The sequence below is a fragment of the Antennarius striatus genome, chromosome 5 (genome assembly GCF_040054535.1).
Source record: "Antennarius striatus isolate MH-2024 chromosome 5, ASM4005453v1, whole genome shotgun sequence".
Classification (NCBI taxonomy): domain Eukaryota; kingdom Metazoa; phylum Chordata; class Actinopteri; order Lophiiformes; family Antennariidae; genus Antennarius; species Antennarius striatus.
This window is the reverse complement of record NC_090780.1, coordinates 14,442,312-14,560,000: the sequence shown is the minus strand read 5'-3', so window position 1 is coordinate 14,560,000 and position 117,689 is coordinate 14,442,312. Positions and strand designations below refer to the sequence as shown.

The 117,689-nt window shown below is 39.4% G+C and overlaps 10 protein-coding genes across 18 annotated transcripts in view; 5 read left to right on the top strand and 5 right to left on the bottom strand.

The window, feature by feature from the left end:
• The window catches only part of LOC137595417 (zinc finger protein 385A-like), a 39,261-nt gene extending 20,705 nt beyond the window's left edge, over positions 1 to 18,556 (top strand). For both annotated transcript variants that reach the window (XM_068315510.1, XM_068315511.1), the window contains exons 3-8: positions 2,049 to 2,159; positions 13,738 to 13,909; positions 14,246 to 14,566; positions 15,834 to 16,021; positions 16,108 to 16,194; positions 16,572 to 18,556. In XM_068315510.1, the coding sequence (XP_068171611.1) occupies positions 2,049 to 2,159; positions 13,738 to 13,909; positions 14,246 to 14,566; positions 15,834 to 16,021; positions 16,108 to 16,194; positions 16,572 to 16,799 (1,107 nt within the window). In that variant the 3' untranslated portion in view covers positions 16,800 to 18,556. The remainder of the gene's footprint in view (positions 1 to 2,048; positions 2,160 to 13,737; positions 13,910 to 14,245; positions 14,567 to 15,833; positions 16,022 to 16,107; positions 16,195 to 16,571) is intronic.
• A 1,955-nt stretch (positions 18,557 to 20,511) lies between these two features.
• On the top strand, positions 20,512 to 22,710 carry gpr84 (G protein-coupled receptor 84). Its single transcript, XM_068316004.1, has 2 exons — positions 20,512 to 20,595; positions 21,130 to 22,710. The coding sequence occupies exon 2, from the start codon at positions 21,131 to 21,133 to the stop codon at positions 22,325 to 22,327; it is 1,197 nt and encodes a 398-aa protein (XP_068172105.1). The 5' UTR covers positions 20,512 to 20,595; position 21,130; the 3' UTR covers positions 22,328 to 22,710.
• Positions 22,711 to 24,284: 1,574 nt separating this feature from the next.
• On the bottom strand, positions 24,285 to 40,081 carry stat2 (signal transducer and activator of transcription 2). 3 transcript variants are annotated; one of them, XM_068316387.1, is made up of 24 exons: positions 39,821 to 40,080; positions 39,408 to 39,542; positions 39,140 to 39,287; positions 38,373 to 38,465; positions 38,156 to 38,248; positions 37,983 to 38,061; positions 37,768 to 37,847; positions 36,822 to 36,973; positions 36,474 to 36,632; positions 36,273 to 36,362; positions 35,280 to 35,339; positions 35,140 to 35,160; positions 34,934 to 35,027; positions 34,603 to 34,647; positions 33,753 to 33,836; positions 33,514 to 33,612; positions 32,179 to 32,314; positions 30,692 to 30,744; positions 30,172 to 30,257; positions 29,913 to 30,049; positions 29,265 to 29,453; positions 29,040 to 29,094; positions 28,723 to 28,814; positions 24,285 to 26,721 (listed from the first exon to the last, which is right to left on the bottom strand). In XM_068316387.1, exons 2-24 carry the CDS (start codon positions 39,536 to 39,538, stop codon positions 26,492 to 26,494), a joined length of 2,406 nt encoding a protein of 801 aa, XP_068172488.1. In that variant the 5' UTR covers positions 39,539 to 39,542; positions 39,821 to 40,080; the 3' UTR covers positions 24,285 to 26,491. The 3 variants fall into 3 exon arrangements, with proteins under 3 accessions (XP_068172488.1, XP_068172487.1, XP_068172489.1); XM_068316386.1 differs by having other exon boundaries at positions 39,408 to 39,539; XM_068316388.1 differs by lacking the exon at positions 28,723 to 28,814 and having other exon boundaries at positions 26,568 to 26,721; positions 39,408 to 39,539; positions 39,821 to 40,081.
• Positions 40,082 to 45,218: 5,137 nt separating this feature from the next.
• On the bottom strand, positions 45,219 to 48,542 carry apof (apolipoprotein F). Its single transcript, XM_068315904.1, has 2 exons — positions 47,844 to 48,542; positions 45,219 to 47,256 (listed from the first exon to the last, which is right to left on the bottom strand). The coding sequence occupies exon 2, from the start codon at positions 47,212 to 47,214 to the stop codon at positions 45,955 to 45,957; it is 1,260 nt and encodes a 419-aa protein (XP_068172005.1). The 5' UTR covers positions 47,215 to 47,256; positions 47,844 to 48,542; the 3' UTR covers positions 45,219 to 45,954.
• Positions 48,543 to 52,318: 3,776 nt separating this feature from the next.
• On the top strand, positions 52,319 to 57,081 carry tac3b (tachykinin precursor 3b). Its single transcript, XM_068316226.1, has 4 exons — positions 52,319 to 53,582; positions 53,680 to 53,773; positions 53,952 to 53,987; positions 55,489 to 57,081. Exons 1-4 carry the CDS (start codon positions 53,238 to 53,240, stop codon positions 55,662 to 55,664), a joined length of 651 nt encoding a protein of 216 aa, XP_068172327.1. The 5' UTR covers positions 52,319 to 53,237; the 3' UTR covers positions 55,665 to 57,081.
• c1galt1lb (core 1 synthase, glycoprotein-N-acetylgalactosamine 3-beta-galactosyltransferase 1, like b) lies at positions 55,851 to 63,269 on the bottom strand. Of its 2 annotated transcripts, XM_068316225.1 has the most exons (4): positions 62,524 to 63,269; positions 62,104 to 62,375; positions 59,427 to 60,091; positions 55,851 to 59,258 (listed from the first exon to the last, which is right to left on the bottom strand). In XM_068316225.1, the coding sequence occupies exons 2-4, from the start codon at positions 62,321 to 62,323 to the stop codon at positions 58,947 to 58,949; spliced, it is 1,197 nt and encodes a 398-aa protein (XP_068172326.1). In that variant the 5' UTR covers positions 62,324 to 62,375; positions 62,524 to 63,269; the 3' UTR covers positions 55,851 to 58,946. The 2 variants fall into 2 exon arrangements, with proteins under 2 accessions (XP_068172326.1, XP_068172325.1); XM_068316224.1 differs by having other exon boundaries at positions 62,104 to 63,269.
• Positions 63,270 to 63,921: 652 nt separating this feature from the next.
• On the bottom strand, positions 63,922 to 75,562 carry os9 (OS9 endoplasmic reticulum lectin). The gene is made up of 15 exons (XM_068315163.1): positions 75,395 to 75,562; positions 74,812 to 74,994; positions 73,043 to 73,106; positions 72,881 to 72,957; positions 72,620 to 72,718; positions 72,253 to 72,454; positions 71,688 to 71,843; positions 70,522 to 70,622; positions 70,204 to 70,261; positions 69,877 to 69,959; positions 69,346 to 69,549; positions 69,039 to 69,240; positions 68,490 to 68,657; positions 67,884 to 67,993; positions 63,922 to 65,733 (listed from the first exon to the last, which is right to left on the bottom strand). The coding sequence occupies exons 1-15, from the start codon at positions 75,542 to 75,544 to the stop codon at positions 65,596 to 65,598; spliced, it is 1,995 nt and encodes a 664-aa protein (XP_068171264.1). The 5' UTR covers positions 75,545 to 75,562; the 3' UTR covers positions 63,922 to 65,595.
• Positions 75,563 to 76,214: 652 nt separating this feature from the next.
• On the top strand, positions 76,215 to 92,796 carry b4galnt1b (beta-1,4-N-acetyl-galactosaminyl transferase 1b). Of its 5 annotated transcripts, XM_068314602.1 has the most exons (13): positions 76,217 to 76,382; positions 78,179 to 78,268; positions 80,129 to 80,351; positions 80,431 to 80,607; positions 81,429 to 81,535; positions 81,689 to 81,726; positions 82,574 to 82,754; positions 83,956 to 84,048; positions 84,132 to 84,322; positions 84,404 to 84,544; positions 84,636 to 84,873; positions 88,884 to 88,998; positions 92,401 to 92,796. In XM_068314602.1, exons 3-13 carry the CDS (start codon positions 80,137 to 80,139, stop codon positions 92,480 to 92,482), a joined length of 1,578 nt encoding a protein of 525 aa, XP_068170703.1. In that variant the 5' UTR covers positions 76,217 to 76,382; positions 78,179 to 78,268; positions 80,129 to 80,136; the 3' UTR covers positions 92,483 to 92,796. The 5 variants fall into 5 exon arrangements, with proteins under 5 accessions (XP_068170699.1, XP_068170698.1, XP_068170703.1 ...); XM_068314601.1 differs by lacking the exon at positions 92,401 to 92,796 and having other exon boundaries at positions 84,135 to 84,322; positions 88,884 to 90,582; XM_068314599.1 differs by lacking the exon at positions 92,401 to 92,796 and having other exon boundaries at positions 76,218 to 76,382; positions 88,884 to 90,582.
• On the bottom strand, positions 91,509 to 108,859 carry arhgef25b (Rho guanine nucleotide exchange factor (GEF) 25b). The gene is made up of 16 exons (XM_068314596.1): positions 108,552 to 108,859; positions 100,247 to 100,572; positions 100,059 to 100,163; positions 97,470 to 97,597; positions 97,181 to 97,247; positions 96,841 to 96,944; positions 96,606 to 96,675; positions 95,751 to 95,840; positions 95,556 to 95,648; positions 95,280 to 95,330; positions 95,006 to 95,083; positions 94,723 to 94,914; positions 94,458 to 94,638; positions 94,201 to 94,373; positions 93,956 to 94,096; positions 91,509 to 92,913 (listed from the first exon to the last, which is right to left on the bottom strand). Exons 1-16 carry the CDS (start codon positions 108,643 to 108,645, stop codon positions 92,833 to 92,835), a joined length of 1,974 nt encoding a protein of 657 aa, XP_068170697.1. The 5' UTR covers positions 108,646 to 108,859; the 3' UTR covers positions 91,509 to 92,832.
• Positions 108,860 to 112,501: 3,642 nt separating this feature from the next.
• Positions 112,502 to 117,419, top strand: ankrd33ab (ankyrin repeat domain 33Ab). The gene is made up of 5 exons (XM_068316113.1): positions 112,502 to 112,642; positions 113,879 to 114,187; positions 114,268 to 114,397; positions 114,647 to 114,787; positions 115,978 to 117,419. Exons 2-5 carry the CDS (start codon positions 113,921 to 113,923, stop codon positions 116,811 to 116,813), a joined length of 1,374 nt encoding a protein of 457 aa, XP_068172214.1. The 5' UTR covers positions 112,502 to 112,642; positions 113,879 to 113,920; the 3' UTR covers positions 116,814 to 117,419.
• The last annotated feature ends 270 nt before the right edge of the window (positions 117,420 to 117,689 follow it).

Sequence of the window (117,689 nt, the reverse complement as noted above, 5' to 3'; positions counted from 1 at the left end):
CATTAAATGTTAAGTATTTATCTGCAAATTAAACCGGGAGACAAAACATACATTTGTGATTCATGAAAAGCTCAAAAATTTGCGAGAGAATAGAGCAAAAGAGAAAAAAGACATGGAAATGATAGGTTAACGATGTTACGATCACATATTGTATGTGAAAAGAATTGCATTTTTTTTTATTAAAAGGAATGGCAGGGGGCTCTCCATCAATATGAGCAATTGGACAGAGAGAGAGCATCGTACTTATGATTATGTTCTTCTATGGACCTCCCATGTTGACATGTAGGTAGTAATTCCTTCAGACACGTGCACACACATTTGCATGTTTTATCCTCCTCCATGCCTTATGCTGGTACCAGACAAACACACAGAAGTAAACAAACAAAGTAGGTTACATGTCTCCCATGAAGCCTGAATTGAAGACACTATTTAAGGCCAGTAATAAAGAAAATAACAACAGGATAAATTATATAAATATTTCCAACAATGCAATCAGGCAGGGTTTAAGTCTTCAGCCCAATTACGTTATTTCCCCTGGTGCATTGAGCTTGAAAGTGTAAACAGCCTCTCATTTGGGAACATAATTTTACAATCAGAGCAAAAGATGAGAGACTGAGTAAAACCACAGAATTATTTTGGTTGCTAAATGAGAGCAACACCCAGCACCGTGGTCATTGAACCCTGCCCAAGGGTTAAAGAGTTCACATGATTATATTTAATTTTCTAAAAATGAGGTAGTAAACATTTCATAAGGCAAAGACGTGGAAAATATCTGTTTGACGTGAAAGAAACTGGTTGAATTTTCTATATTCAGGATATGAATTTTATTCTATTGTTTTTCTTAAGGGCGGCATTGTGACGCAGTGGGTAGCACTGTCGCCTCACAGCAAGTAGGTTCTGGGTTCAAGTCCTTTCTGTGAGGAGTTTGTATGTTCTTCATTGGGCTCTGTGATGCACTGGCGAAGCATCCGGAGTGTACCACCTCTATACTCGCGTACAGGTTGGATGGATGGATAGATCTCTTTATTAATACTGTAATGTATTACTGTATTCAATGTCTGTGTGTGTGTGTGTGTGTGTGTGTGTGTGTGTGTGTGTTTGTGTGCGTGCATGTGCGCGTGCGTGTGCGTGTGTGTGTGTGTGTGTGTGTGCATTGTTCAAACTGAAGGAAATCCATAAAGCCTGTCCTCAATTGTTGTTACTTTTTGAAATTACGTATTGGCATTTTTAAAGGAAAACAAATTTTTTTTCATACTTAATTTGGTTGATTTGTTTTTATACTTGTAAGGGTTTGGGGGGTTTTTTTTGGGTCTGTTATCCTAATTATTTACATTTGGATTGCTGATTGCGTTTCTAACCGCAATGACAAAGAGTCCCTATGGCAATAATAGGGCTCAATCTTTTTTTAAATGCGATGTATGTATGGGGGTTCTTTACAGACAACATATCTATTGTATTGTATAATGTTGTGATTATGATGGTTTGAAAAGCAGAAGTTTGAGCACTCAAATTAAGTACAAATGTTGGAAAACAGGGAAACAGTAATTAGTGTTTTTTTAATCCTAGCATGAATTAAGTTTTGAATGGCAGTTGAGGACCTAAACACAGACAGCAGCACCAGCTGCTGCTGAGAAAACACACTTTCCTGTCCACATCAATCATTGCTTTCTCTCTTTAATTCACTCTTCTTGACTCTTAATTTTATCTCCCAGCATTCACTCCCTTCAGTAGCTCCCCTGTCATTCATGTGTATTTTTAATACCTTTATTCATCTTCCTTGTGTTCAGTCACAAATCTTTGTGTTTATGAAATTTATTGCACCTACCTAATTATGAATTAATCACCCTTTATGTTTTTAATTGTAACAATATTTGACATGTTTGTCCATTTTTCATTTAGTTTGACTCTGATGATATAGTGAAAGCTGCAAATGTCTGTAAGAAAGGAACATTAGCTTTCTCATAGGCATCATGCACCAAAATCTCTGCTGTTTGAGCTCCTCCTGTTTGTGGAATCTTTGATGTGACCTCAAGGTTGTCTCTCCTCAGATGGACCCTATTCAAAAAGCTGTCATGACGCACACCTTTGGGCCTCCTATGGTGAAGACAAAGCGGCCAATCATCTCCTGCAACGTTTGTCAAATACGGTTCAACTCAGAGGTACAAAACCTTGAATAGCTCAAATGAAGCATTTGCCTTTATAGAAAATATCTGAATAACTGTGGACTGGTCTTTCACATTTTGGATTTCTAAAAAGTGCAGAAGCAATGTGTGTGAGGAGGTATAGTGATGTGAGCTATCCAAGAAAAATCCAAGATATGACCCATGCTAGCAACACCCCCGCTAGTTGGTGGATGGATACAATATCAGCTGAGAACGGATCTCATTCTCGTTCACAGAGTAACGAAGCTGGCATGTGCTTGTGACCTTTACGCTTGTTTTCATACTTATATATATATCACTTGTTATGCAACTAACATGATTAATTATGCGCAGATAAAGTATTCTATTATTTTTTTAAATAATTTGTAGGGGTTTGGGGCTTTTTTACAAGGCTAGGATTAGGATTCAAATGTTTTTTAGTTATTTTTAATAGGTAATTTTTTTTTGAGCTACAAGTTGTTTGGCTTACGAGATCAGTCAAGGAACAAATTACACTCCTATCTCAAGGTCCTAGTGTATCTGTGAACCTGAAAATACAAGTGTTAATGAATAAATAGTGCCTAAATGTCAGCTGTGCAAACATCAAGTTAACCAACAAACTTCTGAGAGTGGAAATCAAGAATGGCACCTGGGAAAACTTGAGCCAGGCCTGCCCACACAAAGTGTGTTTTGCTCATTATAATTATCTACTGCATTTTATTTGTTATTGAGGCAATTGTGTGTTATTGGGTGAATTCAGAGACTCCAATATTTTTTTTGCTTATGTGGTCACACCCAAATAAGAAAAATAGAAGAAATAAAAAAGCTTCTTCACAGCACAGCACCATTTTAGTGGGCAAAATCAACAAGTCCAGTTTTGTCTTTCTGTATCTGAAATCAAACACTCATTGTTTGAAAACATACTACAAACTGTGGCACAAGGGCGATTTTAGGGTCAGACCATTGTGGGAACAGAATTTAGTTTGTTGCCATGACTGCGTGAAGTAAGCAAAAAAAACCCACATGGCGGAGAATAACATCGACAACATTTTGGCACATAAACATTATTTATTTCACCATTTTACCTCACTCAACATTTGTGTTCCACTGTACATGTTACAGAAGGCTAAGGCAAATCTCTAGGCTCACATGAGAAGTTACAATTTATTAAATTATTATAAAAACATCATAAATCCATTGACCCTGTGTTTTGGTTCAAATCTATTTAATGCCATTTATATTTAAAATCTATACTGTTCTTTAGGTTCTCTTCTTCTAATTGACTAATTTCTCAGTATTTTTTATTTTAGGTCAGTTAAAGTTTGTATCCACTCACTTTTACTTTAAAGGACTCAAGTAAAAATCAAAGATTCCACAGTAATACACCATTAGCATTACTAAACGTACACAGACTGATATACAATCATCATCTCAAGGCAATGCTTGATTGAAGTCGAGTTCAGTACATAAAAATAAAGAAATGAAATAAAAACAATGAGGGAGTTTGTTAACTTTTGTCTGGGCAAATCTGTTGCATTGCATGTTGCAAGCGGACTGAATGGGTTTAGCAGTCCTACTGAGCTCCAAGTGCTTGTACATTTTCTGAAACAACACTGAGTACTGTTTTTCAATTCTTGGTGGCACTATTCACAAATTCTTCCTGAGAGTTTGAACAAAAACTCTGCAAGCAAAACGTGAACAAACATTTTTTCTATGTGAATACTCTATCTAACCCTCTGCAACATTTTTGGTTGGAAGGTTCTTTTGAGTGATTCAAACTGACCTTGTTGATACTGAGACACCCCTCCCTGGGTAGGACCAATGTCTGTTTCTCTGGCTTGGTGGCTTGAATGCTGATCTCGCTCTCTGTCTCTTCTTCATCTTCCACACAGTTCTGCTCTCTCATCTTCTTGTATTCTTGAAGTAAATTAATTGCATATAGTTTATCATTCCATTTTTCTTTCACTTGTGAATGAGATACTTGAATTCCTCGTCTTGATGGAGGGACTCTCCTCCTACCTGGAGTGAGCACTCCACCCTTTTTGGCTGAGCCAGTAGGACTACGTCATCTGCAAAAAGCAAAAATAGAATCCTAAGACCACTGAACCCGACACCCTTTGGCACTTGACTCCACCTAGAGATTCTCTCCATAAAGGTTATGAGCAGAACCTGTGACAAGGGGCAGCCCTGTTGGAGACCAACTGCAACTTGGAACAAATCTGACCTAATGCCGGTAAGATGAACCACACTTTGACTTCGGGAACACAGAGACTGGACAGCCCGCAGCAATGAGCAATCCACATTCCCCAAAGAATGCCTCAGGGAACACAGTCGTAAGTCTTCTCCAGGTCCTCAAAGCACATGTGGACTGGTTGGGCAAACTCCCGTGCTCCCCCCAGCACCTTTGTGACAAAGGTTTGCTATCTCCTCCTGAGACATTAAAAGTGGAAAACCACCACATTAAAAGTGGTGGAATCTCTACAGAGCCATCTGAAATTTATCTTCTGTTGTCTCACCAAACCTTTCTCACAACTGTATCTTTGCCTCCAAGATGGCTGAAGCTGTGCTTTGCTTTGCCTACTGGTACTCGTTAGCTGCTTCTAGACTCCCACATGCTAACCATACCCTGTAAGACACCTTCTTTAGCCAGATGGCGTTCCTCACCTCTTGTGTCCATCAGCAGGTTTGAGGATTAGCTCCACAAGCAGCACCAGCAGACTTACGACTACAGCTCCAAACAGTTGCTTCACCAATGGCAACATGAAACATGGACTGTTCAGATTCCATGTCCCCTCAATCCTGGAATGTTTTCAAGGCTTTGCCAAAGGTAGGAGTTTTACACCAACATTACTGGGTCTTCAGCCAGCAGACTCTCACTATCCATTTGAATATCTTCCCCCACCACCGGATCCAACTCACCACCAGGTGGTTATCAGTGGGAGCTGAGGAGCTCAGTCCCCACAAAAGAATGGAGTTACCTGTAGGGGTGCTTTCCAACACCTGTCCCAAGGACTCTATAAAGGGTAGGTACTCTGAACTGATGGTCAGTGCATATACGCAGACAGGAGTCAGAACCCATTCCCCAACCTGAAGGCGCAATCCCAGCAGTATAATTTGAAATGATACTCAGAGGTTTCTGCTCATAAGTGCTATTCTAGATGTGATGAACAAACCTTTTTCTGAGCTTAGACAAGCAAGCTAGCTTTGAGGTTTGCCAACCTCTCCTCATAATATCTTGCATCTATGCCTTATAAGTGGATTTTTAAATTAATCTTAGAAATCAGTAGTCTCTCTTCCATCAGCCATCAAAAGTGTAAAAAAATGTCTCAAATGAATTGTGTGCAGATCATCACAGATGTGTTTTGCCAGTCAAAATTGGCTCCAATAGCTTGCTCTGACCCTCCAATCAGAAAAAGGAAGAACCTGGCTACATGATACAAATTTTAAATGTGATTGGTTAAAGGATCCAAGATGGTGGCAGCGGCAGCGGGTGGTTTGGCAGGCTCCACTCATCTGCAAACATTTTTTGACAAGACTGCCCTTAATCCCATCTGCCATCTTTTTGTGTCATTACTAGGGCTCTTTAGCAAGCCACTGCACAACTCTAATTTGAAACGGTGCGTTAAAAGCAAACAAAAATATAATTATATCCAGGCAGGTCTGTGCATCGTTCGTAGCATACTTCTGCTGGTGCCTATTCTACCCACCTGTAACATACCTGGGACTGTGACTAAAGAGCAACACTGTTTGGAGCACCCCTTGGCTCCACTTTCTGGCATTCCACCAGTAACCAAATCAAAACTGACATTTTTTGGATACGGCTATGCTGTCGTCTTTGCACGGGTTCTCAAGGACGGCTGTGCTCAGATCATCAAGCCAACATGCACACCTGCAACCAGAAAAACGAGCAGCAGCTGGCACACAGCCAAAATGTTTGTCCTACTGCTACCAGGAGATGTTCAACTAAACCCTGGACCCTCCTCGCAGCAGGGCGGCTATGCAACAGACATCATCCCGCCGGCGCAATTAGCAGCATATCCAGCGACCAAAACCGTCCACCAAACTGCAACACCATCATTAACAACCCCACACCTCACCGGAGAGACTGTTGCCCCCTTGGTGTTGGGTGGCGCTTGTCCATCCACAGCCGCCTCATCACCAAACATTGTGCAACGCGACTCGTCTGGGACAACAGTACAGTGTAAAGCTGTGTTCATGAGGCCCTGTATACTTGTCAACTAACCTGAGTGACTATGTAATTTCCCCTTGCGGGGATCAATAAAGTATACTTCTTCTTCTACACATGTTTTAGGAAAGATAGGACCACAGGGAAAACAGGAGGGGGGTACTAATCTATATTAGGGAAAGTATCAAATGTGCAGAGTTCGAACTTGTTTTAAACATGGAGCAAACCTATGGAACTCTTTGCCCACGGTTCTAAAACTGGAGACAGATGGTAGTGTGTTCTACAGAGGGCTCAAACTATGGTTGAAATCAAATCAACTTTGCTCACATGTATAGCCTCTGACTGGTTACTAAATTATGTTTACTTTTGTACTGAAGGTTATGTAATGTACTGAAACGTTGCTCTAAATATTACCAGAATGTATTTCATCTTTTGTACTTGATTGGGTGTTTCTTTTTAACTGTAGTGATACTGTTTTTCTATTTGTATTCTCTTGTTTTTTAGAAAAGTCTCCCATGGACAAGTGGTGAAAATTAGCACTCGTGCTAACACACTGTAAATGACGCATATACAGGTTGTGCAACTGGGCAATGAGCAATGTGATTTTTATGTCCATGTCAAATAAATAAACATAAACAGTTGCAGAACAGTCCTAACATAGTTGGTAACAATGGCAAGCATAATGCTTCTGAAGGTCCTGGGCAGATTCAAGTGACCCTGGCAACACTTAGAGGCTGAAATCTGATTGGACAAAAATCTAACACATAAATACTAGATCAGAACAGCCAAGAAAAACACTGAGAGTAAACCACTGGGAATAAATTAATACAATTTAATTAATAAATATAAGAGTTTAAAATGTAAACAAACATCTAATTCTATTAGCAAATGAAGTGCATCAGTTTGCAAGTGTCTGCAATCAGATTTAAGTGATATAAATGTATGTTGGCCCCGATCATTAAATTTAGTTTGCTAACTAGTGAGTAGCACAAGTTAGTTGTTAACTACACTGGCTATCTTTGAGTAATATAAGATGTTTATATCAACATGTTCCCAAAATGTAGTTATTGTCATTTTTCAATATTGATATTAATTTTTGGGGAGCCTAAAGCCTCCTATGCTGTGAAGGATGAACCTGCTTGTTAACGTTCCATGTGCCCCACAAATATAGGAAGCTTACAAACAAAGCTTACAGACAAAGGTGCTGAACTTAGAAGAGCAATCAAACTCTTCACAAGACATTAAAATCATGACGTAAAATGTTTGTTGGCTGAACCCAGAGTTTGCTGTTGATTGACTGTACAGCTGTAACAGGTGAGAGCTTGGTTCACAGTTTCTCAGCTCCAATTTTAGCTTGTCCAGGAAGTAGAGAGGGGGGGGGGTGGGGGGTCAGAGAAAACCCTTTGAATTTCATAAATTAATCTACACAATTGGCCATTTTGTTGTCCTTCTGCAGACTAGTTGGAAAGTCTTTAATGAAAATTTCCACAGGAAAACTTCATAAAAACACATTTCAATTTAGCAGGGACTCTTATGTCACCCCATGTTTACAGATATGTTGAATGTCTGAATGTATGTCAGGCTCAGAAAGCATAATTCAGGTGTTGTAAGTGAGATTCTGGGTAAAATGAGTGGTTGTTAATTCCACTCGATGACACTTTAATGGAGGAGTGAAGGACTCCTCCAAAGCTAACACCAGTCTGTCCTCAGAGCTGACTGAGCACATTTTTAGCATTTCAGTCTTGACAGAGACTGTGAGCACATCTAGCACTAGGGACTGAAATAAAACATGCTAGATATGATGGAACTTTAGAGGAATGATTTGAGTGTCCTTATTAAAAAGGCAGAGGTGTTAACTGAAGTTGAAAAGCAAATAACTCAAAATCATGCCCATCTATTACCCAGCTACTTATAACATGACTGATGCAGTATCAGTGCTGGACCTTTTACGATGTGTGTTTGTAAGTGGATGTGTGGTGGAAAGAGTATAATCTCTAAGTCTTTATGTGGATAGAGAAATAAAAGCATACAATTCCCGATGGGCCACTTCATGGTCGGTATTATCACTGCTAACATTGTTTTTGTCCATTCAACTGTGAAAGAAGCCCTTGTGTCATCCCACAAGAAAACAGTCTTCAATAGTTTAGAGAAAATTAAAAAAAATTGCAGCAAGACTTAAAATCTGGTCAAATCTGAACAATTCAAAAATGCCGAATCTTTCCAGATGGTAAAATCTTTACGACCTTATTACATGAGTTGAATTTAAACAAAAGACTGACAATAAAGCCTTGTTAAAAATACCAACAGTGACACTTCAATAATTGTTCACAAATGTAGTGGTGTGTAAAGGACAAACTCAGGGAGAGGGGTCATTTGAAACTTGCGTAACAATATCTCATGTCTAACTTCTGTCTCTATTGTTTAGACCTGCATTGTCTACAGGAGCATAAACAGGAATTGCTGTTCACATTCACTGAACAGTTGTCAAACTGCTGTTTGAGAACTAATAATGAGCAACCCGTTTGTTTGGCCTGCTGTTTCCTCGTGAGCTGCAGTGTGCATCTGCTCTGCTGCAGCTCACAGCATTTTCCATGGTAACTCGAGAGACTGGGAGCTTAAAGTGCAGTGGACTCTCTTAAATAATGAAAGAACACTGCTTACGCCACAGTACTTCTTCTACTCACTGTGTGTGGGCCGCAAGGCTATTTAAATGTTTGTCATCAGATGATCATCAGATCATACCCCACTAATGTGAATGATGAAAAATAAATCTTCTTTTGCCTTTATGTTTGAGGAAGGTCAGTTGTGAAGTGAGAGTTCTCAAGTACTCAAAGAAGGAAGCAGATTGATCGATGTGGGCCATTCTGAAGCAGCTGCTTCTGACTTGTAGCCACACGTTGTGGTTACGTTATTGCAATTCATTTCAGTCTACAGAGGACAGATTAGCCTGTCTGTGTTTAGCTCAGCTCTGCTGCAAGGCTGACGTCACACCATGCTGCATGAGCCATCATCACCACTGCAATGCCACACTGGACACTCTCTTGGTCTCTCTTTCTTTCTCTGTCCTGCCTCATTCATCTCCTGAATGTTCTGCAACTTAAGTTTTATCACTGTTACGTTTTTTCTTCATGTATCTGCTTTCCTCCTCCATAGGGTATACTGTATCATCTGCTCCTTCTGCTTTTCTCCTCCTTTCCAGCTTTTTCCCATCCGCTCTGCCTGCCACTGTTGCCAGCCCCACATACAGTAGATTTGGCTGCTAGACGCACTCTCTGTGCCTTCGCTTCTTTATAGATAAAACATCAAAGCACATCCTGTTTTGAGAGAAAGGGGATTTCAGGAACATTCACTTCCTCTCATTTTCTCCCTCTTAAATCCCATTTCTGTGTTTTCATTCATCTTAATCCCTCGTTCTATAAGCTGTTACATAGCTTCTCTCAGTCCATTTCACTTTCTGTCATTCATATTTTATCATTATTCACTTTTTCTCTTAACTCCAAAGATCAGATGCATTCATCTCTTTTATATCCTCTAGTCTCTTCTGCCTCCCACTCCCCAACTCTGAGACAGTCAAGCTCTTTATTCTTGAATTGATGTCACACTATTGATTGTTTTAAAATACTGAAGGTCACAGGGAGAGAGAAAGCATCAAAGTCCAGTAGCCCAAAGTGTGAACTGCAGAACGAAGGAACATTGAGCATAACTACCTCCTGTTAGTGGCATTGTAGGGCCTCATCTCCTTGTGTAATTGCCCGGATTTGGAAAGCAGCAGACAGACGAGTTGGGTTACACAGTCAGAGCTATATATGCCATTCTGTCATTACCAATTGGGATGAGGGCTGTGTAGGTAACTCTTATTAGCAGTTAATATCCCAGGCTTAAAGAGGCATCCTGAACACATCCCAGTGGTCCATTTGCCTAAGTGAAGCATCCATGCCACAGAGTCCCTGATATGGACCTGTCACGCGCCTTGCCTTGACATAATGCAACCTATCTGATCTCAGCAGGCCTCTCTACATACACATGCAGTCACACACAGTCTTGTGTTAGAGAGGATCTTCCAAAGACTATATTTGGGCGTTAACATCTCACTCTTTCCTTTCCCAGTGTGGATCTTTGAGAGTGCTTTTTTCCCATCATTGGGCATTTCTCAACCTTGTGATTCACATCCGATGCCAGCATTATATTTTGGTTGAAGAGACGGAGACTTCTAGATTCCACAACGAGACTCATTAAGGAGAAAAGATTTGGCAGTAGCACATAACTTTCTGACAACTACAAATTATTTGACTAACTGCTAGTTTTTACTTTAGTTACCTAATCATTACTGTTCCTTAAACAATGCATGAAAAAAACCTTCATAAACCCATATCAGATGAAATGTGCTGATACTATGGAGAATGTTTTATATTTTGTGGCAGGATTACTGATTAATGATCATTGTCAGCTAAAAGTTTTCAGAAAATTATGCTTGATTTCATGCAAATCTTGTGTTACATAACACATCCCTTGTTTTTCTTAACTTACACTCTACTCTGATGAACTGACAGCCAAACTCTACACCCCTACTAAAGACTTGCAGGGATGTAAACTCATCGACACATTTGCAATTTCATGAATTTATACTGATCCTCTTAAGTGAAAACATGCTTATCAACACAAACACCCAGCTGCTGACTGTCAACTGTCACTGTTCTCCCACATCCTTGGAACCATATTCACATAATCCACTATTCAACATTATCACCAGTTCAGAAAATTCGAAGATAATACCAGTAGTGAAGGGAGACCTAGAGGCCAGTCTTCACTGACAGCGTCATCAGCTTATTAGGCCAACAGCTCAACAGCCATTTACCAACACCTTACAGTACCTGTACATATTACACAATTTGAGACCATTACCTGGATCATCTCAGACAAACTGCGTGTCATTTTACAACAAGAACACACAGGAGGCAGAAACACCAATAACTTGTGAGAAATTTCTTTTTATTGCTCATATAAACCAAATGGGACAGATGCCACTTTCCTTCTGGGAAGGTGTCTCCAGGGTTGGACTGAGGGGCAAAGCATCCTGACTATTTTTGGAAAGGAAAAGCTGGAGATAGACAAATTATTGTCTTGTCAAAGTAAATGTTAATGCTCATGAAGGCTGTTAATAAATGTTAATGTTAAATATGTATGTTGACATTTACAAGTATTCGAAGAAGATAAAAATTGGACAGACAAAATCTATAGTGATGACTATGAAATGTCGTGTGCCTCAATGCTGTATCCTACATCATTACTTTTACTGTAGTAGAGTAAAAGATAGCTCTGATTTCTTGTTGACTATTTGTAGTAAAGAAAAAAACCATGAAAACAAAACAAAAACAAAACAAAAAAACCAACAGCTCTTTCCCATTTCAATGTGTGTTTTGTGTTGCTGTAGCATTTACCCTGAATTGTAACTCTACAGTTTGGGTTGTTGTGCAGTGACTAGGTATTCACAGATGTTTAGGAAAATTGTGACTGTCATGTGCAGATCTCTTTGAGTTCAATATGTCTCATGAATGTCAAGTTCTACTTGGGAATTTGAAATGCCTCTCCGAGCCAAAACTCAAAGAAAAATAAGTCAATAAACCTTTAAGAATCCTCCTCTCTACCACCAGCTGCTCTCACGTCTTCCTCACTACAACCATCCACCTTCTCTTTGGTCTTCTTCTTGCCTGGTAGCTCCATCCCAACAACCTTTTACCAATATACTCACAACCTCTCCTCTGGATGTGGCCAAACCATTGAAGTCTGCTCTCTATAACTTTGTCTCCAAAAATTCTCACCGCTGTTCCTCTAATGAACTAATTTCTGATCCTATCCAACCTGGTCACTCCTAGAGAGAACCTCAATATTTTCATTTCCATCACTTCAAGCTCAGCTTCTTGTCTTCTTTACAGCAGCATTGTCTCTAATTCATACATCACGGCTGGCCTCACCACTGTAACCTTTGCCCTTCATTCTAGCAGAGATTCTTCTGTCACATCAGACACCTGACCCTTTCCTCCACCTATTCCAGCCTGCTTGGGTCTGTTTCTTCACCTCCTTACCACCCTTGGCATTGCCCTGGACTGTTGACCCCAAGTATTTAAAGTTCTCCACCTTCACTATTCTCCCTGCAGCCTCACACTTCCTTCTCCATTCCTCTCATTTATCCACAAATATTCTGTTTTAGCTAACCTTTATTCCTCTCATTTCTAATCCATGGTGCTACTTTTCTAAATGTTTCTTCACCTGCTCTCTGCAGATCACAATGTCATCTGTGAACATCATGGTCCATGGGGATTCCAGTCTAACTTCATTCATTCATTCATTTTCCATACCCACTTTATCCTCTGTCGTGGGTTGTGGAGTGCTGGAGCCTAGCCCAGCCAACTTGGGTTGTGAGGCAGGGTACACTCCGGGTGCAACGCCAGTGCACCACGGCAGTCTAACTTCACCTGTCAACCTATCCATCACCGCTGCAAACAGGAGCGGGCTCAGAGCTGATCTCTGATCAGTCCCACCTCTACCTGTCACACCTGCAGCACACCTCACTGCTGTTCTGCTGCCCTTATAGGTGTCCTTGTCTTTGTCTGATGCTCCAGATTTCCTCATGCAGTACCACAGTTCGTCTATGATACCCTGTCATAGGCTTTCTCTGGATTTACAAAGACTCAATTCTCCTTCTGAGCTTTTCTGTACTTCTCCATCAAATCCTCAAGGCAAATAATGCACCTGTGGTACTCTTGGCATGAAAGCATATTGGTGCTCACAAAAGTTGTCACTTCTGTCCTGAGTCTACCCTCTACTACTCATTCCACAACTCCATTGTGTGACTCATTCTATTGCTCCCACAAGTCTACACATCACCCTTGTTCTTAACAACGGGCAGGAGCACATTCTTGCTCCATTCCCCAGGTATCTTCTCACCCGCTAGAATTCTATTAAACAACCCTCTCAAAAACAGCCACATCTCCTTAATGTTTCCATACCTCCACAGGAATTTCATCTAGACCAGCTGCATTCCTGTTCTTCATTCTCGTTAGTGCCATTCTAACTTCACCCTTCTAATCACTGCTACCAATAAACACATTTCCATCTCTACCCTAAATAACCCTAACCTCCTGCACATCCTTCCCACCTCAATCTCTCTTTCTGGCCAACCTATAGTGATTTTTCTCTCCTTCCAAAATGTCCAACCAGCCTTTAGTTGACACTGGCTTAAAACTAATACATCATTGCCTCATGGGTCTCTAGCACCTACCTAAGCTAAAATAAAGGTCAAAGAAAGCAAAACACTTTACATTTATTGTGAACAAATCAAATTAGAAGAAATGGAAAAAAGAATTTCATCAACTCCATGATTTCATGTAACTATTTCTGTTCTTCCTCCAGAGCCAGGCAGAGGCCCACTACAAGGGGAACCGCCATGCTCGGAGGGTGAAGGGGATTGAAACATCAAAAGCAGCTCATCTTCAAGAAACTGACAAGCAGCACCCTCCCACCACTACTTCACCCACCTCACCAGGCTCCTTGACATCCAGCTTTGAGCCCGATCTTAAACAGGGTGAGCATCAACAGCAGCTTATGTGCACGCACGTACATACGCATGCATGCATGCATGCATGCATGCACGCACACACACACGCACACACACACACACACACACACACACACACACACACACACAAACACACACACACACACACACACACACACACACACACACACACACACACACACACACACACACACACACACACACACACACACACACAATTTGTTGCAAAATTGCACAGATGCACATCACAGCTGTTGTGTGTGTTGTTACTAATAAATGCACTACTATATGTTGACTGTCTATACATGTTTTAATAACTTGAAAATTTTTTGTTGCTTACAGATGACACTCAATCCTGTTCCAACCCCAATAAGTCAACTTTGACCCATAGCCACCTCCCAACACCCACAACAAGCCCAGCAGATGCCGATTCTCCTTTTTTGCCCCCATTCAACACACTTTTGCCATCCTCACCTTCACCCTCTGCAGCTCTCAGTAATGCTTCAGTGGATACTGCAGTGGCTGGTCTTCCAGACACCCCATCCCCAGCACCTAGTCCCTCTTCAGGAGAATCAGAAGAAGAGAAAGCCAAGAAGCTTCTCTATTGTTCCCTGTGCAAAGTAGCTGTTAATTCCCTCTCACAACTGGAGGCACATAACAAAGGTAAATCCAACATGGTTTAAGCCGCCTACATCACAGAGTTTGCACAATCTTGAAATAAACCTCTGCAAATAATTTTATGCAGAGAGCAGTAATGCAAGTAACTTCAGACATGCTTTGGCACGGTCCATTACAACCAATTATGTACTGTACATGTTCTTCAATTCAGGCTTCAAAAACTAAAGGTGTAACATTACTGACACTTGGTGGTAACATTTAAAACAGCAGGGCTTGACTGGGAGTACAGCTGAGTGGAGAATCTCTGTGTTAAGTAAAGTCAACTGGACTTGTAGAAAAAGCTTGAAGATGTTTCATCTCTCATCCAAACATTTTCTTCACTCCTGACTGGCCGGTGGGGAGAGGTTAAATATCTAGAACTCCCCACCATCCATGCAGAACAGAGTTTTGAGGCAGTATTACCAGATGACTCAGGTGCAAACACAAGTCAAAGACAAGGGTGATGCAGTCCTCTAATTTAACAACAAAAAAATGCTTTACAGGCCAATGGTATCCATAGACAGTATAAAGAAATCAAAGTTCATAAGATTGCTGAATGGTATTGTCACAGTAAATCCAAATCAAAGACACTTAAGATATGAGACAAAGAGAACATCCAAGGTAGACAGAATTCAGAAGTCAGAATTATATTTGAAAAGAGTGACACTGGGAGTGACAAGAGGAACAATTCTGTGTTGTGACAATAACAACTGACTGACAGGAGGAATCACACAAACTAAATGTACTGAGTGACAAGACAATGATGAGCACTTGACAGAGAGAAGAGGAGAAAAATAAGTTGAGTACAACAGTGCAGTAAAATAAGAGAGAAAACTCAGAGGGTAAGACACTAGAATGTAGTGAATGCTTTGACATAGAGACATAGGAACCACAGAGACAAAAAGTGATGACAAGAAAACACTACAGGAAGTAGAAGTGTAATGGAGAACTTAGCTTTCCATTCAAAATAAGAAATAAACTCATACATAACTATGATACTATGATTTTTTTCCCCTCAAGACAGCAATTGATAATTTGGTTATCCAAAACTGTTTAAATCAATCCATTGGACTTTAAGAAGGTTTCTTGAAGAATCTACAACAAAGTCTGTGTGCTTTTTGTGATGTCTGAGCAGAGGGTTGATTGATTTAAACATCTTTGGATAAGTATGACCTGGATAACTGATAACCTATACAGATGTCTTGATAATTTGGTGTTTTATCTTCAGCGCTTACAATCTTTATGATTATACATTCTTTTTGATTGTTTCCAGGTACCAAGCACAAAACCATTCTGGAAGCTCGAAGTGGACTTGGACCCATTAAAGCTTACCCACGTCTGGGTCCTAAACTCAGCCCGGAGCATGGAGGTGAGCTGTCTTCTGACCCCAACACTCAGGAACGTACCTTCCACTGTGAGATCTGCAATGTTAGAGTCAACTCAGAGCTGCAGCTAAAACAGGTGGGACACCCTTACCAACCCATTGAGCCTGAATGAAGTGGTGTCTTAAGTAATGCAGGATGCAAATTTTTTCCTTTTTGTTAAAGCATATATCAAGCCGGAGGCATCGGGACGGGGTGGCAGGGAAACCTAATCCTCTGCTCAGCCGTCACAAGAAGCGCACAGACTTCATGGTAGATTCTGTTTGTTATCATTCTATCATGCATCTACACCTACAGTTGTGCCACATCTATTTGATGACAATACTTTCTTCAGAGTGACACACACAAGAGAGCAGTGTCTATAACTAGTTTGATGTTATGCAATCAAAACTTCTATAAAACAACCATAATGTCCAAATCCATCGGCATCCCAGTTTTAAGGTTTTCATCAGATTATAATGCATAACAAAGTTGTCCTTATTGTTGATTATTACGTTATGCTCACTTTTGATTCAAAATATATAATCACTGTGATTTTATACTGCTGACATTGTGATGACCTAAGCCAATTTCAACAGGAACTTTAAGGTTTTAACTAATATTACTCACTCTTTTTGACTTTATTTAAGGAACTTCCCAAAAGTCTTGGTGCTGGACTTTTACCTAGTCCTTTGGCTGTAGCCGCAGCAATGGCAGCGGCAGCTTCCTCCAATCAACTGGCACTCCGTCCTCCTGGCCCGACCCCCCACCCTCATCCCCATCACCACCTCCTACAAGGAACACCCCTCAGCTTGCTGAGGCCTGCCCCCGGTCCCATACGAACCACACATGGGCCAATTCTCTTCACCCCTTACTAACGGCAAGTGAAAGAGGACGCATCAGGAAGAAGCACACTGTGAAGTAGAGGACTGCAACCATGTGCCATCAAAAGCCAAATCAGCTGGTCTGGCTCCAGCTAATGCTTCATCAACATAAAAACTGTGAAGACAAATATTACCAGTCATTGGTGGAAACTGTGGTTGCAGATAACTACTGTTATAACGACAGGGTGAATCGCAGATAAGTTACTTGGACAATTAAAACAGATTGTATGTTTCCATCCTGTCAAATTTCCATCACTCATCATTCAGTGATCTGCACACCACCAAGATGGCTGCAGACGATTGGAAGAGGAACTTAAACTTCTATTCAAGCATGGACATCTTTGATCATCCATCAATCTGCAGCTGAACTACGTCTAACAAGTGACCCACTGTATCTGACCCAAAACCCTACCTCTCATATGTTTTAATGTTCACCTCTGCAAAATTTCATTACATATCCAGAACATTAATATTATCATACCTACAGGGTTACATATAGTAGTTGCCTCTAATGTTAGCTAGTATCGCTATAGCTATTGCAGTATAGTGGATTGTACCACTGTAAAGTTCGTTTTTGTGGCCTACGAAGAGAAAACGGTACCAATCATTTACAGTTCATACTGTTTCCACAGTTAATGGCAAACATTTCTCCGTACTGTATGTCTACATTTTCACAGCTGGCCTGCAAGGTCTATATTTACCTCTACAGGAGAGATACTAGAAGTCAAAGAGGAATAACAAATGAAAATAATATTATATAATGTCTTAAAAGCATAAATGTGCACATGAACCACATTTATGTTTTGTCAAAGATGTTATGAAAATGCAATGGCACTTCACTGTGCAGCCATCAGTGTTTACAGTTTTTACTTTACCCAGCACCACTCTCTTCACATCATTTGTTTAGCTTGAATGCTTTTTGTAATAGAACTCCTTATTATGTTACAGTCTGAAGGAAATATAGTAAAGTCACAATCATAATACAGTAGGAGAGAACAACTATGATGTGGTGACCCCAGATTCTGGTTGAATGGCCACTGATAAAATACATGTGCATAATGTCTCACAAAGCACATAAGTTATAGTCTTCAGTGGAAAGCCAACATGTTGGATATATTTAAAATGAGCTATGATTTTTATCTGTACCTAACTGTACAAAACATATTACTGTCTTAATGGTACAGTTTGAAGATTAGGAGCACAGCAGGACAACAGTCAATTTAGGATTGTAGCAGGTATTTTCATTTGTGCACATTTAATCATACAGACCACATTTTCACCACAGTCCAGAGCATGGAGGGTGGAAAACAGTGGGATGAAAGACACCAGCATTATGTTACAGAAGGAAGAGGACCACAGAATAGTTGTATGGAAAAAAACCCCACACACAAACCATTTCTTGTAGTATTATAGACCTTTAGTTTGTCTGTTTTGCCATGTGTACTCCAACCCTTCATGACCCTGAGTTCAGGGTCTTCCAGTGACAATTGTCAGGATGGATAGTAAAATAATAGAGGAAAGCATTAGGTAATGAAAACTGTAGCAATACTTAAAGCACCCTGGCTTTTCTTGTTAACTGCAATAAAAGATCATGTCAGAGTGTATGACCTGTTATTTAGGAGACTAGAGTGTACAGAAATATCACCATCAAGGTAGATTCTATAGAAAAAAAACAAGACAAGGTTCTTGATTGGGCTTCCAAATTTTTAAGTTAAAACAATTCTCTATATGATCATTAAAACGAGCTTATGATTGAAAGTAATGTCTACTGGTGTGGTTTTGTTTCTTATTTTTCCCCCCAAATATAGCAAGTGAGCCAAAACAATAAAACAAATGTTTGGATTCATAGTGTGATAATGTGAAGACACGTGGGCGGCAGTGGCTCAGCGGCAGAGCGGGTCGTCCAGTGTTCCCAAGATCGGCGGTTTGATTCTCACTTCAGGCCAGCGGAGTGTGAGCTGACTGCGGGAGGTGTCAGCTAGGAAGGAAGCTGTGTGTAATTCAAGGAACTTTCCAATCCTCTGCCACTGCACTGTCAGCATTCTCTCTGGGGGTTTCTACTGCACAATGAGGCACTTTGGGGGTGGGTTAAGACCCAAAAACCTACATTTGAAGACTCGATTCACTGGGCTCTACATTCAGGTTGCTCATGGTCTTAGTTTTGGCTTGAAGTGTGCAAATGTGACATCCAGCAGACCAGCACTACACTGGCATATTTAATCTTCATTTTCAGGCATTATCCACAGCTCCTTGATACCCCTTGACCTCAAAAGGGCCAAATGGACCAATGACCTACTTCTTCTTTTCGAACTGCGAGGAAATATTGTGGATGGGGAACCAGACCTTCTGGCCCTACTGGTACCTTGGGAAGCTGGAAGGACAGTGGTTGGAAGGAGATGTTTAGCAGCCCATGCCATATGACAGTGGCAGTGAAGGCCTGGACAGGGAGGGAAGAACCAGAACCATGAACAGAACCATGGCAGAGCTGGTGTTATGGATGTACTTAACATGTAGGAACTGCGTGGACAGAAAGTAGTGTTCTGTGACATCACACACCAGAGGGCCGCCCCTATTTATTTTTGTCAGGTTCAGATCATTTTAGGTGTCATCACAACCTTTCAGATCAATGGTAAAGGCCACGTCTGAGGTAAAGGTGTGCTGCTGTAGAGAGGGGAGAATTGAACAGTTCATTAAGATTCTGCAACTCTCAGGGCCCTTGACATAAAGGTGAGGGACCCCCACCCAAAGCTCCAGGAAAAACACGTACCTGACTGACAGAGCTGGATGTGAGCCTGCCGGTTCTAGGAAGCTAGCGCAGCTGGTGCTTGCTTGCTGAATGTTAGTGTTGTGCTGCATGGGTGAGTGGAGGTGGCTTCATGAGGGGGTGGGGCTGACGGGCAGAGTGGAGCAGAGGCAGGTGAGTGGAAAAATATCAACAGCAGGAGAGTAGTGAAACCAGCAGTAATTCATACTGCATGCAAAATATCAGTGCCAATACATCATCAGAAATTTCAACATTTGGAGCTAAACAACTGAACTATGTAGATGTTTAGTATTTGCTTTGCTGAAGTAAATCAAAACTTTCACATTTATACGTAATGACCTATATGTATGCTTGTCTGACCAACACAGGAAGTGAATGTGCATCACCACAAAGATCAGTGTTTGCTTTTGAAAGAATAAAATGTCAATCTAATTGAGTCCCTCTTCAGTTTAACTCATCAGTTTATTTCCAAATATCTACAACCAACAGTCATGTGCCAAATAAAAACTATGCTCGTAATAATTGATTTAGTGGTTCATGAGGTGAATCATGAGGCTTCCTCAAAAAGTTAAACAATCATAAAATCACATATAAAATTTTTTAACCTGTTCTGCCAAAGCAATGTGCATACATGCCCTGTCACGTGTGAATAAATGTTCGATCCTATTTCGACATCCATAAATTCCTTGAAAAATTCCTTGCTGAATGTAGTCATAGTTTTACTCTGAGCACTTAGCATAGAAGGTACTTCATGAATATAATCCTTTTCCCCCACTTTTGGTTTTCCGATGTGTCATAAAAAATGTTTTAACAGGACATATGCAACATCTCACTTCCTAAGTTCAGACAAGAAATGGGGATTTCTGAATACTATTTCATCACTCATTTGTGAGGTTACAAAAACAACACAGAGGATGCAAATAGAGAACAGTGAAAGGGGGAAGGCAGACGTTCACTGAGGTGGATCCCTTCAGAGAATGAACCAGCTACCAACCAGCAATTAGAGAGACTGGCAGAAAGCTTCAGGTAAGAAAGTCATGAGTACATTGTTTTAAATGACAGTGTGAATTAAATGTTGAATAGAAATACAACACTGTCTTTCTCCTCTAGGTTTATTTAATGCATTGTTTTTTGGTGTGTATATAAATATATGACAATGTACTGTATATGCATTTGTCATCGACACATTTATTTCAGTGATGTGAACATTTAAATGAAATTAGAGATAGGGGTCATATTAATTAAGTATTTTATAGTTGTTTTTCTTGTCATTATCGGAGAGGGCATTTCGTCTGACACCAAACAAACCTGTTTATTATTGCCACTGATGAGGAGTAAATATTGTGTGTGGATGACAGATAATATATTTCAAGTTACTCAAGCCATTTTACTTGTGTCACAATCTAGCAGTTAAATACCCTGAAAGGGTAGGACACATGACAGTAAAATTGCAAGCAATAGTTTCAGTCAAAGAGGGGAAGTGGTGTAATAACTATATGACCAGTGCTTCCTTTGACACTCTGGGAGGACGGGGTTTTTATTGATTTTCTTGTTCCACAGAATGAACTTCACAAACCAAACTGAGGACCTTTTCTCCTGCTACAGCCCATCAGTTGAGGTCTACCGCTATGTGGCTGTGATTTGGGGATGTGCTGTGATTATCACTGGTACAATTGGGAATCTGATGACCGTCCTAGCTTTTGTCGTAGACCCTCATCTGAGGACCCGCTTCAACGTGCTCATAGTCAACCTGGCTGTAGCTGATCTCCTGTACTGCACCATCCTGCAACCAATCTCAGTTGACTCCTATTTACACCTCAGATGGCGCAGCGGAGAGACATGGTGCCGCCTCTTTGGACTACTTCTCTTCCTCTCAAATTCAGTCTCCATCATCACCCTTTGCCTGGTGGCAGTGAGCAGATATCTCCTGGTAGCCAAACGGGCTGTGTTTGACCGCGTCTCATCTCACTGTGGCTTAATTATACTCCTCATCTCATCGTGGGCATTAGGCCTGGCCAGTTTTGCTCCACTTTGGCCTGTTTACGTATTTGTGCCACAGGTGTGCACATGCAGCTTCCATCGTACCAGGGGTCGGCCCTACACCACCATCCTGCTCCTTTTTTATTTTTTTATCGGTCTAGGATTTGTTGGCGTATTCTACTTCCTCATTTACCGACGGGTAAAGATTGCATCAGTAGCCCTCCTGCGCTACAGACCTAGTCGCAGGTCATCCAGGAAGAAACCAGTTGCTTCTGCACAAGGGACTGATGACAGTGGTGTACAGAGTCAGGCGACCAACACAGCCAGCTGTGAGATGAGCAGCCAAGCAAATGTATCCCAAAATGACACCCCATGTGAAAAGGATTTTGAAAAAGCCTCAGATCAATCCAGCAACAAGCCTACACAGGACATCCCTGCTTTACCTTCGTCTACACCTGCTCCCACTGGTGCAGCGCCTTCCTCCCACACAACGTCAGGAGAGGATAGTGAATTTAAGCGTGTGACTCGTATGTGCTTTGCTGTTTTCCTGTGTTTTGTGTTCTGCTTTGTCCCTTTCCTCTTGCTTAACATAGTGGACAAAGGTAACCGTGCCCCACTAGTTTTGCACATGTTCTGTGCGAACCTCACCTGGCTAAATAGTTGTGTCAACCCAGTGCTCTATGCTGTCATGAACCGACAGTTCCGACAGGCCTACCATGTGCTGCTTATCAGGGCCACTGCACCATTCACCTCCCTCTGGACCCGGTGCCATGCTTAGGCATCCTGAAACTTAAATATGCATAAGGTTTCTTTAGATATAAGCCTCACAAATGTTAGGCTATACAGTATTTTTCTTTTAAAATTGTAGTGCAGCTTACATGTAGCCACTGTGAACTTTTTTTACTGCCTGATGCAGTGGAGGAAAAGAGCCTCTCATGTAGCAAACAAAAGCACATTTTAAAACTTAATGTATGCCACAATTATGTGTGTTATGTATATATATAATAAATTATATTACGTAATACATAATCTACAGACCAGAATGTTGAACGACGATTATCTTAGTCATCGTCACATTTTCGCTGTTGCTTCATCTGGAAAAACCAAAAGTATTTCAAAATCCAAGCAGGGCCTTCCTGTCCAACACATCAAATTTGGAAATATCCCATTCAGAAGTTAATAAACTTTTGCCTCTGACATGTGTCTCAAGTCTGCTGTGGTGCTGACAGCTATGACTAACGGAAGACAGGTTTTGACATGAGGGTTGACGTGACTCACCGATGAGTCAACTGTGCTTTCTTCAGTTGAGTCAAGATGTTTCATTGAATGTTTAATTTATTGAAAGTCCCAGCAAAGACAAATGAAAGCCATACGTACGTTCACATTGTTTACAAAGACATTTAACCTTATGGTGGCAGCATCAGGGTAAATAAAATGCCATGTGAATCAAAGGTCACTCACCCATTCAGACAAGTAATTAAAAACAAAGGCTAGATTTAAAAAGAACATTTCAAAGCGAAATGGAGAAATCAATATGGCAGGGTTTCTAATAATTTTAATTATTTAAATTTCAATACTGCTGGCATCCAATGACATGTTTCTGTTCATGTTGGTTGCTTTGCCTTAAATTATCTCCGTGAGCTCATCCTGGTTTGAGACGTACTGTATGTGACAAACTCTTGACTCCAACAGCCCCATCTAGTGCTCTTAATACACTCTCTAAGAATGTGCTGCACCTCAACCCTGAAAAATTTCAGCTTCAAGTGAGCTAATTTGTCATGAGGGGGTTCAGTTACTAACTTAAAATGCACCAAGTGTCATGTTAGCATGACTGTTGCCTGACAAAAGCTGCCAGCTGCTAGTTTTATTTTATGGTGGTATGTTGAGCCAGAATTCTACTTAACATTCAATTTTTTACAAATGAAATATGACGTATATGAGGATGTAATATGTAATGTAATATGTAATATATGAGTAACTTTCACAACATTTAATAGGGCCATAATGAAAGAGACAATCTTTATTTGTTGCAAATGCTCATTTTATTAGAAAAAAAGAACAGATTACTATAAAAGCATAGAACTTAAATGAAGTGCAATATTTGCTTGATCACAGACAGTAGGTTAAAACATCAAGATAGCTAGACTCTTCTTCAGCAAAAACAAAATGTGTCGAATATATCCCTAGTTTTATTTCAGGGCTTTTTTTTTTAACTTGCCTTAAACAGCAAAAGGTTCAATTTTTTCATACAAGACATGATAGCTGAGAGGTCTCAAGGCTGGCATACAAACTGAAGGGATGTGAGTCAGCTTCATTTATCTCATTCATTTTTGACCTTACATCCTTCCATTCATCCAGCTTCCAGCGGGTGAGACAATACCCCTTGTGGGTCATGGGTCTATTATTACTGCTCGAGCCGATCCCAGCTGGATGAAAACCAGGGTACACCCCGGATGAGATGCCAGCTCATCGTAGGGCCAAATAAAAAGAAAAATCATGCACACTCAAACTCACACCTACAAACAATTTGATGTCATGAGGGGCACGGTGGCATAGGGGTTAGCACTGCTGCCTCACGGCAAGTAGGTCAGGGGTTCAAACCCCAGCATTTCCAACGTGGCCTTTCTTTGATGAGTTGACGTGTTCTCCAATGACGTGCAGTGAGGTTCATGGCTGGTGAGGCAGACGTCATCATGATCATGTGATCATATTTACAAAAATATGAACTTGCAGTGTAGCTTATTCACCATTTAATCAGCAACAGTGAGTGGGTTATGTTAAAGTTTCATTGCAGAATTATTTACACATACAAACACACAAATAAGCATATTTGATTAAAAAAAACCGTAATGTTGTTACCTACCTGTTAATGTCAGGTTTACTTGTAAATCAAGTCCTTGCGCCACTCCCTCTGAACAAACGCATCAATAACTTTTTTGTACAAATTGTCCATATCTTCCTTCATTTTGTAATATTTAATCCTCCATTTTTTTGCCTCACCTATTGCCTTTTCACAGCGGTTTCAGGACCGCTCAACTCAAAGACGTTACACACATACAGCTGTTGACAAAAAAAATCCCACACTGTACATTTTAAACATTAGCTAAATTACGGGAATTTAGTTTATAGAGCAAACGTGTTTGAACATTTTAATTGTGACTTATAGAGAGATAGCATTATGGTCTCACTTTATAGCTACCAGCACAGCTATCTGAGCTATTGCGCAATCCATGGTGAGGCTCGGCTGGCTGGTGCCTCAACACAGGTCTCTGCTCCATATGTCGGCGGTAAATGTGAAAATTCAGCAAGATGAGTAAAAATAACCTATAATTGGTGATGTTTAACGGAAAATAAGTTTATAACACACATCGCTGTATAAATATTAGCATTTATTTATTAATTTTTTTTCTTTCATGATGGCAGGTGAGGCACGGCCTCATCATGACCGCACGTCCCCGGACCGCACGTCACTGGTGTTCTCTCCATGTCTGAATGGGTCCCCCCCACCCTCCCCATTATCAGGAAAAACATGCTTCTATGGAATATAAGGTCGTGTTGGTCCGTAGTGGCGGCACACCCACAGTGAAGCGGCTCAGGACCAGCTCTCCATCTGACCTTCCAAACTCGTTGTACCATCTGTACAATGACAAATAAAGGTCTTTAATTCATCAAAGCCGCATGTTTTGGGAGGTGAGAGGAAGCTGGAGAACTCGCGCAGGAACCTACTTGCTGTGAGGCAACAGGGCTACCCACTGTGCTACCTTTGACATTACATGATTTTTTTTTTTTTACAAAGGATTATTCTATGATTTCAAAGTGCACACAGGAAAGAAAATGCTCACTGCCAAAATGACTCATATATAATCAGGACTAACAGAGGGGGCATCAAGGGGTTATCAGGTATAACACGATCAGTGACGTGCGGTCAGGGGAAGCAGGTGAGGCACTCACCTGCCATCAAGAGAAAAAAAATATGAAATGGAAGAAATAAATTAGTTATATTTATCCTGTGATATGTATTATAAAGTTATTTTCGATTTATCGTCACCAATTTTAGGTTATTTTTGCTCAAAATCGCTGAATTTTCACATTTACCGCTGAAATACTGAGAAGAGACCTGCGATGAGGCACCAGCCAGCCGAGCCTCACCATGGATTGCGCAATGACACGGCTCGCTGTGCTGGTATGCTACACAGTAAAACCTTAATGCTATCTCTCTATAAAGTAAATTTCCATAATTTAGATAATGTATATAATGTACAGGGGGGGGTTTTAGTCAACAACTGCATGTGTGTAACACATTTCTTCAGTTGAGTGGTCCTGAAATGGCCGATAAGAGGCACTCAGTGAGGCACACATTTCTCCGGCCTCATGGTGGGGGGTGCTGGTGATCCCATGGATTCAGCCGAGGATTCTTCTTCGTCGGCCATATAAGAAGTGACAGCAAACTGCAATCTATAGTCAGCGAGTCAAGTGCAGCCATTCATTTATTTTCCGCTCACCTTGCCTTTCTATAAAAATTGAGGATTTCATATCTCAACTCAAAATTTTTTCGTTGCTTTTGTTCAGAAGGAGCGGCGCATGGACTTCATTTATAAGTAAACGTAACATATAAATAAACATGTAGGTAACAAAATCAGGTTTTTTTTAATCAAATGTGCTTATTTATGTGTTACAGTATGTACGTGTAAATAATTCTGCTCTGAGACTGTAAAAATAACCCACTCACTGTTGATAATTAAATGGTGAATAAGCTACATTGTAGGTTCATATGTTTGTAAATCTAATTATGATGAAATCAGTGCCTCACCAGCCATGAACCTCACCGCATGTCACTGAACATGATATAGTACAATCTTATGAAGAGAATGATGTAGCTATGCAAAGTAGCTAAAAAAATGGTCAATGATGCCATGGCTTGGTAAGCATTAATGATGGGATCTTATAGGAAAACATTTTCACATAATATTGGAGACAGGCAGTTGATTTCTTGAAAACTGAAATCAGATAGTCCCTGTTCATCTTGTAGGGGAATGGAGTAAACAACCTGGTTGGGGTCGCTGAGATACATAAGCAAGTCCTGCTCAGGGGCAGTGACAGAGCCAGATACCATGGGATCAGGGTGATACATATCCAGCGGTGGGTTCAGAGGATCAGGATTAGCATTTTGTTCTGTAGAAAAAAAGACAAGGAAAAAGAATGTCAAGTTTCTGCCTGACAAAATGAAACAGACGAAAATATCTTCCGAATATGGACAGCATGCTGAGAGCCAAAAGAAAATCAGGAATAAATGAGAAAGAAAGTACTGTAATTAAAACGAATCTATCTGGAAAATGTTATGAATGCATTTCTAGAGCTTTGAGATTCCAGAACCTTCCCAGGAGTGGTCAGCCGACCAAAATCACCCCATGGGTGCAGCGCCGACTCATCCAAAGGTCACAAAAGACCCTACAACAACATTCAAAGAACTGCAGGACTCACTTGCCTCAGTTAAGGTCAGCATTAATCCACCATAAAAAAGAGACTAAGCAAAATAGGGCTATTCACTCCAAAATAAAAAAGTGAAAAAATAAATGAACAAGAGGGATGTGAGGCTGTGTAAGTCAAATGATGTATGCAGTTTTTCTTCAGCCCATCAAATTACTGAAGTTTCCAGTATCTCACTGAGATTGCAACCAAGAACACTTATATTTGACAAACTTCATGAAATTAAGTGCACCTTTCTTGTGCCAGTATAATAAGGCACTTCATTAATAGGAGGAGGATCCTATCATGACACAAAGCTATTGCAGGTGTCAGAAGATATTTATAGTAGTGGTATTTCCTTCGGTGTTAACTAGTGAAAAACCTGATGAAAACCTACAATGAAATTTAATATGAAAATGAGGTTAAAACAGAATTTTTTTATTTTCACCTGCCATTCATTTTCTATTCACAAATCTCTGCAAAGCAAAAGGTGCACAATAAAATGTTTCTAAAATAATTTCAGCGAATATACACTGCAAGAAAGTTTATATTTGAGCACTTCTGCATTGTTACAGACTGACCTGAGTAAAGTGAGATGTTCCTCTCTCAATCACAGAACTCAGAATGATATCTTCATACTTATTATTTTTGATCATTAGTGAATGAATAGGATTTAGGGTTACTGCATGCAACAAGCTAGCAGTGGGTGAACAAGTAAGACAGACTGAAGGAAAACAATGGTGGTACAAACAAATCAGCATATCAGATCAGCATAACACATTACTGGCAAAAGTATAAAAATGTCAAAAAGTGGTTTTGCTTTACTTGAAATGTCTGCTCCACCTCTCAAGCATCACTTACAGTATAACCCACTTGAGGTGGTGTCTGCAGAGACTTGGTGTGGTACACAGACCAAGCAGCAAACGGGTCACAAGTTTAGTGGTGTTTAAAGCTGCTCCCCTGATTTACTCACCAAACCAAGAAGACCCAACCCACTAGTAAATCCAGCTACTTTAGTGTGACTAAAAAATGTGTTTATCAACCTCACAGTTCAATTTTACCCCAAAACGTGTGCCTTTGAAAGTTGAACCTGAAGCAACTGAACCTGTTTAGGGTTTGAGGACATTTCACCTCTCATCCAAGAGGCTTCTTCAACTGGCTGATGGGGAGTACAACTAGTTCTACTCAACTAGTTCTACAGTGTAGTGACTGTAATGTGATGAATGTAAGGTGACATATTAGTACAGTAACTATGATTTACAATAATCACAACATACAATAAATATAACCTTACCTTTGATTTCATTATTTATCATTAATCACAATAAATCTTTGTGCATATAGCCACAGTCTTTGTAATCTATGCTTATATTTTGTTTTGTCAAGTAAAATACACACACCAAGAAAAGTTTCACACCGCTCATGCATGTGAAGGCAGAATCTATAAGCTATAGAGTTAAATAAACCTGTTAGTGACAGTTTTGCTCACACCAATCATCTCCACATTTATTAGATTCTGCATTCAAAAGAAGCAGCCAACAGCCACAGAGGATAGGAATTCAATCAAAACATTGGAATCTTCCCTATTGATTCCCTTCATTAAAGACCAGAACAGAGAGGGCAGCACAAAGATTTGTCATGACGGGAGAGCAAATTGTTCCATTAGCGTTTCAGTGGGCTGGGACAGCAAGGAGAGCCATGACTCACCAGCTGCCTCTCCACACAGGCCATTCACTGGCTGAAGACAACCACCCTGTACCATGTCAGAAACCAGGAGTGACCTGGCCTCCACTGTGTTCCTACATGACCAATGACAAAGTCATTACAGATAAATGCAACAAAAAAAAGGGATTGTGGGATCAATGCTTCTGAGTAAGTGAAAAAAATAAGTACATTTTTAGTTTAGATTATGACTTCTGCACAAATAATATGATCTAAGGGTTTTTTTTTGTTGTTGCTGAAGTTCAGTTCAGCAAGAAGTCAGGCAATCAGGCTAGAAATGGCTAAAATAATCATATACTTACTCCTTTGAAACAAACACCAGCTTGGTTTTGATGTATTCTATGTAAGGACTGTCATCTAAAAAAAAAAAAAAAAAAAAGGGTTTAGATGTGATTGCTTTGTGCAACATCCAAACTATCAAATGCAAAACATTCGAATACGATCAGAGAAACAAATGCAGAGTGCAGTTTTATTTTTGGGGGCAAATTTCAATTCCATAACATATTCAAGTCAGTTTTCGCCCTTACCTCCAGTCTTCTCAGAGTAGTATTTTCCGAAAGCCTTGTTTTTAGGGATGTCGGGATATAAGTATAGTAGAGGGTTTTCTGGGATGTTGTCAGCTTGTAAGATCTGGAAATTCCTAATAATTTCAGGTAGGGGGATCTGGGAAAGGTCATTTGTGGTGAAAGGCTGGACTGTCTTTAGATCTGGTTTACCTAGAATAGTCAGAAAATTATTAGACAAAAATGAAATTGCAAGAAGCTTGTTTGTTTATCTTATAATGTACATCCATCTATTTATTTAGAACCACTGATGTTTTGCAAAGTCACAGGGAGGCTAGAGCCCATCCAATCTGGCATTCAATAAGCAGTAGGGTGCATACTGAAATGTTCATCAGGTCATCATAGGGCTGGTATGAAAAAGACAAAACTATTTGTGTTCACATTCACAGCTGTGGGCAATTTAGAGTCACCAATCCACCGTAGAGCATGTTCTTGGGCTGTGGGAGGAAGCTGGAGCACTTGGATGGAACCCCCAGAGATAAATAGATAATACACCATATCCATTGAAGAGGACCCCAAGTATGGATTCAAAGCCAGAACCTACTTCCTGTGAGGTAACAGTACTAACACAGTGGCAGCATGCTATTGTAAAATTCTAGAAAAAATACTCACCATTGTCATCGATTTCCACCCAAGAAAAGGTGATTCCTCCGATGACACTTTCACTGAAGCGCAACAAAAACGTGCCTCTCTGTTTTCTCTTCAGGAGGGCCCTCTCTTTCTCTTTGCTCACAAAGCCCATGATGTGGCTACAGAACAGATTAAAAGTTGTACTCAATGCAAGAATCTTCTCCCGTTCCATATTAATTTCAGCCAGGAGATAATTTAGTCTGTATTAGACTCATTATAGACAAGTAAAAAAAAACCTCACCCATCACTCCAAACATCTTCCAGGAATTTTTTCACCATCACCAAGATGCCATCAAACCATACCCAGAAAGTGTCAGGGACATTTTCCTATGACCAGTGGGTGGAAAAAAATATACATCAACATGTGTTTTAAGAAATAAGCCATGCTAGTGTACCTGCTCTGAGGCTCGAATACTCACTGTTAAAAAAAATCATATTAAATGAATAGGGAGCCTTTTGTTATTAATCAGTTACAGTGAGATAAATGTATTTAATTCCTGTTTGGCGCTGCAAATATATTAATAGATGGTCATAACACAACTGAAGGCATGACCAAAATGATGAGTTATGCATTCATGCTTGCAATAACAAAAGTTAAAACAATTTTCTTAACATTATTACACTAACAATTTTTGACAAGCGTGGTGACACTAGAGGAGAAATTCGAGAGACCATTAATATATTTTAGCTTGTTATTGTTAACATTTAGTCGCTTAAGTGCACTGAGATGCATTTATTATTCCATGATTCTTTATTCTTACCTTGCAAAATTTTGACCAAGTTACTAAACAGGTATCATAGCTCTGTCTCTGACCTGGTGGGACAAAAAAAATGAGGTCTGAATTCTCCCTCTTCGACAGTTTATCATAAAAAAAAAATGCTCAAAAATGCTAAACAGTAAAGGATGCTTGAAAACAGCATAGGTCTTATAGTCGGACTGAGAACTGCACAAGAGCTGCTGGGTGCATTCCATTTCCAGAGGCTGTATACAATATATATACAGTATATCTACTGTATATACACTGGTACCTCTATTTACGAATGTCTCTACATACGAAATTTTCTACTTACGAAACGCCTCAACAGGAAAATATTGCCTCTACTTACGAAAGAAATTTTGAGTTACGAAAGGTAAAAATACAGTATGGGCTGCTACTCGCAGCTCCCAAATGTCCCTCAACGCAACATTCTTATAGCTGCTCTGCTATTGGCTATTACCTAGCATCCTGGCATCCCATTGGCTAAGAAGGACCTCTGTGTGTAGCTAGATAGGTGTCTCTGCAGTGTCCTCCTCATTCGGCCTTCGACCCATGACATGTTCTGATAGTTTTACGCAAATATATTAACTTTTACAGTATTCACTATGGACCCCAAGAAAGTGACAGAGAAAAGAGGAACAGACAAGATGAAGGAAAGAGTTTTTTGCCCATACAAACAAAGAAAGAGATAATAGAAGAGCATGATAAAGGGACGCGTTTGGTTGATCTCGCCAAAGAATATGGCCGTAATGCATCTACAATCGCCATGTTATTAAAACAAAAGGAAGTTTAAGGAGTTTAAGGCATTGCGTGGGTGGTTGGAAAAATTCAAAAGGAGGACTGGAATTCACTCTGTTGTTCAGCATGGTGAGGCAAGAGCGCATGAACCAAAGAGGGCAAAAAACAATGAGGACAGCAGTTAAAAGGTAAATGACCATCATTTTTATTCTTTACTCTATTCTTTGTTTTTCACATTATGCACAACTCTCATTTATTGTGCAATAATCTAATTGTATATTTGTTACATGGTTTGATGCATTTTTATGCTTTATAAAACATTTATGTCTGAATTGTGGGGGGCTTGGAACGGATTAGGGCATTTGCATGGAAAACGCGTCTCTACTTACGAAATTTCTTCCAGAACCAATTAATTTCTTAAGTATATACCTATATATATGTATATATCTATATATACACCACACACACACACACACACAAGTATACATATAAACATACTCATATCCACACTTAACTTGAAACAATTCTTCTTTTTTAATCATTTGAATCTTATAAGTAGAATGGGAATATATTTAAATACTTGTTTTTCTTGAAGTATAAACCCAGTCAGTCTAAAATGCAAAATACTTTTCTGTAAATTTTGAGAAAATCAGATCAGTGTTTTCTCAAATGTCTGACTCCCATATGATTTGTGGACATAGCATCCACAAACAAAAGCAAAATCATGCAATGAAAATAAAAGCAGGAATTACCAAAGAGTCTACATGCAATCATCTCCAGCTGATCATCATTCAGACCGCGTTTAGTGGCAGACAGAAACTGCCAGCTCAGCATCTCTCCAAACTGTGACCATGTGGCTGGAGGACAATTGGCAAAGAACATGACATCCTGGAGAAACAAATGCATTTTACACACACAAACACTATATATTTAAGTAGTCCTCAACCTAAAAACACAGTTTGCTGTTTGTAAGCTGAATTGGTCATAAATCGTTATTTATCAAAGTTCAATCTATAATTGCGGGTAGACCTGTGTCGCAGTGGGTAGCTGTGAGTGTTTGAGTCCTTTCTGTTTGTATGTTCTCCCCGTATTTTTTTGGGTTCCCTCCAGGTCCTCCAACTTCCTCCCACATGTGTGTATATACATACTGTATATACTGTATGTATGTATGTGTGTGTGTATGTGACATTATGGCAGTGCTTCAATTATTTTCTGTTTTGCCCCCCCCCCCCAGCAAGAAGAAAACAATTCGCGCACCACCTACTCTTCGTCACGACTATAAATAATATCAATTGTCTATAAAATTGTGATAAGTACACCTCAGCATAACATTGTATCCTTATTAGCATTAAAGTTAAAAAAAAAAAGGAACAAAGAACTATAGTTCAGTTTATAACAAAGAATAACTTTATTAACATTATTTGTTAGTCTATAATGGAAAAGTTTTAAGTGCATTAATTTGCCTGAAATTAAAAAACCTTGTTTAAACTGTAAACATTTTTACTAACTAATTGCACCATTTGATACTGAAAAATAAAATTAAATAAAACCAATAAATAATTTAAAAAAATTAAAATTCAGTTCAGCAACATTAACTGAGGAGCTAAATATATCAATCAAACCTACAAAAAAAATGAATAAAACATGTTAGCGGTGATGTGTGTGAATGACAGGGACCCAAGTGAAAGAGTGAGGTTACAGAAGAGATCAAGATGGTGGAGGATTTTAAGTACTTAGGGTCAACAGTCCAGAGCAATGGAGAGTGTGGAAAAGAGGTGAAGAAGCATGTACAGGCAGGATGGAACGGGTGGAGGAAAGTATCATGTGTCATGTGTGTGTGTTATTTGTTGTGTAATTGTTTGTCTTTCTTATTTAAAGTAGTAATGGCATTTAACTGACCTCAAACAGCGATTATAATTTCTCCCATCCATCTCTTTTCTTCCACTTTATCTGCTTTTGGAATCGTTCTGGGTGCGTGTGCATGTTTCTGTGTGTGTGTGTGTGTGCATATGTCTGTGTCTCTGCGTGTGTGTGCGCACAACAAGAAAGAGTACAAATGTAAGCGGTCACTTCATGGGGTCTCATACCTTGGTGTCCTGACTGATCATATTGAACCAGAGGACAGATGCCCAGGCACTCTGCTGTTGGCTGGAGTTGGAAATGATGACCACAGGGAGAGAAGAGGACTGGGTCATATGCAAAGGAAAAATAGTTCATATTTAGGTTATAGTTCCAAATACAATTGTTTAACTTTGGCTCAGAGGACATTTAGATAGATTTTTTTATTTAGGCTACCATACAACAAATAGCAGAAAACAACTTTTACCTGCAGCTCAACTGACAAGCCTTTCAGTTCAAATACAGTGTCAAAGTAGATGATGTGCAGCTCCTCTGTGACACTAAGGGAAATCTGTTGACGCAAAAATGCAAAAAGATGGATTATCATTAGATTGTTCATATTTTGTTGAGCAACAGTAGATTTTCAAACAAAAAATAGGACCCAAAGCTGCAGTGAAAACTGCTGATCTCACAATAAAGGGGGGGGGGGGGCTGTTCCAAAGCCCCCCTTAGTTTCTAGCTAGTCACACAACTTAAGGTTTTCATTAGTAAGAACTGACTAGAGTGTATAGGACAAAATAAATGTATTATTTTCTGGAACCAAGCCAACTTTAACACACACAAAAAACAACCCTACAGAATACTCTACAGGCAAATCCAGCTGTTAATTTAAAATTATATAAAAATAGCTCTGCCCAGTAGCTACAAAGCTGTCAAAGTATGTAAATCTGAATAAAAGCTGAGCAACCAACATCTGGTCTTATTTTGGACTATGTTGGGAAGAAAGAAGCTCCACTGGATTGTCTTCGGACTAGTGGTCTCTTTTACTGAACTCAGTGAGTTGGCGGGGTGAGGTAAACGGCAGCAGGTAAACAAAGTATCCAGTGACTAAAATCATTTTAACAATTATAACTCTAAGGTAAAATGAAAAGCGTCCAAAAATGTCAAAAATATGGCTTCAGATGGAATAAATTGGAGTTTATAGTCATTGCATATTTAATATACATGTTTTAGCATACTGTTTAGCAAAATATATAAAGAATAGTTATTAGCAAGTCATCTTCATGAATTCTAAATTGATAAATAGGCATGTCCTTCAGTTGCCAAAGTCAACTCACATCACTGACTCCTTTCCCTCCGCCAGATTTCTGCTCCTTCAAAGTCTAAGGAGAAATAATACAAAAAAAATACTGAAACATCAACATTACAATCTGAGAGAGTGATTGGTGGTTTAACCTAAATTTTTAGCACTTTTTTAGTTTTACATCTAACATTTGGTTACCAGGAAAAAAGTCTCATTGAGATTTAGAACCTCTTAAATTTTTTTTAGCAAAACAGGATGCTTATAAAAAGATGTTGAAATTTAAGAAAACGCTTCATTCTAACTACTGTTAGGAGTGTCTTCTGTTTTCATTTTATTTTTTTTAATATAAATTCATTATCACTTACTAGATGTCTAAAATCTGCAACCATGCCTCCACTGTGACTCTCAGCCATGTTCAAAGCCTTGGTTGTGGTTCCCACAATGTTAAAACGTCGACATCTACAAATACACCAATTGCAAAAAAATATATATATACAATCACATCAAATGTTCACCTTCAACACAGCTTATACGTTTTAAACTGAAACTGAAGTTAGGCAGAAACAAATACCTTTTTATCTTAGGAGTTTTCCTAGTTTCAGGATGGAGAAAAAGAAATCAGACCACAGAGGGGAAACAAAAATTAGAGCCAAACGCTGCATGTTTCCTGTGTGCATAGTGAGGTTTACTAAAGCTAAAGAGGAATCTCACCTGTCCATGGACACGTTCACTTTCATGGAATGGTTCAGCTCAGGAAACTTAACCAGAAGTCTGAAAATATAAATTTAATTTTAAAGATTAAAGATTTCAATTCCTTGTGCAGATGCCTTAGAGGGAAGTGAATGACACAAAATTTGGAACATCTTACATTCTGAAAGGCAAAGTCCCGTTCTCTTTCTCACCCCCTTACGCAGAACTAATGTTTACGTGGGAAATTCGATCAATAACAACCCGAGTAAAATTATTCCATTACGATGACATGTAGTATTATAGTAGTCTGTTTTGTATTACTTAAGGCTATACTGCACTCTTTCAAATGTCTTGCACACTTCTAGATCCAACCTGCCAATATATAATTATTTTATTCAAGAGGCTGTATTTAATTATGAAAATGGACACCTAACTTCCTCACAATGGATTTAATAATTAGAATACAACAAGAGCAAGTGTATTTTTTGGTCTGATATTTGGTCCTCTCACTGTCAAAAAGTGAGGTCAAAGTATCCTGAATACAAGCCAATGCTATCTTGCAATGGTGACATGATTTGAATCTGAGTTCTGTAAGGGAGTGACTGAACACAGGACCAATAGTACTGAGGTCAAATCCAACTTATCTGTGAGCGGGGTTAAGCTGTCAATTACGACTTCACAACACCTTTATATAGCATTCAATTATTTAAACCAAAATGTTGTCGCTTTATCAGCATAAGAAGAACCAGAAATGCCAGACACCATGTCCGGGTAGATCTCCTTGACAAGACATGGTTTTTGTCTTCGGCCCAAGTCCTGTCTTGTCACAGAGGTGTTTGATTAAGATGTTTTGGAATGACAGTTTTTTTCTGTATATTGAGTTTATGCTGTACAAATATTGTTGTTGTTGTTGTATTGTATGTTATCGTGAAAAAATATATATTTCTGTTAGAAATGTTGTAAAAAAACCTGTAATACATATATGGTAATGATTGCCTGGAGCAGGACAATGACCTGGTCTTCACAGAGAACTGGACATTAGTTCGAAGCACCTGAGGTCCTTTCCCCTGAGGCATGGATGGCTGTGTCTCAACCACAAAGGAACTTAGGAGTAAAAATAAATAAAATATTAGTGAACAACATGAATGACAATTTTAAAAATCCACAATTTCACGAGGAAATTTTGAGAAAGCACAAAAATAAATGCAAAGTTACCTCTTGAGTAAGTCTTTTAAAAGCTCATCTGCTCTCCTCTGTAATGCAGGTTTTTGGGCCTTCACAGGATCATTGGCGTAGGTCATCTTCCCAACCAGCTCCTCCAGCTTTTTCAGAAACTCCCGCACCTGGAACAAACATGCTGCCACACAAGTGAACCTTCAAAACAGGAAAGAAGAATAACAAGATTAATTAATTACACAAAAATGAAAGACCAGGACTATGATAGTGATAATCAAGGCAAAAGCACAGCTTTCCTATGAATCTACAGATGAACAATGGATATAAAGATACTGTCTATCAAGACCAATAATTATAAGTGAAGTAGAACAAGAGGACAAAACATACCAGTTTTCTAGCTGATCAAGACAATCGTTGTCCGGGGCACCAATGCAGGCTTTCTGCTGTCTCCTCTGCCACTCCACCAGTTCCTTCCCCACCAATATATCAATCAGGTCCTTTGTCTGGTCTAGGATCTTCTTTAAGTCTGACAGTGTCGTCTAAGAAACGGATTAAATGAGAAAAAAAGAAAATTATAAAATTGGAATACAATTCATCTAAGAAAATAACAGTGTACAGTAATCCCTCGTTACTCGCGTTTAATGTGTTCCAGGACCGCCCGCAAAAACGACCAAATACTTGTTTTATTATATATGGTAATTTAAACGTTTATGAACCAGTGACGTGCGGTCAGATTCACAGTGGTAAGGCACCGTTAAAGTCAGTTCTATGAGTCAAACAGTGGCGTATTTTCCATGAAATTATCAGCCTGACATTAAAAACTGTTTAAATGCATTACTAGTGTATCACTCAGTTTGAACAAGGCGGGTTATTTCCTAATCTGAAGTTCGAAGCAGATATTTAAGCTCTGACTTTCGTCTTCTTTCATTAATTAAATCTTGTTTTGATTGATTGGTAGTCCTATCTGAGGTGAGGCTTGACTGCTCGCTGCTGCACTGTGTGTCACTGTCATACTGATATTAAACCACTTTATATCTGTATTACCTTTTCCCATACTTTGATAGACTGTTAAAAACAATTTGGAATTAAATAAAAGTGTTTCTTTAATACACTTTTGATACACTTCTCCTTGAGTCTCGGAGTGCAGCGCACACATGGATGCTGTCAGCTGACAGCATGCACGTACAATCCAATCAAATCCAATCTTTATTTGTTACAGTATCACGTGACCTCCTACTAAAAATCTGCAATGTAGTGAAGCCATGCATCTTGAAGTGCGAATAGGCGAGAGATTACTGTATCAGAATATTAATGACTTCTTTAAATGTCATACCTTTCTACATTCATTCAGTTTGTTGACAAGTTCCTGAAAGACACTCATTCGTTCTTTCATCAAAGCCTCATCTACCACAGCTGCACAACAGTTTTCATGGTGGAATCGCAATTTCCGCAAAAAAGAGAGACCACAACAAAAGAAAGCATGTAGGTGTCAATCAAGCCACGTCATGTAAAAACATGTAAAAACAAAAAACATGTTTGTCTGCTTACCTTCCATCTTGTAGGTTTGGTATTTGAAATCAAACTCATCTTGTTGCTCCTCCAGGCAAACCATTGCATGTTCCATGCACTAAACACCAAATGTACACAGAACAAAGGAGGCAACTATAATATCTCTCATCCTGAAAGCACAATATTATCACATAAAGCAAAGAAATCTTCACCTGCACTTCATTTCTGAGGCCAGCCATTTTACGTTCAACTTCCTGCTGACTGTTTATCTCCATGGGCTTGTCCTCTACTTGTAAACATTGGACCTGTGACAAAGCAATGGACCAGATACAGCAATGATATGGTCATTAATGCCATTTCCATTTAACTGATGCATGACCTTCAGGGGTTTGTGAATTATGAATTAGCCAAATAAATGATTGCCCCAACCTGCTCAGCCATATCAGCACTCTGCAGGATTTCTTCCTCTTTTTCCAAAAACCACTGGATTGTCTGTGCCAAGACACACGGGTCCCCCAAGTGCTGTCAGGAAAGATTGGGCACGAGGATGTCAGACTCAAAACTTATTGGTAACGGTAATTTACAAGAGAAGAACTTCCCTCATGGGGAAATTATCTTTACACTCTTTACTACACTTTTGCATGTGGTTACATATAGGTTAGTCATGCATACATAGTTGAAGACAGGCCCCTGAACACAACACGCTAGGGGCCTGTAGGTATGCAATTAGTAACATCACATCACACAAGAACGGTGGGGGGAGGCAGGGTGACGGGTCATGCACGAGGGGTCGTGCCCCAAGCAAGCAGCTTGTGGGGGGCGGCGCCTTGCTCAGGGGTGCCTCAGCGGTGGCTGGGAGGTGAGCTGACACCCCCCACCGTCAGCTCACACTCTGAGGGATGTCCTGGCGGGATTCGAACCACCGATGGCTGGGCGATCCATCTTCTAGGCATCTGCTCTACCGCTGCGCCACTGCCGCCCCAAAAAGGTTAGGCCAAGGGGAGTATAAACAAGAAAAACAGAAAGCTAGAAGACAATTGTGTTTTCTGTTGAGGTAGTAGGTTTAGGTATAATTGACGTGAAGGGAGCTGATCATAACCATTATGTTCTTCAAATTCACTATGGATATTCCCAAACGGTATTAAAAAAAACCAAACCCTAATGTTTCGATTTCCATAAATCCCATCTACACAGACCTGAAAGTAGTATTTATAGCGTCGGATGTGGTGCCGTTCCAAGAGGAAGGCTTTCTCCTGGGAAAAGCGACTATGTTGTATATCAAGATTCTCCAGCAGGACCTGGAGCAGCACCCTGGCATAATCATGGTTCTGTGCAGCTCTTTTCCTGGAGAAAAAAATAATAAGAGAATCCCGGTGTTAAAGCTAATCCACTTTAATTTTCAAATTAAATAACGTGGTCTGGATGATGAATGGGGAAAAAAGAGGAAAGAGATTGCTGCCTTACCAATCCTGTTTTTCTATCCAGACTGCTAAATACTGCCGAACATCCATAGGCAAACCGTCCCTGTCATAGAGCTCATGCAGCTGCAGCTGGTACACCGCAGGGAGCTGGTTCAGTCTGTCCCACTGAGCCATCCTACTGGGATCACACAAACATCAACAGGAACCTAAACAACCCACACCTATGGCGCAGTTAGGGAGCTATGGCTAACCTGTTCTGAAGTTTAAAGGCTTCATAAAAGTCTGTGCGAGGATGAGTGAATAATTTGCGCCACTGTATGTAGATTGCATGGCTGCAGATTACGATGTTTTTAACAAGTTACCCGTGTTTTTAAACAGTTTTTTTTAAGTGTCAGTCAACCTTAACTATAACAACGATTGCCAATTAATGGCAACACATTATTCCACAATACTTACGAAGGTCTGTACGAATCCACTTAGAATCACTTGCAGTTAAATATGATTTGAAAGGCGAACAGCTAGCTGTCGTTTCTCGTTTTATTAGCCAGCTGGAGCCACTCTTGATAACACAGCGCAGCACCAATGTGTGACGCCTGACTGTTATTTCCTCCTGTCGTAGGTTTCATTTCTCTCTCAGTTTCATTTGATGTATTTGTCCCTCCCAAGGAGCTCAACATAAATTAGCCACCGGGCACCATTTTGGCTCTAACGCAAGCGCAATTAAATTGCAGTTTCCGGGTAATCTCATACGTAACACCCCATTGGTCGATATGGTTACAATATCTCACGTTCTATTGGTTTAATTTAACGTCACTCTGTGGTTTAGGGCGTGGCGTACAAAATAGAAACTTACGGCCATTTGTCTGCCCATTTCCTGAGAAATCAAGTTGCGAATGTGAGGGAGGTACGTTTTGACGCATTTACAGTTTTACATGGAAACAAGCAGCAACTGGAAATATGAGAATGTATGAACAATAATTGAAATGAGTAGAGAGTAGAGTATAACTTAAATTATTCCTTAAGGAGGTTCCATCAGGGAAATTAATTTCTCCTTCGCACACAGTGAGTACACAAAACACAGAAAAAACACACAGAAAGCACCAGCACATAGAAAGTACAGTAGTACAACACCAAATACAAAGATTAATAAATAACTCATCAAGAGTATCTTCTTCTTTTCCTTTCAGCTTTTCCCTTCAGGGGTCGCCACAGCGAATCAATTTCCTCCATCTAGCCCTGTCCTTTGAATCCTCTTCTCTCAACCCATCAAGAGTATACAAATAGAAAATCATAAATAGGCATTTTAACTGTTAGTTAAACTTTTATCCCGAAGTCCACCCAGAGCAGTTGTGCGTGTTCAAAACCGGAAGGAAGAACAAGAAACAAACCGTCTCGTTTATCAAATATGTATTTTTATCCTAATAAATTATTTCTAAGCAGATCTGGGTTCTCTGTCCCTAACACAAAATCTGGTGTTGTCTGAACCGTGACAAGGGGCAGGAACAACACATTCCAGAGAACCTCAGATATTTATTATGCCCGTCTCTAGGCTCCACCTTAAGGATGAGCCGCTATACATTAACACATATGCATCAAGTCTTTCTCTGGCTGGTTGTTTTTCCTTATTTGGTTCTCCAGTGTCAGTCACCAGTATCAGTCTCACATACCAGTCTCCCGTACCAGTCTCCAGTGTCTCCACCTACAACAAAGAGCCAAACAAATTACACAGCCAGCATCCGCCGCTAAACGGTGGACGCCCATTACACAATGTATTTAGCTATATCATTATTAGATGAAATACAAAGTAAATACAAAACCTGAGAATATATTTGATTATATTTTCCTTCAGCATAGAAATAAAAAATAAATAAACAGGCCCAGTTAAGTATGAGTATAGTGAAATGTCTATAGTGTTTGTATTGTTTATCATCCCTCAGCCCTCGTGTGAACTTTCTTCTTCTTTACCTCCCTCAGAGAGGAGTTGAGCAGTTTAATGGCTTTGGGGATGAACAAGTTCTTAAGTCTGTTTGTCCTGCATATTGGGAGGCGCAGCCTCTGGCTGGTCAGGCTTCTCTGGATGTTGGTAACGGTGGGCAAAGGGTGGCTTACATTGTCCGTGATGTCCAGCAGTTTGTCCAACGTTCTCTTTTCTGCCACCGTTGCCAGAGGGTCCAGCTTCATCCTGACCACCGAGCTGGCCCGCCTGATCAGCTTGTCCAGCCTGGAGAGATCTGCCTTAATCACACTCCCTCCCCAACACACCACAGCGAACGACAGGACACTGGCGACCACAGACTGACAGAACATCCACAGGAGCTTCCTGCAGATGTTGAATGCCCTCAGCCTCCTCAGAAAGTACATTGTGCTCTGTGCTTTCTTACAGCAAGCTCGTGTTGCTGGTCCAGTCAAGCTTGTTGTCTAGCCACAGCCCATGATATTTATAGGTCTGCACAATCTCCACCTCCTCTGTTCCTATCAGAACTGGTCTAGATTGGGGTCTGTCCAGGGCTCGAAATTAACTTTTTTTCTTGGTAGCACTGGTGCTCCCAAATTTAGAAGTTAGTAGCACCAGCAAAGACTTTAGGAGCACCTACCCAAAAGCAAGGCAGTGACGGAGCGATAGAGACCGACTAGATATAGTTGGACTAACCTCCACCCACAGCTTGGGCTCTGGAAGCCAAACCCTTGAGAGGGGCTGGACTCTCCACTTTTCTGGTGTTGTCCAAGGTGAGAGACGGTGGGCTGGCTTGCTTGTGGCCCCACAGCTCAGCCGTCGTATGTTGGAGTTCACCCCGGTGAAAGAGAGGGTCACGTCCCTGCACCTTCGGATGGGGACAGGTGTCTCACTGTCATTTTGGCCTACGGGCCAAATGGCAGTGCAGAATACCCGGATTTCTTGGAGTCCCTGGGAGGAGTACTGAATAGTGCTCCGACTGGGGACTCCATTGTTCTTCTTGGGGACTTCAACGCTCACATGGGCAATGACAGTGAGACCTGGAAAGGGGTGATTGGGATGAATGGCCTCCCCGATCTGAACACGAGTGGTGGTCTGTTATTGGACTTCTGTGCTAGTCACAGTTTGTCCATAACAAACACATTGTTCAACCACAGGGATGTCCATAAGTGCACATGGCACCAGGACACCCTAGGCCGGAGGTCGATGATCGACTTTGTTGTCGTATCATCAGACCTCCGACTGCGTGTGTTGGACACTCGGGTGAAGAGAGGGGCAGAGCTATCAACAGAGCTGTCAACAGATCACCACCTGGTGGTGAGTTGTATCCGCTGGCAGAGCAGGAGGCCGGACAGACTTGGCGGACCCAAACGTGTTTTGAGAGTCTACTGAGAACGTCTGGCAGAACCCTCTGTCAGTGAGGTCTTCAACTCCCACCTCCGGGAAACCTTCTCCCAGATCCCACAGGAGGCTGGGGACATTGAGTCAGAGTGGACCTTGTTCTCCGCCTCCATTGTCGAAACAGCTGCTCGGAGCTGTGGTTGCAAGATCTCTGGTGCCTGTCACAGCGGTAACCAGTGGACACCAGAAGTAAGGGATGCTGTCAAGCTCAAGAAGGAGTCCTAACAAATCTTGTTGAATTGTATGACTCCGGAGGCAGCTGACAGGTAAAGGCAGGCCAGGCGTACTGCAGCTCAAATAACCAGGGAGGCAAAAACTCGGGTCTGGGAGGAGTTTGGAGAGGCCATGGAGGAAGACTATCAGTCAGCCTCGAAGAAATTCTGGCAAACCATACGGCGCCTGAGGAGGGGAAAGTGGTGCACAGCCAACACTGTTTACAGTAGAGGCGGAGAGCTGCTGACCTCGACTGAGGATATTGTTGGGCGGTGGAAAGAAAACTTCGACGATGTCCTCAATCCCGCTGCCATGTCTTACACAGAGGAAGCAGAGACTGAGGTCTCAGAGGTGGACTCGTCTATCACCCAAGCTGAAGTCACCGAGGTGGTTGCCAAACTCCTCGGTGGCAAAGCACCGGGGGTGGATGAGATTCGAAGTCTCTGGATGTACAGGGACTTTCATGGTTGACACGTCTCTGTAACATCGCATGGCAGTCGGGGACAGTACCTCTGGATTGGCAGACCAGGGTGGTGGTCCCTCTTTTCAAAAAGGGGGACCGGAGGGTGTGTCCAACTATAGGGGGATAACACTCCTCAGCCTCCCGGGGAAAGTTTTTCCAGGGTACTGGAGAGGAGGATTAGACCTATAGTCAAACTGCGGATTCAGGAGGAACAATGCGGTTTTCGTCCCGGTCGTGGAACACTGGACCAGCTCTATACTCTCCATCAAGGGTTCATTGGAGTTTGCCCAACCAGTCTACATATGTTTTTGTGGATCTGGAGAAGGCATTCGATCGTGTCCCTCATGGTATCTTGTGGGGAGTGCTTCGGGAGTATGGGGTCCAGGGCCCTTTGCTGAGGGCTGTCCTGTCCCTGTATGACCGAAGCCAGAGCTTGGTTCGCATTGCTGGCAGTAAGTCAGACCTGTTCCAGATGCATGTTGGACTCCGGCAGGGCTGCCCTCTATCACGGGTTCTGTTCATAATTTTTATGGACAGAATTTCTAGGCGTAGCCAGGATCCGGAGGGAGTCCGGTTTGGGGACCAAAGGATTTCATCTCCACTTCTTGCAGATGATGTTGTCCTGTTGGCCTAATTAAACCTGGACCTTCAGCGTGCACTGGGACGGTTTGCAGCCGAGTGTGACGTGAGTGAGATGAGGATCAGCACCTCTAAATCCGAGGCCATAGTTCTCGACCGGAAAAAGGTGGTCTGCCCTCTTCAGGTTGGTGAAGAGTCCTTGCCCCAAATGGAGGATTTTAAGTATCTTGGGGTCTTGTTCACGAGTGAGGGAAGGATGGAACGTGAGAGTGACAGACGGATCGCTGCAGCTTCTGCAATGATGTGTGGTTGTGGTGAAGAAGGAGCTGAGCGCAAGACGAAGCTCTCGATTTACTGGTCAATCTACGTTCCTACTCTCACCTATGGTCATGAGTTTTGGGTCATTACCGAAAGGACAAGGTCCCGGATACAAGCGACTGACATGAGTTGCCTCCGTAGAGTGGCTGGGCGCACCCTTAGAGATAGGGTGAGGAGCTCAGTCACCAGGGAGGAGCTTGGAGCAGAGCCGCTGCTCCTCTGCCTTGAGCGGAGCCAGCTGAGGTGGCTCAGGCATCTGTTCTGGATGCCTCCTGGATTAGTCCCTGGGCATGTCCTACCAGGAGGAGACCTCAAGGAAGACCTAGGACACGCTGGAGGGACTATGTCTCTCGGCTGGCCTGGGAACGCCTTGGGCTCCCCCTGGAAGAGCTGGAGGAGGTGTCTGGGGAGAGGGAAGTATGGGCATCCCTGCTGAGACTGTTGCCCCCGTGACCCGGCCCCGGATAAGCAGATGATGATGGACGGATGGATGGATTACGATATTATTATTATTAATAATATTACTCTCATTAATATTATTAATGAGAGTGGTCAACAATGTGTCTTCTGTATTATTTTATTAGTGCTTCTTCAAGGTCAGTACGGCAATACAGCTGCAAAGGAGACTCAGATCAAGTTTCTTTGACTGGCAAAGAGGATGGTAACGTCTGAGGGTTTCATAGGTATAAAGGGAGAGGAAACTAGTGTGGGATTAAACCAATGTGAGGTATACAGACGGTGTTATACATATGTGACATGTTTTATGTGCAGAAAAGAAAAAAGGGTTCAATCAGTAAAAGTTTCAAGAGAGGAGGTAAGATATGGGCTAGCTTCCATGTCAATATGACCATTTTCTATTTTTTTCATTATGTTAAAATACAAACAATACGAATCTGTGCTAAACTGACATGCACCATACACAAATATTTATCATTCAAAATTTATTGTCATTTAAAGAAGAAAAAACGCATCAAAAACAACCAAATTGAGTTGTGACAGCTGGGATAGGCTCTAGCAGACCCGTGACCCGCAAGGCGGATAAGTAACTGTAGACGAGACGATAGTGATCATCTCATCTCCAAGAAAATGAATGGATGGATAAGCTGAGTTGTCCATCTAATGCCCTTTTAGTTACACCAGAGGTAAGAACATGGCTGTGACATGACAAAAACATTTGATTTGAGAAAAAACAAAACAATAGAATGAAGACACAAGGTGGAGAGCAAAACAAAACCACCAGGGATTGAAGGTTTGATTTCCTGAGACCAGTTCTTCAAAAGTTACTGCTTAGCATCATAAACTGCTCGACTGTTGGATTCATTGTACACATTATTATACACAAAAAACCACATTGTCTAAAACAAAAACCTTCTAGATTTAAAACACAACTATCCTTTTTTTTTTTCAAATAAATGTGTCATCTTCAGTACACTTCAACCTAAAATCCAACTAATGTACTTACATTTGCAGATTAACTGACATTACGTTTAATAACAAACACTGTGTTGTATTTACATGTGGGTAAACAAAGTGTGATCTTATTATCCAAATCTAGATTATGAGGAATCTCCTGAAACAGTTTACAGACACTGATCATCTTACAACTTTTAAACTAATTCTAATAATATTTGTTGCTAAAGCTTCACAGACTGATCCCTCAGTCTATTCGAGGGTCATGAAGCCCGCCTCCCAGCTGAACTGGTTCACTAGTAAATCATCTTCTTGCTTCATGGAGTTCAGCAGGTACTTGACGCCAGCTTTTACACCAGTCTTCACGCCTGCACCAAGCGCATAACCTGCCACTCCAGCCGTACCCCCTGTGGCAACCATGAGGGCGTCTGTGCCGAGATCAACGGCGCTGAGGATGGCTCTCTCCTTGGCTGTCTCAGAGCAGTTAACTGAGGCATAATACACAGCTGTGCCAAGGTTGTAGAGGGTACTGACCGCAGGAATCCACTCCACCACATTATACACACGCTCCTCGCTTTTGTTGATGCATCTTCCCTGTGAGCTACGCCTCACCCGTCGACCTGAAGCAACAGGGATGGAAGCATCTTCTTCTCCTTTGCACTGACGGATCCAGCATTCATCCTCTATGAATTCTGCTGGCAGGATACGACTTCCTTTCTTTAACACTGCCTGGTACTTTCCAGGTTTGAGTAGCCCTCTTCTGGTGACACCAGCACACAGAACTCCCAGTCTTTCACAGGTTCTCACAGCCTCTGTCAGATCCTCTGTGCCTCCGTCCGCCTCTGTTCCCACTAATGAAGTCCCATTCAGTCTGGTCCAGTCATCGCAATGCTCTGCATGTATTGAGGAACCTTCTCCCACCATGGCTAGCTGTTGAATGTTAAACATCACAGCCTCTATATGGCGCTCCTTATGCCTCTTCAAAGGTGAAGTTGTTGATCCAGATGCAGGCATGGATGCAGACTTGCTCATCTTCTTCTCTATCAAACTTTCCACTTTCATGAGGAGCTCCTCTGTATCCCTGACTCCCAACAAGTTGTACAGTTTTAGGACCAGGGTCTGTGCCTCCTGTGGGCAGCCTGCCACCACCAGCACAGGCACTAAAGAAAGCCCCAGAAGCTCCTGGGGAAACATGGAGGATGATGGGTCATCCATGGTGCTGGCAGACAGCACTTCTTCACAGCTGACATTCCCTTGGATGTGGAGATGATTCTGAACATGCTTCTGAAGTTTAAACCTAAGATCAAATATTATCTGTTTGGCAGCTTGAACTCTTGATGTCTTGGGTTCAAGCTGGAGAGACTGTTTGGCTGTCTCACCCAATTTTTCTTGGAGGTCATTTCCTGGAAGCAGGGTGTTTGTCAGTGCTGGAGGAGGTGGAACCCTGCACAGAGTCTGTTCAGTCAGCAGGAGCTGGATCACAATCAGCCACTTCAACTTAGAGGACATCATTTAACTGTTGTTGCAGCTGTTCTTTTTCTCCCTCAAAAGTCGCTGCGATAAACACAAGAGCATAAAGGAAAAAACCAACAACTCAAACAATTAGTGCTGATTGTGCATATTTAACAAAGCTTTTATTAATGCAGTCTGGTTCTGAAGTGTGAATTTGAGAATATTTGTCTTTTACTGCCAGTAATTGATTGGTTGGTAAGCGGGTTTATGTAAGTGCATTGTCTCTGCAAACCATAGAAAATAGTAAATGAATTACACATTATAATTTAGATTTTTTCTACAGTTACAACCAATAATCTGTCAATAATTGTATGAATTAGTCATTTTAATCTGTTTGTGTGGGGAAAAGCTATTTATGTTAATATTATATGCAACTTTAATATTAAAGATTGTGAGTTGTTTGTGATAGTAGCACACTATCCCAGTGTCCTCACATTGGAAGAGAGCAGAAATTAAACATCATTGAAACAAAAAGAATTAAAGCTATATCTTAAAATTATTTCTTAAGAAATTTGTCACTGATGCATAACAGTGTGTTGTATCTATGTGGAGAAGCATGCCTGCCCATAGAAATGCTGGTCTACTCACAACTTTGCTTTTTAATACCATTTTGGATCTTTTTGACCTACCTTGAGAAAAATCCGATACGGAGTGCAGAATTCCGCAGTGCAAAAAAGATGGCTGGAGCAACTAGGGTACTTTGTTGTTATCCTTTTTTTCTCTGTTGTTTCTCAAAACAAGTATAGCGATCTTCTTTCTCTTCGCTCCAATGAGAAGCTCCATCTTAATAGAAAACAACCCATGGCCCTCCCTCTGTCTCGTCCGCCTTTCAGCTCCCTCTTCTCTTTGCCCTCATTGCTTAACGGGGAGATCAGGTCTTGAATATTGATTCACGTGGGGGAAAGTACATGTGTCCTAAAGTGGTTTTGTTTGTTTGCCCTCATATCCTCTCATCCCCCTCTGTCCTATCCCTCTCTGTCAGTTGGAAGGGTTTGTTTTTGACCCAGTTACTTGAAAGAACTCTTACTTCATGCCGTGAGCAAATCTGTCTCATGTATAGCCAAAAAAAGTGAGATAAAAATGTCTATCTGAGGAAAAGACTGAGTATTTGAAATGTAAGAATTTTTACATTTTTGGACTAACATATCTGTTCACAGCTGCAAACCAGTCTCCTGTATCTTAACCAAGAAAGGGATTTCATTTACAGTATTATCCTATAGACCCGCCCCCTTCTGCAATGCTGTTGGCAGGATTCTCCCTCTTTGGCCTTCAGAGCACTGATAATGACTGTGTTTCACTGTGTACCATATCTGACCTATACGAAAACCATGAACTTAGAAGAAAAGCTGTTTGCAGGACTGTGATTGTGCACAGTTTTTAAAATAGGTTAATAAACCAACGATGGGGGATTTTGATTACTGTATAGCGAATCCTGCAGTTTTATCTAAATAAGAAAACATATTTTTGTTTGGATCAGAATGACACAAATGCATCAGTTCCTTTATTTTTAATTAATAAGTGAGCTAAATCATTTTAATTGTTTTTGCAAGTCTGATGGTTTTTGAAGCATTTCTTTTAACTTAACTGAAAGCTGTTGAGGTTGAATGCTGCCAACAATTGTACTGATAAACAGACAATTATTGAGTCCAGTTCCTGGGTTATAAATTACAGATGATATAGATTTTTAGGTAAATTTTTACAATTAAATTTACAATCTATCTTTCTCCTGAGTCGCTGTAGCTTTAATGAGAAAGAGGGCACAACTGTGAACCCAAAGAGATTCGTCATTACACTCTGAGGCTTGTGTCAGCGTTATGGTTCAGATTTCAGATTTTTAAAAAAAAAGTTTTTTACATCCCGCTTCAAAGCAGTGATGTATTGTAATTGTCAGGATTCGTGTGTTAGTTCGTATGTCCACCAAATATCTTTACAACCGTTGCATTTAGAAAGATGTAATAAAAAGCACATTACCCGGGCGGCAAAGGAGATCGAAATGAGTTGATGAGCTTGACCTTGAGAAAACTAGATCAAGGTCAAATTTCAACTTCTGTACACTCAGGAACCGGATAAAATAAAAAGACGAAAAGGCCAGTGTGAGAAAGACCATCGATCAAAGCTACTGCTTTGAACTTCTTATGCACTATCTTCGATCTATGGTCAAAGCTAGTGCGTAACCTTGACCTGAAGCTTTGACCCTGACCTACCCTTCAAGTAGGTCAGGGTAAGTCGCGGGATGTTGTTTTATTTTGCGTGTAATTGACTTGGTGTTTCCCTTTTTCTTTGAGCAAGCCTTTGTCCTCAAAAAATAAGTGGGAAATATGTATATATAAACACACACACACACACACATACACACACACACACACACACACACACACACACTGTAGGTGTTTAAATGGGTCATAGGGATTTGATTTTAATGGTCATTCAGGCTGCTGCTCCATTACCCGCTGCTCCTGGCCAGTAAGTTTGTTTGAACACGGTTGCAGAAACATATTTTTATGTTTCTGAAATGTTGACTGCAAATATCAATGTAGATTTCCATTCATGTTAAAATGTGATGTGTGTGTTTGTGTGAGTGCAAACACAACACAACTTTGTGTTTGATAACTTGTGTTATTGTCTGATAATGTAATAGAAAAAAAATTGCACAAATGAATGCAATTTTGAAAGTGCCGTAGTCAGTGGGGAAACACTTATCTGATGGACCAATCAAATATCTCCATCACTCAGCTGCTCAGTCAGTCACAGATGTGTTCGGTTGGTCCCTGCATCCTTGTCGTAATTATACACTTCTGCAAAATCTCCCTAGAAGTCATACTGTTAATTTAATTTAGGTAACCTACTGCTGTGTGGCAAATAACATTTCACTTATGTTAACATAATCTACATGATTGGAGATGCGTGTTTAACAGTTTGGCCACATCGGGATTCAGGGTGTTAGTGAACCACAGTGCACCCGAAACACCTCAAAGGTGTTGATTTAGTGTGAGTAGCTCACTCTGGATGTAAGACCTATGCACACACGATTTCATTTCATGATGGAACACTTAGAAAAATCCTCTTGTAATGCCCTCAATAGCATCTGGTTTTGTGGAAGGATGTCACTGTTACACTGCATTGTTGCAAAATGGGAAATAAACTTCCATTTCCTACCTGGCTGCAATTTCAGTTATTGTGGTGAAAACATAACTAAAGTCTTATCTGTATTTCTTTGACTCAGAACACATTATGGCACAAGACTAAATATTGTCGAAGCGTTCCACCTTCATAACCTTCTTCCTCTGAAACATAACAAGAGCAGGTTGTGGTTTTCATAAAGGAAATTACAATTTATTTCTTATCTGAAGGGTAAAACTATCTGTTGTAGTATAAAAATAAAATTGTTGTTTTTACCCTGTCTGTATTAAAGAATGAAGCTATAATAATAATGATCCTTAGAGGTGTTGGTCGTTTACTCATTAAACACTGAGCTCAGATTATCATCGGTTGGTTGGTAGGTTCATAACTAAAAAGCAAACATGACTGGAGCTGCTCATCTCCTCTAACTCACACCACAATGAGCATCTTTCTGAGAATTATAAATCATTCATTTAATGTTCTGACAAACAACTGAGTAGTTCAACACAAGTCATAAACACATTATATGGTTTCCTGTAACAGTTTGCTCTAAAATGTCTTGTTGTAACATCACATTTTTTTAATGCAGTCCACTAATGAAAAGATAGATGATTTAAGAATAAGTGAGAAAGCAAAGCTTGAACAATGAAATCTTTAAAATAAAGAGCTGAGCTACAAAAGGTATGGTAAAAAACTATATCAAATTAAAAAGAAATACTACTTGTTTATCCAAAATGGCGGCATGCCCACAGGATGTCATTACTGTATGATGGAGCTGCTGCCATTCACATATGACATTATGAGCTTTAGGTGGGTGTAATCAGAGTTTTGACTTTTTATTTGCTGGACAGTGATTGAGGAGGCTTCCGCTCATCATTTGATTTAGAAAGTGTGGGTGTTATGAGGATCTCTGTAGTCACACACCAGTGATGATGTAAACAAAACAGCAGTATTGCAGAGCGTAAGTTGTTCCAAAGTCCAGTCTCCCCATTCAAGACAATAAAAGTTTCAATTTCCTCTGGGATGCATATAGAGTCCATATGCATACTATAGACCTATATTATAGGCCCTATAGAGCAAGTGTTTTTTATTGACTTCCATTATAATAAGCAAATACTGTAATTCGTATTTTTATGCTTATTTCATTAAACACAGATTAAAAGATTGCATTATTATTATTATTGAGTTTTGTAATTGCATTAAAACATTTTATTGACTCTCCTTCAGCTATGAGTGTGATGAAAAAGATGCGTGTGTGTGTGTGTGTGTGTGTGTGTGTGTGTGTGTGTGTGTGTGTGTGTGTGTGTGTGGAAGTGTGGAAGTGTGGAAGTGTGGAAGGGAGGAGCTCTAATTGGATAATAAATGAGCTCAAGGACAATAATAAATGAGGCAGAGATTCTGCTGAGTAGAAGATGTGGATTGAGTCCCCTGTAAACTGAGAAGATTCCTGTTTATCGTCAGTTCAACTCAAGATAAACTGTTGACAGGTAAGATTTTCTAATTACTTTCATTTTTTTGCAGTACATTATTATGATAGCCCAATGACATAATGATTGGTTGCTCTGTTTATTCATACAAGATGTAAATATAGTGTTCCAGGTTAACTTACAGTAAAAGAATGCTATTATTAAGCATTCTAAAAATCAGAACCAGCTTTATTAACGAAGTTTGTGCACATAAACAAGGAATTTGGCCAAAGTTGAATTTTGCTCAGAATGTGCAAGGTGTTGGGAATTAGAAGTTACAAAAATAGGATAAAGATATAATTTATTCAACAGTAAGAAGTGAAGTACACAGTCAACTTGAGGGTATACAGTCGTGCAATCAGATTGTTCTGACAGCAGTATAAATTGTAGAGTGCAAAATAGATGCTTTCCACTCTCGAGAATAGAATAGAATCGAATAGAATTGAATGCCTTTAATGTCACCATACACAAGTGTACAACGAAATTCTTTTGACAACTCTCATGCAAAAAGACTCAGGTTCAAGTAAAAGTTTACGATTTAGCAGTTCATATAATATTTCTATAGATTAATCTATACATAGAGTATTATACAAATAACTGACTTGTGTGATTGATTTGTGATCATCACAACAAAATACCACCCTGATGCTTTACAGTTCTGAACCTTCCAAGATAATTTCTTGTAATAATAAATACAAATACATTTGGGACTCTATGCAGGTAGTGGCAATCAGACATGAAATGCTTTAGGTGAGGTGAAGAAGCAGAATGTTCCTTGAAAAAACTTTGTTAATGAACATAAGAACTTTACCAAAATACATGTACAGTACAAAAAAATATTTCTGTTGTTTGTATGCCTGCAAGAAAATTGCACATTGTATTTGCTATAAATTAAAGAAGGTTGAATCATTTATTTGCATGGAGACCAAAATTTATATTCTCCACATATATGGGAATTTGTACTTTTCACACATTATAATGAGCAAATACAGTATTATGATGACTTGACACATGCTGGGGTGTTTCATGAATTCATTTCACTTGAGAACTCTTGAGTGTACTACTATTTTTTTCAGTGTTTATATGCAACCAAATTACTTATCTGCAAATCCACATTATTTTGAAAAAGGATTGAAAAGCATATTGTCTTCTCTTGAAGCAAGACTCACACATTAGTTAATCATTAAGTACAAATTAGGCATCTTCTGATCAACCCATTCATCCATTATTACCATGAGGTTATAATGATATAGGATTACTTGATACAGTATTTTGAGGTAAATTGAAGCTTGTATTGTACGTCACCTTCAACTAGTAGTAATCTTCTGTCTTAATTTACTTAATTTGGATATACAACCCTGTGGCATTGGTCTTTATTTAAAATGTATAATTCTGCTCAGAGAGAAAACATATGACAAGCCATGTCATAAATATGTCATGAATTCTGATGTCAGTGTTTTATTGAATTTTGGAATACTGTACATACAGTACATAGAGTATGTTTGTATATGTTTTTTTCACTTCACCACAGGAGCAAATTATTACACTCCTAAATCACCAGTGAGGACAGGGCCTTCAAAGATTAATTTGACAAATAAGAGAACAGAGTTGAGTCCAACTATCATCATAGCTGCTATATTGACACTTTTTCATTCATATTTTAGGATGATGGAGAGAGCTCTGAACTGCTGTACTCTTGCCCTGTGGGTGGTTTTAGCCATTCTCATCTTATTTCCTGTGAGGTCTCAGTGTAAGGAAGAGGACTACAACACACTGACTGACGTAAGAGTAACTACATTTATATGAAATTTTATGAAGTCAGTTATGGCTTGCTAAGCTAACAAATGTATTTTGTTGTTGTTGTTTCTTTTGGACTCAGTGCTGTGCAGGTGCAGAGTTAAAGAGATTTGATGACATTGACTATGACAGCTTTGTGGGTCTAATGGGAAGGAGGAATGCTGCTCGACCAAACAGTGAGTTACTTTAACAGCACACTCCTCATCCTTCACTGTTCTCATCAAAATCCTGACTCTTTCTCCAGGTCACATTAACATGTCACCCAGTAAAAATAAGAAACTGTCTTGTTTGTTTTCTGAAACATCCCCTTCAGGTACATGACACTTTGATACTGCTTTTGTTCCCCTCATGCAGGACACATACTTGCTGTTCTGTTGCAGCGGAGAGCAAGTGAGTGATGAGTGAGTGTTTGAGCAAAGAAAACAGTAATTCCTTAAGGAAGTCTGATAACATTATACTGATTCCCTTTATGCAATACAAATGTATTTTGTGAACAAAAATAAGTATCACACCAAAAGTTTATGAGTCCCTATGTCCTCACAGGAGTACGACAGAAGATTGGGAGAAAAGAAATCCTAGAAAATTTCTGGAGTCCCATCTAGTGTTCATAAACATCATTTGCAATAAACCACGTGAGCCAGAACCTAAAGCACTATTCAGAGCCAGGGGAAGCGTATAGCTGCATGTCAATCATTCTGGCACGTTTTTGATCTATCGTTTTTTGTTTCCTTTTATATTTTATATTTTTCTGCGTGGATAGCCCATTCACACCCATTCATCTGAGGCTCAAATGTGAGTGTCCCCAGGTACAATGTATGTGATTTAAGTATAACATAATAGAGAGGAAGTGTCTAAAACGGGTTAATATAGAATGCAAAAAATTATTATTTTCCCATACTTCTATAATGCAGTATCGATAATATATCAGAAGTGAAAGGAAGAGGCAGTTGTCCAGGGCGTAACCCACGTCCCACCAAAGGTCACCTCTTCATTCTGATTGGTGGTTAAGTTTCAGGCACATCGGATTTTTGCAAGTTATAATAAGACCACTTGATGGCAGTATAGGATTTTTTCTACAAATATGATTACAGTATTCTTGATCTGTGGTAGCTGTGTCTGCTTGACATTTGCTGGACCTTATTTAATCTAAATTTGGTTAATTTGTTGGGTTATTATAGAACGGTTCTGCAAATTTGTACATGTTTTAGTTCCAAGTATCCATAGTACAGTAATGGGTCTCAGTTTCACCAATCAATTAAAGTGGTAAGTAGAGTAAACCAACTTGAACCGTCTCTAGATGACTTAAAATAATGTAAATTACAGTGACATCATTTAAGTCATACAAAACTAAATAACTCATAAAAGCCACTGTATCAGTTGTGATACGGTACTTCAGTGTTCAGACGTTGTGCAATCAACATCTGAATGTTGAGGAAAACATAAATCACTAGTTAAAATGAATCAAAATAGTTACATCATGAAGAAAAAAAAGACTTTCACTTTCTGCCTGGCTTCAGAATGTCTGACTAAACAGACACAACTTTTTAAAAGGGGAGACTTTGTTTCTAAATTACTTACAGCTGCTTGTCTGTGCTGAAATTTCTTATCACTAATCAGTCAACTTGTCAATATTCAAATATTTTCCTTTCATTCAAATCCAGGAAAAATGCGTGAAGCTTAATGTCAAGTACTAAATCTACCCAGTCATCTATGTTAGTTGTGTCAAGGTGTAAACACACACATAAAACACTTGAGGTATTTTGTAACATTGGCATTTTATGTGCGCTTATGGTAACAGGAGTCATTGTGTAGTGTAGTGATCTTACCAGTGGTTGACTGAGTGTTGAATTACAGAGTAAAGTATGCATGTCACATGTGTTTACTGTAACAGGAATGGCTTGTCCATGTGCCAAGGAGTATTCATTGGAAAGGAGAGGCCGGGTTGTCAATCATGTGAAGCAGAGGCAAGAAACGCTCTTCATATCAAGTTTGACAAAACCAAACGAAAACAAATCTGATCATTTCCTAACTTTGTTTTTTCTCCTCAGATCTCAACATTTCCTGTAGTACAGACGCTGCTCCTCTACATTATCACAGGCTGTAAAAGTTTCTGTGACAAGTTTTGTCTGTTTGTTTAAGTCTTTACTATTATAGACAAAGGTGAAAAAAGCCATGCTAATCATTTATGAATGCTTTGCTATCGTCAATGTAATATTCATGTCATATTGTTCCTCAACAAATGTACAACAAATGTACAATAAAATATGCATTTATTTAGTGACTAAAGTATGATTCACAAAAAAATGATCATGCACACTGTTCATGTGTGCCTAAAACTCTCAAAGTCATTTACACATTGACCCAATTTAGATATCAATACAAACATAAATACAATTGAAATATAAATACAACATTGTACAACTTTTCCAATGGTAAAACTTGAATGTTGGCTGTAGATTGTCAAAGGCTTTATCTGTTAAATCACTGGCAACAAAAACCAAATGTGAGAGTAGTTATCAGCAAAGCTTTTGGGCCCTCATGATCCAGTTCTAGCCAAGAATCTGCACAGCAGTTCTTTACTAGTAATTCACTGAATTACTGAAAATCAATCAAGTTCATTAAATACACAAGAAGTTGTTACACAGAATATGATTTGGTTTAAACTGGACATCTTTTTGATAGGAGAAAAGGAACACGCTTTGCTCATGCACAGAAGGAAACGAGGAGTAAACAATAAGAAAATGCAGTCGGAGGAATTACCACACGAAGTTCAAACCTTAAAAGGAGTAAAAAGTGTTAAGACAAAATGCACTTCCATCATTCATATGTGAATACAACTGTCATACAAAACATTTTCTGTAGTCAATGAGTCCAGTGGTTCATTTTCTGTATTTGGTGATAACTACATCTCACTAAAATTCTTTGTTTGATTAAAAAGAAATAACTAAAGTTTTGTGAATAATTTTTAACATTAAAATCATATTAGCTATAACAGAAAATATATTCCCAATGCAAATGAAAGAAAGTTACACAGCAATGTAGAAAACAAAATTGAATAAAACAAAGACTGAATGCTGTCATAAGTCATCCACTACTTACAACATTGGAGGGGCTGAATTAAATTATACTCTCCCTCTGTCACGGTTATAACACAGTGAAAAGTCATATGTGCAACTGGTGGCTCATACAATCTCAATTCACAAGGCACAGACTAACTGGGCCCACAGGGCAAAATGTATGGGAAATAATGTGTATCCAGTGCCAGTTTCAGGAAGTACAGATGGCTGTCATGGTGGTTTGGAGAAAATTGCATTCTGATTACACCAATTAGCTGGAAGTGTGTCTCTACACCAGATGGTAATTTGTCATTAGTCATCCTGCATGATGTTTACTTAACACACACCAACTACAAGAAAAAAATAGAAGTCCCAAGATTTACTGCTGTATTGCTAAAGTCGTGTATGTGTGTGTGTGTGTGTGTGTGTGTGTGTTTGGGCAAAACAAAACAAAAAAAATAAGTGCAAAAAGTCTCCGTGTTCTTGAGTTGTTCATGGGATGCTGCAGTGCTGACTGCTTAGGAGCTCCAGAAGTGTTTTCTGATCTAAGAAACTTCAACTAATTTCTCATCAGTACACAGGAGGGAATGTATGATCTTGTAGGTGAACAAGTTTTACTTACTGCTGCATAAACTCAAAAATTTACATACAAGCTTGTGTTCTATACAAATTGTGAATGTCACAGTGGTGCTTGTTAAAAAAAAAAAGAAGGAGGTGAGAACATGCTGGATTCTTGGAGGACTGTTTGAATTGCTGGTTAGGTGCTGGGCTGACAGACTGTAGTGTAGGGTGCTTTGAGGGTGATGGGGTCCAATGGGGGGGTCTTTATTTGGGAGGGTCAAATCTTGAGGTTGTTTCTAATTTCTTGAGCATAGCTCCCACCTCCTGTGATTTAACTCTTCTACACCTCGTCCTCTTTTGGGTATCTGTCCAGGCTTAAAATCCCCTCTTGGACCTTTATGTACAGTATCTCAATCTAGTGTAAATCTTTGCATAAATCTATTGCTTGTCATCAGTCATGTGGATTTATAAACTATCACTGTCACATCAATGTCTGTATCTAAATTAGCCACAAATAAGTGTACGTGTAAACACCACCACCAAGGAAACTGACTTTAAATGTATGGGTTTGCTTTTTCGTCTCCTTTAACACTTGTTTAAAGCTGTAAGATCATGACTGAAGTTGTATCAACATTTCTTGTGCTGAAGGCTGAGAGTGTAGAGTGTAAAAGTATTAATTTATTTTTATAAAACCGTCAAACATTACTTGTGTTGGGTGAAACATCTCTCTTTTGAGGACTTACTGCTTTTCTTCCTTGTTACAGAAAATCATTGATGATTCAGGGGTTTTGACAGGTCTTGATTAAAAACAAAGAAGAAACAAAAAAAATCATGCTTTGTGAAGATTTCACGTAGGACCAAAGAAATTGTTTCAAATTTTTGGAGACTTTTCAAAATTCACATGATTAGCTCACTGATAGACGATAATAACCAGTGATAAAAAAAATTAAAAATTTCATCCTTAGACACTGAAATAAAATAGTAATAACACAGTAATATGATTACATTTGTTCGTATACTGAAAATATTTTCATACAACCTTGATTAGGTTTGGGAGGCAGCAAATTCAAACTGGCTAATGATAGTATGCTCAAAACACATGACGGAGAAAAACTGGCAGAGCATAAAATGAAGCACTAAATTAGAATCATCTCATCCATAGAGGCCTTCAAGCCCTGCAAATTTAAACACAGTTGAATCACACTGTTATTACGTGTCATCTGGTATCTCTCTGGTCAACTCAAGATGCATTATTAAGCCTGCCTTGTTTCGATGGCTCATAGCCCTTTTGGTATGAATGACGGTAAAGTAGTCCAACAAAATAAAAGAACTTCTTTGTTAATAGTTGGAGAACAGATTTCAGTATGAAGATAAAAAGAAAACGCAAATCACCACATTTACTTCTGGAAGATATCTGGATCATGTACTAGTTTGATATGGATTTTAAAAGTGCTTTAGTTTTAAATTGAACACAGCTTCAGAAGGCTAAAACTTTCAACTTAACCTTTAAAACAAACATAAAAGCCATAAATCACCTCTTAAGACCAGTCTTGCAGTCATAGTTAGAATTCATGGCATTCATTCAACTGCAGTCAATTTTCTACTATGTGGGGATATTTAAAGTCAAAGAAAATAATTTTTCTACTTTTGTAAAAACACGAGCTAAAATTATGGTGTAGCAAACATTCTTCATGATCCTGACAATGAGTCACAGCCACACATCCTCACAGTCCTACTGCTTTTTTTCAGCTGGAGCAGCATCATCGTCTTTATCGGCTACAGGAGGGGGTGCTTCTTGTTTCTTACCAGTCTGAGACGGATCATCCCCGTCTTGGCCTTTTTCTTGAGAAATTTGGTTTGTTTTTTCTACCGCAGCTTTCCGAGAATTTGAAAGCTTAAAGTCATAGCCTCGTGGATTGGGGGGATGGAAGCGGTATTTATAGCCAAAGGCACGCAGGTGATAGGCGTAGTACTCCAATAAATACATGTGTGAAGCATCTACATAATGGAAAGACACGGACAAGTCTGAGCAGCAGTTTGGACCCTGAGGAAAAACAGATCATGGGATTACAAAAGCATTAAAAGTGTCACACGAACAAATCAGACCTTTATAAAGAATGGTTGAAAAAAATGTGCATATTTGCATGTCTGACACAAAGTGACAAACATTTTTCAATGAGTGTTTTTACTTGTGTGTTTTTCAAGCACTTGCCTCTGAAATAGGGTAGTAACAGTAGCTCCAGTACCAGAAGCTCTTGGGGAACTTGCCAGTGAGGTGGTGCTCAGGCACAAATGGATGAAATGTCTCCCTTTGAACACTGTCTCTGGAGTCCCCTGCCAGCACCCCAACCTTCTCCATGCACTGGCCCATTGCGAGGTCCTCTACAGACGAAGTATGAGTGCACTGTTGACTTTTGAATCCTTCCACAAATCGTCGCAGAGCCTCTCTGCTCAAAACATAGCCAGCGCCACCACTCATGTAACCTTGTTTGGTGTAAGGCTTGAACCTTCGGCCAAAGTAAATTGGCTCGTCTGGCGTGTGGTTTGCAAGAACCCACCTCAGGTTGTCTACAATTACATAGGTGTCATCATCTGCCTTGAGAAACCAATCGGCCTCATGGATATAATGCTCATAGGCATAATGGAAGGCCCGGATCGTTTTCCAGTACAGCTGGTCCCGACCCTCCTTTGTGCCTAAGCCCACCGTGGGGAAGTCTGGGTCGTCCACGGAGCTCATGAAGACAACAATATTGCAGTGGCGACTCCACGTAGACTTCACATGTCGAGCCTTTGTCTCTAGGTTGTTTGGTCCAGTCATCACCCAGCAAAGAATGCGTACCTTCTTGTATAGTTCATCAGCCATGTAGCTATCTTCACCTGGTAAGGAGATATTAACAGCAAATATCACAATTATATTTTGGACTCTTTTACTACTGAGCCGTGCTGCAGTAATACATGAAGAACGTTTCTGGACATGTTTATTATGGCTTCTTCTTTGCATGAATTTCAATTTGGGTAGCAGTGATGAACTGTGGGGGCGGCACGGTGGCGCAGTGGTTAGCGCTGCTGCCTCACAACACGGCGGACCCGGGTTCGAGTCCCGCTCTGTGCGGAGTTCGCGTGCTCTCCCCGTGTCTGCGTGGGTTCTCTCCGGGTTCTCCGGCTTCCTCCCACCTCCAAAAGCATGCGCTTCAGGTTGATTGGCCGGTCCCAAATTGACCATAGGAGTGAGTGTGTGTGTGAATGCTTGTTTGTTTCTATGTGGCTCCGCGGTACACTGGCGTCGTGCCCGGAGAGTCCCCCGCCTCACGCCCTGAGACTGCCAGGATAGGCACTGGCTACCCCGCGACCCGCGTTAGCAGATTAAGCGGGTTGGAAGATGATTATGATGATGATGATGATGAACTGTGTTCACATACAGCGCCTTCTGCAAGCCAATGTAGTAAACATTACGACAGCATCCTGTTTATTTTTAATGGAGTGCAGTTCAAGGACCTGAAAATCAGATGTTTTTTGGCCTTGTCTCTTTTGCACAGAGATTTCTTCCACTTCTGTGACGGCAGTGGAGGCAACAAAAATGTATGTTTGTGTGTTTTAAAGGAACTCAGATAAGTAACTGAGTATAAGATCATGCTAGGCTTTATAGGTTAAAAGAAGATCCTTAAAATATTCCCTCACTTATACTAACAGCCAGTGTAGACCAGAATAAATATTATATGGTCTCATTTTGGACAAGCTACTGATTTCTAGTAGCAAATTGTGGGAGACCAGAGGGGAGAACATTACAGTAATTGAGTCTGGAAGATAAAAAGACGAAAAAAAGTTCTGTAATGGACTTGAGCTGAGGCTGATACAAGATCAAAGATACCTCCGAGGTTTCTGACAGTCATACTTTCAGAAATATTGACATCCTGGTTCTCAATCAAACAAAGTTCGAGGAAGCAAAGATTAAACAGCACCAACCCTGGATGTCAGTGCTGGCAGGTTTAGTTACTTAGTGTTAAAAATGTATTGATAGAAAATCATCAAATTACATCAAATACTTATTTTATGGTTTTTGTATAGATTGCTGAAGACGTCTAAAAGGGGTAAATATGTATTCTTCGACGTTAAGTTAACACAATACACACAGGAGCTAGTTTTGACGTCATTTGAGAACTTGTACACACCAGCTGCAGTATTAAAGTAAATATGTTTAGAGTTAACCACAATGTTTCAGTGGGTGTGTAAACTACTCCAACTAGATTTCCCATATGAGTACATGTTGTTACACAAGAATGTGTCACTTTGTACACCTTCATTCATCTGTCCTCTGTATTTTTTTTATTATCCCGTGCACAATATCAACTGAAAAACCTGATTTACTGCCTCGAGGTGTAGACAGATGCAGAAAATTAAGTTTAAATTTACACCCACGTCTATCCAGAATAATAACGTGACCTTACAAGTGAAATACAAAGTCATTACAACATTGGAATGCTATGATTCCAAATAAAACAGAACTTCTCAAACATTTTTTTGTATATGACAATCACCTGAGGTTCTACTTTAGCGAAGTCCATGTGCTGTTGATGGACTAGTCACACTCCTACAGTGAGTTGGTCAGTAAAGCCACTTCTCATTCTTTTTATTTAAAAATTATTACATTACAGACCGCTTCACAATTCAGGTAGATGTGATATTGTTTAGCATTAAGTCATTGATGCAGGACAATATTTAACAGTGACAGGTGCATGGTCACAGTAGGAAAGCAGGGCTCACATGCACAGATACCAGGAAGTTGAAAATGAGTCATAACAGGTTTCGTAAACCAGTAAATGACGTAATCCTCAATACTTATTATAATAATGATAATTTTATATTATTTAGGCATGTTAACATAAACACACCTGTATGATGAGGGTGCCTCAGGTTGAACAGGGCAGATCTCTCCTTCTTCCACGTCTTCTCGTCTTCCTCGAGCAGCTGACTTTCCCGGACTTTGTCGTGGGAGGCATGCTGCGATGACAGCGCCTTTTCAAACGACACTTGCCGCAGGAACACGTACAGTGTGAAAGTTCCGACCACAAAACCCGCATAGAAGGAGAATCTGGACCCGATGGCCTTCATGCTGCACCAGGTGGTTGACAGTCGTTCAACTCGGTAGCTGCTGGATTTCCGACTGAACACAGCGTGGACGGGAGTTTCACCACAAGAGCTTCAACAGCTAGCTGTAAACTTCCTGCCCCTTCTTCATGTTGCGAACATGACTTATTGACAGAGCACCTATTGTAAAATAGAGCTACTAGTTCAAGGTGTGGTTTACTTACCAGTGGTGCACCGGATACCATAGCAGCGTTGTTGCCCCACAGCTACTTCATGCTAGCAGGAAACTTAAGCTTTTAAAAGCGAAAGCACAGATACTTGACCACAACCTAGTAAGTCTCCAGCGGATGCTTAGCTAAGCTACTAGCACCTTACCATACCGACTGCGTGGCAAAATAGTAACCACGTAAAAATGATGACTTAATAAATCACGGGATTTAAAAAAAAAAACCCAACAACTTATATAACAGCCTTCTACAATCACAGGATCCTGGCCTACGATTGTGAATAATTTGAATATGTTCGATCAAATGGTTGGTCTGTTCTTAGATCGACAAAACTGGTTCTGTGCTAAGTTGGCGTTAATACAGCTACCGGAAACGTCAGTGTTATTACAGATATCTGGGCGAAATAATCACTGACAGTGAAAAACTTAGCAGTCCAAAATAACTATATGACTAAAACACATTTTTTTTAAAAATGTTCCACTACGCTGGACAAACCACAACTGAAAGCTGACTTCCGTTCAGGAAAGACACTTCCGGTCAATTGCTTCAAAATAAAACGAGCGTTTACTGAACAGACACCTGTCTTCTCCTCCTTTCAGCTTTTCCCTTCAGGGGTCGCCACAGCGAATCAGTTGCCTCCATCTAGCCCTGTCTTCTGCATCCTCTCCTCTCACACCAACTACCTTCATGTCCTCTTTCACTGCATCCATAAACCTCCTCTTTGGTCTTCCTCTAGGCCTCCTGCCTGCCAGTTCAGACACCTGTGTTGCTCCAAAATAAAATACAACTTCCGTTTGATACGCGCGCGTGTGTGAGATTTTGATTTTAAATATCACGTTTATTGATAAGAGTCAAATTACAAAATCACGTTGTCACAAAATCAAGAAGAGATTCACGTGAAGAGGATTTTCAATAGTATTGTGTTTCCTGAGAGGGGGGGGGGGGTCTGGCTCCCTTTCCGCATCACTGGATGTAACACTTACAAAATACGTATATTTTGAGTAACAGTCTTATGAAAATTAAAAATAGATTAACAAAAGTGTGGACATCATATGCCATTCTAGGACTATGTGCAACTGCATTAAGATCCGGATCACAATCAGGATACGAGAGATAAGAATAAATTTACTTAAGGGGCGCGGACGGCGCACATCCACATCCTCGGAAACCATCGCCCCCTCGTGGCGGCTGTGGTGCAACCTTCAAAACCCTCCTGTCAACCTTTTTTGCCACAAAATATATTGACTTTATTTGGAGCTGCTATCGGGTCGAGACACTACTGCTACTGACATGTAATTGATGCGATGCGGATAATGCAGAAAAGTAAAAAAGTAATGTTTCTGATATACTGTACACGAAAGAGATTGGAGGGATAGATTTGTTGCGAATTCATAGAACTTGATACACATGTTCCTGAGTGTATATTTCCAGAAAAAATACATACAACTCTTCTATCTGCACTATAAATTGTCATGCTTTACAAGGTAAAATTGTAAATGGTAACTGAGGATAAAAATGAACCTACAGAGAAACAATGTTCTGGATTTATTTTTCCAGGAAGTTGCAATGGGATTGGAGACTTATTATAAACTTCAACATAATTTGGCCACCAGTGTGATTCGACGTCAGTGGAAATAAAATTAGTATAAATTATCACCATCTGATTAACTGATCATCAACTCTAGGTTTTTGTCTTAATAGCTATGAGTGTGTTTATATGTGAGAGATGTTCACTGTAAAGTTGCCTTTGTCACACTGAAAAAGAGTTGAGCTCAAACATATCTTATTTGCTCAATAAGGTCAACAAGTAATATAAAGTAAAAAGGGTGGTACCATGTCCAGCTATCAAAGTAAATAAACTCACCCATGAAGTATGTCTTCTGTTTCTCTAGTCAAAACTAATATTAGACCTTTGCATACTTATTTCTGAAGAGATGTCTCAGATGTCTGAGTGTTTATAACTTGGTTCAACAGTGAAATTAAGTTTCAAATACAAGATTCCAGTCACAAATATTTTACTGTTAACTCGAGCCCAACTTAACTGGTACTTATTTACAACAAATCAATCCAAAAACATTTTAATGCAATTATGTACATGTTGAGTTCCAAGTCTCCACAATTATTCACAAACTGTACATATTGAGCCCTTTAATTAAACCCCTTAAGGATCCTGACAAAAGGTGATATTGGTACACTAAATCTTACCGAGTGTAGCTTTCAGTGTTTTCCATTTCTAAAGTAAACTAGACACTTCAAAGATTTATCTTCCTACATTCTATGACACATTTTTGTTTTTCACCCCAATAACAGCACGTAACAACAAAAGATAAACCCAAAGTATTTCTGAAGCCATGTTTAAATTAGCAGTTTATAAAACCTTAATTCTCAAGATAAAGTGCCACGACATGAACAAAAATTCTCTAATCACAAATAGTGTTTGGAAATTTAACAGACAGCTGGTGCCTGAAATGTGAACGTCAGGATCGCAGAGATCCTTCAGGATTTGGCCTTGGCTTTTCAAATCCTCATTCAAGCATACTGGACTGTGTATGTAAAGAGCAACTAAATAACCAGCCAAACACCTACCCAGTCTTTTGAGGCATGCACAATGTCCTCCGCCTGCACTAATTAAAGTTAGGACTTCTTTGCATGAGACAAATGTACCAGTAATAATTATTATTTACCAATAATTGTGCTTCTGATGTCAGATCACAATGTAAATATTCAGCGGCATTCACTGAAATATTTCTAAAAGGTACTTACTGTGACATCACAAAGCTTTTCTTGCCATCTATCAAAACAGAATCCCGTCAAAAGCGGAAGATGCATAAGCTCATTCAACTGCACAGGGCCAGCGGAGCCATTGTGGTATCATTGTGCAACATATAACTCATGCGTACAGAGGACACATATTGCCTATTTAAGACACATACATTTTCTGGATGTGCAAACAGGTTCCTTTTATCTGCCAGGCTTAACAGCAGTAACAAATCGTGTGGGCTCTTGAGTGACCCTCCCACTGCTGGTCTCCACAGGAGTTCATTGTCACAAGAATTGCACTGAAGGAGCTCATATGTCCATATCATCTGAATCAGAGGTGCTGGATGACTGGGACTCCTCCTGAGACTCTCCCCACACAAACCTGTAGTTGTTCTCCAACTCCTGCTGCCTCTTTTGCTCTTTGTAAACCTCTTCTGTTCCTCCAGTCTAAGATAAAAAAAGGACATGTTTAAAAACCATAACATTCTTACCAAATGATTGAATTATTGAAAAAAAAAAGACTGATTCATATACAGATTTGTGGGTTTCATTGAGGAGATAAGCCACCCAGATACTGACAAATATTTTCTTGTGGTAAAAATAGGCAGTAAACAACACTGGAAAGAAAATCAAACTGGTGCATTACCTTTTCCTTATTGTCTTTCCTATATACAGTATTTTTTTTATATATTTCAGAAACTTCGGTCTGTACCTCATAAGCAGAACTTCATATCCGGATTTCAAAACACATCACAATACACCATATCAATTCTGTTTTAATTAAATTGAAGGAGCATTCTCATATCAGATCACTTCTCCAAATTACAATCTGTGTTAATCTCAATCAAACATAAGGAACTATTCATCAATATACTTCAAAACAGATATAAAACACATTTGTGTTATTTCATCTTCAGTGCTATTAAAGATTTGTCATCTTTGCTGTTTCCCGTCTTTCATTCAGTACTGCCTTGCTTGTTCACTGCTATAAAATGTGCGATCTGCAACACCACAAAATATGTGATCCAGCGTAGAATTTAACGACTAGTAGATATTGCTGTCCATAAAATCTTAGAAAAATGCCAGGATCAACTATCAGAGTAGATTAATAGTAGGACACGAAAATATTGAAGTTCAAATATGCCTGAACACATAAGAATACCAATAAGTAAAACAATTAAACTGATTATTGGCTGGACAACACATGAGTGAGGTTTCAATGAAGTCAGTCCACTGTTTTCATACGATATATGGACAGATTAAACCCCCATCAGGCCTATTTTGTTCAGACATTTCATTTTTAAATTTAAATTGTTGAAAAACTAGAACCTACCAGAAACCATAGGAGTTTTCTTTAACTACAATAATTTTACATTTTTGTCTGTTTCACTTCCTAAAATATGTTTCTCTTCATTAAGGTAAACAACATTAACACCCGTTCATTTGCAGCTAACAGTACAAAAAGAGGTTGTCTTACAAGTAGTAAAATATCAAGCTACAGTCAGTAGCTAACCTAAGCTAGATTTAACTCTAGAGCAGTGGTTCTTAACCTGGGTTTGATCAAACCCCAGGGATTTGGTGAGTCGGTCTCAGGAGTTCGGCGGAGACGAAGTTCCAGACAAAACACCCGACACATCGTCAACACATCGTGCCGGGTGTTTTTTTCTGGAACTCGGCCGAACATACAGAATCACTGTGTACGTTTGACACATCGTGTCAATTTGTGATGACACGCCCCCTTAGCCATCACTGGCTGCAGGTGATCACGCTACATCGATTAGCCTACCTGTGCTACATGGGATTTTGCGCGCTCAGTATTTGAGTTATGCCTGTCGTGATGGTACGTCGTCTGATCTCTTTCTTAATATTTTAATCCATAGTAACTATGTCGAGCAAAAAAGAAAGTGGTCGGATGAACATGTGCAACGTGAATTTACATGTACTGTATAACGGAACATGATGGGAGTCAGCGTTCTGCATGATTTGCTATGTCAAGTTGACCAACTGTAGTCTCGCACTGGCTAAAATAAAGGAACACTTCCTTAAGCTGCATGAAAAACAACAGAAACAGACCTTGCTGTGAAAATGACATCAGAGTAGCACTTGTCAAGGTGAAGCCACACATATCTGAACTGGTCTCTCAATAACAACAGCAGAAGTCACACTGATTTGCAGGTATGTCATTTCATGTGAGTTCATTCACTGTCTTGGTTTTGTTCTTTGAAAAAGGTGACATTAATGCACAAATCATTAAATATACCAGTAAAACATATACTTATGTCTTAAATTTGAAAAAAAAATTTTTAATAAAGAAGGGTTCAGTGAGTGAGCATATGAAACTGTTGCGGTTCGGTACCTCCAACAAGTTCAAGAACCACTGCTCTAGATGAACAACCTCATTAAACTCCAGAGAGGGAAAAATCACTTTATCCAGAGTGTCACACAAACACAATCAGTCAGGAAGACACATATACAAAAACAACTGCTGTCTGTCTTCCGCAGGTGGAATTTATACTACCGGTATATACATTTTACAACACACAACAGATACAATCTCACAAATAAATCTAATGAAAAGTCAAAATGACTTAAGTTACCAGGAGGTTTATGAGAAGCTCCCTGAAGGACTTTGTATCTTCTTCAGTCAGCCACTGGTCGCCTGCTTCTTCCGCGTTTTTACGAGTTAAGATCTTCACTTCAATTTTACCTAAATAGCAAAAACATAGGAAAGGGATGGGCTTGCCAGTTAAAACACATATCCTTTCAGGGGGCTCAAAATGAGAAAACTGAACCATATTGAAACAAAACAATCATAATGGAGAATGGCATGAACAACAGTAGATGAAAGACACATGGACAACACACATTTCCTTTGTTTTTGCCTTTAAGAAAATCTTTTGCTTGTTTAAGGATTTTGATTTGAGGAGCACACGACAGACTTAAATGGTCTCTGGTCTGATGTACACGACCTACTTGGTCTTCATTATAGAATGTGTTTCATTTTCACCATATGTCAAATGTAGAAAACCCTTTTCATAACAGTGGCATCATACTAAATGTCTTTTGAACAGCTACATATCGGGGGAAAAAATAAATCCAACAGCTGCATGCTTTTGGAAGGTTATTGGAAGCGCACAAAAAAACTAAATGCTTAAGATAACAGATAGAACAGAGATGAGTGTTTTGGGCTCTCCCCCTCATACCTTCTGCCTTCAGTCCAGCTTTCTCTAGCTGTTCTTTAACCACGTCCTTTATGTGCTGCCACTGGGGGTCTCCTTCTCCCATCTCCTGAACTTTGACCTCCCCATCAGAGCGGCTACCCGTCTTATACTTAGTAATTTTGATCTTAACATGGTCGTCAGCCGCTTGGTCTGGGTTGACGAGACAAAAAAAGGGACAAACAACACAATTCACCTCAAAACCAATCAGAGGGGCCAACAGGATGGAGGAGGAAAGAGCCAAGAATGTGTAAGCCAAAAGACCCTTACAGTCATCACATCTCAGTATTGTCTAGAGTTTAACTACTCTAATTTCAGTGATTCTGTTTTTGATAAGACATCAATGGTGGCAGAAGAAAAGACAAACCTAAATATCATTCCGACAATATCAATTCTGTTCATTTTTGCATCAAACTAATTCTGTGTGTCTATTCATGGATGAAAGATATGACAACACTGACAGCACATATGAATGATATGAGGATGACTCAGGTGGACACAAAGTAAAAACAAAAAGGTAGGCTGCATGGCTACCTGGCTGCTTTGGAGCCAGGCTGGGGCTGCCTCTCGTTGGGTCACTGGCTCTTTGCACCCCCCCAGATTCCTGCTCTTTCTCCTGGACGTCCTTCTCCTCCAAACGATCAAGTAACTTATCCAGGGTCGTCTCCAGTGTTTGTGTTGCTTGTGTGCGATCAAACTCCCCTTTTAAACCTTCTGTTTCTAATTCCTCCTCAGCCTAAAATAAAGAAAAAACAATCATGCATAAGTTACCAAATGCGATACAGTTCATTTATTCAGATTGATATATTTTAACTTGTAAAACAGATGCACAGTTTGAAACCTCATTTATGATGTTGTCAAACTCCTTATGCATCTCCTCCTTGATCTCATCCAGCCTGTCTGAGGGCACCGAGAGATCGGACATCTCATCCTCAAACTCCTGCAGCAAACGTTCGTCTTCATCTTTCTCTTCATCTTGAATCTTCTCCACTAATCTGTCACTCCTCAGTTTTTCTTCTCGACTTTTTACCTGGTTTTGCGCTTTCTAAAACAAAATCATACTGCATAGATTTAGAACATCCATGCAATGTGTAGATAAAAACACTTATGTCACAACGATTCAATTATTTTTGGTCCTTTTTATGTCCTCATCTCATACTTAAAGATAAAAAACAAACAAAAACGATCAGAACACACTATGCCTGTGTCTTAAGTATTTGTGGTCTATGAAATATTCTTGTTTTGCTTGGGGAACCAACAAAAAACAAAATATTGACATTCAAGTCTGTCACATGAAAACAAAGATTCTTCAAATTTTTAAAAGACAAATGCCAGACAAAAATGTATTGGAGAATTTTTGGCAGGTACTGACCTTCCTGTTACTCTCTTTGAGATGTTGGACAAATTTCATCAGGTCTGCTGGGTCAGTGATGATTTTGAAGTTGAATTTTTCAACTGAAAGACATTCGTTTTGAGAGAAACTATTAGAGTGAACAATAATCAAATTTAATACATTACATATACAACAAAAACAGTTAAATACAGGAGTCACAAAATATCAGGTAAAAATATCTAAATATTGAAGAGTCTGTAGTTTAATTAAACCCTTTTTGAGGCTATTTTTAAGCAGCAGAAAATTATTTTATCTGTGCTATGAAAAGGCATTCGTAATGATCACCACAGTTAAAATTCTCAGTACCTTCATCACCATCATCAACTTCATTGTCTGTATGAGAGCTGTACCCATCATCTGCTGCCTGTATGCACAAGAAGAAAATGTGGTGAACAAGTGGTAACCTATACCACCTAGTGGTTGGCATTTAAAAAAAATACTGAAACTGAAACTTGCAACAACGAACCATGAAATGAAAACCTAGTAATGAATCTTGTAATTATTACAACGAAAAAAGATTGCGGATGCATGGAGATTCAAGTGAAGAAAATCAAATGTCATTCATCTTCCATCAGATATGCATTTGGATGGAAAAACAAACATGTAAAAGACAGATTTCTCGACCTGATTCTCATGTTGAGTAGATGCAGAAGCTGTTTTTGAACTCCTGGGCTTTGTAACTCCTTCCCAGAAGTCAGAATCTTCCAACCCAGCATCCTCAGCATCTGCTTCACAACAAAGGCACACAGATTGAACACAATCTTTTGAAGGAAACTGAATAAAAAGTTTATTTTTATTGAATATCTACTACAATATATTAAAAGGTCATTTGTAGGGATGAGCGAGTACACCACTCTCTGTATCTGTATCTATTTAGCCATATAAATTATCTGTATCTGTACTCGGAATGGGCAGGGCTTAAAGTGGAAGTGGGTGTGGTTTGACCTGAAATTGGTGGGGCTTAAATCGTTACACTATTGTAAGTCTGAAATTGATATGGATTGATCAGAAGTTGCTATATTTATTGTTAATTTTAAAATTATTTACAGAACATCCTCAAAATTGAGATTCAAATCAATGTTTTTGATCACAAAAATAGGTTAACTATTTACAGAACGAGTTTTTTATGAACTCAGAACATGAATATTCTTAAGTGTATGATTGTATATTTACAGAACAGAATCAAAATTGAGATTCAATGCTTTTGATCACAATAGTAAAGGGTCTATTTGTGCGTGTGTGTACTCACGCTATGTAACAGTTAAAGTATCTATACAGTATATAAACCATTAATTTTAACTGAAGTGAAAAAGTGTCAAACTAAGGGCAAGCAGGTAAAAAAAAAAAAAAAACTCGACTGGAGGGGAGGCAGTGACCGATGCGACACAAGCAGTTTTCAGCTGTCTGGTCAAATGCACCGCGTATGTGCAACAAAACAAAACAAGAAACAAGTTCACCAAGTAACCTTAAGTAAACTGATATAGAAGCAAGCTGAAAAAATAGCAAAGTGAGCTACAGCGAAGCCACACACATACAGCAGTCAATGTCTGTGTGTGTGCGAGAGTGGGTCAGCGACAGGCAGTTCTGCTCTGGTCGCAGTGATGTCTGATGTGTCTCTGTAGGGAGGGGTGGGCACTGTGTGTGTGACAGTTATACTACGAGCACGAGTTTTGACGAGTTTTACTCGTATCGTGCTCATCAAAAATGCATTATCTGTCCTGGATACTCGTCTGAAACAGTACCTGGCTCAACCCTAGTCATTTGGCCTCTTTAGAGTAAAAAAACTTCACCTTCACTGTCCAAATGGTTTGAACTGTCACTGGGTGCAGGTGATGTGTCATCTGCTGTCACTTCCACTGTTCCGTCTGCCCCTTCATTGCCAGCCAACATCTCATCCAGACTCCTCAGCTCCTCTGAGATCTGTTCTACTTTACGCTTTGTGTCCGCTAGGAACAGACAGCAGAGAGGAGAAGGCAAAAAGAATGAAAGGAAGACCAGGAAAGAAATCTTGCCTTTGTAGTGGGATCATGCAAAATTATCACATTACACCTGACAATGTATGTCAGGTTTGACATATTTGGTAAGTTTTCTCACACATTATGTGGCCTGTGTCAAGACATTGAAGCCCACTCAACTCGCTAATGACTATTGCTGAATCTTCTGAAGATTAGACTGGATGGAGTAGAGACAATGTCTGATTAACTTTGGGATGCAATGACTGAAAAATGTAATCTTTCAGTCCATCTGATTTTGTTTAACTTAGTTTTCCGGCTCATTATCCTGCTTCACAGAAAGCAATAAAACAAGATTCTAGCTGAATACTACATCACATGACCCTGATATTTGTGAACTCACAGACTTGAGCCTTCACATAATCCATGTACTGTTGGGCACTTAGTGCTGGCTGGCACACAATGCCCTGTGGCTTGGAGGTGGATGGGGGCTGTAGGAATGGATGCTGGCAGGTACGACTGGTGTGAACTGTAAGCACATAGCGGCACGACTGAGGCTCATCCACTCTGGCGATGTAGTCTCCTGAGCCTTCTTCACACACAAACTGGAAATAATAATTAATTGTTAACATATCAGTAGGGGATGGTTTGACACAGGAACTTTTCTACTGACCTCATTTATCATTTAAGAGAAGCAAAACAAAATGAAAAAAGGTAAAAGTACCCAAGTAGCAGGGAATACAAATACATTTCATATTTGTGGCTCTCACCCTGACTTCAGTCTCTCTGGGATTTCCATTTAGGTCACACTTAGAGCCATTAACATAGGTCTGACTGTGGTAGCGCTTTAGTCTGTGCTGCTTTGAGGCCTGGAAAATAAATATATTTTAACTGATGTGATTTTTATTCATATGAAGCACAGTCCATCATCTAAAATTGATTGTGGTGCCAGTGATGTTTGCTATTCTTTGATAATTTCACACTAAATGCTTTCTTTAATATAAAGAAAACTAAAAACTAAGGTGACTTACCTTTGCCGTTTCATTGCTCCAATCAAATTCAGATTCATAATAACCAAGGAAGAGAATGTCTCCCTTTATTTCTGTGTCTGAAAAAAGAGGAAGAGCATAAATCAACAACTCATTTATAGAGCTATTGTTCTTAAAAGATGAAAAACAGAGTTGTATTATTACCTTCAAGGTGGTATTGTCTAATATATTGACCATGACAGAACTCATATGTCCACCAGTCCTTTGTCTATCAGAAATATACACAGCAGAGGTTTCAATGCATAGTGATTAATTGACATATTCAGAATCTAGACAATTTTATATTTTTAAGCCATAAACAAAAAAATCATTACATTTAAAATTCAACACATTCAAAATAATTTCCAGATATACTATTATTCTTTTACAAAAGTCCAATGAAATGCTGTAGCATAGATTATAGGGGGAAAAATTACAAAAATAAAAAGTGTGTCAAGAGAGAGGGGGGGGGGGGAGAGAGAGAGAGAGAGAGAGAGAGAGAGAGAGAGAGAGAGAGAGAGAGAGAGAGAGAGAGAGAGAGAAATACAGAGAAAAAAATTCAAATTTTTGAATATTTTCTCGCTCGTAGCCAACTGGGATAGACTATAGCAGACCAATGACCCACAAGGTGGAAAAGTGACTGTAGACAAGATGTTTGTGATTCAGCTTTTAGTTATTAACTTGAGGGTTTTTTTCAGCAAATTGTTTTTGAGTGGCAAAAACAAACACTTTGACATTTTTAGCAAAGCTCAACTTTGACCAGTGGATGTTAAACTTAATGTGGAATTCAATCAGTTTAAATTGATACCAGATGCTTTTTTCCCTTAATACTATAGCTTAGCTTGATAAACTCTATACATATGATTCAAGTTTTGTTCATGGTTTCCTTGTGACAGAATTTCATCTAACTTTCTAAAGAATAGGTTATCTATACACATTCTAACATTCCACTATTATTGGTTTGGATGCATTTGCATTTATTTCTAAACAGTCGGTTTCAAACAAACAATGTCTTAAATTAACAATTACAGTATTTTTTATTTAACTGACCACTCATTCTGATATGAGTGCAAACTCGTGATTCATTCTGACTAAAACTGTAATGAATTTACAATGATCCAATTGATAAACAAGGATCAAACATGAAAAGCTACAAACTGAGTGTTTCATTCTTTAAACGACTTACATAATACTTACATTGATTCAGTTTTCACAAAGATTACCTTCAAAGTAAAGAGTTGCAAAAAGGATATAAGTATTCCTTACATTATAATTTAACATCTAGATGAAGCTGCTAATTTTTTATAACATAAAACGCACTGAAGACAAAATATTTAATGTTTATACCTCAACTTTTTTGTACCTACAAAAATATTTTCATTTGTGAATTCATGCATCGGTTGATGTGTGATGTCTCAAGGATTTCAAATCCATGCTAACAGACAAAGCAGAATCTTTACACTTCTCATGGTATTCCAATAACAGCATCTAATCTGTTGCTTCAAATAACGACAGCAAGCATGGCAGGTCAGTGACAGCTACCATTTGAAGATTCTCGGCTCACTATCACTTCCACTGTTTGAGCCAGCCTTGCTGATCACACCTTGAATCACACATTTCTGTAGTTCCCAGCTGGAGAATTGCAGGGAACTGTTCAGGCCCTGCACAAATATTGAATGTTTGAAACACAGACAAAAGTGTCTAGTGTGTTTAAGTCATCATCTTATTTGGTCAGCTTTCATTGAGACTACCACTGAATATGAAATGATCAGTTACCAATTAATCGAAGTATAACACATGCAATTGGATACCTGCATTTGCCAGATTCATATTGATGGACCTACAACTAACAAAAATAATGCTATAACCTGGATACACGATGTTTACACATTTATTTGTCTGTGTTGATTATACAGAAGTAATTTAGAACTTGCCTTTACTAAACACTGGGCACTGTGCAGCGGACTGAGCAGGTCTGGGATGTCCGGCCCGGTGTACCCAAGTGTCTCAGGTTCAGTGGTGGAATCCTGATGAAACCGGACAGCTTGGGCTGGAAGTCGACACTCATACAACTGCTTATACTTATTGGACACCATCATGACATCCTCTGTTTTGCTCTGAAAGAGACATAGTCACGATAACTGCATTATCTCCCGGTGGCAAACTGTTTTACATTGGCGTGATACTTCAGAATTTAAACACCATCCTGGCTAGACATATACAAACTAAAGAGGCGACATCTGGTAAGATGTTCGTGAAGAGGCTGGGGTTGTGTTCTGGCAGCTGTCAGAGATGGAGCTACATACGTCATTTAGATATAACTTCAACCGTAACGGTTCTGTGTGTAACTCGCCAACAAACTACATATTTCAAATTACGTTTCTCATTAGCTAATAAGTAAGTCGAACTTTAGCGACACTAAAGTTCTACGTTTCATGCTAGCTGACAAGACCCAACTAACTACAGTAGTTAGCAAGCTAACGGTAACAGCTAGCTTTCCTAAACATGTTCACTCACCTGTCCCATTATGACGGGGTCTGGAAGAATTTGAATGCCGTATTTCATCTCATTCAGTTCCTCTAAATTCAAAAACGCTCGAACGCATAGGGGGCATATCAACAAGAAGACATACAACCTTTCAAGCCATTGTACCGAGGAAGCCGCCATGATTGACTCTCTCCTCAAAGCCCCATTTGTCTGACAGCAACAAAACACAGAACTCCTGACATGGTGGCAGCGGATTGGTCAACGAGAGAAGCGCCGCTCCGTCATTGGTTGTTTGTGAGTCTACTTCCTGTTTTGGGATTTGTCAATTTACAACACCGGTACAGAGCGAAAGGATGTTGTCTCCAGAGTTTAATGTCAACGATGTGTTAAAACAAACTCACCCCAGCTCAAATAATAAAAGTTTATTAATAAGTCGAAATCGTGATTATGAGGATTAATTTCATATTTGTTGACACCACGCTGAATTTCTGATATTTACATCGTCCATATTTACCGTACAGGGCCTTATCCGCCTTATCCGTTAAATAATTTTATTTGACGGATAATGTCGCTTGATAGGCAGAAATGCGGTCATTGGTTTCTTGTTTGTGTTGACCCATCTGCATGTATACATCAAATTAAGATCTCCCTCCGAGAACGCACACGAACACGTGCGTGGCGCAAACGCTCCATCTTACCCATGTTTATACGTGTGCTCACGTTTAGTTGATGAAAAATACTTTTAACTTTTAAATGTTTTTCACGTTTGATGTGATGTAGTTTATGGGTCTGTATGACGCTGGCTGTCTGAGTCCTGCGCTGAGGCGCACAGTGTGCTGTCTGCCGCTGCTGCTGCAGGGGGAGCGCCCGTCCACAGCCCGCAGTGCCGCTGTCCTATTTGTCTTCAGATCCCGATTTTTTTTCCTGATATGACGAATTTTCAAGACAGCCGAGGAACGAAGACCTTAAACCTCAGTGCATTCAGGATGTGAAAGCGGCCGTGTATCTTCAAAGAGAGGTGAGCTCCTTGTTCTTAAGATATTTACTGTAACAATAGCCCAATAACTCCTGAACGTATTTGCATTTAATAGTTAACGGGTCAAACAAGGGTAAAAGGCTTGAGTCAGTTCATTGGCGATGAAAAGCCTGCGTGTAGATTTGTCTTTCTTGGGGAGGAGACGTTTCAGAATGTTATTGAAGTACATTTAAATCTGCGTGTAAAGCGTTGCGAGCGTTTCTCAGTGTTATTCAAGGTAAGGTCTGTAATAGGCCTATTTGTTCCTAGCCTGTGATCCCTGTGGCCAGGCATTTCTGTTTGCCAGTCCGGTTTGCTGAACTGATTATGGTATTATTCAGACATTTATCTTTTGTTAGAAAACGCTGTGCACTGAGGCTGGACTGTTTCCAAATAAAATGTAAAGATTTATTATCCAGAATTTGAATCGGTTATAAAAATCTTTCACGCACATTTTGGGAGGGACCCTCGTAGATCCCTTTGCGTCAGGTCTGTACCTAAACAGCGCGCAGTTTAGTCTCCAAATTCGGATCGCCTCGAACCTATTTTGAACGTCATTGTTACATCCCGCTGCTAAGCGGTGGTGTATTGTAATTGTCAGTGTTTATGTGTACGTCCGCTCGTTTGTCCACCAAATATCTTCGCAACCGATGCATATTGAAAGATGAGACAAAAAACACATTACTCGGGCAGCAAAAGGGATGAAAATGAGATGATGACCTTGACCTTGAGAAAACTGGGTCAAGGTGAAATTTCAATTTTTGTACACTCAGGAACCGGATAAGAGAGAAAGACAAGGGAGAAGGCTAGTGTGTGTAAGACCATAGATCCAAGATAGGTGCGTTGATCTACCTAAACACTAGCTTTCATCTACCCTGAAATGTCAAAGCTATGCAGTTGTCAGGTACTGCTTTCAGGGTTCTCTGATCTACCCTGGAAGTAGGTCAGGGTATGTCAGGTAGTAGGTTACGGGATGTTGCAGTCTCTGACTGCCTTGGTTCTTATTTTGTTTTGCATGGCTGCACCGAAACTAAATGCATTTACAAATAAATATGTATGGCTAACAAGACTGGTTGTGTCACCATCAAACCTGCACATTTGAACAATCAAGCAAACTGGGCACATGTAATCTTAAAGTAATTAGTTTGTTATAATGTGCAGAATGATTAATAATATAATGACAGCGTATTCTGCAGTCCTAGTCAGTATCCTTCATGACCTGAACTGACCAACAACAACTCCGTAATATCTTTTGCAGTCTGACCTTTCAGTTTTGATTATTTAATTTTAGATTATCACAGTCATCTATTATTAAAAAGTTTTAAACGAGCCTTGAAATGGATCATTTTCAAATTCCTCGGATACATGATTTGCAAATTTTAATAATTTTTTATATGTAATTCTATATACAAAGTTGTTGGCATTTACTGAAGCAAAAATGATGATTTTTATTCTACTATGTCATAAAGTTCATGTATTCAAGTGAGGTTGGCAAAGTATCCCATCTAAATTCTGCTCGAAAAATCTTTGATCACATGAGCAGATGAAAGGGATTTTTTTAAAAAGCAAATTGAGAAATTGTTTCCTATGTTCAAGTGCAGAAACATCCATAAAAGACTGCCCGAGGGGCTGTTCAGCACCTAAGAGATTTTCCAACATACCCATAATACTAAATTGGTTAACCAGAGAGGATTACTCTAAGGGATCATGTGCCCAACTTTTGTAGTACATGGTAACTGTGACAATACAGTTGTTATGGTTATGTTTATCAGCTTTCTTGTTCTTTTTCCATTTTTGAGATGGGGAAGGTGACCTCTCTTCTACGTGGTTTCTGGAGATGCAGGTACTCCCAGAGAGAGTCCGTTCACTAATTGGATAGAGGCTTCAGGGTATGTGTTTTATTATTGCATGTATTAAATTAAGGTTGAAAGATTTATTAATAAGGTGTTAGAGTTTACCACAAACAATAACAAATTAAAGTGTTGAACATTATTTTGAGATCTTTACATTAAATTGTGGCCATAAACAGCTATTACATGGGCGTAACTACATATGTGTAGTAACACGCATACATGCAGGTTCTTGTTTTTTTGTGTACAGACAAAATTGCAGTCATGATTTGGGAAAGAATATAGATAGAATAAAATACAGATTTGTCCCTAGCAATCATAGTCTTTATGTGTATGTTACAGAAAGTCAACCATCAGCTTTTACGCGGAGGCCTCCCTTTTCTTTATTTCTTTAGTAGGTTTTCAGTGCTGGACAAAATTCAAAATGGTGGAATGAAAGAGAATACAGTCATTCATTTTCTGTAAGCATTTATCTTGTGGAAAGTCACGGGGGGCTGGAGCCTATCCCAGCTGACATTGGCTGAACACATCCTGAAAAAATTGCATCACAGGATATGTAATGAAATACTGGCTTCCTCTTGGCCTCATGAAATTTAGAAGAATAACATCTGTTATGTCAAGGAAACCTAACAGTTAGAGGCCATAACATTCATTCATTTAGGCAGATGTTGGTGTTTGAACAAGACAGACAAAAAAACAAGTCAGCAAGCAAAAATCTTAGCATTTGGTGCTTTGCTATATTTGATAACCAGATTGCATATTGACCGACTGATCGCACACAGAGACACACACACACGCATACACAGACACACGCACACTCTTGAAATATGTCATCAACATTTTAAGCGGAAATCACATCATCACAGCTGTAAAGCAGGAGAAAGAGCTCATTGTTTCGTGGACACACTCTGAAAAATCTCCTGCTTTCAGCCCATGTGCCAGATGGAAGAAAAAAAGATAGAAAAGAAGAGAAAATAAAACAGACTCAAAAGGATTTTACACACACAGCTAGCTGGTTTCAAACTGCTCTCTGCTAGTGTTTTAGTCCTGATGCATAAATTCAAGTTTGATTTCTCTGTTTCTGTGTGAATGAGATGTTTAGGATTGTTTGTTGTGGTGAAAGGTATGTAGATTAAAACATTTATGATATAGTTCCATTCTGCTTAAGCAACGAACACCACAGGGCATTTGAGCAATGTGTCACAGTGTCAGAGCCATGATGATGATTTACAGTGTAGAGGGAAAATGTCCAAAAATGTTTTCTGAAGTAGAGCCAAGGCCAATGTGGTGCTCCAGCAGGATGATTGTCAGATCAAGAGGATAGCTTAAATGCTTTTGTGTTTTTCAGTCTCAAATTCTCTCTCGCTACGTTCCTGGACAGTGTTTTTGTCCTGAGTTGCTGAGGTTGGACATGAACGCATTATATTTCATTCTTTTTTTTTTTTTTTTTGTATGCTTGAATAAATTAGTGGCACACTCTAGTGTTAGTAATTTTACACATGCATATATATATTAATGTATAGGCTCTGAAGACACACAAGCACACACAAGGACCCTGTACGCATGCAGGGGAGGTAGAGTGGCAGGCAATTCCTGCTTGGTTCGCCCAAATGAGCAACTTGTGTGTGTGGGGGGGGGGGCAGCACCTTGCTCAAGGGCACCTCGGTTGTGCTTTGGGGATGAGCTGACACCTCCAGAAACTGTGATTTAGGAAATACCCACATTAGTTGCTGAGGCATCTAAACATACACCTGTTTTTTATTTACACCAAACAAAGATTACAAATTCATCCACCATTACCTGTGCTGAATCACATTAAGAAGAGATTTCCTGTTAAGTGTAGACTTAGAATCATCTCACCATCCAGTAAGCCTTTCAACATGCATTTGTCTATGTCAGGTTTTAGGATGCGCTCCTTGAGAAAGACAGTGTTGCTCATCATCTTGGTGTCTGTTGTGCTGGTACTGGCCCTCCTCCATTCATGGCCAACTCGGAGTTACACCACTGTGGATGTGTGGCAGCGACATGGACCAATTGTGGAAAGGCGTCTGGAAGAGAGACTCTCAGATCCAGACCAAAGATTGGGAAACATCCCCTTTCATGTGAGGGACAGTGTAGCAAGGTATGGGCCTGTTTTTGTCCAGTAATCTAGCAGAATAGAGCTCAAAATTTGTCTTGCCATTGATTCTATTTGTCTCCAGCTTGTTGGCACGTAATGGATGTGTCTGTGAGGGTGACAGTGGAGGAGTACACCTGCCCTTTGCCCAGCTCTTATTCCCACGGGTGTCAGCTCAGCCACTGCATACTGCCTTCGAGGCGGCTGAGCTGGAGGAAGTGAAGAGGAGACGGGCCAAAGAGTACAAGAGTTTCCAGAAAAGGTATTGAGCTTGTTGAGGACCTGTTGAACTTTTGCATGCTTGTCAGTGGTCTGAATACTGAATATTAAAACATCTACATTCCGTACTGAGGTGAATGACACACAACACATTCAAGTGTCACTACCTGATTACAGTCTCTTATGTTTGGTGAATAAGTTAATCAACAAATCAAGAAGTTGATGTGCCAGAATTCTCTACAAATTAACCCAGAAAAACTAGATTGTTATTGGCCTCAAAAAAGAAAGATTAAATGTAATCAAAACTCAGTGCTTACTTTTAATTCACCACGCAACAATGTACAAATCAAGCCACATATCCTCATTATATTATGGACTCAGACCCAAATTTCTACACCCAAAGGAAGACAAATATAAAAGCAAACATTAAGAAACTTAAAATATGACAAAACACAAGTTTTTGGTTCAACAAGTTTGAGAAAACATTTTTAAGCATTCACTGAGTCCATAATTCAATTTTTTTTCAAATGCAAGATGTCTGAATAGACAGAAGATCTGATTTTTAGGGTCACAAGATGAATGACAAAAAAGCAAAGAAGGGGCAATGCACATTTAAGACCAAGGCTCCACTTTGTTTGAGAGGTCACAAGATGAAATAATAAATGAAAATACTGTTTAGTAAGTCATAACAAACATCAGTGATGTATCATGTTTTGCCTTTTCCCCTGAGCTGCAGACTAGGAAGATCATTGGATTGTGAGACTGAAATTTAAAAACACATGTTCACTTACACCCTGTGCTTGTAAATATATGTTGTCTTTAAGCTACTGTAGACATCTTCCTGATATAAATTCTTCTTCTCAGGTCACAGACACCTGCTGATGTTCTCATCATTGCAGAGGCTAACAATCCCTTACAGTATCCAACACAGGGGGTGGAGGTGCGACCCCTAAAAACAATCATCATCCCAGGTGAGATTCAGACAGAGTATGACTCACGGTACACATAATGATTCTCTAATTTATGGAACAGTTTTAATGTCTTTAGGAAGTTCAAGAAGTACAGTAAGTGTATTCTAGTAAAGGAAGTATCTGAGTCTGTCAGTTGTCATCATATACTTTCAGGACTGGCCTTACGCAGCCTTCCCAGAGACCATTATTCAGTAAGTATATCATCAGTATGCCTGTTTATAACAATTATAATAACAAACATAATAATAATAATAATAATAATAATAATAATAATAATAATAATAATTTTGTTTTGGAGTGACCAGGAAGGATAGGATCAGGAATGAGTACATCAGAGGGACAGCACATGTTAGATGTTTTGGAGATAAAGTCAGAGAGGCCAGACTGAGATGGTTTGGACATGTCCAGAGGAGAGATAGTGAATATATTGGTAGAAGGATGCTGAGTTTTGAACTTCCAGGCAGGAGGCCTAGAGGAAGACCAAAGAGGAGGTTTATGGATGTAGTGAAAGAGGGCATGAAGGTAGTTGGTGTGAGAGAAGAGGATGCAGAAGACAGGGTTAGATGGTGGCTATGGATGGATTCACTGTGGCGACCCCTGAAGGGAAAAGCTGAAAGGAGAATAATATAATAATAATAATAATAATAATAATAATAATTAAAAAATCCTTGAAAAATCCCCGTAGGGAAATTACTCTTTCTCCACTTTAATCACATTCATATGTACAGTATAACTGTACAGGCCTGTACACACACACACACACACACACACACACACACACACACACACACACACACACACAAGGCGCCTGTAGGCATACAGATAATGGGAGGTAAAGTGGTGGGCAGTGCTCACATTGAGCGCACCATGAGCAACTTGTTAAGGGATGGTGCCTTGCTGAAAGGCATCTTGGCAGTGCTCAGGAGGTGAACTCGCCCAAAGTGATTTAAATGAAATGGTGATGTAAATTACATTAAATGTCAATTAAATATCAATTGTACTTTTATCCTTTCAATTGCACTCTCCATATCGCTACAGATAAACATCACCGCCAGTCTGGGGACGCTGAATGTAGCAGCGGAGGTTGACGGGGTGAAAATCAAAGGTGATGGCGAAATGCACATGATGCTGTCGAGCCCTCTTCTGCTGAATCTGAACCGACAGCTGCAGTTTGTCACCTACACAAATACGCTGTTTCATCCGAGCACAGCAGACACAGGTGACTCTTCAGACAAGTATTCATACATTTTTAATAACTGCTTATCCATCAAAAGGGCACAAGGTCACTGAAATATATCCCAGCTGAGAGTAGGTGAGAGGTGTCAGATCATCGACCAATATATAGATGTAGAAATAACCCGACACCTTCGCACCTACATGCAAGTCACTATTTAACCTCCAGGTAGAATAGACTCTGGGTTGAGGGCTCAGCTGACGTTCAAACTTGTTTGTTTTTTTTAGTAGGGATTGACACTGAAGAGAAACCTTTGAACAGTAGTATAATGTTAGCAATCAGCATTAATTGCATACTTGATACTGTGCTGTTTAATCTGCAATTAAACATTAGATGTAAGAATGTTTCTTAATCCATGTTTGTTAACATGGATTAGCATGGAAACAGAAACAACTTGCTCTGTAACAGAATCTCACACCTCTAAGAATCAATAATTAATGACAATGGTACCTGTACAGACATGAGATCTAACTTTTGGTCAAAAGTTAGTAAATATAAATCTCAAATATTGAAGTAACTATTTTAACTAAACGAACTACTGTTGACTGTGTATAATTAAAGCATTACATAATTATGTGAGTGTTGTCTTGGCCTTCTTTTCACACCTGCCTTTGGAAAAACTGTCGAAACAAGTGTCCAGGCGGGATGAAATATAAATGATTCATGCAGTTTAGACACCATCACTTTGTGTGGTGCTGGACAGAAAATCAAGAATCTTGTTATAATAATGTAATCTGATTGTCTTGCATTAAAATACCATTCAAAGTGTTCAAAGGTGACAAAGGCTGAGGACAGGAACTGACTAAAAACCAAATTTAATGTTTTGTAGGTAAAAAAAAAACATAAAGGTGATGAACATATTTTCCTTCACTGTGGATAAAAAAACAACAACATTTGGCTTGTTCCATAAGGGGCCGCCACAGCATGTTATTTTTCCATTTTAGATTAACGTTCGTGTTTGGCAAGGTTTTTTTTTTTACACAGGATGCCCTTCCTGCCCCAACCCTCTGCATTTATCAGAGTTTGGGACCAGCCTACAGTTGACACTGGCTTGTGTCCCTGTAGTGCTGCAGATGCCATAGATTTAACCTGAGGCAACATGCATGCACACTCCTCTGTGGATGCAGATAGGAATATATCAGCCCCAGACATCAAATGTAATGAAATCAATCTTTGTCTCTGTTAGTGCGGTTTGAAACAGAGGGGCATGAAGCCATCTTCAGCATCAATATTAGACATGGTGTAACGCCTAAACTGTACAACACGGGATCCAAAGCAGGTAGAACACCATACACACACAAAATCTAAAACAAAAACAAAGCAGCAATGTTTCCCTAACTGGCATTTGTTATTTTAATTTAGCAGACTACAACATCAGCGCCCTCGTTACTATTGCAACAAAGACATTCCTGAGGTACGACAAACTCCAAGATCTCATTGACAGCGTGAGAAAATTCTATCCTAATGTCACCATAGTGATCGCCGATGACAGTGAAAATCCCAAAACCATCTCTGGCCCTCATATTGAACATTACATCATGCCTTTTGGAAAGGTAGAGAACACATTTATTTTCACATTTCTGTCATTTGCTATTGATTCTCTTCCACTTTCAAGCTCTTGTTGTATGTTTAAGGGATGGTTTGCTGGAAGAAATTTAGCTGTCTCTCAGGTGACAACCAAGTACTTGCTGTGGGTGGATGATGACTTCATCTTCACAGCTAACACTAAGCTGGAGAAACTTGTGGATGTTTTAGAGAGAACCACCTTAGATCTGGTGAGGAACAGGGGATTAGACTGTTTGGGTTTTTCTTGGATGTGGCCATCTGGTGGTTTTGCTAACTGTGTTGCTGTGTGTTTGTGGTCAGGTGGGTGGTGCAGTACGAGAAGCCACTGGTTATACTGCCACCTACAGACAGACCATCTCTATAGAGCAAGGGGAAGAGGATGGTGACTGTTTGCACGTTAGGAGAGGATTTCATCATGTCATCCAAGGCTTTCCCAACTGCGTTGTTACCGATGGAGTCATAAACTTCTTCCTGGCTCGCACTGACAAAGTCCAGCAGGTTGGCTTTGACCCTCGCCTTGCCAGGGTCGCTCATCTGGGTGAGTACTGGTGGTGTTTTCTATCATCACAGAAATGTTAATAAGTGATGGTCACACATAAATCAGAGCAGGATGTGAAAGTATAGCCACAACCATTACACACTGCTACACACAATGTATTTACAGCAAATCCTTTATACTGATGTTTCATATTTGTGCTTTTTACTGAAAGGGAATTTTACAAAAAATTGATTGTACAACTTGTTTCCGTTTGGTTGTATTTTGTCGGAGCTTTATTTCCCTCCCATGCTAATTAGCGTGTTGTCATCATTTTCTTCCCAGACCACAGTTCAATACCCACCAAAACACTCATCTCAAATGCACTGAAATGTGTTGTGTGATATTTTGAGGACACATATTTTTTTATGTTCTTCTTTCCTTTTTATCGTTTTTTAAATTTTGAAAAATAAAAATGTTTACTTCATGTGATTACTGGGTTTTTGTTTCCAAATGATGGCTGATAATCAATTTTGTGTTTGTTTGTTTTTCTGACACCTCGCACAAATGTCACCCATACACTCAAGGTACGACTTTTTGCATTTCGAGAACCTCTAACAATGTTCTTTTTCCAAAATTATTAAAAACAGCTTAAACTGAACTAAACTTTATTTTTACCTGCTCTAAGATAAACACACATCGTATTGAAAGGCAAATCAGAAAGCAACTTATACTTTCTTTTATATTGTGTTGTATGTTCATTTATTGATGCTGACAGATGACAGATGTCTTATTAATTTATGATGATGAATATCAACAGTCATATAATATATGAGGACTGCTCCAGAAAGTTTGTAATTTCCATTAAAAACTGACAAAATTCAAGCACATACCATAGTTATACTGACATCTGTACTGATATTTGTAGTTAATATAATCATTTAGTGTGAAAATACTACTGTCAAGAACTCAGCATTAATTATGTATAGGGCTATGAAATGAACGCCAAGAGTATAGGACTGACAGTAGGCAGTTGAATTATGGTGGTATGACAGGAAAAGGTAGAGAGTTGATTGACATGATGCAGAGGACGAAGGTAGACATACTGTGTGTCCAGGAGACCAGGTGGAAAGGTAGCAAGGCTAGAAGTTTAGGAGCAGGGTTCAACTTGTTCTATCATGGTGTAGATAGGAAGAGAAATAGAGTAGGAGTTATCTTGAAGGAGGAGTTTGTTAGGAATGTCCTGGAGGTAAAAAGAGTGTCAGACAAGAGTGATGAGTCTGAAGCTAGAAATAGAAGGTGTGATGTTCAATGTTGTTAGTGGGTATGCTCCACAGGTAGGATGTGAGCTGCAGGAGAAAGAGAAATTCTGGTTGGACTTTGACGAAGTGATGCAGAGCATACCTAGAAGTGAGGGAGTTGTCATTGGAGCAGACTTCAATGGACATGTTGGTGCAGGAAACAGAGGTGATGATGAGGTGATCAAGGAGAGGAATGCTGAAGAACAGATGGTGGTTGACTTTGCAAAAAGGATGGAAATGGCTATAGTGAATACTTTCTTCCAGAAGAGGCAGGAACATAGTGTGGCCTACAAGAGTGGAGGTAGGAGCACACAGGTAGACTACATCTTGTGTAGACGTTGTAATCTGAAGGAGATCAGTGACTACTAAGTAGTGGTAGGTGAGAGTGTAGCCAAACAGCATAGGATGGTGGTGTGTAGGATGACTCTGATGGTGAGGAAGATCAAGAGGGCAAAGACAGGGCAGAAGACGAAATGGTGGAGGCTGAAAAAGGACGAGTGTTGCGTGACTTTTAGGAAGGAGTTAAGACAGGCTCTGGGTGGTCAGGAGGTGCTTCTCGATGACTGGACAACTACAGCTAATGTGATCAGGGACACAGGTAGGAGAGTATTTGGTGTGTCATCTGGAAGGAAAGTAGATAAGGAGACTTGGTGGTGGAATGAGGATGGTACAGGAGTGTATACAGAGAAAGAGGTTAGCTAAGAAGAAGTGGGACACTGAGAGGACTGAGGAGAGTAGACAGGAGTACAGGGAGATGCAGCCTAAGGTGAAAGTAGAGGTGGCAAAGGCCAAACAAGGGTGTTATGATGACTTGTATGCTAGGTTGGACAGTAAGGAGGGAGAGACTGATCTATACAGGTTGGCAAGACAGAGACAGAGATGGGAAGGACGTGCAGCAGGTTAGGGTGATTAAGGATAGGGATGGAAGTCTATTGACAGGTGCCAGTAGTGTGATGGGAAGATGGACAGATTCCTTTAGAAGTTGATGAACGTGGAAAATGAGAGAGAACAAAGACTAGAAGAGGTGACTGCTGTGGACCAGGATGTAGCAAAGAGGATCTTAGATAGTGAGAAGATGCCTGAGGAATGGAGGAGAAGTGTGCTGGTGTCCATTTTTAAGAACAAGGGAGACGTGCAGAGTTGTGGCAACTACAGAGGAATAAAGCTGATGAGCCATACAATGAAGTTATGGGAAAGAGTAGTGGAAGGTAGATTAAGGGCAGAAGTGAGCATTTGTGAGCAGCAGTATGGTTTCATGCCAAAAAAGAGTACTACAGATGCAGTATTTACTTTGAGGATGTTGATAGAGAAGTACAGAGAAGGCCAAACGGAGCTGCATTGTGTTTTTGTAGATCTGGAGAAAGCTTATGACAGGGTGCCCAGAGAGGAACTGTGGTATTGTATGAGGAAGTCTGGAGTGGCAGAGAAGTATGTTAGAGCGGTGCAGGACATGTATGAGGACTGTAAGACAGTGGTGAGGTGTGCTGTAGGTGTGACAGGAGTTCAAAGTGGAGGTGGGACTGCATCAGGGATCAGCTCTGAGCCCCTTCTTGTTCGCTATGGTGATGGACAGGCTGACAGACGAGGTTAGACAGGAATCTCCATGGACTATGATGTTTGCAGATGACATTGTGATCTGCAGTGAGAGCAGGGAACAGGTGGAGGAGAAGCTAGAGAGGTGGAGGTTTTTCCTGGAAAGGAGAGGAATGAAGGTTAGCTGCAGTAAAACAGAGTACATGTGTGTGAATGAGAGGGACCCAAGGGGAAGAGTGAGTTTACAGGGAGAAGAGATCAAGAAGGTGGAGGATTTTAAGTACTTAGGGTCAACAGTCCAGAGCAATGGAGAGTGTTGAAAAGAGGTGAAGAACCGTGTACAGGCAGGATGGTGCGGGTGGAAGAAAGTGTCAGGTGTGATGTGTGATAGAAGAGTTTCAGCTAAAATGAAAGGAAAGGTGTACAAAACTGTGGTGAGACCAGTGATGTTGTTTGGTCTAGAGACAGTGTCACTGAGAACAAGACACTAGACAGAGCTGGAGGTAGCAGAGATGAAGATGCTGAGGTTCTCTTTGGGAGTGACCAGGATCGATAGGATCAGGAATGAGAACATCACAAGAACAGCACATGTTAGAGGATTTGGAGATAAAGTCAGAGAGGCCAGACTGAGATGGTTTGGACATGTCCAGAGGAGAGATAGTGAATATATTGGTAGAAGGATGCTGAGTTTTGAACTACCAGGCAGGAGGCCTAGAGGAAGACCAAAGAGGAGGTTTATGGATGTAGTGAAAGAGGACATGAAGGTAGTTGGTGAACTGTGAAATGAACACTAAATGTTTATAAAGTCAAACTGACAACAATCCTTAACACTCAGTATAGTGTGCAGGAAAATAAACATATCTGAAAAATTTACAAATGAAAACTTAAAATCCACAACAGCGGACAAGCTCATCGGCCCATATTTTATTCTAACGTGTTTTATTATTTTCATATTAATTTCTGATTTAATGGCAGAGACAGCATCTTACATTGACATATTTTTGCAAAGACATATGACTATGAAAATCTCTTACCAATATCCCAGAAACAGCACTTTCCCTCCTCTCATGTCTCAGGACTGTAAACAATCCTCTTGAGTTATTTTTAAAATTTGATCTAGCTGATGTGTTTCCATAAGAATTTGAAAAAAGTTGTTCGCATTTAATGACTACCCCAGTGAGTGAGCTGTTATTTAGAACAAATTGAAGTATTGAATAATTGTATTTGTTTGTTTTGCAGAATTTTTCATCGATGGCTTGGGATCTCTCCACGTGGGCTCTTGTGATGATGTCACTGTCAATCACGCAACCAAAATCAGACTTCCCTGGGTCAGCCAGTCAGAGAGCGATAAGACGTACGCTAAGTTCCGTTACCCACTGGCTTCCTCTGATGCTACACAGTTAAAAAATGGCCTCCTGTTCTTCAAGAATCGATTCCAATGTTTGACTCATAATTAGTTCATACCCCAAATTTCTCTTCTGTTTCTGAGTTGTCAAAGACTTTTTTCACCACTGCGTCACATCAGATAAGGTTTCAGACAAAACCATTGGTTTGACTTTTTGAAAACTTTCCAAGACCTGAGACTTCACCACAGAGAAAATGCGTACAATTTAGCATATTTATCTGCATATAGCTATGTGGAGAATTAAGAAGACCTCATTCATAATTAATGTCCAGACACAAAAGTTCAGGTTTTCTTAAAAAATGAGAGTAGAAGGGAATCACCTGGAGCAACAAGCATATTGTTTGATTTCTAATTAAAACACAGACTTATCTAAAAAATACATTCTTGAATTGTTGTAGTATAGACACTGACCTTTGGGTGGACAGCTGGTGACATTAACTTAATTTGACCATATCAATCTCTTTTTTTTTTTAAAAATTATACTAATGTAAGTTGAGGCGTGTGTCCTTTTTCAATTTGCACTTTCTAAGAACACTGATCTTGGAATAGCAATAGTGGCATCAGAGAGCCTGAGGACTAAGTGACACTTCCCAGAAAGAGACAATCCTGCAGACACAGAGCATAGCTGTACTTATTATTATACGTTATTATAGTATAGTTGTACTAGCTATACTAGCTACTGCCAAGTGAAGAACACATTCAGAAATGTTTCCTTCACTCCCTGACAGACTTGTCACGTCAAATCTGGTGTGATCTAACCTGGCAGAAGCCTTGTTTTTCTTTCTCTGGTTTCTTCAACAGTTTCTGTCCAGTGTGCACTGATAAAAAAATAATAAAAGACTTGAGTGATTTCATCATTACATGCTGTAAAACAATAGTTGAATGAACCAAAGTGCATGTTTCTTTTTACTCATAAGAGATGAAAAAGCTAGAATGAATAGGATTTTGATAATAAACTGAAGACACTGTATAAGAAGTGACAGCGTGAGAAGAAAACTTTAACGCCATGGCCTTTATATGGGACCCCTGCACCAGTCTGTTGTTAATAATAATTCATTTGTTGTTAGCAAAGTGGCGCCAGAGATTTATTTACTAACTTTTCTTAGCTCAAGAAAACTGTTTCAGCCTAGTTTTGTGTGATGCTTCTGTTTGTTGTGTTTTTCTCACCAACATGCGATCAATGTTATTGAAGCTCTGTCGACAGAGGTCAAAGTCAAACTTCATCAATATTATAAAAAGCTTTTTTTTTATTTTGTGTTACAAAGTTTGTCTCATGTTACGATCTACCTTTGATGACAGATCTATTGTTCAGCTGATTTTTTAAAGTTTATTATTATTATTATTATTATTAGTTTTAATTATTATTTTTATTGTTATTCATTATTTATTTTTTCAAACAAATAATATTTATAGTTTTAACACTGAAACCTGCCTGTTTCAACCAAAATCACTACTGTTACATGTTGGATAACATTATAAGCATTGAAATTTTTATTTTGAAATGTTACTTTATTAAAATGTCTGTGAAACTCCTACCTTTTATTTCTTTATAATCTGCTGTCTTACGTAGCTGACAGACACGGTCAGTATTTGAACCAACGACACTGAAGCATCCACTTCACCTCCAAAAGCAGAAGAGAGTAAACCATTACTGTATATGAGTAGAATTTAGCCTTGAAGGATGTGATTATTTCCAACTTATTTATTAAGTTGAAACACTTTTTGCATAATGCACAAAAAAGAGAGGCTCTAGCATAAGGTAACAGAGTTCCTTCACCTCACTGTCAACCAGCTATGAGTATCTAGCAGTAGCACCCATCATAAGCTCTGTAACTGAAGAATTGCAGTGTGTGTGTGTGTGTGTGTGTGTGTGTGTGTGTGTGTGTGTGTGTATTTGTAAATATGTTCTCAATCTCTCCACTAGAGGACACTGTATACAACATTTTGTTTGTATTATGCCCTTCCATATACAGTAGGTTGAAAAATATATTTTACGCAAACCACCTTAAGAAGAGGGACAAAGACGACTTTACTAAGAGCAGGTCTGAAACCATCAGTCTTCTTACTGAAGCATCTTGATTAATAGTTTCAAGGGGAAAAAATCACTGCAGCTTGCAATTTTGTGGTTTTGTGCAGACTTCTAAATTGCTACACACAAAAAAAGTTTCAAGTTGAAAAATCATATACATGTTTTGACCATTCATACAGTAGAATGAGAATATGGATGGATTAATGAACGGACATGTAGGGCACAAACAGAGGTGCCCAGGGGTTCAGAAGTCCATTGGAAGGCACACCAAATAATTACAAAGAGAGGCTAATTGATGAACAGATGTTAAAAAAAGAAATTTACATGCAAAGAGGTGAAAATTAGTAAAAGAGATGCAAATGAAGCCTAAAGATGCAAAGTTATGACAAGAACAAACAACTAACCACATGGACATAAAATGAGAACCAAGAAATCCAAAAGACTTTTAAAAACACTTAAAATGATTACAAAATTGTCTATTCTGCCACGAAGAGACACAAAACAACCACAAAGACAGAAGTAATTACAGCCTATAGCAGAAGTGGAGTAAGTGTTTACATGTCTGTGACCACATTTCTGTTTATGAATGGGAAACTTGAGAAAATGTTTAAGTTGCAACATGAGCACTGAATTTTTTTTCTGTTTTTACAAACACGATGACAAATCATTTTGAACCTTCCTGAAAGACGCCACAAGTCAAAGCGACATATTAATACGATCCCACATATGAGCTTATTCACATTCTTCTCTTGGTTAGGATACATGGTTCTGGAGAGTTTACAAACGTGCTTAGTTCAGATAACGCTTTAACAATGGCATGGTTAAAATAGCCCACCATAGGGAACAACACTCTTACTGATGGGAACACACAAACACAACTCCCGTCCCACAGTGCAGCTGGAGTCTACACCCCCTTGTATTACGGAATCCTCTGTCTCGGAAGATGGTTATTCAGCTGTTTAATTTTGTAGAAAAAAATCAGATCACAGATCAGTATTCTTCCATTTAACAACCTTCCCATGTTGTTTGTACTGGGTCCAAATCTTGTAGCCTTGATTCATGTCAGTCCACTTGGTGCAGCGGCTCTCCAAGGTGTGATCCCTCCTTTTTAGCTGCAGACTAACAAGCAGATCTAATCTGATGCAGGTGTTAGTTTTCTGAATGAAAATTTACAGGGTGATTAGACTAAATTTTATACATAATTATTTCGTCAGAATTTTTTTAATTTCTTTTAGTGTTTCTTAAAGCAAGAAAGTTGTTATTTGAAATGATTTTAGTTTTGTGTCATGTCTGTGATCTGCTTTTTTTTTTTTTTTTTACAGAATTAAACAACTGAATGAACATCTTCCTAGACCGGTGATTCCATCATTTTTGATAAGGGGTTGTATCAATCTACAACTATAGTATTTATTTGAGACACTCACAATGAGAATGCAAAAGTAATTTGTAATCACCTTCAAAGGGAAGGAATGTGGAATTATGAAAGTATTGTACATTATAAAAATATCCAATGAGGATTTGTCTTTGGAAAAAAGTAACAAATTTATACAAATACAAAATGAAGCTTTTTCCATGGTGCTTCAGAACTACAACTTCATGTTTCAAGAAAGGAAAATACGTATGTGAGAGAGAAACACAAACATCTCGATGTCTTGAGTTCAAGATTGATAGAGACAACACTGACAGTCACCCCATCGAGGTTTTCTGACTTCAAAATGGGAGCACTAACTACACTTGTCTGTGCAGGTCATTGTTCACTTTTTGTTGTTAGGTTGATGTGCCGAATGGCTTCTACTGCGATTTAAGGTGGTTGCCTGGATGCTGGGGGTCACATCCTAACAAAAAAAGAGATACACATGGTAAATGCTTTTGTATATTTGAGGGATAAATGGTAAAAAGGATAAAGACATCTATCATGTGTCTGAACACATTTGAACTTTTACAATTTGAGGCTTTGATAAGGACAAAAGATTTCCCACACTTTAACTTATTTTTCTGGCTTTTTAGAAGTCCTTAATAACAATTTATTTTACTAGAATAGGACTTGATGACAAACATCACAAAGCAATTAACAACAACCATAAATACACAGATAAATCCGAACTAAAAAAATAACACTGAATTTTATTGATGAATTATTCGTCATAATTACAGCTAACACATTGGCAAATTTCAGCTAATGCACACAACCAGCAGGAAGGGAGCATAGTCATCCTTAATTTTGAGTCATGTCTCAATAGATGAAAGATGACTTAACATGAGACACGTATCAGCACGGCTGAACCTAAAGCAGGATGGCAACACTGCTGAGCCAAAAACACAAAGAAAGAGAAGGAGAGGACAAGAGCGTCTTTGTGGAATCAAGCCAGATAAGCATGTTTAATAAGAGCGCTGTGATCACCCCATTTCCTCCCATACTGTATGTGGAAGTCTGAACAAATAAGATAAAATAGCAGGTCAGTGTGTTTTCCATAAACTGGATGCCTGAATAGCAAAAGATGAGGTTGACCAGGTTTGTAAATCTATGCAGAAACAATAACAGGATGTTTGACAAAGGCACACAGTGACTCATTTCCCCTCACCATCAGTGACCATCACAACAAACAGCTTCAGGTTGCTGAAGAAACTCCATCAATCTCACCAATTTAAAAAATTTAACCCCGATTCACAGTAACCCTTGCCAGAAACTATATCACACAGTGATTCCACATCACACACTTCCGGGACAAGTGAAAAGTTAAACCACCACTGAAAAAGAAGAGTTTTCATCCACATGGGAGAAATATTTTCTCACTTGCACAGAAAGCATAGACCTGTTTATGATACGTAAGCATTTAAAAATGTAATTTTAAAAAAATAGAACTGCAGACGATGTACCTGTACGCTATGCTGGCTGCTGGGGGCCAGGCCATTGAACGTCCCACAGGTGTCTCTTACTGCTGTGCACAAACTGAGTTGTTGATGGGAGGGAAGTGGAGGATGAGTTGCTCGAGATGTGGCAACGCAAGGATTAGAAACCTTGAGAGAGAAACAGAAATCACAGATAGACAGTGTTGTACAAAGACAAAAGTATGAACATTCAAAATATTTCTGTATTTGATGGAACGTTGCTGCACACTGACCGTCTTTGAGGCTGGGCTGTGTTGTGGAAGATGCAAAGAAGGAAGGGAGATGTTGTGAGGCAGCTGGCAGGACTGCTGACGCCGGTCCATCGATGCAGACGAGTGTGGAGTGTTCAAACCCAGGCTGCTTGATTTACTTTCCCTGCGTTGATACTCTATTGGAGACTGAAGGGCTGCAGCGGACACAAAGAGAAGCAAAATCATTCAAATAAGCCTAGCTCTTAATGTGTGGTTCAGGAAATACTTAAGTCTTGTACCATTAAGGAAGTTCCTTTGAGTCTCTAAGATCTGGACCACGTCATCAAACCAAGCTTGCCGTATTTCTGGAGATGATGCCTGCATCATGAAGCGCATCACACTGCTGTCAGGCCTGCGGGAGGTCAGGACGAGACAGCATGGATCTTCCTCAGAGTGTTCTTCTACACCTAAACAGCTGACCTGAAGCACACAGAGACATTAAAAAACACTCAACTAATTTTATTTAAATTAAGTATTTTGTTGTAAAATCAGTGTTTCTCGCACCTTAATGCTGTTTTTAAATGTGTAGCCTGGCAAAGAGAATCCTTTTTTCTTATCGATGGGCTCACTGAAAATGACCAGCTGCTCAAACAGAAAAACCCGCCTCTCCTTGGCTTTGGACAGGAGGCCGCTTTCCTGCTCACTGACAGAGAAGGTATCCTGCTGGAGAAGCTTTCCCTGAGCTGTGATTTTCCCCTGAAACAGTATGTGAATGTTGTCGTTGGTTATACGTTTTTTTAAAAAAAGACACGCCATGACTGACTGCGATGAACAATCCATAACTCACCTCGAAACCTTGAAGTCGGCCCACATTCATCATATCATTACAACGCTTTGGCACAAAACACATCACCTCCACTGCCCGCTGATGGAAGGAGGACAAATGAGAGAAAGGTGAAGGTTTATTCCCATTATCATTGCCTGTTAAAGAGGTGAACCATCCTAATTAAATGCAGTGTAACTCATCATTCTCTCATAAAGGTAAAGTCATTACTTAGTAGAAAAAAACATGATACAAATTTATGTATTGAATGTATTGTATGTATGTATTGGTCTTCTACCTGCAACTCCTCAACGTCTCTTCCAGCTTTGCTGTAGTATTTCAAGAAATCCTGGGGTGTCGACCAGAGAGAGAGAATTAATTTGGGTTTTAATCAGTGAAAGCACATTGCCACATTAAAATTGTAAAGCATTCATCATAGTGGGCATGATTACTTAACAAAATAAAAAGGAAATATGCATTGACTGCACACTCATCTGCAGGGTTCCTATTCACAATTTTTGGTTACAATACAGAACATTTATCGTAACTTATAACAAAGCAATGTATGAAAAACCTTCAGCAGCAGCTGATACTTCATGATTCTCTGAACAGGCTTGATGAGCAGATCGTTGAGCTGCAGCCTGTGACCCAACTGCTGCCTGAGATCCTGCAAGGAGGCAAAAAAGAAAAAGAAATTATTCCTAAATAATAAGAAAAACATGTTTGGAGAGATCCAGTACAAATGACTACAGAGCAAAAGTTCACTCACCTCAAAGTAAGTCTCAATGTACTCGGAGACAATGTGCTCAGATTTGGGTTTGTTCTGACAGTAAACGACATACATATGAAGCCGGCGTTCCTGGGAATGAAAGGATTTGTGTAAACAGTAGTGTGAACTCCAACATTTCTCTTTTATGTTGTTTTCAGTTTGCTGAGAGATTTGGGAATTTTTGTGTAGGACCATTACCTCAATAAATATTTTCAGTGAATGAGAAACAATTATTTAATTAGCTGTATATTAATCGAGCATGCAGTACACCAAGGGAAGTGTACAGAGACACAGCTGGAAGAGCTGAACCCTTTTTCCCCTAACTTTTCAACTACATTTTATTTTGTCTGTTACAACAGTAAATATGTACAGTGCACAGCGTGTATCCATAGGCCACTTTTATAATTTACAACAGTAAATAGTGTATCTTAATCATTACCTTCAGTATTTACTTAACTTTTTGATTTATATTTCGCTCTTCCTTTGACTCAATTAGTAGAGGGTTTGTTTGTTTTTTCACTTTTAAGGCGACTTGTGAACATAACTGGTTGAGAAGACTTCCATGGAGTATTGAAATCTGTAATTCCTACACATTTTCACACACAATGTGGTCTCTGCAGAACATCTTTATCATGGCTGTCAGCTTCAAGCACTTTTAAATCAAACCAGAATTATTACAAAACCTTTTATTCTGCAGCTCCACCTGCAGACAGCTGATCTCTGGTAATAAAACACATCTGGGTGGAAGTGGGCCAGTGCTTTGTACCTAGTTAGAAGTCTGATCTTTGAGACAGCTACAACCTTCTGCCAAAAATCTTTCATCCACATTTGTTACTCACTGTTCCATAGACTCACATGTTTGATAAAGAGCTGGGCCAGGCTGTCTGGATCACCCACACAATTCTCCAGCTCTCCCAGGAAATAACTGTGTGACACAAAGTGATGAAGGTCAGGAAACAGTCATCAACCAAACACAAAGACTCAGAAAGAGAAAGACGGAGAAAGAAAACTGTTAGAGAGGACACGACACAAGCTGAACCATTATGAAACACGCTGAAGAGAGAAGACAGAAGTGAAGCCTTCGACTCACTCCTTGTGCCAGTCATAGATCTGGTGGATGTTTCCAAACACAATCCTGTTCTTCTCTTTCATATCCTCAGGAACTCCCTGATTGGTCATTGTGGCCATGTAGCCCTACACACACACACACACACACACACACACACACACACACACACACACACACACACACACACACACACACACACACACACACACACACACACACACACACACACACACACACACACACACACACACACACATTGTTAATCATGTCAGAGGGCATTCCAGGTTAAGTCATCTTAAGAATCCCAGGTATGTATGTTTTGCATAAATGTCATAAGGCATAAGTTTTGGTGGAGACACACCTGCACTATGAGTCCAAGATCTTCCACATACAGCCTCTCTGTCTCCAACAGCTCTGTCAGCACGTATCTGAGAGGAAGATTTTGAAATAATCACTAGCCTGTTTGAAAAATATAAAAATCATAAGTTTAAATACATGTGATAGGAACTTTGACTTCTTGGGATGGACCTGTGCCTTTTAGCTGAGACATGATGGAAGGATTGATTTCACTGCTTAATCTTATTATCTACTTGTCTGCAAGAAAGCAAATGTGACTCTGTTCCACTCTTATGCTGGAGGTGAATTCCTACATGCTCTTCTCTAAGGCAATGTTTCGCTCCTCTTCGCTCTCCATTGCAGCAGACCACTGGCTGCCTGAGTCAGCAGTCACAGGACAGCCTTCCTGCCCTTGGAGAGTGTTGATGCTAGATCTTTGACTCTGAAACACACAAGGACGATAGTAAAGCTTTTATTGAGCATCACTGTAAATTTTGACATGAGGAGACAGAAAGCAAGTCACCCTGATCACATTTACTCGACCATTGTACTGTACTTACACATTGAGGATCTTATCTTAATATCTATATTCTTTAGTAATGCATCAGTGAAAGGAGATGTTTTCTTTTAAATGTCAGTACATCTTGTAAGTAACTTTTCCATGGAACAACTTTGCAGTAGTTCGAAAGCCCAACTTTATCTTTTTATGGAACATCCTCACTCTGTTCCATTGATTCCTTCACTTCAGAAACGGATCCGAGCACTTTGAAACACTTCCAGTCCTGCAGAGCTACCCTGACATAAAAGTAGATCATTAAGTGTCGTCTACAGCATCCCCTGATGCAACCAGCACCATTGGTAAAAAAATGAAGATGCGGGGATTCTAATCCTGTGGAAAACTAATTCAGTTTGGAAAGTCATGCCAACTCCGAATCCCAAGTAACCTGATAGATATAATCACTTTTTAATGTCTCTCCTTGCTTTCGAAGAGACAGGAGTGCAGAGACGGTTGGAAAAGTAGACTCAATCCTTGCTGATGAATGTGAAAAATGAGCAACATTTTAACATTTGTCAAGTGATGTAATGAAGGCTGGGGTGACTGACCGCTGCAAAGATCAACCTTAATAGCAGGAATATCATCCGAACAATCTGCACACAAGGAAGGTTTGCACATTTTTTTCTCTGCGTCTGTATTCTCAATGATCATCCCTCTGCGGTCAGTTTGTAGGCCAAAAATGCACCTTGTGTTCATTTTGTCCTACACCTTGTTAGAATTGACTGTTCACACAGTGCACCAGCAGACACATTTCTGGCTTTTCTGTCCCATCTGAGGCTAAGTCAAACTCAATCTCCACTCTGGTTTTGATTCACTAGGACACAGTCATTCAAACGGCTGTGCTTGATTTACTTATCTCTTTAAATGTTTCTTTTTTTCATTACCAAGAAATTCATAAGCTTTTCTAAAAACCGCAAAGACATTAGTTAGGAGAATGGTTCCATGTTTTAGGAATGATAGGTCTTTACTGTTCAAGCAGTAGATCATCAATAATGTTTCTATGGTTAACATACTGTTTAGGTGAAAGAAGCGTCAAACTAGATTATTACACATTAGATTTAGAACCAACCTCTGTCCTAATCTATCAACTCACAAGATCCCCTAGAACTTTGAGTTTTGTCTTCTATGAATCAACAGCCTTCAAAGAGGACCAGTAACGTTAGGTTCATTCCATAAACCCTTTCCCTCACTGGTGTGACATTTAATGCCGTGATTTATCTTCCCATACAGCCCATGGCCCTCAAGTTTTCATAGTTTAATTAGCTCTTCTTTGCTGACAATCTGCTCCAACACTGACCCTTTCTTAGCCTGTTACAGACTGTATGAGTCGTTGATCACTTCCAGATGCTGTCTAGAAAAGCTCGTAGGATTGAATCCACTCCACAGTGCCTTTCAAGGAGTAATCAGTACACTGAAGGGTCACCAGAGAGAAGTCACTAGGGCTTGTGTGAAATTTTTCAGAGCACATATACAGCAGAATCTGTGCTTTTGGCTTGGTGCATTGGTGTAAGTTAACTGATGTGGGCTCAAATAACTGGACAGGATGTGCATTGACATGTGCATGTTTACAGTTCGCAGTCTCAGCGTGAGCTCCTTGATACATAAGTGTGTGTCAGTATAAATGTATTCACCATTTATATTCTTCAAGTGTGTTTGATGATAAGGGATTCCACAGAGAGAAATACACTGACTGTGAGGAGACAGACGGAGCTTTTCTCAGTCACTGTGTCCAGTGAATGGTTGTCTGTCTGACTATATTCCCCAGCTTATCTTCCTGTGCACAATTATCTTTATATATTCTATCTTTTAATGTTCCTGTCAACCGGACAAGCACATCAGAGGATATACAGAAGATTTTAATAGACCCTGAATGCTTGTTTCCGTCTTGATAAAGGTTGGTGTAATACATAGACATCACAGAATTCTTTGGAAAGTAGCCCAGGACTCATCAAATAGATCATTTAATTTATCAGTCAATCCTTCATGAGGTCAAACCAGTTAAATAGTTATAAATATCTTGGTATATTTGAGTATATAATGCCCTATCTTCCTGAACCTTCCTGAAGAAAGCTTTGTAAAATTGACAGTCTAATTGCTATGATTATGAGAAAACAAGTTACACAGATGTGCAGTCTGTACAGGATCTTGTGATTCTATTTTGTAGTAAAACATAATCAGCATTTCCTGTTGGCTCATTAATGTTCCATTTTGAGGAATACAGCTCTAGAGCTTAGAATAAGTAGAATAGAATAGAATAGAATAGAATAGAATAGAATAGAATAGAATAGAATAGAATAGAATAGAATAGAATAGAATAGAATAGAATAGAATAGAATAGAATTATTACCAGACTTTTTGTGTCGTTGCTTTGCACAGCCTCTGATATGTTGCCCTCACAGGACGTCTGTGTGGGGGGGACAGCTAATGGACTCAGTTGACTGTCTTTCCACTCCTGTACACCAAAAACAAAAACAAACAACAATATAATAATGTGGCGGTCTAATAGTGGCCTGTGTGTCTGTTTTCAAGTATCACCGTGTCTGCAGAAGCCAGGATGGTGTAGTTGTCCTGTGGTTCCAGAGGCCTCGGCCGAGGTTCACAGTGTGACGCGAGCAATGGCAACTGCCTCTTCTCTGGCATGCACATCTGCTTCTCAACTTTTGCAACTCCTGCTCTGGAATCAGAGCTCAGCTTGCGGACAGGGTTGGAGAGCCATTTCTTGAGGGCGCTGACAGGGTGCCGTGGTCCTCCAGACGAGGAGTGTGAGCAGGGGCTGGAGGTGCCTGAGGCCTGGTGGGGCACAGAGCTCGCTGATGGGGGGATGCTGCCGTCAGTGCCCGCTACAGAGTATGACTCTACCGCTGAGAGACATAGAAAGAAGATGAATGGGGTTAAATTGCAGCAGCAAAAGGTGGTGTGCATCCTCCCAGGTCAAATGCTGCACACAGATTTCTTCATAAAAACCCAGTTCAATTTCCTGTCTTCAGACCGAACTGTAACTTTAGAAGCTGTAGCTACTGTACATACTGGTTGTAAATTATAATAAATGCTAAAACAGGACTAAAAGACTCATAACGAGCAATTAATGTTAGAAATAAATGTTAGAAATGCAGCACTTTAACAAACTGAATTTTAAAATTGTGCTGAAATACAGAAAAAGCTGAAATTAAGCAAAATTGAGCAAGGAAAGCTTTTTGTTTATAATGATTTATATCAAATGCTACAAAATAACCACTGCCTCGTATTTGCTTTACGCTAGTTCACATCCTTCCTGAAGGATTTCAAAGTCAAACGGAAATACTCAAACAACTACAGTACATTGCAACTGCAAGCTACTGAAATAAATGCAAACATACTTAATAACTCATGAATACAGGTATCTGACAAAAACTTTGGCAACACAAATCCTAATTCATCTTAGCTTACACCTGGAAGACTTTATCTAAGCACTGGCTTTTAAAAGTTGATGCCTGAACGGTTTCAGAGATATACAGTACACGGGATTGACAGTTTCCAGTTTTGAGAAAATAATGTGACCTAAATTCAGGCAGAACTGAACCCATCATGTTTACGCTGGACTGTCCTCATTCCTTCAGCAACACTGGATTGACACTGGAACTGACACTCTTTCACACCACAGCTGGATTATGTTTCCAGCTATATGACGCTTGACTATGGAAACTGGTATTTAATCCTCTGCCACAGCATTTTAATCATGCGCGCTAATGTCAACACTTTGCTCTGTTCTGCAGAAGATATTGAAGTGGAATGTTTCGTGAATCTCATATTATCCTTTTGTGCTTTTCCAAGAAGTCACTGTTCCTTGTCAGCACATTTACATAAACTGTAACCATAATAATCAATACTAAAAGATCACAATAAACTTAATTAATTAACTTAAGGTGGTATAGCTCCAGTCGGACACAGGTTTTGTTGAAGACAGAGAGCCGTACATGTGGAACTGTTTCTGTGCTGATAACTTTTTTATGTTCTCAGGAGTAAATCCATCCAGCTTGCAAGGAAGCAGATGTCTAAGACTCATTCTTTGTAACACCCACACGAACAATGTAGGGATGACAGCAGAATGACACAGCAGCCGCCCCTGTGTGTGTGTGTGTGTGTGTGTGTGTGTGTGTGTGTGTGTGTGTGTGTGTGTGCGTGCGTGCGTGTGCGCGTGCGCGTGCGTGTGTGTGTGTGGAGGGGTGGTCTGTCCTTGTATGACCATCTTTGCATGGACTAAAATAAACATCATTGAAAGAACTTTTTTCTTTTTTGATTTGTAAAGACCTTTTGGTTGTTTGAAGTCTAAGACTTGGTTTTTATCTTAGCGTTGTGATGTTTAGTCTTGGTGATTGTAAAGTTTAGAGCTTAGTGCATTTTACAAGTGTGTGTATTTGAACATGTGTGCTTATGTGTCAATAAGAGCAGGAGTGTGTAGGGTGTGTTGTATTTATGTGTGGTTAATGCTTGAGATTTGAAGCCATAGACCCTTGGGCGTTTTTGCTAATCTTCAATATGAATCAATAATGAATAATTATGGATAGTAATAATAAATAGTGCCCAGACATTTCTAGCCATTTAAAGAAAAAACAGAAAAATTTGAGAGAGAAAAAAAAGAAAAGAATTTATTGGGAAAAGGATAGACATTCCCAAGTAAGATGAGATGCAAGTTGTCCCTTGGTTTCTGAGGTTTCCCTCCAGTCGGACACAAACATCTTCTGTGGACCCAGGAAGAATCCTGATCAGATGGCTGATCCACCTATAGTGACTTGTTTCAACAAGAAGCAGAAGCAGCTCAATGCTGACCTTTGTTCCTCACCTCTGTCTCTAAGGCTGAACCACCCTCCCACCTTACAGTAAGAACGCTCACAGAACTACGTTATCTCCGTAATGGCTCTAAATGTGAAGTCTTTCGGCTGGACTCTTCCCTCATTTCTGCTGCATCTTGAGATTCCACACTGTTTAAAGAATGTAACATCAGAGCAACATCCCAGATGTGAGAATGGTCCTACCTAAGATTCTAAAAATGTCCAGACAGAGAATACTGCATAGAATCAGCTTGTGAACAGCTCTACAAACTTGCATACAAACCATTCGCATCTAGAAAGGACATCGCTGTTTGTTATCAAAAAAATGTAATTTGTTCATCATCTGTTGATGTGATGTGAGATCAAAATTAATGGTTAAGAAGCAGGAGATATATTTACATACAAAAAAATCAATTAATAATCAAAATAAATCCTGGTAATTCTGTAATGTGCATGTAAGCACATTGAACATTTAACAAACGTTTAACTCATATGACATGAGAAGTGTTGATTTATTTTTATGCAGTTGTCAGGGTAGAGGGATTTGACATGGAGAAGTATTTCTTTATCTGTGTCTCTCCTTCTAATTAATGCATACTATTAACTACAATTTTACTGAATAAAACCCATAAATGGTCATGGCCGGTAACAGAAGGAATCACTGACATTCTGTTTGTAGCTAACGGGAAGTATGACAATGGTTTTAGACATGTTATGTGCTTGGCTTTTATTTGCCTGAATAGAGGAGCTCACTTCTGCCAGTGCTTTTTGTTCTGTGCTGTCTGATGGATGAAATAACCATTAGTGTAATCAAACCCAGTCATATATTTGGTTAAAAACTGCTGGCGTCACTTCCTGTTGGAAAGCTTTCAAATATAATATCTCCGAAGATATACACAGGAGATTTAAAGACACACCACAGATTTTTTTCCCCAAATTTAAGAAAAGTGTTCCTCTAGTTTAAATCTGGTTGTTCATCAAAATGTGGGCAGTTCTATGGTAATTCTCAAAATAAAAGATTTTTATTTTATAATTGACTGTTGTGAGAACTTTGACTCTGAAAGGACAAAATCTACGTTACCTATGTAACATTAACACTGAGGATAAAATTAATGCATGAAAACATCTGCAGGAATGCCACAACTCAGGAAACACAACCAGGACCCAACCACTGGCATGTTGGAGATTATTTAGGGGTTCTGGAATGATCATCAGTCAGTCCCAACCTAAAACCCAGTTGGTTGATTGATTCATCCACAGACTAAACCACAACTCTGACAGGTCTGGCTGAAGAGTAGGTCAACACGCCCGTGCTTGACATGGGAAGGTTGTGCCATGAGGAGGAGGATTACTGCTGTAATCAATGCTAATGGGACACACTAGTTGAGTTCTGTGTAAAATGCATATGTTCCAAATGTATTGCCTGAGAAGAGTATTTTGCTTTTGATGTTTATTTTAACTGGTCTCCGTGTTTTTATAAAAGTAAGATTAATTTTTAAAGTTAATATGAAAGAAAATACAAGCCTGCTACCACCGTGGCCCAACCACAGAAAAGCAGATTAAAATGAAAGATTGAATGAAAAATACAAGTTGTTATCATAAGTTGTTGTCAAGTAAACATATCAGCCATTTTTATTTTGTTGCCATTTTGTCTTAAGAGGATCACACAGATCCCCTGGGCATCTTGTGCAGATGTCACCAGGGCGACTCCCTAGGGAGGTGTTCCTGACACGTCCAGCTGGATGGAGGCCTCTGGGCAGACCCAGGACCAAGTGGGGGGATTACATCTCAACACTGGCGTGAGAACGCCGTGGGATCCCCCAGTCAGAGCTGGTGGATGTGGCCAGGGAAAGGGAAGTTTGGGGCTCCCTGTTGAAGTTGCTGCCCTTGTGACCCGACGAAGGATGAGCAGATGAAGATGGATAGATGGATGGATGGATGGATGGATGGATGGATGGATGGATGGATGGATGGATCACAAAGTTTGTTGATCCAGAAGAGTGAAAGACAGTAATTATTTTCTTCCTTCAAAACTAGACACAAAACTACACATCACAGCACAGAGGAGAAGCCTCTAGCCATGGCATCTTATTATTAATGACAACTTCCACTGGTGAGAAGCCTCATTTAGTTAACTTTTTATGTTAGCATTGTTTTGGACGCTTCTTTTCAGGCCAATGAGGAAAGAAAATAGGTTCGTTGATTATCCTGAGTATCAAAGAGATTTTTGTGTGCCACCATTATTCAGGATAAGGCACATATTTCTGCAACTACCATAAAGACAAAACAATCTAGATGGACAAATAGCACCAGAAACTGCTTGTCTGATCACAGTGTACACCAACCTCTACTAAATTTATGGCTACATTTCCAACCCTATATATTCATACATAGCAGTAAATAGTTATTAACCATTGGCTTGTATGTCAATAACAAAACAACAACAGCAAAACACTCACTCTTCTGAAGATTTTTTTTTTTTTAAATGCTACCTCAATTGGTTTTGCTACTGCTATGGTACCCCAGGGAAGTTACACGCTGGTGAGATCCACCAGACATCTTAACATACATATTTTAATCTCTATTTACATGTGCACTTGCATAATGCTGGATTAAATTCATTTATTAGGTCATTTGTGTTTGCTAACATGCAACAGTATGTAAAAAATGATTATGATAAAAGCTAACGACACATCACATCACACATCACGTGCAATAATATCCTGCATGTTGATAGCTGACCCAGATAACATTTTTACAGTGTAGCAGGATCTCTCCCCATGTCTGCTTCCATTTTCTGACACCGCAGCGGACAAATGCAGACTCTAACGATTCTTCATCTAACTATTTCACTTGCAGTGTTTGCTAAAAATCTCATACAGGAGGAATTTGTGAATGTTGGTCTCAAGAATTTGAAAATGGCATTTATACTTTCATACAACTTTTTGAAGACAGGACAATCTTCAGCCGCTAATCCAAATATGAATCACGAGTTACACTTGAGCCTGTCTCAACTGACTACGGGCGACAGGTGGGGTACACCCTGGATAAGTTGCCGGTCCATTGCAGGGTAAATTGGATGCAACATACATGATAAAAGCACTTGGATCTGAACAGGACTAACAACCCCTTCCTGTCTGACTGCAGCATTTGGCCATTTCGCCTCGTATGTTTAATTCAAACTAGTCTGAGCCTAGAACCACCCTCAAGCATCAGAGATCCATTTACAAACTATGTGAAGACATTATCTGACCTGGAAATATGAACTCATAATTCTCCTCTCCAGGTCTTTCCTATCGGTTCTTTGATATAGCAAGCACGTTTGTTTTTTTGTTTAGTTATTACACCTAATATATTTATTTCCATGTCAGTCAATAAATGTGAAGAAACATTTCATTTTTTTCTCTTACATGGATTTTGCCCACTCTGGATGTTTGTCCTATTGATGCCGGTTGCGTTTGGCAACCTGTGTTAACATGACCACATCCAGACTTGTTATTGTTGGGCTTCATCTTTGTTGTAAAACTATTTCATAATTAACATGTTAAAAATGAGAGACGTCCTCATCTTCTCCATCTCCCCTCACTGACAGTCTGAGTGGCGTCAGATTTTAGGTTTGCCTTTAGAGAGTAAGATGAGAATGCATTCCATTGGCATTAGGTAGAGATCTTGTCGTGTTCCCAGAATCCAAACTATCACCCATATTCTATATGACACAGAGCAACATTTACATTTATTTAATGATGTGTTTCTGGACACCTATTCAATGCGAATCAAATATTTAGTGTCTTTTTGTTCTGCTTTGGTCTCTACCATCTCTTGAGTATGTTTGTTCAGCAACTACATGCTCCACTATATTCACCAGCTAATCATCATCATCCATCATCAGCTTTCTGTCTGTCTTCCATCTGCCTGATACAAATAGAGAGGATGTTAATCATCAGGCTGTTTAAGCTAGAACAATGAACCGAAAGGTCTTAAAAAGCTTTGTAGAGGTTTTATAATAGTTCTCTGTGAGTCCATCACAATCAACAACATTTTCACATACAAGTAGCTATTTGATCCATTGTTGACAAAAACAATGCTGATTAAAACAGCTTAAATCAATCATCATTTTGAACTTTGTATATGCAGTTTTGTCTATAATTAATTCATGTTTTAGTTTTATCTTTACAAATTATCATATAATTGCTTCTCCTCTGAGTTTCTAGACATTAAGTTCAAATGAGTGTCAGTTATCCCCACGGTTCAGTGAAACACACAACCGCCAAATGCAAAAGTGAAAAATGACTGAGCCTATGGAAAGGCTGTTGTGTATGTCGGTACTCCATGGTACTAAACACTTGGTGGTGTGTTACTCAGTCATGTTTACTTCTTCACATACTGGCAGAAATGATCTCACACACAATCGTGGGCTAATGGACCATTAGTCACAGTTTCTGAGGCAGAGTGATGTATATGTTGATGGCAATGAGATTGGTGGAAGGACCTTTAAGTTTATTTCCAAGTTTTAGTCTTTTAAATCTAATTTAAAAATATTAGTTGGACAAACTAAGCAGAATGAAACTTTCATAAAAGTATAAGTTATAAAAAAAAGAAATCTATTAAAAGTTACAGGGATAAATTGAAGCTTTGAAAACAGAGAGCAAATTTGTTATAACTAAAGAAAAGACAGGTCTTTCATGAAAAAACTGTTTATTTTAATGTTTCATATGTTTATGTCCCAGACCTGTTAGAACAGAACAACTCAGAGAGGAACTGTTCTGTAACCATTCTCCATGCAACTGGAACAGCAAAGGATTTAAGGTTTCGGGCAGTGATGGGACGTGTCTGTGATTGAACATGCAGCTGTAACACACATGTGAATGTTTTTTAGGAATGCTCCTGCTCTGAAACACAGTCGCACTGTGTGGTGAGAATAAAGGCTAAGAAAATCACTGTCTGTTTTTACATGCTCTTAAACACATGTCTGTACATCTGGTGTGGAAAGAGTTCCTGACCCCGGAAAAGAGATGATTCACTGACGTTAGCAAATGTATTCATCACGTTGGATCAAATGGTCACGAACTTTCTGTTTTTGGATCTCAGATTCATTGTAGTAAAAATTAGAGCCCCAAGCTAATCATAACTAGTTTGGTGTTATAATTAGTATGAATTCATTGCTATTACTTGTAATTAACAAGGAACATCATATCTGGTTACAAATAGAAACCACTGGACTTTGATAGGTCCTCCATAGGCTCAATAGGCCGTGGACTTTATCACTCGCATTCTTCTGATACTCAGAAGTTTTCTGTGTTTTTTAAAGTCAACTGGACTTGTAGGAAAAGCTTGACGACATGTTCCTGTCTTCAAGCTCATCCAAGAGGCTTTGTCAGTTCTGAAATTTAATATTATAACTTATATATCATGTGATATATGCCCAATCACCTCAACAAAAAGTGGTCATGATGTCAAACGTTTTCCAAACAAAAAAACAAGCCCAGTTTCCGTTTATTCATCCCATCAAGATTATAATGACCTGGATGACTAATAGGTATAATAATAAAAATATCTATAGCATTTAGTGGTGCCTTTGCAAATCAAAGTTGACTGAACAACCATCCTCATTTTCAGGTGAATATAGTAATTTAAAAAAAAAACACATTATCAAAATTATTCCCCTCATATTTGCAAATAAATTTCTTAACTGCTGAATACTTAACATTTAAATAGTCTGATGTATTATTATTAGTCTATTCTTTAATTCTGAGACTTTTATCTTATTAAAGTAGCAATGTCATTCTCACATTCACACTTTCTTGAATCAGGCTCTGAACACAAGGACAAAAGGTAGACAGATTTTCCCCTAAAAATGACATTACTTCCACTATTTAAAAAGTTCATTTTGAAAAATGATCACAATGTCCATCATGACAAAACCCTGTGCACAAATATATCTGTTTATGACTATTTGAGACTTTCAGAAAAGTAACTCAACATCAATTCAAAAGCAACTACAGTAAAATTCTTCATGAAGAGCATCTACATACCTCCAACTCGAACAAAGCAGCATCCACATTTGTTGAGCAGTTTTCTGAACAGGTTGTGACACCCACACCCTCCCTGGTGGTGACCCCCTCTCATGGTGAGTTACTAACCTCCAGACTATCAGAGCCAGGCATCATGCTGGACGGACACACTCATAAGCACATGCACACACTATTCCTGAGGTAATATCCTGAGGAAATGGGAGGAAGAGTGTGTGGAGAGCTCTGCAGTCATATTCATGATCTGAGTAGGAACCGCTGGCACTATCCCATGATATGAAGGAGAACAGTGGCAGTCCTCTCCCCCGCTCTCTCTCTCTGTCTCTCTGTCTCTCTTTCTCTCTCTCTCTCTCTCTCTCTCTCTCTCTCTCTCTCTCTCTCTCTCTCTCTCTCTCTCTCTCTCTGTCTCTCTGTCTCTCTGTCTCTATCTCGTTTTTTCTCTCCCAAAGCTTTTCTGTGTGGTCAAATAGTGGGCAAGGATTATGAGAGGGACTGGGAATGAAGGAGCTACAGAGGGGCAGTGAATGGGAGGGGCTGTGATGAGGGAGGAGGTCGCTCACATGTTATATAGCTGCACTAATATCTCTCTCTCCCACTCTCTCTCTTTCATTTTCTGTCAAAAGGTCCCACCTCTTCTCATTTCTCTCTCCTCCTCATCTGCCCCCTGCATTACATTCTCCTCTCTCTCTTGTCATTGTGTCTATGGGCCAAACATGGACAAAAACAATTTCATAAATAAATAAAATTAATAACAATGAGTAATAAATAAATAATAAATAAATAAATGTGTGACCAGTAGGAGCCCCATTATGTGGACATAAATTTGTCAGGTACACAGATATAGATTAATAATGAATGAATGGAGTAATGATTACCAAAGATAAATTGTTGTCTTTTTTTTTTTAAACAGTGGCTGATAGTTAACACAGATGCCAAAGTAATTATTCTGTGTTGAAACAAACTACTTGTGGAAGTATAACACAAGAATATTGAGATGGAAGGTTGGAAGCTGACTGATTTAATCTTAAAGCCAAGATTAAGCGTTCATGACTGGATGATCTTTTGAGCACAGCTGTCAAGGCTTGTGGCAGCTGTGCCTGATTCAAGGAGATTAATGCAAAAACTAATATGAACCCAAACATGGAGTTAGTAGAAGAAGGAGGATAAAAATCAGAACTGAAATCTGTCCCTAATATAGCTACTGTTTCTACGTGACACATGCATAGTTCACAGTCGCACTCACACCGGTGCATATTTACGTCACAGGTCGACTAGCACAACCCTGGAATGTCAATCCACTGAGGACAGATTACAGCTATAAAAATATTAAAATGCTCTTTCTCTCTTGGCCACTGAGTTAAGCTTTTAAAAACTAACATGATGATCTCTGTGAGCTGAAAAAACACTTATCTCCCTACAATGCACAAGGATTACTATATATCCATGCATGTGTATGTGAGAGTGCAGACACCTAATTAAACAATGTCTAATCATTGGGATCAGGTTGTGTGTGCTTTTTTAGAAATTATTATTGCTGCTTTCAGCATTTAAAATTTAATATTCCTGTTCTATGTCCAACGTGAAATAATTTTGTCTGATCTGAGAGGTGAAAGTTGTTTTCCTGTGGATAACCCCACAGTGATACCTTTGCATCCCGCACCCACACCAGACATCATGGTCCATTGGCACTGCATGTGAACGTTTTCATCCAAAAATGATTTCTTCAGGCTGGTGTCTTAAATCTGACATGCAAATGTGAAGGAAATAGAGTGAAATAATGAATTTCAAACATCAAAACTACAAACCTAATGTTCAAATTTGGTTTAATTAATCAGGATAAACCTGTTGAAATGATGCATCTTTAAAGTGAAGGGGTATCACAGTGAAATATGTTTAACACAAAACAGCAACGTGAAAAGGAATTTACCAAACAGAAACACCAAAGCAGACAAATGAAAAACAGGACAAAATTAGACAAAACAAACAAAGCAAATAAAGTTATTACAACCACAAGAGTGTGAAGGGATCAAATGCACACAAAAATAAATATAGCGGATGCAATGGAAACAAGAGCTGTTTAAACATCATGTGAAGCAACTGATTACAACTCCCCAGTCAAGTTGAGATTTATTTGAACGTACTATATATGTGATACTCTCAGAGGCAGGTAGAATATAGCGGTGCATAAAAAGTGACATAGCAAATTATGCAACTCATCCTTCCCTCCTCACCACTCCCACTGTCTTATTTTTGCTTCAGCTGAAGTGTTTTCCTTTCATAGAGGAGTAATTTCTGCAAGGGGATAAAACTTCTCCGGAATAGTGCAGCAGAGAACAATGAAGCGTGATCAATTAAGCGTGATGCTGCATAAATAGTTTCATCATCAACTGGATTTCCAATTGAGAACAATTTATAACACTAAAAAAAACCCCAAAAAAACAGAGCTTGAATGTTATCAGTTAACTGTCACAAACGTATCTCATGTTATTTGATTAAAGTGTTCAGGTTACCTGATACGAATGAATACATGCACAAATTTCATCATGCAAACAACTTGCAGACAAATGAAAGGAGGTCAGCATGTATAATGAATACGAGTAACCTAAGTTAATACATACAAGTTTTGAGTTTGTCAATCCCATCACCTCTCGTGAAGAGCCAGCCTCGTTGTTCAGTCAGTCATAGAACTTCAAATTCTTCAGTTTGAAACTCTTCTGTTCTTTAGAAGTTTGTTTCAATTTTCTTAAATTCCTTCCTCTCACCTAAATTCAGAATCCATGTTTACGAAAATCCTTTGATATGTGTTTATTATAAACACAGAAAACAACTTACAGGACTTCAAAAAAGATGTCAGCTGGCATGTCTGATGTTCAACAAAAGGACAAAAGCTGATAATCTGTGCTTTCACCAAATAATTGTTCTCCTTCCGAGGGATGAAGACAGTTGTACAATTGCAGTGGGATCCGTCCTCAGGCCCATCTGGACAAGAGGGTGGTCTGTCTGTCCAGACAGGTCCGGCCACGTCTAACAGGGCCCATAGGCTATTCTCATCGGAAAACCATTCCCAAGGGAGGACCTTTAATTAAAAAAAAAACCTTCAGAAATACTGACAGTGCTTTTTTGTCAGGACCAAACTAACTTGCTTGGAAGTTTTCTCGCTTCGGAGTCCACAATCAACAAAGACTACACTGCCGGACCTGCCTTCATAGAACACAGAATTTTATTTGAGTGATATAATCAAATATAATCGAATTTGAGTGATATAATTTGTACATTGCTGGTGATTTAAGACGCAGATATGAGTGGTTATCAGTTTCACCATGTTATGACCAAATCATACATGCTGGGTGTGAGAATGAAACTTCAGTGTGTGTGTGTGTGTGTGTGTGTGTGTGTGTGTGTGAGAGAGAGAGAGCTCCATCCTGTGGTAAACATGGGATATATCAGGACTGAAATCTCCATTACCATTTTAACTCTTCAGTCTAGAATTTGTCCCATCTGTCCCATCTGTTCAGACCACGATGGTCACTACTGATGAGATTTGATTGTTTTTCAGTCAGTCTTCACACAATTCAGATTCTTCAGGCTGCTAAATTTTACATTTAAAAATTAGGCATATACCGTATATTTACATTTACTGCTAATTTCTCGATGTAATGTATAAATATCACAATTATGTATTTAATTTTTTTCCATGCAAAAGATCTTTCTTCATCTACTAAAAATGGTTTAGGCTGTGTGTAGAAACACAGAGTTAAAAGATGAGAATGGCCAGAGCAGTAAGTAATCCTCTTCATAAAGCTGTTGTAAGTGGGATGAGCAAAGCATAGGAGATGACCACAAAGTGTCTCAGTGAAGACTGTGCAGACTCCTCCTCTCAGTTTATGTCATCAGGACAACTTGCAGGATGGAAATGGATAAAGTTCCTTTATTTACAGGCCAAGTAGGAAACCTCCCAGCTGCTCTGAAAGCACAGTAGAAGTGTTGGAAGAAGTCAGAGGTCATCCACACGGAGCAACAGAGCTGTGAAAAACACACTGACTGTTACATGGATGTACCGCCATTTACAGCTGATTGATTAATTAGCCATACTGGTAAGTGTTCCTTTATGTATTTATATACAGTACTTATGTATTTATTTGTGATTATTATTATTGTTGTTGTTGTTGTTGTTGTTGTTGTTGTTGTTGTTGTTGTTGCTGCTGCTGTTGTTGTTGCTTCTGTTATCATTATAATATGAAAATAATTGAACATAGATTCTGCTATAATGACACGTGGTAGAGCTACGGTTCTTCCTCTAAATTGTCACACCTTCAGTTTGATTTCAAGACTAATTCATATTCAAAATGATCCATAAACACAAAAATGTAAACAGAACTGTACATCTCTACAGAGCATTCACAGAATAACTTTCTTGTACATCACGGTCATTAAAGTTGAGAAACTCAACATAAAAATAACTTGAAACTCCACAGAATCACAATTCTGTTGCTTTATTTTCATGAACACTGCTTTGTAAACCGCTGTAGGTGAATAAATAACTTGAAAATGTTTGTCTCAATTGCTATGGTTTCTTAAAGCAGCGAGCCAAAAATTGAGACTACCAGGATGACATGTGACTGAGGTTATTCTTAGTAGGTTTGTTCCTCCTTTAGCTCTCCTGTATGTTCAGCCAGGCTTTCAGGTGCTGATCCAGTTACTCAACAGGGAAAAGGTACACTGAGCTCACACACAGACACACCCACTGCAAAGATGCACACTCATAATCCCTGATTCATGGCCTCATGTTACTCTGACTTTCTCTCTCTCTCTCCTTCATATATGTATATATATATATATATATATATATATATATATATATATATATATATATATATATATATATATATATATATATATATATATGTATATGTATATGTATATATATGTATATGTATATATGTATATATGTATATGTATATATATACACACTGTATATACTGTATATACTGTATATACATATACATATATGTACATATATATACTGTATGTATATATATATATATATACACACACACATATACATACATATATCAGGTGTGCCGATAGATAGATAGACAGACAGACAGACAGACAGACAGACAGACAGACAGACAGACAGACAGACAGACAGACAGACAGACAGACAGACAGATTGTCAATGAAGTTATAACTTCATTCATAATCACACACAGGCTTCCATGGAGGAAGGACACATTCTTTCCATCTGTCAATCACATGTTTGCATCTGTCTCTATATTAATATCTTGTCATTCCTGCACATTAAGTCTATTTTTTGTTTTGTATTTTAGATGTAGCCAACAGATGCTGTAACATCTCACCTGTATTGCTGTATGAAGATGGCCACTGTAGCCGATGACCCTCATCTGGGCCGGAGTCCAGATGAGGATGACTCGTCTCTGTCCGAGAGTGATTCAGATTCAGACAGCATCCTCTCTGATGACTCGGTGCTCCCAGACTACATCCCGGGAATAAGAAATGGGGGTGAAGGATTAACACTGTATCAAGCATGTGCCCGTAATGACGTTGTGTCTCTGTTGAGAGTTCTGGAGAGAGGGGTTACAAAAGAGGAGGTCATGGAGCTGGACATCAATGGCTGGGTGAGAGTCTGATTTATAATGTTCACTGTTCATGAACACTCTCGCTGTCATTCATGGGTATCTTTGACTTTCACAAACAGAATGGCTTGATGGTGGCTTGCTGCAAAGGTTTTGTGGACATTGTGTATGGGCTTCAAAACTGTCCCTTTATAGACATAAATCACCAAGACAATGAAGGCAACACTGCTCTTATGATTGCATCCCAAGCAGGTAAATTGTAGTAACACACAACAAGCAAAACAAATATTCTATGTAGCTTTGGGCTACATCTGTTATATTAAGAATTGTGGGACTTAATGTAACAGAAATATTTTCACTTTGAACTATTTGAAATATTTTCAAATATTTCAATCTGTTATCATTGTCTGATAATCATGATTGAAAACATTTGAGAAGCACATTTGACATTTTCTAGCCCACTAATGATTGGATGTCTGAATTGTTTGTTTCTATCTGCAGGTCACGTTAACACAGTCATGTATCTCCTCAACTACTTTTCCGGTATCGACACTGAAGTAAGGGATTGTCGAGGGTTCACAGCATTCATCAAAGCTGCTATGACTGGCCGTAATGATGTGGTCGCCACCCTCGCTATGGCTGGTACGGAACAGCAGAAAAATCAGCATAAACTTTATGGGACAAAATTTATGGATTTCAGATAACCAATGTTTTGCATGATTTGCCATTATTGTAATTTTAGTCTTGAAAATTGTTTTGTTTGCCATGAGGTTTATTCCTTCATATATCCAAACTTCCTGGAAAATGACACATTAGTAACTTTTTAGCATCATCAAAATATTTTATACATTTTTCATTGATTTTTTTAAGAGTAGCAACAAGTACATTAGAAAAATTATAAGAGCATTGAAAATAATACTCATGTGATTGTCCGTGCTTTTTCTTCACCAATTTCAACATTTGTTAATGATGCCCTATAGCGCTTCTCTACTATGATATTGGTGTACTAACTTGGACTCTTATAGCTTTAAATGAACATGTCCATCAGTGGAGGTGAGAATAACTCCCCTCATGATTTAGCTGTCCATATTTTATAAGCCAGCTAACTTTTGTTTGTAAGTGAATGTGTCTATGACGTCAAAACAGTTAAAGGGATCATTCAGAAGTCATTATCACACCTTAGCACAGTAATCTCTGACTTACTCGTCTTGTAGGCTGGTTGTAGATTAGCCACTGGAGAGCTATTTGCAGACAGGGCATAAGTCGTGGAAGCTAATGTTGGTAACAATTTTATTTAAAACTGCTTTAAAACCTGGCTTGGCGATTATTTGGTTGATTAGTTGATTGATTTATCTTTGCTTCTGTGAAACGTTAGGAATACTTACTGTATTGATACTACATACTGATGTTATTATTGTTGGTGTTGTTTATGTGTACATACTGTATATAATAGCTATTTGAACTGCATGCTAATATAATTCTAGAACTTATAAGTCAATAAAAGAAGGTAGCAATTTGCATTGACTGTATATTGAATTTAACACTATGTGTTACTGGAAGTTGCCATTAGTTGAGGCATACAGTATTTAATTTTGGAACATTATAAGTTTCTATTTATCCTGAAATGATAATTGCCACCAACTACCAACAGAAATAATTAAATTGGTGGATGAATTAAATTTAGCTGCTGCACTTTTACAGTCATAGTATTGGGGCAGCCTCAATGTCAATCTTGAAAAGAATCTTTATGGATTTTAAATATTCGTATATCATTTTAAAATTGAAATGAATTCTTGCTTTCACATTGCTCTTACTGCACTGTTTTCCCCCAGGGGCGGACATACATGCAGTAGACTCCTCAAGAGGAAAATGTGCTCGGGATTGGGCGCTGAAAACAGGACGTTATGAGACCCTACACCGTCTCCGCCGCCTGAAACTGCGACCAAGAGCTGAGCAGTTCTGTGAGAGTTACGTCCCTGAGTGGCCTGAGCTCAAGGAGAGGGTGGCCATTGCCACAGCTGAGAAAAGTGCCAGGGAGAAAATATCTCAGCGCATCAAAAATACATTTGCATTTAGATTTCCTCGTGACCCAGAGGACAATGGATGCTTGGACCACATGGTGCGTATCACCACTAGTGTCCACAGTCCCCTTATTTCAATTGGATGCCGTCCACTCTGCCCTACAAGCCCTCCTGAAATGGGAAAACGACGTCTGGCTGTGCCAGAACTGATGAAGAAACACCCACATAACGAATTAGAAGAGAGCTCAGTGTGCCACAGCATCGGCTCAGTTTCACACATCATTCCAACAGTCCACTCTGCCGAGTCCATCAATACAACATGCTGTGCGGAGACTGAGCGGAGAGGCAGCATCCTCTCCTTGGCTTCGACCAAAGTGGCATCAACATTTATTCCACGCAGCATGGCAAGAAGGAACAGTGTGTTCCCCTCTGGCTGCATCCCCAAGATCAGTGTCAACAGACCTTCAGAAGCAACGCCAAAGAAAGAAAAGAAGAAGAAGAAGATGGAAAAGGGCTTTCTGGAACCACCCAAGTGGAAATATAAAGAGATGAGGGAAGACAGAAAGAAGGAGAAGAAAGCTGAGAAAGACAAGGTAGACCAACAGAAACCAGAGAAAAGGAAAAGTGAAAAGAAGAACAAAAAGTAAGAGTTTCAAATACATCCTGCTGCAAATCATTCTATTTGAGAAAAAATTCCTTTTTAAAACGTGTGTTTAACCTAAAACTTAAACTTTAAAATCAGGTACGCTGAAAATGTTCAGCAACTATCATCCATCCAACCTAAATGGAAAAAATGTTTAGGATTTTTTTCCTAAATATGAATGACAGAGACACAAGGAGCACTGTGATGAGAATTTTGAAGCATTAGCCTCTGTCCACGGGTTGATATGACATATTGAGTTCCAATAGAAAAAACATGTTTTTCCTTCAATGTTATTAAAATTTATAGATTTAAAAAGACTTAATTGACTTCTTATGGTGGCTTATAGTCCATGAAACCCAAAGTTACTGAATAAATGTCACGGCTGTAAAGCATTTTGTACAGGATCTACCTCTTTGTTCACAGCCTGCTTGGAAAGCTGCATGTGAATTTCTTATGTATAATGTATATATAGAGACATATCGCTCCATTATAGCTCATTTAAATTATTGATTATGTTTATCTTTATGTATTGAAGTTATTTTGTATAGAAAAAAACAATAAATTGCAAATGATTAACAGTGTAATTTCAATTAAAATCCACCAAGTCTAATTCTCCTGTTTTCTGTATTTTTCTGAATTTTTCCAACACAGTATGAATGTACTTAATATAAGCTGCTTTTCTTGTCTGTATGAATGTATAAATGGATGTAATTTGCTTGAAATGACAAATGCCAATGCCTGCTTTATTTCAATCGTTTCCATCATTTGTCACTACAAGTATATAATATATTCAAAATCAGGAGTCACCTCCAAATTTCTTCAGCTCGATTGATATTTTAATATATTTCAGTTTGTTTCTTTATTCCTGGAGACGATAAAC

Excerpts from the sequence above, each read along its gene's own strand:
- gpr84 (XM_068316004.1), top strand. The coding sequence starts at position 21,131 with ATGAACTTCACAAACCAAACTGAGGACCTTTTCTCCTGCTACAGCCCA.
- stat2 (XM_068316387.1), bottom strand. The coding sequence starts at position 39,538 with ATGGCTCAGTGGGACAGACTGAACCAGCTCCCTGCGGTGTACCAGCTG. Across the intron at positions 35,028-35,139 it reads AAAACTCCTAAGATAAAAAG|ATGTCGACGTTTTAACATTG; the intron begins GTATTTGTTTCT and ends GTGTATTTGTAG. Across the intron at positions 32,315-33,513 it reads TGATCAGTCAGGACACCAAG|GATGTCATGTTCTTTGCCAA; the intron begins GTATGAGACCCC and ends TTGTTTCTCCAG.
- apof (XM_068315904.1), bottom strand. The coding sequence starts at position 47,214 with ATGATGTCCTCTAAGTTGAAGTGGCTGATTGTGATCCAGCTCCTGCTG.
- tac3b (XM_068316226.1), top strand. The coding sequence starts at position 53,238 with ATGAATTCTGATGTCAGTGTTTTATTGAATTTTGGAATACTGTACATA. Across the intron at positions 53,583-53,679 it reads ACTACAACACACTGACTGAC|TGCTGTGCAGGTGCAGAGTT; the intron begins GTAAGAGTAACT and ends TTTTGGACTCAG. Across the intron at positions 53,774-53,951 it reads GAATGCTGCTCGACCAAACA|GACACATACTTGCTGTTCTG; the intron begins GTGAGTTACTTT and ends CCCCTCATGCAG.
- c1galt1lb (XM_068316224.1), bottom strand. The coding sequence starts at position 62,323 with ATGAAGGCCATCGGGTCCAGATTCTCCTTCTATGCGGGTTTTGTGGTC. Across the intron at positions 60,092-62,103 it reads GAGGCACCCTCATCATACAG|GTGAAGATAGCTACATGGCT; the intron begins GTGTGTTTATGT and ends TCTCCTTACCAG. Across the intron at positions 59,259-59,426 it reads GTTACTACCCTATTTCAGAG|GGTCCAAACTGCTGCTCAGA; the intron begins GCAAGTGCTTGA and ends GTTTTTCCTCAG.
- os9 (XM_068315163.1), bottom strand. The coding sequence starts at position 75,544 with ATGGCGGCTTCCTCGGTACAATGGCTTGAAAGGTTGTATGTCTTCTTG. Across the intron at positions 72,455-72,619 it reads CCAGAGAGACTGAAGTCAGG|TTTGTGTGTGAAGAAGGCTC; the intron begins GTGAGAGCCACA and ends TATTATTTCCAG. Across the intron at positions 68,658-69,038 it reads CCTGGCTCCAAAGCAGCCAG|ACCAAGCGGCTGACGACCAT; the intron begins GTAGCCATGCAG and ends TCGTCAACCCAG.
- b4galnt1b (XM_068314598.1), top strand. The coding sequence starts at position 80,137 with ATGCGCTCCTTGAGAAAGACAGTGTTGCTCATCATCTTGGTGTCTGTT. Across the intron at positions 81,727-82,573 it reads TTCCCAGAGACCATTATTCA|ATAAACATCACCGCCAGTCT; the intron begins GTAAGTATATCA and ends ATATCGCTACAG. Across the intron at positions 82,755-83,955 it reads TCCGAGCACAGCAGACACAG|TGCGGTTTGAAACAGAGGGG; the intron begins GTGACTCTTCAG and ends TGTCTCTGTTAG.
- arhgef25b (XM_068314596.1), bottom strand. The coding sequence starts at position 108,645 with ATGAGAGGGGGTCACCACCAGGGAGGGTGTGGGTGTCACAACCTGTTC. Across the intron at positions 97,598-100,058 it reads GCAACGACACAAAAAGTCTG|AGTCAAAGATCTAGCATCAA; the intron begins GTAATAATTCTA and ends TGTGTGTTTCAG. Across the intron at positions 95,841-96,605 it reads CCCAGCTCTTTATCAAACAT|GAACGCCGGCTTCATATGTA; the intron begins GTGAGTCTATGG and ends TTTCATTCCCAG.
- ankrd33ab (XM_068316113.1), top strand. The coding sequence starts at position 113,921 with ATGAAGATGGCCACTGTAGCCGATGACCCTCATCTGGGCCGGAGTCCA. Across the intron at positions 114,188-114,267 it reads AGCTGGACATCAATGGCTGG|AATGGCTTGATGGTGGCTTG; the intron begins GTGAGAGTCTGA and ends TTTCACAAACAG. Across the intron at positions 114,398-114,646 it reads TATGATTGCATCCCAAGCAG|GTCACGTTAACACAGTCATG; the intron begins GTAAATTGTAGT and ends TTCTATCTGCAG.